The 144179-nt window shown below is 45.4% G+C and overlaps 6 protein-coding genes and 2 long non-coding RNA genes across 9 annotated transcripts; 6 read left to right on the forward strand and 2 right to left on the reverse strand.

The window, feature by feature from the left end:
* Positions 1–18063: 18063 nt before the first annotated feature.
* LOC119448324 (uncharacterized) lies at positions 18064–19789 on the forward strand. Its single transcript, XM_049664097.1, has 5 exons — positions 18064–18195; positions 18261–18424; positions 18538–18667; positions 19097–19181; positions 19779–19789. The coding sequence occupies exons 1-5, from the start codon at positions 18064–18066 to the stop codon at positions 19787–19789; spliced, it is 522 nt and encodes a 173-aa protein (XP_049520054.1).
* An 89-nt stretch (positions 19790–19878) lies between these two features.
* On the forward strand, positions 19879–20995 carry LOC125939656 (uncharacterized). Its single transcript, XM_037711693.2, has 2 exons — positions 19879–20165; positions 20617–20995. The coding sequence occupies exons 1-2, from the start codon at positions 19879–19881 to the stop codon at positions 20993–20995; spliced, it is 666 nt and encodes a 221-aa protein (XP_037567621.2).
* Positions 20996–22139: 1144 nt separating this feature from the next.
* LOC119448336 (uncharacterized) lies at positions 22140–25998 on the reverse strand. The gene is made up of 4 exons (XM_049664109.1): positions 25842–25998; positions 25265–25436; positions 24891–25017; positions 22140–22196 (listed from the first exon to the last, which is right to left on the reverse strand). The coding sequence occupies exons 1-4, from the start codon at positions 25996–25998 to the stop codon at positions 22140–22142; spliced, it is 513 nt and encodes a 170-aa protein (XP_049520066.1).
* A 7528-nt stretch (positions 25999–33526) lies between these two features.
* Positions 33527–45615, reverse strand: LOC125944120 (uncharacterized). The gene is made up of 4 exons (XM_049664117.1): positions 41948–45615; positions 40580–40822; positions 34068–34147; positions 33527–33663 (listed from the first exon to the last, which is right to left on the reverse strand). The coding sequence occupies exons 1-4, from the start codon at positions 45613–45615 to the stop codon at positions 33527–33529; spliced, it is 4128 nt and encodes a 1375-aa protein (XP_049520074.1).
* Positions 36758–67554, forward strand: LOC119437693 (uncharacterized). 2 transcript variants are annotated; one of them, XM_037704678.2, is made up of 4 exons: positions 36758–36896; positions 47006–47229; positions 56731–56865; positions 62352–67554. In XM_037704678.2, exons 2-4 carry the CDS (start codon positions 47035–47037, stop codon positions 64587–64589), a joined length of 2568 nt encoding a protein of 855 aa, XP_037560606.2. In that variant the 5' UTR covers positions 36758–36896; positions 47006–47034; the 3' UTR covers positions 64590–67554. The 2 variants fall into 2 exon arrangements, with proteins under 2 accessions (XP_037560606.2, XP_049516733.1); XM_049660776.1 differs by lacking the exon at positions 36758–36896 and adding an exon at positions 36939–37121.
* Positions 67555–83583: 16029 nt separating this feature from the next.
* On the forward strand, positions 83584–84555 carry LOC125944123 (uncharacterized protein K02A2.6-like). Its single transcript, XM_049664132.1, has one exon. It carries the CDS (start codon positions 83584–83586, stop codon positions 84553–84555), a length of 972 nt encoding a protein of 323 aa, XP_049520089.1.
* Positions 84556–85428: 873 nt separating this feature from the next.
* On the forward strand, positions 85429–99541 carry LOC125942588 (uncharacterized). Its single transcript, XR_007465241.1, has 3 exons — positions 85429–85709; positions 91190–91313; positions 98914–99541. It is a non-coding gene; the product is annotated as an uncharacterized LOC125942588 (long non-coding RNA).
* Positions 99542–113404: 13863 nt separating this feature from the next.
* On the forward strand, positions 113405–130174 carry LOC125942587 (uncharacterized). Its single transcript, XR_007465240.1, has 4 exons — positions 113405–113807; positions 114468–114576; positions 120701–120824; positions 130070–130174. It is a non-coding gene; the product is annotated as an uncharacterized LOC125942587 (long non-coding RNA).
* Positions 130175–144179: the final 14005 nt, after the last annotated feature.

Genomic DNA, 144179 nt, shown 5'->3' on the forward strand with positions numbered 1-144179 from the left:
CTTTTCATTCAAAGTAAGGAGAGAAGTTAATTTCTTGTCTATGTCCATGATCGTAATCTTAAGCTGAGCATCTCCTATTTGATCAGCGGGCCGTGTGGTACTCTTGGATACCCCCGGCCTGCAGGCCTCACACTTCCATGCTCTTTTCTTAAATGACTTTTTCTTTTCAGCATACTCCTGTTCACTCATGCCTGAGCATACTGAAGCATGAAAACAGAATTCGCACTCACTGCAAACAATAGCACTCGCGGCATCTTCAATTTCAGCTCTGCAACCGCAGCACTTAGTCATGTTTGAGCCCCAAGGTCATTCGTCACCAAAACAAATCGCTTGGCAGCAGCGACAGCGAATGAAAATTCGGAGAAAAAAGAACGAGATGTTTAACCAACCTGTAAAACACAGCAGAGGTTATCCGACGTGCTTTCCTCGCCGTCGCCGCTGCCAAAGTGCCCTGCTGAAATCACACCCCTGCGCAAAGTCTCTTTCTGTCGTGGTGCCGCTGCTGTTTGCTGATAATCTGCGCCGCAAAACGACGCAGTTACTTCCAGGCAGACAGGTAGAATGGGCGCGGCAAATTTGAAGTTCAGTCCAGGCGATTGTAGGAACAGTCTTGGGTCAAGGCGCCACAGGAAGTTTTCGAAGTCAGCGCCTCTAAAACACAGCAGAGGTTATCCGACGTCCTTTCCTCGCCGTCGCCAAAGTGACCTGCCAAAATCACGCCCCTGCGCAAAGTCTCTTTCTGTCGTGTTGCCACTGCTGTTTGCTGATAATCTGCACCGCAAAATGACGCATTTACTTCCAGGCAGACAGGTAGAATGGGCGCGGGAAATTTGAAGTTCAGTCCAGGCGATTGTAGGCACAGTCTTGGGTCAAGGCGCCACAGGAAGTTTTCGAAGTCAGCGTCTGTAAAACACAGCAGAGGCTATCCGACGTGCTTTCCTCGCCGTCGCCGCTGCCAAAGTCGCTACGCGATTGCACAAATTTTCAAATGCAACCTCCAAGTGCAGACTGGTGATCCGGACGTGTGCAAGTTTGCAGGTGATCTGAACGCAGGTGATCTGAACGCCGCTACGCGACTCTTTCGTAGATTGCATCTTTCTTGACTTTCAGAAAGCATTTGACACCATCTCTCATCGCCTTCTTCTAAAATGAAAAACCCTTAACATCGACCCCAACGTGTTCCAGTGGATCGAGTGCTTTTTATTAAATTGAAAGACGTACGTCACGACAAACAGCTACGACTGTCCCAAATGTACTGTAACCTCCAATGTACAGTGAGGAACCGTTCACCTTTCTTAATTTATATTAACCATCTTCCTAACAATGTTTCCTCACAGATTAATTTTTGCTGACGATGGTGTAATTTACCGGGAGATAACTAAACCAGGCGACACACTGCTGCTTCAAGCTGATCTGAACTACCTCCAAGCATGGTGTACTCAATGGCTAATGAAACTGAAGGTGAATAAATGCAAAGTAATGCGAGTATGTCGTAACAGTAACGCACCCGCCCTTTATCCTTACTTTCTCAATAATGCTATCTTAGAGGCAGTGAGCTAATATATAAATACCTCGGCGTTCGTATATCTAATACCTTGACCTGGAAATCTCACATAGACTTTGTGGCTAACAATGCTAATCGCATGTTAGGTTTCCTTCGCCGAAACTTTCCACTGGCTCCTCTCTTTAAAACTGTCATTTTATAAAACACTTGTAAGGTCGAAACTCGAATATCCCGCCAGTATCTGAAATCCTCACTCTGCCTTACTTACCTCTTCTCTCAAAGCTATTCAAAACCGAGCCGCCCGTTTCATCCTTTCTGATTACTCCTGCACTGCAAGTGTTACTGCAATAAAAATTCTCCTGGACCTCCCCGACCTTACGACACGAAGAAAAAGGGCGCGGCTTGGGCTATTCCACAAAATATACCGTACCAATCATCACCTCAAGAATGCACTACTCGCTTCTCATTACATTTCAGCACGCACCGATCACAACTTCAAGGTCCACGTCCCAAGTTCGTGTACAAACCTGCACACTTATTCCTTCATTCCAAGAACATCGACCAGCTGGAACCAACTCCCTGCGTCCATTGTCAGTAACCCCGTTCCATCATCCTTCAAAATCGCGATTTCCACTTCTCGTATTGAGCCCCACTACTTTCTGTAATGCCCCATGTAGCATTGAGATCAAGTATATATATTGTGAGCATTAACCATACGCTTCATATTCTCATCTCTACATACTCATCATCACCGTTTTGGGGCTTGGTGGAGGGCTCTTGAAGAATCTGACTGCCTAAACATTGTCTCACAAGGGGTGGAGTGTGCTGCCCAGTTCCTCGGTCCTCTCGCTTCCGGTCCCTCTAACTTCACCTACGCTACATCCCTGGAGCTCCGCTCGGGTCGCCGCACCTACCAACTGCACTCGACCATGTCCCAAGACCAGCAAGCCAATACCGCGACATCCACCTTGCCTGCTCCGCAGGGAACCCCTTCTTGGACGGTCACCACCCCTCAGAAGGATCAACCGGTGTTTGCTGGACTTCCTGGTGAGGACGTTGAAGACTGGTTAGAGCTATACGACCGCGTCAGTGACTTTAACCACTGGAACGAATCTGCAAAACTTGCACACGTCGTGTTCAGATCACCTGCAAACTTGCACACGTCCGGATCACCAGTCTGAACTTGGAGGTCGCATTTGAAAATCTGTGCAAGCTATCACTATTCATATGACTTCCTACCTTTCTAACTGCAAGAGGAAAAGCTTGAATGAAGCAATTCATAAATGTTATTGAATGTGGCCTTGAAGTAATGTAGGGTTAATTTGGCTGCGGAGAGAAAGCAATGACAATAAATTTGAGACAAGAAACAAAGCTAAAACAAGGTTCATATTGTTTGTCGAATAGTAAGCTATCACATTTAAAGTTTCCTTGACATAAGCCATTGCAGCTTAAGGCTGCGAACAGCCAATGTGCTATTTGGCTATTCTAAGTAGTCGTTTGTGCACCTGCATCAGGTGATTAGTGTTGTCTGAATTTCAGAGGCTGCTAGGAACAACTCAACATGAGCTAACATGCTGTCACTCATTCCAAACAGTGTCAGACTGGCTGACAAAACTGTTGCTTCAGCCTCATCTGCGACTAAAAGGTAAATGTGATGTATTTTATAACCTTAATAACATAAACATCTTACTGTGTTTTCCGACATGTATGAAAGTGAGCTATACTTGCATTTATTGGTGGAGAACTTTGTAGCTTTTTTTATTCGGGTCTAAATATAAGCCTGAACTCTAGCTTGGCAAATTGCAATGTTTAAATGCTGTCAGCTTTAGAAAAGGGAGCTTTGTGTTGTGTCAGTAAGGAAATAGGGCTTCCTTTTGAGATTTACCATATCCAATGCGAATTTGAATTCAAAACAATCACGATGAGAGGAAATAGGGCTTCCTTTTGAGATTTTCCATATCCGATGGGAATTTGAATTTAAAACAATCATGATGAGGTTGTTTGTGACAAGAAAGTATATAGTTTTTTCAGGAGTATACCAAAAAATTTGTCTCATTTTTATATCAGTAATGGATAGTTGTCAACTCAGTAATTATGCTATGGAGACTCGATTCCTTGTTTAAGATAACAGAAATATTAAGAATTATTAAATTACCCTTTAGTGTGACAGCTCAAAACATGTGCGAAGTGTAGTGTGGTTTTGCATGTGAAACAGAAGTTTATTCATGTCACCAATACTCTATGTGGCGGTCTCATAGTACCAGATACAACTGATAAATACACACACACTATGACCTTGCTGCAAAAACAGAGATCCTTCAACACTCGACAGGATAACAGAGAGAGTCCTGCATATCAGAAAAAGGGCCAGTCTGGCGGCTTTTAGTGACAAGGTCATTATATCACCATCAACTACTGCACTGAGCCAAATGGCTCGTGCTCGACTTGTTGGCGACACCGCATGTATTCCAACTACGGTTTCAGTAATGTGAATAGTCTCCTGCTTTACGTCTAAAATGAGCTGCACTTGGAGTATATTTTAAACTAGCTGCATAAGGTTTGATGTAATAATTATTTGTGCGGCTCAAGGAATTCAGCCTCCATGTCATAATTGTGGGGTAGGCAACTACCTAAGAAAGCACAAAAGCGGGACACAAATATTTCTGTCCAGTACTCCCTTTAAGAATTTCTCCTAGGTGCATCGATAGATTAAAAGGAGAGTAATCATTTTGATGCACATATTGTTTTACACTGTTGTCTTGATTTAACTCGTGCAGAATACTAGAAACCATTGAGCCCCTACATCACTAAGTAGCTGCATCTTTCCCTGAGGTGGCACGAAGAAGGAAGTTCAGTACCCGTGATCTCATCAACCTACTTTCTGCATGGGAGTCCCCATCGTCAGGAGAAGATTTCAGCAATGTATTCCGGGATGAAAATCGCGCCTTTCCGGTTAGCAGAAACGGTGCGCCTCATAATCAAAACATGGCTTCAGGGCCCACAAGGAGCTCTTGGTAGGCCAGCCATAGTTCAGTTGTGAATCAAATTGGTAACTTTTGAAAGCATCAAAAATCACTTTTGTGTGTGTGCTGCAACAGTGGTATTGAAAAATTGTGAACAAGAATATACGAGAAATAGTTGTACACGATTATTGCTTCGTAGACTGTACGAGAACTCGTTCAGTCTGCGAGAATTCGTTCAGTCTACAAGAACTCGTACACTAGTGTACGAGATCGTGCTCTTGTCACTGAATGAGATTCTCGTACATTATGAACGAGTTTGTTTCTACGAGCTGAATGCGTACAAGATGACGAGCTCGTACGACCTGCGAGAGTATGCACCCTGAAAAAGATAGGCACCTTATAGTCATATTTAGTCAAATAATGCAAATACAATTCTTGTAAATACAAGTGTTCATGCACGAACACTTGTGCTGACCTTACTGCAGTGTTGTGCTGCTGTAAAGGCTTGTTCAGAAATCTACAGTAAATAGTTATGTTGAGGTGAAAAAATGGCAGGTGAAATAATGGTTTGTACTTGTTAATAAACAAGTACACTTTACACAGGTTCATCAGCACACCTATTCAAGCTAACATTAATAGTGAAGTCCTCCGACATTAAGCAAGAGCACGTCGTACATCTCGCAAGCGTTGTTTAGTGGACCTTGTAATGGTACTTCAATACACCCATTCGGTTGAAGGAACACCACTGGAATGTGTTGCTTGAGTGACAGCTTGCAGCGCACCTGAAAAAGTAAACAAAAGCCAACCGTTTTTTTTCACACATGCAATAACACATAAGCAAAAGCAGTTTGGCTTACATTCACACAGGTAAGAATGCTTCAGCATTCAGAACATGCGATACTGAACAAAATTTATTAAATATAAGTGGTTTCCTGCAATGCTTATGACTCGTAAGGAAACGTGCATTAGTGTCGTAGAATAACCTGTCACATTAGCAGTTCACTCAAACAAGTGTTATCACAGTTAAAAAAAGACATTTGAGTAACAATAATTACTAGTACTCAAGCAACATACCATGCATAAAATCTTTTAGAAAGCATCATGAATAGGTCGAGCTAATTAAATTAATCAGAAACTGCTATTCTGCCAGCAAAGTAAAAATCGCGGTGGCATAGTGGCGCCAAATGGCACAGGATAAAATCCGATGCACAATTTCCACATTTCAATGGCAGCAAAGTGCAAAAACACCCCCATAAGGTGCACTGGACAGATACCCCGGGTGTTAAAAGTTAATCCAGAGTTCCCCACTACAGTGGGCTTCGATTTTCCACTTCTGGCTACCCGCGGGCTGCCAGAGCCAGCCAGCGCGCCTTCGTTTTTCTCGGGTTGCTCCGCTTACCGCGTGACGCACTTCCGTCGCGTGTTCGTTTTACTCGGGCTGGACGGTTCTGGCTACCCGCGGGCTGCCAGAACCTGCCAGGACGATTTTGTTCTGGCTGCTTTCTGGAAGTTCTCTGGCTAGCAGACGACAAAAAGAGGCGATGAGCGCTCGCGGCCATCTTTGTGGGGACTTGACGGTTTGCAGCGCGGGCGCTTGAGGACTTTTGCCTAGCTCAGCCAACTGGCTTGCGTCGAACGCTAGCGCGCGCCGCCCCGGTTGTGGTTTCAGACTTCGTCTCGTGTACTCGTCGGCGTGGCGCGTGGATCGCTGATTGCGTTGCTTCTAGCGTTATGTTACTAGGGTTCTAACACACCGTTCCGCCTTGCGAGGCGGTGCCATACGAGTGGCGGCGAACCATACAAGCGGCAGCGAAGCTTTCTTTTTTGTGTGTGTGTATGCCGTGAATCCTTCTTCACCACAGTAAACAGCACGCACGGCGCTGTCGATTATGCTTGCATGGTATTTTCATCGTGTTCCGCACAAGTTGTTCGCGAAGTTGTAGACGCACATCGCGGTGCATTTTCGGTTCATCTTTCTCTAGTGGTATCCCTTTTCACATCGCTCGCGTATATGGGGCGATATATTTTTTCTGCAGTTATATAGCGAAGGCGTCGCAGCTAGCCCACGTTCGCTCCGTCTATCCGCCGTATGCTTGGGTGGCAGCTCGAAACTGCCGTTGATGATAAAGGAATGCACTGAGATGAGTAGTGGCCACACGTATATTAGGTTAATTATTGCTCTCATGATAAAACTTTTTGATGGTCATAGGTGGCGTGCATTTTCATGCGCCAGCCCAACGCCTCGTTGGCCAGCCGCAGCCCCCAGCTCCTTCAGCACAGGAGCAGAATTGAAAGGAGCACTATCAACTGAAACAAACTTTCTGAAATCGAATTCAAGCATGTCGATCGGCACGAAATTTTACGCTTAATGACCTACCCGCTTTTTCGTGTCTTGTCAAATGACTTCAAATGTCGCCGGTGGCCGACCTCCTCGAGGCATCCTCGAGCGATCGCTTGGGTCTTGGGTCTTGGCATCGGACTCATCGCAGGCCATTTCTTACGCTGTGCAAAGTGAGATGCCCAGTCGCGCGAACTCTCGCAAAAGTGTTTTTCCGAATACAGCTGTATATTTTCACGGTGGCAACACAGAAATGAGCCGACTACACCGCGCGCGCGCCGCCCACGCCGGTCGCTGCCATGATGGTAGCTTGTTTACATTTATCCCGCGGCCAGCGCTGTCCCGGCGTTCGATTTCGCAAACTTCGGGCAGCTCTGGGTTGTCTTGGGATCCCAGCTCACGTGACTTCCTATCACAACCGGAACTAGCTGGCTGCCGTCTGGCTGCCAGAACTCCGAAAATCGAAGAAGCCCAGTGTCCCTCATAATCATATTGTGCAGAAGGACTTGGCGTTAATCAAGTTGGTGTTTGCTGAGCAAAGATATTGTAGCGCAAAGGCACAAATACACAGAAGATACACAGACACACGTCACAGGCGCTACTAGCAACTTTATTTGAAGCACAGTGAGATACAGTGTATGTACTCTTCACAACACGCAGGCGCACCAGCCATTTCGGGCAGGCCACAGAGGGCGATTATCAGGGCTAACACTATCATTTTGACGATCTAAAGAAAGCAAGTTCCGCGTCGTACAAAACAACTGATGTCTGACTTACACAAGCACTACTTTTTTATGTAAAACGCTTTCAATAGCTCACATGCGATTTATCTTTACTTCTGCCCAGGATCTTCCCGTCATGAAATCTCGCAACAAAAGACAACAAAAAATTGGCATCACTTCTTAAAGTGCATGGTATTGTTCCAAATGACAGCACACGTTTGCTTTGCGATTGTTAACCAATGAAATGATTGTCAAACTTGAAATCACGGACTCCTGGACAGGATAACTAGTCATATTGGGCACCTTTCATGAGTTTTTGTCCACAATATCAAGCAGATAAAGACATTAACCTGAGTCTGCAACTGTTAATGCATTCTGTTTGGTAATGATAATTTTATGGTCATTGACCCAAGCCAAGCCAAAACAGCCCCTTTTTTGGAGCCGAGACAGGTTCCTGGATTACACCATGCAAGGTAAGCTCGTGGGCCTTTCTCCTGCTTCAGAAAGAGCTTACTGCTGGCACGTTACATGATGCAGGTCACTTTCGTCAGGGTTGGGTGAAGTGCCAGTGTTGAAGTTCAGTCTTTTGCGCAGAATGGCAGTTTCAGGTTTACTGGGCTTGTAGGAAGACAAGCTCATGATAAATTCCTGGTTTGAACAGGCTGTTTTGGTTATAATACGTCAAGCTTTCTTGTGACTGCCAGCACAGGTGGTCCATTAGTCTCGCTTTGAAGTTGACATTTAGCAGTATGTCCCAGAAGACCCGAATAATGCTCTGCTCTAGTTCACACCTGGCGAAGAATGCTCGAGTTTCCAAGCTCTTGATTTTCTGTCAGCATTCTTGAACTCTTGCTGCCAGTAATTTCTTCCCAGCTGGCCGAATTATCTCGAGGCCCCACGGTGACACTACCGATGCTTTCAAGCATATACTTTTCGGGATAAGGTTCTTTGCAGGAAAGGTGGCACTTACAGATTTCTATTTTGGACGCGAGTGAGACGAACCAGCAAGTCTTGGTAACAATGTTTTGTGGATAAGTTCTGTAGCAGGTGTTGTCAAGGGTTCGACGCAAATTCATTTAGCCAAGTAACATGACTACGAAGTTGTAGTGAATGCCCAAGTGCCTATCATCGTGTCAGCGACATACAATTTTTCGTAAAACGTTTAACTCATATGTTTAACTCATGCAAGATGTAACCAAGACTTGCCGGTTCATTTCACTCACGTCTTGAATAGCCACCTGTAATTGGCACCTTTTCTTAAGGACACACGGTAGGGCAAAATTTTTTTTAATTCGATTTTTGGTTTTTCACTTTTTTAGAATGCTCAGGCCTTCCTCAACAATACCCAGTGCCCCACATGTTTTTCCGCGTTTTGATTGAGCCAAAAAGACCAGGTTTTCGAAACCAAGTGATGAGCGGCCACGCCTCGCCCCCATTTTTCACCTAGCACAAACTAGCATATCGCTCATGTTTCGTCCAAGCGTAATTTTTTTTTGATAACCAAAAGTGGCAATTTCTCTAATCTTAGCAAAATTTTAAAAAGCAGTCTGGCAACCTAAAGGCACACTGCGCGGTTTACTTGATTTACTGAACGCTGGTGTCTTTTACAGAGGTTTCTTCGCACGTGTGTGAGAGGCGCGCATGGAAACGCGAATTGGGTTTTGTGCGGTTCGTTTGAGTTTCCTTGAAGCTGTGTTGATGGTGTTGCATCGGCGAAACGTATTTTTGGGATGACAAAGCCAAAGAAACTCTTCAAAAAGCGCAGTTACAGTGGCTAGCGCAGTTTTCATGAAATTAGACACACTTCGGTGACTGCTGACAGAGACGAGACTGACAGCCCTCCTTATGCGAGCCCTGCGCCAGTCCTTCATGCCATTAAGGCAATATTCCAACAGTTAGCTCACCCAGACCTGCTGAAAACGTGCTTGCACGGCAAGACCCAAATTGCAAATGAGTCATTTAATCATGTCGTGTGGGAGCGCGCACCGAGAAATGTGTTCCTCGGAATGGAGATGCTCAAAACTGCCACCATTGATGCTGTGCTCACGTTCAATGAAGGGTGCTTGGCAAGTGTTAACGTCCTGAAGGCGTTTGGCATATCACCAGGGCGTAACACTGTGATGTGGTTGGGTGAAGTGGACCATCGTCGGCTGTATTTTGCCAAGAGCAAGGCCGAAGACATGACAAAACAAGCCAGGCAAACAAGAAAACAAGCAAAGGAGCGAAACGCTGACTCTGGCCATGACTATATGGCTGGTGGCTATTAGGCAAATGGTTCAGTGCATCTTGTTTTTGAAAGAAAATGAAGTGAACATGTTTTTTGTCTTTGACCCTCAATATCTCGAAACAAATTATTTTGTTACATTTGCCCCATTTTTATAAAAACTTGAAATGACAGCAGGTTGATTTTTAGCCAGCATAAAGTAAACATGTATGCACAGCTACTGAACTAGAATGGTACACATGCACTCAACAGTTCATTTTCTCTGAATTGTTTTCTTTAAAAATAACAAAAACTGGCTGTGTTAGTAAAGAAATTGCAAAAATATTGATCTTTGACAAGTAATCTTAGTTCTAGTTCCACTGCAAGACGACATGATCGCGAATGAAATGAAAGAAACCTGAATGCGCTACACGCAGTACTTGCGGAGAAAGTGGGTCTCAAATAAGTCTCAAAATACATGGGAGGTATAGGGCCTACCCTATGCCTTTAAACCACATTTGCAAAGCCAGGAGTCTTATCCTGAAAAGCCTTTAATTGAAGACATCACTAGTGTGGGTGTGGGGCCTCAAGATAATTCAGCAAGCAGAGAAAAAATTGCTGACAGTACAAGTAAAAGTATGCCAACAGAAAATGAAGGGCTTGGAAGACGATGTATTCTTCGCAAAGTGTCAACTACAGGGTCATTGTTCACGAGTTCCCGAATGCGCAACTCCATGCCAACTTCATGCCGACGCTAAGAAAACACCAGGGCAGGCAGTTGCAAGAAATTTAGTGCTCTAAGAAAAATGCGGCCACTCAAACCATGGAAGTTACGTTTAACTTGTCTTCTTACAACTACACTGAACCTGAAAACGCTGTTTTGGGTAAGGGAACAAACACCAACACTGGTGCCTTGCCTAACTCTATGAGAATCACCTGCGCCGTGAATGGTGCCGTCAGTGCATTTCCTTCCGAAGATGAGGCCCGCACCTGCACTGTCAGTGTGCTGTAAAAATTGCAGAAGCACATCCCGCAAGCTTGTCTTCCTAGCAAAGAAGCTGTGTGGGACTCCAAAAACCCATAGAACCAACGAACACAAACCCAAGCCCCATCTTTTCACCACTCGCTTTATATTGCTGTGCAAGCAGTAAAATTGGATGGTGTTAGTAGTGTTCTGTCCTGTCACCTCGCCTTTCCTATGAATTTTGTGCTAAATAAAGCTTTTTCTTGGTGAAAGAGTGCTAGTTTAAGGCATAAACCAGCTCCATGACAGTTTGCAATAAGGAGTGTGAACATTTGCTGAAAGTAGGTCCACGAAGAATATTGCAAAAAGAGCACTTTAAAAAAACACACAAGTGTATCTATCACCATGGCCAATCTATGTGTCTTCTATCTTAACATATTTTTCAAAATCGAAGCTCAAAACTGATATCCAGGTGCAAGCTCTCCATATCATATTACCTTGTCAATGATGAAGCAAAGCACACTGGTGCCTGGATGTTGTGGGACCAACTCAGGTGTGGAGATCAGCACTGATCAGCAACACAGCACAGTCTGTTTACACTTTCTCTGCAGGCCCAGCCATACCTGTATTAATACAAGTGGGCTTAGTGTCACGTGAGTATAATATAAAAAGTGACACTCTGAACAGAGCAATCCTTGTTCGGCATACATATGAAAAAATGCAGATATTCTCCATATAGCAAGCTTCACTTTGAGTAACAAATCCTGCACTATAAGAAAAATATGATGCATGAGCCATCTATGCAAGAAAATTAATTGAAGATCCCTTTTTTTTGCCTCCCTCCTCCTCCTCGTGTATCGATGGCAGTCACGTTAAGTAAACTAGGCCAGACAGCCACACAGTGTAAGCAAAGGTGGTCACTTGGTGGGCCAATTATGATACCATAGCACAACATGCATCCTTAAAGTCGTTATAATGTCTTTTGTAAGCTGCACATCCTGCAGGCACTGCAATGAATGGTAAAGCACCCATAAGCCCAGCAGCATAACTTGGCATGTCTACCAGGAGGCTTTCAGTACACTTTGACAACTATCCTCCTATGGCTTGAGCCCAATTTTTCTCAACAGAAGGTAAGCATCTACACTTTAAAAAGTACCACAATAGCTTTGCAAGTTCAGCACTATGTGTAAAACCAATCAAATTGTTCTGCAACCAAGTAAGCATCCCCTTTTCATACACATAAATATCAGCAACACTGCTACTGACATATGGGCATTTTGCAGACAAAAACAGCAAGCGCAAGACCTGAAGCTTGGGCAAGTTGGTAACAGTTCATTTTGATGGTGTTCATAGCACACACATGCCAAAAGAATAAGCGACAGGCAGACAGTGACAATGAACTGTCCTCTTTCACACTCTCTGTGTCGCTTAGTTCCTTGGAATGTGTGAGCTGTGAATGCCACCATCTGCCTGTCCCTTATCTCAGAAAGTCTGCCCAGTGAATAGCATGGAAAGGAACATAGAGACCAAATATTGCTACAATAGATGAAGAAAAGGAAACATGCTCTCTGATGCAGCACATCTATAAGCAATTTAATTTTCAACCAACATCCTAAGCCTGCCGCGCTTAAAAAAGCTCACTCAAGTTGCTGTGCAAGACAACAGTTTGCTTTTGCAGAAAATAGAGTTACATTTATTCCATTATTTTGGCAAACTGGTACTTCAGTATTGTGAAAAGGTGGTATCAGTGAAAACCAGCTTAATGTTTGTGTAACAAAAAAGCCTACAGTCAGCTACAAAGATCATGCTTGATATAAATCTGCCAGTGAACACGGTAAATCAATATTTCCATGACTGTTGAGGTAAAAAGAATCGCTGACAAATTCCCGACAGACTACATGTTTTGGAGAAGACTGCTTTTCTACTGCAAGCGTTTAACAGAGCTCCAGTGAATACAGTATGATATAACTTATTGCTGGACATTTCAAAAATATTCTCTTTATGGCTTCTTAGGGACTTGGGGAAATGAGGAGTAAGTGCAGTGACATCTCTGAGCACCTTAAAGAAAATACTGGTGATTACATGACAACACAAACTGCTGACATGCAACATAACTTTCAGGCAGTGTTGTCTCATGCTACATCATTCAGACAAAACTTTAAGGGGACACTTAGGGAAAAATAATTATTTGAGCTGCATTATTAAATTACTCTTCCGCAACACCAGAAAAACTGCAGTTACCAAAAGAAGAGGCTTGATAAGCTAGAAAATACACAAGAACGAAATACAGGTTGTGAAACCACAATAAAGTTCCCGCACCTGCTGGCTGTCTGCTAAGCCCTAGTTAATTTGTTTTTGGCAAAAATTAACCATATTGCATTCTAAAGAGGCAAGAACTGCACTTAGCAATTTTTGAGCAAGTGTACTGAATTACAACAGCCAAAATATCCGAAAATGCTCTGGAATGCATGATGTCCCCCAACATACCAGCAGTGACGTTTCGCCACAGAATTTGGCAGGAAATGCAACTTGACCTTCAATTTCTTTTCCAATAAATAACCTCTCATCACAAAACTAACACAAAAAGAAAGAATACAAGATGCGTCTAAACTGATTCAGTGTCTCCCTTTAGTGTTCCTTTAAAGCCAAATTTGTAAATTTATTTGGTGAGGTATGTGGCCGGAGTCATTTTGTACACATTCATACCACTTATTCTTGGCCTTGCTTAAGTGCCTTTGTATGCCATGCAACATGAAACTGAATAACAGGATTCACTGTAAAGGGAGAAATGAATGGGATTCGCCTAGCATGGCGTATCTGCACAGGCTTAAAGAAAAGTGGCTGCATGGCCTAAATAAAAAAAAATTTAAATAAATCACACTTTGGGCAGGTGTCACGTTGTGGTACTACCTCAACATCTTGACAAGTGCTTATTCAGTCTGTACTTATCACAAAAGCTTCCTAATGACATACGCCCCTTTTGCACTAATTGTGTCTGCGCCAAAGAGGCTAAGGCTAAATGTTAGGTAGTCACACACATTTTAACAGTCATATTCAAGTGCATTATGACTTTTGTCTGCCATGTTTAATAACGTGTAGCGGTCTACATAGCACATTATGATTTAATTATTGTAGGACAGCATGGCTTGAGCACGACGTACCTAAACACTTTGTTAGGTGAGAAAGCATTGTTTCGGGTACTTTCGGGGAGCAGCCCAAGCCTTATTCACAACATAAACCTTGTTTCCCTGAGAATGTCCGACAATCGCATATTTCAAATAGACCATTTGAAATGCACGCAAAGTACAGCATGGTTTAGAGGGTACCACTAACTATTGAAATGCACATCATCCAAGTTCAGCAGTCAACATCATAACTAAGCTTGTAGAAGTGCACATTAGCAAGTTGACAGAATAATAAGGACAAGGTGAGAGAGATCGTCCCCACTATAAGAGAAGCCATAGCAGAGTTCAAGCTTTCTTCCATGTCATATGCGAAAGGGCAAAGCATACCCAGCTTTCGGTCACACTCTCACCTGCGGCCACTGCACCAGGCTGACTGACATGCATAACCAGCAGTTTGTGATACATCATCAAACCTGCAATTTACGTGACATCAGAGATCAGCTACAAGCTTGGTGCTATGCTGCTCTAGGGATTTATTATGAACTGACTAATTTAAATGTTATGCTTCATGGTTTGTTGCAAGCTTCAGAAATTTACTTATTCATTTAAAAACATACCTCATAGGCTCCAGCTGCAGTACTGCATAAGGTGGTAGAAAGAACATTGTGAGCCAAAAAAAAGAACATACAATACAAGTAAAAAAAAAAGAAATACTCTTTCACACTGTCATTACTTATTTGGCAGCTAGCTTATAAAAGGGAGTAGAAACGTTGCCATGTTGGTAGTGCTTTAGAAGATTAAAAAAGAAGAGATTAAACTGAAGATTCAAACACTTTCGAGCCACTTTTCGTAGATTTTTCTTTCGACGTACCTTTAGGAATGTGAATCAATGAACACCCTCCCCCCACCCCCCGCCAAAAAAAAGAAAAAAGTGTCATACATGATTTTTGACTACTCAGAGAAATAAATCTAGGAACACAGAATCTGTGCAGGCATGTATGTTAGGAATTAAGTGCAGTAACACTTGTATAACTTGGACTGCCCTTCTGCTTTCGTCGGCCAACTCATAACAAGACATAAAAGGATAAGTGCCTCAAAACACAGTTCCTAAAAAAATGTCACTATACAGTCAGTAAGAAGCATATCATGCATATCTACTCAAGCCCCCAATTATACTTAACTCAGAGGAGGCTACTTAGGTATATTGATTAAACTGAAGGTAGGCGATATTTTAAAATATACATAACTTGCAACTACGTCACACCGCGGAACTCAGGGATATGATCTCGCAAGGCGCCGCCATTACCGAGCACATTGCGGCAGACGACACAGCGCCAAGCTGTGCGGATTTCTTATTTCCCGTCGACGCCGTACGTCGCAATGGCGATTTGTGAAATATTTGGCTGCAGTACGAGAAGTGCAAACTGCATGAAAGGGGACCAGACTCGGGGATGTACTGTTTGCCTGAGGTAATAACAAATCAGTGCGACCTCACAAAGGCGCTGTTCGAGAAGCGGAGAGGTACTTGGCTTGCGCGCATCAACAGGAAGGACCTCAAGAATGTTTACCTGCAGAGAAACAGTCAAAACAAAATATCTGTCACAGCCTCCCTCATTTTCTGTCAGCAATCACATGACATCATTTTTTTTTGCTATTCCTCACAACAGTTGTTAATTCTTGTGTTCGGCTGCAAAGCAAAGAAATAAAAATGTGGTGACTGAGCACCACAATTGCTGTTTGCAGTGTTGTTGGCTGACACAAAGCTGGTAATGATTATGCACAAGTCTTGAAAGCAGCTGTCATGCTCCCGTTGCAGGTAATCCCAAGTAATTTAAGGAAAAGAACAGGGACTCAGGGGCAGTAAAAAATACAGTTCGGCAGTAGACACACTAAAGCTGCTTTCCTTTAACAGCAAGCAGGAAAACAGGAGTGTTTTTTTTTTTGCTTTCACTCTGCGTTGGCTCATTTCTGATCCAGATTGTGAAATTCGGTGTACGTTATCCCCGCTCGGCGACATCGCCGTGTGGCCGACGCGAGTTGAAGCTTCAATTTCACTTAGGCTGATGTATGTCGATCCTTTATGTGGTTATTGCTGTTTTTTTTTTATCACAGCTATGAAATGACGAGTGCATTCAACTCACCTGGCTAAGCAAGACAACTCGCTTAGACGGCAACTTCTTCGCAATGAGGTTCCGGACCCATCCGCTCGTAAAGTAGTTGTGCGAGTCGAGCGACTTGTAAGCCTTCATCTGATCTAATGAAACATAACACTACATAATTTATAATGTATTTTGTTTATTTTGTTGATAACATGAGATAATTTATAATGTCAACATGGGTAACCGGTAGTAGCAGGCTTGCATTAACAGCGGCTTGCGCACCAACTGGTAGCCGATATGGATCCACGCCGTCACATAGGGCGATTTTTTCTTTGTACCTGGCCCGCGTTGGTCCCACAAGTTCATCAAAGTATGCAGGACAAAGTCCTGCACAATTCTCCTTCGCCATGCGCGCAAGGCAATCGATTAAAGCATACGCACAAAGCAAAACGATCCGCCGCATGGACGTAAACACAGCTCCGCTGCTCCGCCACCACGACGTATGTGCTCGGTAATGGCGGACGCAAAACCGGAAGGCACCGGAAGGTATACATAACCGGAAGGTATACATAAGTTGCACGTGACACGTCACGTGCAACTTACGTATACAGTTCAAGTAGTACTTGAATCGTACATCGAAACTGGCCGTTATGAATATGGCATCTAAAGCAAAAGTGTTGTACATTATGCCAAACCTGCCAGCCTGTGAACTTTATATTTTGCAAAAATCCTAGACACAATCCTTTGTTGGAAAGTCCAGCATGTATTTTCTTAAAGCTTTCTCTCAGCACTTACATTATTCAACAGACACATTATTAACCATTAACTTGGAACAACAGAAACTAAGAACATTGTTTTTATAGCAGTGTGTTTTTTTCAGTGCTTTTGCTCTTGCCGATTTAGCCGGCTGCACGATCGTATCTGAATAAACTCGTCTAAGACGGGTGTGATACAGTGCACTTTTCATCGCGATCAAGCCCAATCCGGATCAACTTCCTCGCTTGTGATTGGCTCCTTTGCGCGAGCCAATTTCAGTAGCTAATTTCGATTTGGATCGGGCTTGATCGTGACCAAAGTGTATGTGTGACACCGGTATTAAGGAAGTGCCCCTCTGGTATACTCGTTAGGGATTTTGCATTGCTAATAAAGCAGCACAAGTGCCATCACAATTTATCAATTGTTTTACATGCAATTTCGTGCTCTCATACCACCCCATCTTTCTAGATTCTTACAACAGATCTCCAATAGAATTTCATTCTCATAACTCAATGCAACAATAGTAAAATTGTAGAATGAGCCCAAATTTGTAAATCTCGCCAAAAGATTTAGGACCGATGACAGGTACGAATTATACCAACAGAACCTAGAACTCATAAGTGGCCGTGACCGTTTTGTACACACCTTGTCAAAGCAAGCAGATCAGATTCCTTGTCGGGCTGCATTTTGCCACAGGCTCCCATGTCGTGTAGAGATGCCTCCGTTTCACGAAATCGTGACATACCTAAACAGTAAGAAATGTTCAGTTTATTGCAATCACTGCTGAAACTGCAAACTTATGATTGCACAACACCGCGTTAAATTGTGAAAGGGCCTAATACAGCCAGCTACATGGTTGTGTAAATATTTCATTCTGACATCACGAGCAGTTATTTAACCTGTCAAATGCACGAAGACATACAGAACACTCAATACAAGAAACAAGTATAAACCGCATTCACGCGATCTTGCGCGCGACAGCGACAAGCGACGCGATGGAGTTGGCTGTCGCGTTTGCTCGTCGCCTGCAAGCAAACCCGCATGCGAGCGACGGCATCGCGCGACGGCTCTCCAGTGTTGCCGGTATTAGGGGAGCGAGTGAGCACCAAACCTGGCGTGGCACTTTCTGTAATAATTTAAGTTGATTTGTTTTGCTGTAAAAAGTAACATAAAGTATTTCTGAAGGTCTTGCAGTAGGTTTTTTTTTCTTGTACCTATCTAAATTTAGTACTTCGTCCGTTCCGTCTGCGAAGCGCGGCAGACGGTTCCCGCGAGGGGCTTTCCTGTTCCCGCCCGCGCTCGCTGAACCGCCGGTGTCATTCTGCTGTACGATTCTCCTGTGCGAGGCCTTGTTTTTCTTTCCTTGCCGTGAAGTTTTCTGTTCGTGCAATGGAGCGGCGAAGGAAGCTGGCTGCTGCGCAGCTACTTCTTATTATAAGGAGGAGGCAGGCGCTGTCTCGCAGGCAGTGGGTTCGGCCGGTCTGGACGAAGCGAGCGGACGAAAGCGAGTACTTCACAGCGGTAAGTTGCAAAAGACAAAGGCCTCGACGCAGTACAACTGCATACGCTTTCATTGCCTTTCGCAGATGAAACTCATGAAGAACGGCGACGACTCGCTGTTCTTCAAGTTCTACCGGATGTCGCCGGAGACATTCGACGCTCTCCACGACTTGGTGCGGGACCGGCTGTCGAAGGAATGGGTCTGTAGGGACCCCATTTCGTCTGGCGAGCGCCTTGCGCTGACGCTGCGGTAGGACCATTTTGTCACTTCGGTACTTCTTATGATTCGGGAGAAAGTGGCCGTTGACCATTACGAAATTTTCGTGCGTCGATCGAGCTCTGTGTGCTCTTGTGTGCTTTCAGATACCTGTCATCCGGCATGCTCATCCGAGATGCAGCGATGGCCTTCAGAGTGGGGCTGGAGACTGCACGGGAGGCGATTCACCTAACGTGCAGCGTGCTGTGGGAGGTGTTGTCCCCTGTGTACATGAAGGTGTGCATAAAATATTTTCATAGCATGTGCAAAGTCTAGTGGTACCAATAAGCATGATTTTATGTTCTCACTTACTGAGCAGTGGCTGAGTATTAGTTGCTTCTGTGAGCATTTGAAATGAATTTCACTCAATTTCAGTGTTGTTTGTGCTATCTTATATTCAAAACGAATGTCTTAGATCGTACAACGCATGTATGTCTGCAGAAAGTGGACCGCGGTTTAAAATACTAGATTAACATACCAAGGGTATAAGATCACATTAGCTAAAACCAGCAGCAGTAAGATGTACGGTGTGTGATAGTTATGTTTGCAGTAGCTGGAATAGTGATCAGATCCACATACACAGAGCATGAGGGTACATTAGGTGCATAATGCAGCAGTAAAGTCCGCCAGTGATTGGTGTGCATCAAATATTTCCGTATTGTGCAGCCTCCGACAGAGGACGACTGGAGGGACATCGCTGCAGGATTTTGCAGCCGTTGGCAGTTCCCGAATTGCCTGGGTGCTGTGGACGGCAAGCATGTGGAGATAAGATGTCCAAGAAAGGCAGGGAGCCTATACTTTAACTATAAGGTATGGAACAGAAGATTGCAGTGTTGCATGCAGCATATTTGCTGCTAAAGGGTCTGCTTTGTGAACACAAACACTCCTAATACTTCCCAGGAGTATTGTACGGGAATAACCTTGTGCATAATGCACAGCCTACTTCTTTTGTTAATTCATTTTGAGAAAAGATTGTGTTGGCACGCTTTGTTCAAAAGGGGTAGTACAATACCATCATCCTGGTTTTGCAACCTGCAAGCAGAGGACTGCCACGAGTAATTATTTATGCGTTATGAGAATGTACCATTCATAGCTGTATTGTTGATTGGAGGACATGAGGGGGGAGAGTGTTTCTTTTTTTCTTTCTTTTCAGAAACGAGACAGCGACAAAGGAGAATGTTTTTTGGGTGATTTGTGTCTAGTTGCCTGTTTCACACTTGAACAGCGACAAGCATAGAGGAGATGGGGTATGTGTGAGTAGCAGACTACGAGAAGATTGAAAAATTATGTACACTCTAGGGGCAAAGCTTGTGGTACAGTCAAATGTCCGTTTTTCATGTGTGCCCAGCAATACTGTAATGAAAGATAATGAAGTGGCTGCAGTTACAAGAATTATTTAATGTTATTTTTATTTCCAATGCTTTCAGGGCACCCATTCCATTGTGCTCATGGCCGTGGCCGACAGCCAGTACCTGCTCCGCCTTATTGATGTTGGCGCACCTGGGAGGTTTAGTGATGGGGGAATTTTCAAAGATTCCCCCATTGGCAAACGACTGCATGAGGGCAAGCTCAATCTGCCTCGGGCAGCTATGCTACCGGGTTCTGAGAAAGTTTGCCCTCATGTGTTTGTTGGCGATGAAGCCTTCCAGCTGCGTCCCGACTTCATGCGGCCACTGCCGGGCACCAGCACTGAAGCTGAGGAGGTCATCTTCAATTACCGCCTCAGTCGTGCCAGGTCTGTACCACATCAGGTTATAACCCTAATCATTTATCCACTTGCTGTGACACTAACATAATTTCCACAATGCTCCTGCATGTATTTAGTTCTCACTGTTTGCATTTCTACAACATTCATTAACAAATATTTATTTTAGTACATAGGACATTTTCTTGATTACCTTATATTTGAACTATGTTAACTGTGAGAGCAATGACGTATCCTGCCATTACTTCTGATTATGTGTTTGCTGTAACTGCACGAATATTTTTTTGCACTTTTATAACTAATAACAACACCTTTAAAATGTTGGTGTTTGGCCTCTTTGGGACCAGAATGCACAACATGCCATCATCATTTAGTGCTACATGTTTTTCTACTTTGGTACAGACTTCTACTGCTGTGACGTTTTAAGAAGCACCTACTTATTTTTTGCGCATTTTTAAGCCAGAATTTGTTTATGTTTCAGACGATGCGTAGAGAACGCCTTCGGGATTCTTGTTTCGCGTTGGCGCATCTACGAGCGGCAGATAAACCTGCAGCCTGAGAATGCGGACAGTGTTGTGAAGGCAACCTGCATCCTCCACAACTTCTTGTCCATGACTGCCAGCGCTGCTGCGACATATCGCCCACCTGGATATGCGGACTGCCACGACGTGTTCGGGTCTGTCCACAACGGCACATGGCGACAAGGGACGGCAAGTGCAGCTGTGTTTGGCCTGCAGGGAGCAAAGGCCCGCAACTCCACAAATGTGGCAAATTCAGTGCGGAAAGTGTTTATGAACTACTTCAAGAATGAAGGGCAGGTGGCTTGGCAGTGGGACCTGCCAGGGGTCACAAGGCCGTAAGACTGCAGGCCTGCTGCTTGACTTCATGAAGAACCCAACAGCCCTTTTCAGGGCTCCCAACTTGATGCTTCGGCTGTGGGTCGCTGGATTCGCGATATCCTGTTCTGTGGCCCTTCTTTGCATTTCATTTCCTCATGCTGAGCTCAGGAGTGTGGTGGAATTGGTTCGTTCAAATATGCTATTCTGTGTATTCACAGTTGATGCATGCCCGGTTAAAAAAAATCGGCAAACACAGGCATCCTGAAGGTGTAACAAAATTTTTTATTTGCTTTGCTAATGAGCTGTTTCATATCCTGGCAACTATGACAATTGTAATTTCGATATATTTATTGGCCCGGAAGGCATCACAAAAGTTGGATAAATTCAACATAAAAGTAAGAATTGCAAAAAACAGTAAGAAAGCACTACAGTCATAAATGACAAAGACAATGGTGTTCACAAGGTCATGTGCAAACAAACTGCACAGAGGATACAAAAGTCTTGAATGCAAGGATAACCTAGAAAGTAAGTTGGGTGGTTTGCTGGGCAAGATGGTTCATTGTGAAAGTGTGATGCTCCCAGTAAGGCAAAAATATGGCAGCACGATTAAATGGAGGATGCAGTACAAGCACTGGCACAAGCAAGGTATCTAAGTGGCTGGTTTAAAAGCTCGCTCGCTCTTTATCAGTGAGTTGGACCAAAAATTACTTGAAGGTAACCTAGAAAACTGCCCATACATTGATGCTTCAACTGAAACATACAAGCAACTCGAGGCAAGCTAAAAACAAATATGTGAATAAAATTTTACCACAGGAATGGCCTTAAACATTGCACAACAGCACATTTACAGCAAACCATTACGGTGTACTAATAAGCCCTGGTTCACAGTATTACCAAACTGAGAGATGCAGTACCTCTGTACAAAAAAACTGTAGGCATGGAAACGCGACAGAAATGGCCTTAACATGGCACAACAGTATGTATATATTGTGAGACGCCGCCCGGGACGAAGGCAGAGCTCTTCTATTGTCACACAGCGCAAGACAGCCCACGAACACCAACCCGACAAAATGATGATGATGAACTGCACAGTTAGCGCTCACAATGTATATATATATATATATATATATATATATATACATATATACACACATACAAGAAACCATTACGGTCTACTGAAGCCCTGGTTCACAGTGTCACCAAATTGGGAGATGCAGTACGCCTGTACGAAAAAATGGTAGGCATGGAACTATATCACAGAAATGGCTTTAACATTGCATTACAGTATACAGGGTGTTTCAGTGAACACTTTTAAAAATTTATAAAGATTGCCTGTTGCAGATAGCCCAATTCTAGTTAATGAGCTGGTCTACTCGTAGAGGCGGACATTACTTGCACAACAAAAAGTTGTCGCAGTTTCACCTGAAAGGGGAAGCATCAATTGCAATAGCAAATTTGTAGAGAGCTATACGTAGTAATGATATTAGCTTTATCAGCTGTATAAACTTGGACATGCAGCAGCACCGGCAACACGCAGAACTGTTGTCGACGCCGTCGGCGCTTTGCCCGCGTTCGCACAAAATGCGTGCGGCGTTGGTGACTGTTGTCGGAGCCTCTGATATAAATAGGCACTTGGTGCCGCAGCTAAACGTCGCCTCCCTTCCCTCCCCCACGGCCTCTTGCGCGTCGGAAGAAGGCGCGTTTGCTCTACATATATGGCGATTGTAAAGGAGGAAAGAGACGCCTACTTCTGCAGCCCTTAAGCGAGCACGGCGCAGAACGCGCGTTTGTTCTCCGCCGTGCGTTCACTCCCCGTGAAAGTGCGCGCCCCTCACGCCCTTTCACTCGCACATACAGCGTTCGGCGCTCGGCGACGATTTCATCTCCATTGACGTCATACGGAACCTCACGGCGACGCCGACAGCAGAAATCTGCTTTTGAGTGTCCATATAATTGCTATCGCAATAAAAGTGTTCGCTGAAACACCGTGTATGTATATATATATATACAAGAAACCATTACGGTGTACTGAAGCCCTGGTTCACATTATCACAGTGTTACCAAATTGGGAGATGCAGTACGCCTGTACAAAAAAAAAAAAGGTAGGCATGGAACCATATCACAGAAATTGCCTTAACATTGCACAACAGTATATATACAGCAAACCATTACGGTGTGCAGAAGGAACTGGTGTTGCACAAATAAGTATGCTTGCAGAAGTAAAACATCACCACGAACCTTTTCAGTATGGATTTTCTGCAATGATTGGGACTAGTTCAATAAATATTAACACTTGAAAATAAATTGACTCTTCACAGGTAACAGTTGAATGTACAAAAAGTATCAACTCGCTGTAGTGGCTTAGCGGCCATGAAGTTGTGCTGCTAAGTATTATGTTGCAGGTTTTCATTACCGTTTGCAGTGGCTGCATGTTAAGAAATGCGAAAACACTTCTGTGCTTAGATGTAGGTGCACGTTAAATAACCCTAGGTTATGAAAACAAATTGGAAGCTCTTTCCTATGGTACAGCTTTGCGACCCAACGCAGGCATCAACCAGAATCTTAGTTTGAGCTAATTGGCAAGTCATATTCAAGGAAACCTACAGCACATGCTATACAGAGACAAAGAATACACATGACAGGACAGGCACCAACTTGCGACCGATTTTATTTAGAACGAGAATTCGCTTTTTATGCACAGCCAAGTCAGGTGATCATGGTGAACGTGTTACAGTAAAGCACAATCGCCGAGTGAGCTACTGTGCATGCTAATTGAAATGTTTTTTTAGTATGTTTACCTTAAGCATGTTCACCATAATCACATGACTTGGGTATGCATGGAAAGGGAACTGTGGTTCTCATTAGGTGAAAGTTGGCACTCATCCTGGCGTATGTATTCTCTGCTTGCGTTAAGTTTGTGCTGTAGATTTCCTTCAAATGGAAAAGCACCAAGTTTTGTTGAGGTGTGCACTGAAGCACCATGTAGGTTAGTACCGTGCCATAAAGTCCTGGAGTGGCACATTGGACTGATTGTTTCAGAGTACTGATGCATTGTTTGACAAGTCAGGTATAAATAGCAGTTGAGCGGGAAGCAATGGCAATTATTAGCTAGTAGATCCACTATTTCTCACACGCTGCGATTGCTCAGTGGTTATGGTGTTGGACTGCTGAGCATGAGGTCACTGGATCGAATCCCGGCCACGGTGGTCGCATTTAGACGGGGGCGAAATGCAGAAAACACCCGCATACTTAGATTTAGGTGCACGTTAGAGAACCCCAGGTGGTCCAGATTAATCCGCAGTCCCCCATTACGGCGTGCCTCATAATCAGATGGTGGTTTTGGCATGTAAAACTCCTAAACTTTTTTGTCCACTTTTTCTCGAAACATAGCTGTAGCACTGCCATGGCACTTTCAAATAAGCTGTCAAATATACTGCAAAAGGGTGGCTGCTTGGTGAAACACTGATTAGACTAAGAAAACGCCCTTTTTAGTGCGCAATTCATAGAAAGGAAAGCGACAAAGTGCACTATGCAAAGTGCGACAGGATGGCTCTGTCACACTTCATCCTCCTACGAATTGCGCACTGAAGAGGATATTTTCCTTATCTAAACAGTGAAATATGTGCAAAAAATAAAACTTTAATTTGAAGCGTAACTAATGTACTTAGAAACTATTTGCATGAGCTCCATTTGCATTTCTTCCCGCAGCCTCAGAGGAACACGCCTCATTTTGGCTGCGAGAAATGAAGAAAAGTGATCATGCTCATCACACTGTTTTTCCAGTATCTGGCCAATGCTATCAATCTGTTCATCATACTTTTCTTTTCGGTTTTTTTTTTTTGGGCGGCTGCACCTCTCGTGCTTCAGCACACACCTGAACAAGATTCGATGCCTGCGTATTGTCATATGTACCAACCTCTTCGACCGACAACTCATCATCCTGATACATTTCTTCGAAGATTTGTTGGGCTGATTCATTGAGGCCGGTGCCACCTACACTGTTCACGTCATCCTCAGCAACTGGCTTGAGGTTGCCTGATGTCCTGCATAAAATAACATTGTAGGGTTGAAGTTAGGTCTACTAAGCACTCCTCTCATCTGAAAAAGATAAGTTGGCCTGTGTGATTTAATAAGCATTCCGTGCATTCACTTTAATGAACTTTCTTGTTCATATTTAGCTTGTTTATGCATGCACATAATTTGCTGTCAGGCACAAAATTTTAACAGTAATGTTGGCATGATGCCACAGAAAAATATCACTATGTGTACAACTTTCTTATACGAACTTACGGTCTTCCTGTCATTGTGTCCTTTAGAAATAGTAGACGAACAAAAAAAATCCATTGCTTCTCCTCGTCGAGGCTGTCTGCGGGCGCGCCGCTCTTGGACATTTCGCTGCGACTTTTAAGCACACGCCGGAATGTGTCCCGCAGATTTTTCCAGCGGGCTTTCACGTCAGAAACTGCGTATAAAAACATGAGTATATAGCACCGAATAAGCTTTGCGCGTATCCCACTATGAATGCAGCGTTAGCTCTGTACATGCAAGCCTTCGGTTGTCACATGCAATTCAATGCGGGATTGAACGCGCTTTCTTTATAGCAGTCAATGTTAAACAGGGCCGCAATATTGCAGTGGTGCCTTTTTCGACGTTATTAGAGAGTTTTAGATTAGGGGGACGCAAGAGTTGGAGCCCCCTAATCTAAAACTCTTTTTTTTTTTCTCGCGCTTGGTAAAATGTAGTGATCAAGCGGCGCTTCGCCCGCGTTTTATCAAAGGGCCGCATCAGCTGCATAGAATGCAGCGAGAGGCAACGCTAGAAATCGAGGCCCAGCAGGCCATGCCACTACAAACAAAGAACAACTTACCGGTCGCTCCAAGATCTGCTGCTACGCGCCGCCACGCTGCCTCGCATACGCTGCGGGACTTGTACATGCGATCCTGTAAATCCCACAGGGCGCGCTCTTTTTCAACAGCGTCTATCAGGCGCTCATTGAATACATTCTTGTCGTCGCCGTTCGACATGGTCAACGTATATAAGCCGCACTACGACCCAAAGATCCTGTATAGCGTCTGTCAACCACGCACGTGGACGTTTGCTGCTGTGGCTACTGGCGCCCCCAACACGTGGCTTTGTTTACTGACATCGCGCACGTGTGCAAACCGGTAGTACGTCACTGATCCTGATCCTGTTCCGGTTTTCTACGTCATTGATGTACATCCTGTTCCGGCTTCGCGCTATTGGCTAGTCGCTCATAGCACTTCCGGGCGACGAGCGACGAATTCTAGATTTCTAGAACCGAGCGACTGCGCGAAAAGTCCGAGCGATCTGTTCGCGCGACGGCCCGTTTCGTCGCTCGAAGCCGTCGCTCGTCGCTGTCGCGCACAAAATCGCGTGAATGCGGTTTGGGCTACACAGGTTGTCTTGACAATCTATATGCAGAAAAATTTGCATACAAGCTAAAATGTGCTCACGAGTCCGACGGAACAATCCGGTGCCGTCTCGCGCAGATGTTAGCTGTGAAGACAACACGTCAACGTACTTCTAGAAATGTATATACGATTTCTGGCCGAGAAATTACGTACAGAAGCAGTGACATTCGCGGCTTCAATTTTTGTGCCCCTTCAGACTAAACAATACTCGGCGCTAGTATACTTCATAACAGAATGCAAAGAAACAATAGATGAAACTCTTGGCAACATCCTATACTTGTTTGAGGATAATTTTCATGAAATTTTTCGCTAAATGTGTACTACGGCATTAACAACGAACATTAGGAAAGCACGTTTATAATTTTTGTCGCTGTACTAATCCTCTTGTGCTCCGCATAACAAGACACACTACACGAACCATAAAAATGAGCCAAGCGCCGGACTTACCTTTTGAGGCGGACTCGGCAAACGCTCCTTCGTGTCAGGTACGGCGGCATCGACTGCACGAACGGTCCTTCCGGCATAAACACTGTTAAATTGCGGATGAACTACAGCACAACTTCCAACACATTATTCCGTGCACTATGAACCACTGCGAGATCGGCGAGTACCAGAGGCTGCTATTGAGCCGGGAACAAAGAAAGCGTGAATGGACAGAACTACGACGACCGATAAGTGGTTCTTGAGGGAAAGGGAAAGGTTGGCGAACTACGACGACCAACAACGCCGCACCGCACGAAAGATACAGCTAGCTAGCAGCGTTGCACAGGCCCAGGGTATTAGCGATTGCTGATGCGCACAAAAAAGAGCACATTTTCTCTCGGCAAAGCGTAAATATGATTAAACTACCACATCGACCATCCGCAATACAGCCCATGCTCACTGACAGCCCAACGTTTCTGGACTGGTAACATTTTGACAGCCGAACAAGGGAAAAAGACGTCATTTTGTCATGATAGACACCGAAAGCTTTGCAAAAGCCGGAGATACGTCATGGCGGCCATATTGTTTACATCGTCGTCTACCGTGTCGTCTTCTCTGGCAACGTTGGTCTCTGGCTTCTCCGAACAATGCCTCCTTTACTAGATGCCTGCCGAGTCGCTCGTTTTCCCATTGGAGCGGAGGTTCCCGTAGTTCAGGGTGGTCGCGGAGAGACGGCGCTCGATGCCGACCCTACTTCCTGTTGCGGAGGAAGTGACGATAACGAGGCTGGCACGCGCTCGACCAATGGCTTGACGAGAGACCGCGGGTCCTGCCTCCGGGATCGCAACAAACGCCGTTGTAATCTCGGAGGCAGGGTCACGTGGTTCAGGTTTGGAACGGCCGCCGCAGCTAGCGCTCGCAGCCGACCCCGGTGGAGGAGAGGAAAGAGGAGAGGGGCAGGAACCAGCTTCTCGGCTCACGCGGCAGGCATCTTCTAAAGGAGGCATTGCTCCGAACTACAGAACGGTGCTCCGGTTTTTTTTTTTTTTTTTTTTTTTTTTTTTTTTTTTTTTTTTTCGGCCTTTATATTCTATGCCTTTATTCAATGGTGCTCCACGGTAATCGTGATCGCATGGATGGTGGCGGCTGGTATTTGCATGTTATGCGAGTGATGCGGCGTGTTTCAACAACGTTTCTTTCATCATCGAGGACAGCAACCTGCGGAGCAGCCGTATCAACCGGTCAGGGCCGTTAAATCGCAGCATATCCTGGTTTGGTTTGTGAATTCTACGAGGGGTGTTGGTGTTTTATGCGGCGGTATCGACCACGCATTTGGTGTCGAGTGGCGTCGTCGACGGACTTTGTTCTGGCTTGTGTGCCGTTTTGCGGATGTGTATAGTTCATGAGGAGTGCCGTCTCTGCATCGGACGCTGCTGCCACGCCGGCTCGATTTGCGTTATAGCGAATGCGCGAGAACGTCCGCACTGTCTGTCGCGAATGCTTTCAGACACTGCTTGTGTTCTGTCTGTGTGTGTGTGTGTGTGTGTGTGTGTGTGTGCGCGCGCGTGTGCGTGTGTGTGTGTGTGCGTGCGTGTGTGCGCGCGCGCGTCTGTTATGCGTCCTTATTGTGTCAGCGATTTGCAAAAGTGTTTTTCCATTTGTTTCCGGCGTGCGCGAACGCCAGATACTACACAAAACTCAATTTGAAATTAACGGAGAAATAACAAAGTAGTTCGTGCAGTGATGATTCAGGGCAAGGCAACGCTTTGCGATGCGTTAAAAGCTGACCTCGAAACGATATGCTGCATGTTCGTCATTTAATGACCCTGCTTGAATGTAGGGACAATATTTTGGTCGTTTCGAGGTCAGCTTTTAACGCATCGCAAAGCGTTGCCTTGCCCTGAATCATCACTGCACGAACTACTTTGTTATTTCTCCGTTAATTTCAAATTGAGTTTTGTGTAGTATATACACAGATAATGGTTCCCAAGTTGCCACGCTAATTTCGTTTTTGCCGCTGGTGAGCATATATGAGGCTTTTTTACTACGTCAAGCTCTGTCAGCATACAGTGCACGAGTTGTGAAAGACTTAATTAGTGCAAATAATTTTTCAAGCAGCAATTGTGCTGATCGTATGACAGTTTTAGTGATTGATGGTTGTGCAATTTCGTTATTTTGAATTTTTTTATCATAGTGCGTTAGATTTTGGATGCTGTTTTGGCTATTTATTCTCCAATTTATTTACACTGTTTGTGGTTTATTTTATTTTTTACATGTGGGCATGCATGGCCAGTTCATGCCTACCTGCTACAGTTTGACATAAACAGGCACTAACATACTCTTAAAAGATGGGCAATAAAAATTGTCTAGCAGATTTGATAGTCTTGTGGGGGCTGTGACATAATTACTAACGCGAACAAGACTAACGGAAAAAAGGTTGGATAGGACAGAGTCTGTCCTAGCTGCCCCACCTTTTTTTCCGTTGTTCGCACTAGTAACTATGTCAAAGCAACTGCATCAATACCAACTAACCCAACTTTCTTCATTAATTACTCGTCTTGTGGGGGGCACACTTAGCTGTTTGGAAAATTTGCTGCTTGAAATTTGTGTGTTGCTACCTCTGACTGACATCTCTGAGGCAAGCAATATGATTAGGATGTGACAAAGTGCGTGCATCTTCTGTTACTGATCAAACTGCAGGCAAAATCATTTGCCAACTCAGCTTTGTTGGATGTTTTTTCAATGAGCTATAATCAAATTGCCAGCCTTTTATTCTGCATAAAAACAAACCTATAGCATTTTTTTCCGAAACTGTGAAGGTACCCAACCCTATATTGTATTAAAAGCTTCGGGTGATCTACTCTGAACGAGGGACATGCTCTCGAACAACAGCTTTCGGCAATATCACTGTCAGTGTATGCTTATTGGCTGGTTGAGCAATGCGTCACACGAAGGCAATAGTATTGCCCAAAGTGATTATCCGAGAATATGTCCCCAAGTGAAAATCATTGTATCATTAGGACTGACATGAGCTTTGATGGGGATGTGTGTGTCCATTGTATGAAATTGCAGAAATTAAACACTGGAGCTCTTATTCACTATGCAATTTATGCTGTTATATGTGGTACAATGGTTCGACGTCATCATACAGCACATTGATTATGTCCTTGCATGTGCTACAAACGACTGGTCATAAAGTTCACGAGTTCATAAAGTTAATTCACGAGCTTTTGTATGCACTACGACTTAGGTGCATGCACTTTGTATGCAATTCGTAGTCATCGTCAAAGATCTCGTTGCTCATATGACTACAGTGTGTACACATCACACGCTATCTCGCACACCTCGTACATAATCTCGTTAGGTTGGCACAGCACATCTCGCACATGCGTACATCTCGCACATGCATTCTCATAGCACATCGCATAGATCTTGTACACTTCGTAAAGTCTACGCAGCTCATGTGTACAGATCTCGCACATTTTCTACGATATCTCATAATCAAAACATGGCTTCAAGGCCCACAAGGAGCTCTTGGTAGGCCAGGCACAGTTCAGTTGTAAATCAAATTGGTAAGTTTTGAAAGCACCAAAAATCACTTTTGTGTGTGTGTGCTGCAACAGTAGTATAGTTTCTGCAGCCATGATCTATGCAAATTAGGTATTTCAAAGCATTCTTTATTGGAAATTTATATGCAAGAGAGCATTTTGATTCCACCTTTGCTGCCTTTTAAGCTCACAATTTCGTCCAAGTATTAGCCTGTTCTTTGTGCTGCTTGCGTTATTTGAAAATTAGGCGTACTACATTTAGTAATGCTCTCAAAAAAAGCATATTGGTCCCTGTATGCATTTTAAAACGTTTTAATTTAGATGTTAACTAAAACAATGTTATATTTGGTTGCATTGATAATCAAGCTTTCCAAGTTATCTGTAAAGAAGTTGCATTTACTAAGGACCCACTGTATTAGTCATATTTATGACAACGACACTGAATCACATTTGTATTTCTGAAATTAACTCTATTTTATTTTACTGCTTCCTTAAGCATCTATCAGCCATTAGGGAAAGGTGTGTCTCTGTAGAGACAGGAAACCGCCTTTCTGCATGCTGTTTTCTCTTGCTTAAAATACTCTCTCCACACACTTGCACTCAGTTCTGCTTTCATTAGTACTGCATGCAACCGTTTAGAATGCAGTTTACCCGAGGGAATAGTGGTATTTATTGGCTGTATTTGGTCATGGAAATGGCATATGTGGCTTTTGCATATGAATACCTGCAGTTTCATACCACTGCAAGATAACTGGCACATAAGATGCACATGCAATGCAATCTACTCATGGCCTGCGGATCAAGGAAAATAGAATCGTAGATTTGTTGCAATACGTCAGACAGACATGCTTATTAAGTGCCATGCTACAGCCAGCATGCACGACATAGTATGCCAATGATAATCCACTAGTATCACAAACATTTTGACTGAAAATGTAGATCTATTTACAGGCATGGTGCTCAAATGTTGAAAATGGCTGAACAAAACGAGTGGACTGCAGTGCATTCTGCGCACACAGTGAGTGCTTAGACTAAAATGCTACACTTGTTTAAGCTGTATCTTCTTAAAAACAAAGGGCATAATGAAGAGTCGTTTTTTCTGCCACGCATGTGTAGCAACAGACGTCATACTTTGCATGAAAGCCTCGCATGTTTCATTACCAACTTTGGTACAGATTCAAGTTGGTTAGTGCTGATGCCACTTGATCACAAAAATGTATATACCTGCATGAGCTTGGGCAAAAACTGTTGTCATGCAGATTAAAAGGAATGTGTGGGAGAAAAATATAAAGAGTACAAATACATTTCTTTGTGAATGTTGGGATAACTATTTCGGTACAAAACGTATTATGTTGCACTGTATTTATTACTTCTTTAAATGATTATCAGTTTGGTATCTGTGCAATATTACATTTGCATGGAATCAAGGCCTTGACAACAGCTCATCTGGTTGGGAATTACCTTGGCACAAGAAAGACACTGACCACAGTCTAATTGAAAATTTGACTGTGGTCGTTTCCTTTCTTGTGCTTTTGTAGTGACATGTAAATTAAGAACTAGACTTTCCAGGATTGTAAACATGGCAAGTAGAGCCAACTATAGCACCTGCAAAGCTGAAACAAGCCTTAACATTGAATGTCTACACTGCATCTACAGCAGTGTTTCCCAAGGTGGCTACTAGCCGTAAGTAGAAGGAGCTTTAGCTGAGCTGCCAGCTGGCTTGTAGAGGTCTAGGTCTAGAGTACAGCTTACAATAAACAGCTACAAACTGTGGCCTTAGCTAGACCAAGCTGGAATATACACGTCTAACAGCTAGCTACGCGCTTCTTGCGTTGGTCTCAGCGTACAGGGGTGAAGTCGGCAAAAACAAATGCATGCATAAGCAAACCTCTTGAATAAATTTACAAGCGGAAATTGGAAGCAAAAGCTCACCGCCGATTACGATTTTCCCTAATGCGAATTTTGAGCACAGCTGTTTAGCTGTTTTGAATTCGTGATCTACTTTGGCAAAGCATTCGATTCTGAAAGACGGGCTTCTCTCGGCGGCGGCACTGAGACCTCTGCTTGGGCAGCTCGTATAGCAACAGCGGCAGACGAAGCATTTACACTGGTTGCAACGCTCATTGTTTCAGAAAGACAGCGGGAACATGGGAATGTGCAAAGCGCAGTGGGTCGGAAGCTCACGCCAGCACTTGTCTGCATGTGGCACTCCGCTTTGCTCATCACCCTATCGCTATACTCTGTTCCTCCGCTTTCCTCTTTGCACTGTCTTCGCTCAAGCAGTCTTTCATCCCCCGCTGTGCTCGTTCGCTCGGTTACGCTGACGCTCAATGAAGGAATGGGCACCTAAGAGATGCGCTCTAAAAACTGAAATAGTACACATTGTAGTACAACCGGCTACCGACACTAGCTCTGCATTTCCCCCCCTTCTATCCCTGCCCACTTGGCACAGAATGGAAAAATGACATCATTCGAGGTAGCGTGCTATGTTGCTCCTTGAAACAAGCATTGCAAGATGAATAAACACTCTCGTTCAAACTGATGGGAAGATGACATATGGCTCTTGCTACAGGCAACATTGTGAACCCAGGAGACAGCGTCATCACAGCCACATGATGACCATCTTTAGGGGAAAAAACATCAGAAGAGTGCAAGAATGTCACAGGGCATATGGTTTACTCTGCATGTCGTAAAACTACAAAAATTTAGACGTACAAGAATTCTCACATTTTTGCCTATAATTTGTTTTATTGGCGACAAGGTTTCATCACTCATGGCGAGAGTGAGGGCGTTGTGAAACGCGCTTTCAATCTGCTCCCGAGGCAGTGCTGAGGCCATTCACCTGTCCATGAGCGTCGCTACCTACATCGCGTTACGCTTCGATTGCGTCTACAAAGATGTCCACTGTGTCTTGGAGAGTGCAGTTCTTGAACAGCTCGCCGAACCATCTGGCCTTTTTTTCCCGTTGCAGTACGACTTGGACCACGACGCTCTGCTCAAAGCTGGATAGGAGACCCGTATTCAGAGTGTGGGAAGAATGTGCCTTTGATGCCAGACAGCTTCCTCCGCGCAGACAACTCCTTTGGGTCAAGTAGGATCTCGGCGATATTCTTGTCGGAAAGAAAAACCTAGTCTCTGCTGTCATTGGCCTAGGCAAGTTCAGCACTTTGCACTCTTTTGACATTGGTGGCCCACCACTTCCTGGCGTAGTTGGTCGTCTTTGCATTTGGCTGGGCATCAAAGTGGACCTTGTCCCCGACGCTAAAGAGGTCGGTGAGGCTCTTCTCTGGTTGAAGCAGGGATTTGTCAACGTTATCAATACAAAAGTGGGCACAATCTTTATTGCCCTGACTGACTGAATTTGAATGCATGGCTTGGATTGTGCCAGGATATCGACTGGTCATGCCATCCCTATCTGGTTGGCAGGCCGCCTGCTTCAGTGCAGGGTTGTTGGTGTGGGTCATTTTTCTTGACAGTTCTATACGAGTGGCCTGATACGTGGCTGTGTGGCCTGGTGGGCTTTTCACTGCGTCTAATACAACGATACGGTGATATCGTTGTATTCCCCGACTTTGTCAGGTCATGGATGCCTCAGTGTTACGCCCCTTTACTACATTGCACAGCTCAATGGATGCCACAATATTCCGCCCCTTTGTTACATTGCGGAGCACAATGGATGCCACACTGTACCGACTCTTTGCTTATGGCGTTGTTGATAGCCCAGTGCGATGTCGTCATCTTCCGTGGACATGGCAGCTGGCAGGTGCACACTGCAGAAGGAACAATTTTTTACAATCATGCAACCTTTGCCAACAATAAAGGACATGTATCCAAATGATCCACTTGGTAGTATATTCTTTAAAGGTTTCATTACCTTGAGCTGCAATTATTACAGTGGCGTAGTTGATGAGACAAAGGAATATTTTTTAAAGGAATAACATTTAAAGGAATAGCATTTTTATTTGTTTGTTTTATGCTTAATATTCAGTCATGGTTCGTGAAAGACTAGATTCACTTTGCACAATTTAGGTGGCAACAGAAACGCAGTTTGAACAAAGCCTTATACCTTTCCTTATACCTTTTATACAACAATGCGCTAAGCTTGCCAGGTTCTGCAGGGACGTTTTGCTGTGTTGCCCTGGCCTTCAGCAGTAGGCGAGACTCGTGTGGCGTCTCAGGAAAAATGTCTGTTTTGAGTGCAAACAAATCGCTACTTCTCTTTTACCATGAAATTCTATTGTGAGGGAACAATATAAGGGTATTACATTTCGTGCTTTTTTAGTATATGAAAGTGAGTGCACGTTACAATTAAGAGCACACTACACCTTCAATTCCAGTCTGAAAACTAAGGTGCATATTATAAGCAAAGGCTCGTTACAATCGAGTAGATATGGTAATTTCTCTTTCAACTCTACGTGTGGCAAACAAAGAGGTGTACTTAATGCGACAAATGATACAAGCAAATTCACAAGAAATACATCCATTTAACACACAGCCATATTACACACGTATGGAAGCCCCAGGGTGGATAAATACGAAATAATCATGTAGGACCTGGTGGCAAATTACATGAGTCAGCATTGATAACCTTCTGCTTCAAATTGGGGTACGTCTGAGTGAAAAGCCCCAAAGGTCGACTGCTGAGAGTTGGAGGCGTTCCCCCCACATGGGGAAATATACATAAAATCACAGACAAATAATTCTGAACCAAACACTTCCTATGATCCTAAACGAATCCAATGGGGTTTAGGAATTTAAGTTTCAATTACAGTTGCCCAAACTCACGGGATCAAATCCCGGCGACGGCGGCCTCATTTCTATGGGCGCGAAATGCGAAAACATCCGCGTACTTAAATTTTAGGTGCACTTTAATGAACCCCAGGTGGTCCAAATTATTCCACTACGGCGTGCCTCAATCAGATCGTGATTTTGGCACGTAAATGCCCCATAATTTATTTTTTACAGTTGTCCTACTATATAATGCACACGTCCACGCGCTTTTTTTTATTTCCCCAGAAAATGTGCATCTAAATGCTAATTAAGATGCCTATATGCAATAACTGCATGTTTTGCATCTGCGCAAAGCAAGATCCAATTTCTCGATAGCAATGGCTCGATCGAGTTTGCGCTAAGGCCCCAATGGAGACCGAGGTATTGAACACCTAACGCGCTCGATAAAAAAAAAGACAGAAAATATACTATTTGGGTCTCCAGATTTTTTTTTTTCTCTCGCATGCGCGCAAGGGTCGGGCAAGTACGAGAAAGAAGCTCTCTTGCTCAAAAGCGCGTACGCCATCTTTAGAGGAACGCGATCCGGTGTTCTGCTAGCCGAGTAATATTGGGATATTTTTACCCCAACGCGGGGACGATTTAGCGCCACACGTCTTTTGGACTGCCTTCGAGAACCCTTCCGAGCAATGATGCCACGTTAATAGCGACTAAAACGCCTAAACAAAGTGCACGTGCCTTAACAGCGAACGCACACTCAGCCTCGGCATCCGAGACACCACGGAGTCACACAAATTCGCCGGTAGTTTATGCGCAATCGCGAACAATTACACTCACAAATAACGGCATCTAGATATATAAATTTAAGGCAAAGGTGATCTTCTGTATCATACTTTAGCGTGGCGTCGGCAATCGATCACTGCTTCCATAAAATAAAGTTTTGCGCAAACAGCACAACTTCCTGGACGATGACGTTCATGGTGGAGTAAAAATAAAACGCATACCACTGACAGCTACACCACTTGTAAATACGCGAGTCGCGTGAAATCAAAGAGCAGCTTACCAATGAACCGATGACTGCTGCTCTCGGCCGTGCACACAGCTCTGAAATGATGGCGTTCGAACACTATGGCGAATACAGCACGACACGCGTGAGGGTGAGACCGCAAACAGTTGAATTCATAAACAGTTTCCGTTCCCGCGAATCTCCTGAAGTGTACGGCATGTTGACCTTGCTCAACGACACTAATGAACAATGCATCGGCACGATGTAATGCTTGCCACTAAAGTCATCCGAGAAGACACCTCACTTCCAACTCACCTCAGACACGGCTTCTTCAAGCTTCTTCGCCTTGCCGGCACACATTCTGTCGATTCTGTGCTGCCAGCTCGGTTAGGGACGAACGGCGCTAACAACTTTCGTGCCCGTAGTACCTAGGCGAAGAGAAATTTCAGGGACCGAAAGTGCCGAAAGTCCCCACATTTCTCTCTTGCACCCACTACTCCTCGCGCATGCGCAGAAAGAGCGGAGAATTCCAATTATGATGTGCAAGTACCCGAGACGGTGCTTTCAGCCAATGAGCGTTGTGTATGCAGTCTTTCGGACAGTCCGGGACTGTCAGGAACGGATAATCGAAGAAGGGCCCACTGAGTCCCCTGCCCTCGTAACCGTAGTGGGCTCAAGGTTCTTTATTCTATGGTGGGCCGTAGTAGAGCCGTAGTGTGTAGTGTTCGAACGCCACCATTTCAGAGCTGTATGCACAGACGAGAGCAGCAGTCATCTCTTCATTGGTAAGCTGCTCTTTGATATCACGCGACTTGCGTATTTACAAGTGGTACAGCTGTCAGCGGTATGCGCTTTTTTTTACCCCTCCATGAAATTCATCGAGAACTTATGCTATTAGCGCAACACTTGATTATATGGTAGCCAGGCCATATGGTAGAGCCGGAGTTTTCGAACGCAGTCATTCCAGGGCTGTGTGCACCGCCGAAAGAAGCTGTCGATCGTCTTAATTGGTAAGCTGCTCTTTATTTCACACGACTCGCGTACTTGCGATGGTGCAGCTGTCAGCGTTAGGCTTTTTTTTTTTTTTCGTTTATTTTAACCCCTTAATGAACTTCATGAACTAGGAAGTTCTGCTATTAGCGCAACATTTGGTTTTATGGGAGCAGTGATCCATCTCTGATGCCACGCTGAACTTTGATCCAGATAATCGCCTTTGCCTTAAATTTATATATCTCGATGGCGTTAATCAGTGAGTTTAATTGTTCGCGATCGCATATCAACTACCGGCGAATATGTGCGACTTATGGCGCCTGTGTGCGTTCGCTGTTAAGTCACGTTCGCGAAACGTTTTAGTCGCTCATAGACGTGGCATCAATGCTCGGAAGGGTTTTCGAAGGCAATCCAAGACGTGTGGCGCTAAATCGTCACCGCGTTGGGGTAAAAATATCCCAATATTTCTTTTGCCCTTTTGTGTACTTGCCCGACCCTTGCGCGCATGCGAGAGAAAAATCTGGAGACCCAAATAGTATATTTCTTTCTTGATGCTCGATTGTTCTTGATCGCGATCGAGCACAATTGGTATTCATTATCTCGGTCTCGATCGGGACCTTTGCGCAAACTCGAGCCATTGCTATTGAGAAATTCGTTCGCGCTTTGCACAGACGCAAAACAGTTATCGCATATAGGCATCTTAAGTAGAATTTAGATGCAGATTTTCTGGGGGGGGGGGGGGGGGAACGTGTGGACGCGTGCATTCAGCTGTAAATAAAAATTATGGGGTATTTACTTTCCAAAACCACGATCTGATTGAGACACGCCGTAGTGGGAGACACCGGAATAATTTGGAGCACCTGGGGTTCTTTAACGTCCTGCACCTAAATATAAGTACGCGGGTGTTTTCGCATTTCGCTCCCATAGAAATGCGGCTGCCGTAGCCAGGATTTGATCCCGCGAAGCAGGGTAGCTGTAATTTAGGTTTGAATTGGCACTCTGAAATTATCTTACCTAATCCCCATTGGATTCGTTTAGGATCATAGGAAGTGTTTGCTTCAGAAGTATTTGTGATATGTATAGTTTCCCCGTGTGAAAGCCTCCAACTCTCAGCAGTCGGCCTTTAGGGCTTTTCACTCAGACGAACCCCAATTTTTAGCAGAAGGTTATGAATGCTGTCTGATCTTATTTGCCATCAGGTCCTACATGATCATTGGGTATTTATCCTCCCTGTCGCTGTGTAATATGACTGCGTGTTAAATGGATGTATTTCTTGTGAATTTGCTTGGATCATTGCAATGCATTAAGCACACCTCTTTGTTTGCCACACGTAGAGTTTGGAGAGAAATTACCATATTTACTCGATTCTAACGAGCCTTTTATTATATGTGCATCTTAGTTTTAAGACTGGAACTGAAGACGTACTGTGCTCTTAATTGATTGTAACGTGCGCACATATTTTCATATACTAAATAAGCATGAAATGTAATACCCTTGTAGTGTTCCCTCACGATAGACTTTCATTTTAAGAGAGCAGTAGCGATTTATTTGCACTAAAAACAAATTCATCTTTGCCCCAGGCATGTTTCGTAAACGCTGACCGAGGTGGGATTTGAGATTGAGGGTGCGAGATTTGGGAACCACCCACTGCAGTTTTTGTTCATGCTTGATTTCAATACTTATGCTGTAGCTAATTTTGATGAAAAAAAAATGTGCTTTAGAATGGAGTAAATGAAGTACTTTGTGCAGATCGAGCCCTTTCTTCTTTTGATATAGGCAGTAAGTCAAACTTTATTGGTATTTTCGTTGCTTAATACTTTATTAGCTTTTGCACTGTCCCTTTTTTAGTTTACTGCTGTACCCCATTTCTTTTTACAATATTACTTCTATCTTAACTTGGCTCTCTATTTTTTACACTGCACTTTTTTTCGCACTACTAGGCATTTCAGGTGTCCACAGAAAAGTGAGGAAGTTGCAATGCCGGTGGCTTTTCCATTCCCCCTTTGGTTCTCCACTATAAATGCAACATATTGCGACTACTATGCTTTGCATTTTGCTTTCAATTGTTTTCAAAGTTGTAACGACAAGAAGATATGGATGAAAAGGCTGTTTGAAGCGCTATAATTTGCCTTTTTAAACTTTATAGCAGTACTATTTATTGCTTTATTCAATAATTGCTGGTCAAGTAGCAACAGCATGGTGCTATATTTCCTTCAACGTACGACATATCATTAGTTTTGTACTTCTTTGGTGCAACGAGTTCAAAACATGCGGTAAATGCAGGGGTGAAAAAAGAGCGTAGGAACGGTGATACACAATCAATCAATCAATCATGTTTATTTGACAAAAGAGTGTCATCATATTTGTTTGTTGTTGCTGCACTCTATAGATTTTTTTTCTATAATGAAATACGCGACTAGCCTACCTATCCATCCTTGCTGTCGCCAAATGCAGCTTGTCTTCTTGAGATAGCTAGGGTGCGGTTACGAGGGTACCTTTACACGGCCACAAAAACAAAGGGACGAAGAAGGTCGCAAACTGCCGATGCATTTGCTGGTCCGTCTGGTATACAATTGGTCACCGCAAGCTAGATGAGCGCATCTGCCATTGTCTCTGCTTTTACTCCGTGCTTCTCCACATACGGCACTGGGAGCTTGGTCCGGTCCTATGCTGTTGCTTGTTTCAGTATGTACCGTCACCTTTTCTCCTCTATTAGCACGTCTGTTATCATGCAAAGCTTTTGATGATATGATGAAGCGCTGCTTCGATATCCACACCTACCCGTTGTTGCGTCTCCGCTTCCTTCAGGCTCGACCGGCGTACTTCATGGTAGCGTAGCGTTGCCGGCAGGCTGCAGGCGTCCGGTAGATCATGGCGACCAGGCAGGGCGAGACGATTTTAAGTGCGAAACTTGCACGGTTTATTTCATGTTGAAGGATTGTAAGAAGAGAATGGATATATGAGAAAAAATACTTGGCGGGGCCGCTTAAATAGGCCCTCTAACAATGAGGCGGAATTTCGCTCAAGTCACGTGACAGGCAAGTCCAGTTGGGGGGGTACGGCAGCATCTCCCTCTCGCCTAGGTGACGTTTCCCTGGCTTGTCCCCGCTGGTGGCAACCCGAAGTTCCCGAAGAACGTCATTTGCGGAAGGTGGACAGCTCCCCTAGGCGACGTTTCCCGGGCTTGCCTCCGCTGGCGGCAACCCAAGGCTCCTGAAGACGTTATTCGTGGAAGGCGGGCCTATTCGCCTCCCACGCACATGCACACAAAAGGATCAACAACTTGGGCGTCCCAGTCCCCGCACCTGTACACAAAGGGATCAGACTATACTGCATTCCAGATGCTCCTTAAGAACGTTTCGTAGAAGGCGGGCTTAATCTCCTCCCCGCACCTGCGCACAAAAGGATCGTCCCGCCTGCGACAACCCAGCACGATGGGGAGACCTCCTCCGTTAATCCATTTAACGGGCTGTCGTACGTCAACCGTAACAGCATCTCCGGCAGGGGAAGAAGATCCCGACGCGTAGGGGCCAGCAGCCACTGGGCGAGGGATCGGCGTTTCAGCAGCAGAACTTCCCTCTGTGGTGACGAACCCTTGGTTCGTAGCCTGCAGATTCCCTGGAGTCGTTCATCAGTTCTCGGGGTGCTCTTGTAGGCCTTCTCTCCCTGGTCCGGACCGGTGAAACAGGGCTTGCACACAGGTCTCGCAACTTTTCGTCTCCTGTTTGGGCACGCAATCACTCCAGAACAGTGCCGGACCCACAACCACAAATAAACGAGCACAAGGCCACTCTCCCCCAAGACACACCAGGCTTTACAAAAAAAAAAGAAAACTGCTACTGCTTTCCCATTCCTTTCGCGCGTCTTCCCCCTTGAACACTAAAAACAGCCATTTCCTGAAAGCTTTGGGTCGTGATTACAAAATCCACTGACAATCAAGTATAATTACGTGATAATAAAACAAAACGTACAAGAGAAACAAAATACTAACGTCAGAATGACGCTGAAACCTATAGTGAGCATGAGGTTTTCGCTACTCTACGGGCAACGACTCAAACCGTCGGCATTGCCGTTAAGTTTACCCTTCTTATAACGAATATCGAAAGTGTACTGTTGAAGAGCCAAGCTCCAGCGCAAAAGACGGCCGTTTTTTGTTGACATGGACTGCAGCCATGTGAGGGGACAGTGGTCAGTCTCTATGGTGAACCTTGAACCAGCGATATAGCAAGCTAGCTTCTGCACCGCCCATACCACGCAGGCGCATTCCTTTTCTGATGCACTGTATGCTTCCTCACGAACTGAAAGCTTTCTACTGGCATACAGTACGGGGTGTTCATTTTCGTCATCTCTCTTTTGACAAAGCACTACCCCCATACCCCGGTCGCTGGCATCACACTGAAGAATGAATGGCTTAGAGTAGTCGGGCGCGTTCAAGACTGGCTGACTCGTTAGTGCTTTCTTCAGCATACTAAAAGCCTTTTCTTTTGCGCCATCCTATCTTACCGTTTGCGGCTCTGTTTTTCTGAGAGCATCTGTTAAAGAACTTGCAATCTCGGAATAACGTGGGATATATCTCTGGTAATAACCTGCCAAACCAAGGAATGACCTGATGTCCCGCTTGGTGCGTGGTTGCGAGAAGTTGTCTATTGCAGCCAGTTTAACCTCTGAGGGCTGACGATGGCCTTGCCCTATTACATGACCTAGATAAGCTACCTCCGCGCGTCCCAATTGACATTTGGGAGCCTTGACAGTTAAGTTGGCCTCTCGTAGACGACACAACACAGTTCGAAAGTGTTGCATATGGTCTGCCCATGATGAAGAAAAGATTGCTATGTCATCGAGATACGGAAGGGCAAAGTCCTCCATTCCCCGTAGCACCTGGTCCATAAGGCTGGAGAAACAATATGGAGCATTCTTCAAACCAAAGCTCAGGACTTTCGGCCGAAAGGTTCCCATCGGGGAAATAAACGCTGCAAGCCTGCTTGCCCTCTCGGTCAACAGAACCTGCCAGTAGCCTCTGACCAAATCCAGCGTAGAGATGAAATTAGCACTGCTCACTCTTTCAAGTCTTTCCTCGATGTGTGGTATTGGGTAGGTCTGGTCCTTCGTGATTAAGTTGAGCCTGCGGTAGTCGATACATGGTCGTGGCTCCTTTCCTGGGACCTCTACCAAGATAAGAGGCGAGGTATAATCACTCTCGCCTGGCTCGATTACACCTAGCTCTAACATCTTGTTTATTTCGGTGGCCATGACTTGTCGTTGACGAGGTGAAACGCGATAAGCTTTCGAACGAACTGGGTCCGATGAGATTAACTCGATGTCATGAACGATCGCAGTGGTCCTGCCTGGTGTGTCCGAAAATATGTCTTTAAATTCACACACGAGTTCCCTTAGTTCGGCCCTTTGATCGGGATTCAACTCCGCCTGCTCTACTAGTTTGTCAATGGTCTCGTGCATGTCTTTTGCCCCCGTTATGGATGTTAACTCTGGAAAGTCGACAGGCATCTCCTCGGGTAGGTTCAGCGCCATGTTCACAATGGCCTCCCTCTGCCGGTAGGGTTTCAGTAGATTGCTGTGGTACACTTGTGGGGTCCTTCGTTTTCCCGGTACCGTGATTAGGTAGTTTGTATCAGATAATTTCTGAATTATGTCAACCGGTCCTTCCCATTGAACCTGTAGTTTGTTTTTCAAGGAGGGTTTCAGAATCATTACCTTTTCTCCAACTTCAAAGCGTCGCGTTCGAGCCGTCCTGTCATAGTAATGCTTAGCATTGCTTTGGGCCTTATGCATTTCCTGCCCTGCTAATTCTTGAGCTGTGTGCAGTCGGTCTAACAGCTCTAGCACGTATGCCACAACCGAAGGATCGTCGGCCCGGCCTTCCCAGGCTTCTCGAACAATGCGAAGAGGGGATCGAAGGCAGCGACCGTAAACGAGCTCCGAAGGTGAAAAACCTGTTGACTCGTGCGGTGCAGTTCGAAGCGCGAACATTGCCGCCGGCAAGCAAACCTCCCAATCGGCTTTGTGCTCATAACAAAGGGCTCGCAAAAGCCGTTTCATGACTGAGTGGACTTTCTCTACCGCATTTGACTGCGGGTGGTACACTGAGCTATGAATAATTTTAATACCGCACGTTTCCAGAAACGTCGAGGTCAGTGCGCTCGTAAAGACGGATCCCTGATCTGACTGGATTTCTGCGGAAAACCCCACTCGCGCGAAAATCGACAAAAGCGCGTTGACGATCTCCACCGAGCTGAGTTCTTTGAGGGGTACCGCCTCTGGGAATTTCGTTGCAGGGCATAGTACAGTGAGAATATGCCGATAGCCAGACTGCGTTGCAGGAAGTGGTCCCACTGTGTCTATTATGAGTCTGCGAAATGGCTCCGTGATAATGGGAACAAGTTTCATTGGCGCCTTAGCCTTATCTCCGGGCTTGCCTATGCGTTGACATGTGTCGCAGCTTCTCACGAATGCTTCCACTTCCCGAAAGCAGCCGGGCCAGTAAAATTCCTGCAGTAAGCGGTCCTTTGTTTTCCGAATGCCCATATGCCCCGTCCAAAAGCCCCCGTGGACCAAATGTAGGAGCTGCTCACGATAGGCAAGCGGCACCACGAGTTGGTCGAATTGCACTCCCTTTCGACTGGCGTACTTTCTATAGAGGACGCCTGCCCTCTTGAGGAACTTTACGTTATGCTTGGCCACACCTTCTTTCGCGTCTGGCCTTAGGTTCCGCAGGGTGGAATCTTTTTCCTGTTCAGCAATTAATGTGGCAGGGCTTACATTAAATAACGTTCTTCTGCATTCTGCCTCTCGAGACATCTCCGGCTCTGGCGATTTCCTGGCCTCTTCATTACCTAGTGTACTTTCCGCACTGTCCCCTATAGGGCTGTCCTGTTTGGTGCCGGTTGACAAATCTTCCGTCAAACATGTTTCCTCCACCACTGGACATTCGTACACGGCCTTGGCCGCGAGCTCTCTTGCCTTGGAACGAGTTAGGGCTTGGACTATTCCCTCACTAAACCCGATTCCCCTGCGTCGCAGCAAATCCTCGGATTTGTTAGAAAACAAATATGGATACTGCGGCGGGAGATGTGCCGAGACGGCGGCTTCAGTCTCCAGTACTCCGAAAGGGCCTTCGATGCTAATCTTTGCTACAGGGAGACAAACACTGGAGGCCTCCACGGCTTGCCTTATCCAAGCACATTCTCCCGTGAACTGGCCTTCCTCCACGTACGACGGGTGCACCACGTCCATCGTGGCTGCCGAGTCGCGAAGCACCCGACACGGTTTCCCGTTTACCATGAGGTCTCGAATGTACGGTTCTAGTAACTTCAGATTTTCCTCGTTTCTACATAGTGACATCAACACTAGTTTGGGATTTTTGCACCCCACAGAGATATGCCCCGTTTGCTGGCAGTTGTAGCAAACTACTGGTTTCTTTGCCTCGAAAGCTTTTTTCTTTTGCCTTTCTGCTTTCTGTTCTGGTGACTCCTCCTTTCCCTTGCTGTTCTCGTCACTATTTTTCACCGACTCTGACCTTTCCTTTGATTTATACTGACTTGACTTTGACCAACGCTCTGGCTTGTTGGGTCGGTATTTATTCATCTCCTTAGGAGCTTCTTTGCCTTCAAGGGCACGGCGAGTTACGTACTCCTCAGCGAGATCAGCCGCTCTTGTGATAGTGTCTACGCCTGGCCTATCCTGAACCCAATATCTGATGTTTTCCGGCAGCCGGCGGAAGAACTGTTCTAAGGCAACGCACTGCATTGTCTTTTTGGCGTCGCCGAGTGCACCCGCTTCTCTGAGCCATTCTTTCAGGTTTACCTCTAAGGTGTATGCGAAATCTGAGTATGACTCACTTTTGGTCTTTTTGATCTCCCTGAATTTTCGCCTGAATGCGTCTGCTGATAATCTATACTTTTTAAGCAGACTCGCCTTGACTTTATCGAAGTCCTCTGCTTCTTCTTTCCCCATGCGGGCTATGATATCAGCTACCTCTCGTGGCAGCAACGTAAGCAAGCGTTGCGGCCACGTGTTTCTGGCAAATTTTTCCTTCTCACACACGCGCTCAAACTGCACTAGAAAAAGACCTATGTCCCCTCCTACTGCGTAGGATGCCATCAAGTCTGTCATTCTGCGCTCGCTTTCTCGTGCCTCTGTGCTAGGTCTCTCATTATTTTGAGCCCTTAGCAACTCAATTTCTAGGCGCTTCATTTCGAGTGCGTCGCGTGCAACACGTTCGCGCTCTTCTTTGGCCTCACGCGCTGCCCGCTCGCACTCTTCTTTTTCTTCACGCGCTGCCCGCTCGCACTCTTCTTTTTCTTCACGCGCTGCCCGCTCGCGCTCTTCCTCCTTATGCTCAATGCTTTCTAAACATTCTTTCAGTTCATCGTCGTCCGCCCCGATCGCTTCGATAGCCTCAATGATCTTCGGTTTTCTCTTCGCTTCGGCAATTTGGAGGCCCAACTCTCTGGCCAAGTTTAACAATTCCGGCTTCTTTAGTGCCTTCAGGTTCATGGCTGCCCTTAGTGCTGCTACCTCTTCACTCTATAACAACCTTGACGTACTCAAAACTTCCGTCAGCGGTTAAAGAAAAATCGCTGCTCTGTACTTCCCAAAAATACGTAAAGCCTAGTGATATCTCAGTGAAGAAAAGCCATGCACTCACCATATGCAGTCATGAATCCTGACACCTTCCTTCCGAAGTTGTCACCAGGACCAAGAGGAGACGATCTTTTAGATGTTATCCAAAGTTGGGGCCTCCAGGGTAGCGCATCCCATCGCTGCCAAGCAGTTGTTGCGTCTCCGCTTCCTTCAGGCTCGACCGGCATACTTCACGGTAGCGTAGCGTTGCCGGCAGGCTGCAGGCGTCCGGTAGATCATGGCGACCAGGCAGGGCGAGATGATTTTAAGTGCGAAACTTGCACGGTTTATTTCATGTTGAAGGATTGTAAGAAGAGAATGGATATATGAGAAAAAATACTTGGCGGGGCCACTTAAATAGGCCCTCTAACAATGAGGCGGGATTTCGCTCAAGTCACGTGACAGGCAAGTCCAGTTGGGGGGGTGCGGCAGCATCTCCCTCTCGCCTAGGTGACGTTTCCCTGGCTTGTCCCCGCTGGTGGCAACCCGAAGTTCCCGAAGAACGTCATTCGCGGAAGGTGGACAGCTCCCCTAGGCGACGTTTCCCGGGCTTGCCTCCGCTGGCGGCAACCCAAGGCTCCTGAAGACGTTATTCGTGGAAGGCGGGCCTATTCGCCTCCCACGCACATGCACACAAAAGGATCAACAACTCGGGCGTCCCAGTCCCCGCACCTGTACACAAAGGGATCAGACTATACTGCGTTCCAGATGCTCCGGAAGAACGTTTCGTAGAAGGCGGGCTTAATCTCCTCCCCGCACCTGCGCACAAAAGGATCGTCCCGCCTGCGACAACCCAGCACGATGGGGAGACCTCCTCCGTTAATCCCTTTAACGGGCTGTCGTACGTCAACCGTAACACCGTACACCAGTTAGTTCGCATGACCGCACCCCCTCATTTTTTGTATGGGAAGGAACCCTTGTAAACGCACTCTACGCCGAGGAGTGCTCCATTTGACTTGAATTTAAAATAATTGCATTAACAGTTGGTATAATTTATGACTTCCTGTGAAACCGAGAAATTTAGGACTCCTATACTGCAATTTTGGAGACTTACTAGTAAAACAATTTTTTTTAAATGCGAGAGCAGTTTTTGCTATACTCCTTTTAGTTCTCATCGACCACTGGATCAATTCTTTTGACTGTGATAATGACAGTGCAAGGTAATGAAACCTGTAAAAAATATACTACCTAGTGTATCAATTGGTTGCACATCTAGTATTGTTGGTATAGGTTGCATGATTGTAAAAAATTCTTCCTGCTGCAGTGCCCACCCTGAACATTGTGGCAGCTGGTATGTCCAAGCAAGATCAGGACACGGCGCTGCGCTATATGTTGGCGCACCTCGACAATGCTTTGCGAGCTGACGAAGGCGTGCCTCTCTCCAGGCTGCAAGGCATCCTTTCACAACTCCTGCCACTAGTCTGTGGCCCATTTGGTGCTACAACTAGAAGCATATGGTTCGTCGCAAGACGCTTTGCCAGCACAATGGTAGGTTGACAACACAGTTTACATGTCTGCGCATCTACCAAAAACAGTGAAGCCAAGAGCCGTGACGCGACTGAGGCACCCATTGAGCTCCGCAATGTCTCTGGCACAATCTCAAGGCGTGCCTCTCTGAAGGCTACAAGGCATCTCAAAAGTGTTACCGCTTTATGGTTTTGTGCTCGAAACTTACTATACCAGGAAGTGGCGCTACTCCCTTTGTCATTGTTTAACAAGCTCTTGCTGAAGTCCCAGGATTGGAACTCTTTTCTTCGGAGGTTAGCGATACAACGCTGCCGGATAAGTGAATTTTTTTTATTCACTCGGAAAGTCGTACATTGAGAAGGGCTGGCAACAGAGGCTGTCCGTATATAGCAAGGGTCCGTGAACTTGGTCACACATATTCATTCTATTCCTTAATATGCCAGTCACTATTTTTGCAGCGAACTACTGCACGTCTTCAATCCACCGCTCCACATTTTGCAGCATGAATGGAGCACTGTGCGTGAGCGAAAACCCAGTTGCATTTCTGACAGCTGATGGCATAGAAACAGGCCGGAAGCGGTGATGATTTCGTATTTGTGCACTTTCGCTGAGGCAACGTATGGCACGCCGCCGAAAGCGCCATCTCGTTTCTTGAGAACAGACTGCTCCGTGAAAAGGTTCTATAGTGGGCGCTGACAAAGAAATAAGTCGAACCCGGATATGTCGAACCCACATATAAGGAATCATTGTGTATATCGAAGAGCTGTAAAATCCCCTTGAAAAAAAACGGCAAGTTTGCACTCGGTCGTGTAAAGCTTAGGCACAGCGAAACTGTCGATCCTCAAGTCTTGCTGGCTGCTACTGCTAGGTAATAACTTGGTTGCTGCTAGGTCTCAACTTGGTTTAACTTAACTTCGCATGTAGGGAAGGCATTCTTGAGCGATCATTTTCGGAAGTACCTTTCCTTTTGCGACACTTCGCGTGACTAACGCTGGACGCGTCGGCGCCAACGAGCGACAGCGTTCCTGGCATGCCCCAAACGCAGGCAGGCGAACCAAGGTTGGCACAGTGCCAAGAACGCTGTTGCCTGTCGACGTCGAACGCATTGGAGGCTAGCCGCTTGATAACTAGCGAAAGTTGACATGACTAGGCTGCCCCTTTTATGGCAAATTCTGAGGCCAAGCGCATGGGCACTGGGCGAAAGCTATGCACAGTGTACAGGCGGCACGCAGCGGACGACACGCCGAGATGATGTCGCTGAGCATGCGCAGTAGCGTGCAGCTGGCGGGTGCTCGGCGGAGCTGTGTCTGCGTCTGGCGAACCGAGCGCACCTGTGCCGGCGGTTACTAGGCAATGCGAGGTGACGTCATCGCTACTGCTTGGGCGCATGCGCGGCTAGGCAATGCGGGTGGAGTGGGCAGCAGCTCTGCGCATTGCCTCGGTGCTGCTGCAATTTCTTTCTCTATTGCTCTCATTTTCTCTTTCCCTCTCCCGAGCATTGCGCGCGGCGCTGGCATGCTCTTCTCTCTCCTTAACTCATTACGTACCATGCCCTTTGGGCATGGTTAGCCCTATCGATGGTTTGAAACGCCGCTTTCAAGACCTTCCGTACCACTCACGGACATACTGTGCTATCGGACGTGAAGGAGGAAAACTATATTTTAGTTTTCTAAGCAGCTGTTTTTTTGGTATTTTTTTCCCCGCGAGGCAGTGATCTTTAAACGCGCTTCGAAGTTTCGCGATCATCAAAGAACAAAAAAATGGCCGCCCGCTATCAATGGTGGATATAACAATGGATATAAAAATTAGGCAGGGCGCGGATCGAATACGTAAGAATACACTTAACAGTGCTTCACTAAAACAAAGTTCAAAACAAACGATGGCATACGCGTGGCCGGGCAGCAGCAGCAAGCCCATAAACCGTAAAGTCGGCATGCAGAGCTTTCCCGAATAACACTGGTGAGCTGATCTTGTTGAGGTGAATGCGATTGCTGAGCAGCGTTTCCTGGGAGTCTAGATCTGAGGACTTCCCTCGAGCAGGTTGAGCTACCTTGAGGGAAGCTACAATGAGCTTCGCTGCAAATGTTGGTTGGTTTGTCTCTTCTGTCATCATTGTCAACTAGCCACTCGGAGTTCCGATGCGGTTAGGCGGCCCAGGCGATATTGGACGGCACTAGCACCTCGACTGCTTCTCCGCAGATTATCGGCCCAGCTTCCAGACTGATTAGCAGGGACTAAAACCTGCGTTTAAATCAAGGAGGTTTTAAAAAAAACTTCTTAAACCACCTTGGTTTAAGTACTGTCTCCTTTCCCTAGTCCCCTGGGTCGGGGAACGGCAGATATTGATGATGATCCAATCACTTTCACTCAATTGTTTGATGACACCTCACAAAGGTCTTGCCTGCGCCCTTTTTAATCAATGGCGAGAGAAAGGGTGAATTCCCCACTCCCCACTCTTAGAGACGCGCACACACACAAGATACATGCATCCCCTTGCGTCGGTGGCTGACCTCTGTTGTTCGTTGACATGCCCAGAAGCAACAGCAACAGCCATGTGGCTTGCTTGCTTGAAAGCCTTTATTAAAAACAAAAAGAGAGGTGGAGCCCTTAGGGGGCTTCGCAATGGGTGGAGTCCCTATTCTGGGACCCAGCCGCCAGCTTAGCCCTCCGAACCAAGGCCTTTTGGGCCATAGGGTCTGCGCAACCACGCAGGGCCGCCTCCCACTCCTCTCACATTGGGTTAGAGTTAGGGGGAAGAGCTGAGTTGAGCTGGCAAGCCCAAACCATGTGGTAGGTGCCAGCCACCTCCCCACAGTATAGGCACTTGCCAGTGAAGGAAGAATCAAAATGTTTTAAGATTGCCGGGCACAATAAAGTGTTAGTGAAAAGTCGGAACAAGATGCGTTCATCAGCCTTGCCCAGCCCCCTTGCAGGAGTTGGGTATTGGCGGTACCTGTCCTTGTAATAGGTCGTGATGTCTTTGAAAATAAGAAAATAGCCACCTTCGGGTTCCAGGTACTCGGGTTCAAAGTGGGATGCCCGGTGGATGAGTGCTCGGGCCGCCGTGTTTGCGGCTTCATTCCCTATTAGGCCCTGGTGGCCCGGAGTCCAGACTAGGCAACAGGGGGGTAGGATCAATTTCCCCCATTACTGTAATTCTGCAATAACCCAACCAGCTTCATATTTTCGACAAGCCCCACACCAGTCGGTTATGATATATTGAGATCGGGAATCAGAGGCAGCTAGGGCAATACGTATTTCTTCAGCTTGTGTTTCCGGGGCTTTGAAAGTGAGCCCATCTTCTTGCTCTTCCTCGTGGATGACTGCTGCCTTATACCACCCCCCAGGACATGGACCATCCACATGCACGTAGAAGACTCCGTGTTTGTTGCCATAGTGGAGTTGCAAGGCGTCCGCTCTCGCCTGGCGACGACCACTTTGGTCTTCCCTATCCATCTTTGTGAGAGGGTCGAACTCTGATGGCGCGTCTCCAGAGTTTGGGCACTCGGGCCCGCTCCTGAATATAAAACTCGTGTTTCAAGGGGAGCCGGGCCAGCAAATGCCGTCCCAACTTTGTTTGAGCTAGACGTGTAAATTGGTTGATGAGGTGGGCTTCCTTGAGCTCCTGAAAGGTGTTCACCACTCCCAAAGCGAGTAGCCTCACGTTAAAGTTGTGACAGGGAGGTCAAGGGCCCTCTTTATCACTTTGCGGAGGGTAACCTCGACTTTGTCTTCATCATGCTTCTGTAGATGGAGTCAGGGAACCGAATATAGAATTCGGCTGGTTACGAATGCATATAAGCTAGCCGCACAGCGTCCTTGCTTCGTAATCCCCCTCTCTTGTTGGAGACACATCAGACCATTTGGCCCACTTGGTCCCCAACCTTGCGGAGCTTTTCTAGTGTTGTGTCGACTCTTTGATTGTGGATAAAGAGTCCGAGAATTCAGATCTCCTTGGCCTCATGTATGGGGCCACCAGCCAAAGAGAGGCGTATTTGTGTAGTGTTTAAGCCGATGGTCTAAGGTGCACAAATTCTGATTTGTTTGGTGCACACTGGAGGCCGCAGCACTCCGCGTAGCGATCCACTATGTGAGCAGTTGCTTGCGGGCATTCCTCCATGTGCCCTGTATTTCCCTCTGTAGCCCGGATGGTGATATCATCAGCGTACAGCGTGTGCCACATGCCTTCCATACCCTGTAGCTGGGCCGGGAGATGTAGCATCACAAGGTTTAAGAGTAGAGGGTAAAGTACAGCGCCTTGTTGCGTCCCCCTAGTACCCATTTCGTAAGGTCCATAATCATTGTTTCGGATTCTGACGAGTGCAGCTCGATCTGTCCAAAAAATCCACAGTGCCACAAAAAAGCCACAGTGGGTTTCGCTCAGGTGTCCTAAGATAGTGCTGTGTTTAATGTTGTCGAAAGCTCTCTTCAGATCTAAGGCCAGGACAACCTTGTCGTTGTGAGGGTGCTCCGCCGGTTGTAGTATGTCATGATTGAGTTGTAATAATATGTCTTGTGCCGACTTGTGTGGGCGGGAGCTGAACATTATATCTGCAAAAGTGTTAAGATTTTCCAAATATTCGGAGAGCCTATCTCGCACTGTCGCTTCCATTAGTTTGCCCACACACGATGTCAGTGAGATAGGTCTCAGGTAGTCCGCATTAATTTCCTTCCCTGCTTTAGGAATGAAAGGGACAAGTGATGTTTTCCAATCGAGGGGGACGGGAGTTTCCCCTTTCCATATCACATTAATGTAGTTAAGAAGGGCCTTATACACACGATCGGGGAGGTTGGCCAGTAGTTTCACTGTGACCTTGTCCCGACCGGGTGCAGTGCCTCTCTTCATTTTGGCCTCAACCGCCTTGGGGTCATAGAGATGGAAAGGCTGATCCATCTCTGGATTATCTCTGCCTGCATAGAGATATTCCTGACCTCGAGGGTCCTGTCTGGTGCTAGGGTTGGTAATACAGATGAACGATTAATTGAATAATCGGTTAAAAATATCCCACAAAACAATTAATCTTCATCGATGTCCACCTTTCATTTAATCGATTAGGCCTGTTCGATTAATCGTTTTCGAGAGTTCGACAGGAGTGGCACGAGAATTTTGAAATGGTACTGGAATGGCGGTCCACGAGTAGTGCCTGTGCAGCTGGGGTAGAGCGACTGTCGACTGTCTTTTCGATGCCAGACTACTGTCGACTGTCTTTTCGATGCCAGACTGATGCCGAGCGCTTCCCCTCTCTTCCACAGCTGGCTGCGTAGCAGCTAATCATTCCAGCGTAGAATTTCACTTCTGTCGTCGTAATGTGGAGGCCGCATTTACGGCGCTGTGAGCCATTGCTTAAGGGGGTATGAGTCATCCATTGTCTTACGTGACCAACAGATTTAATTTTTGAAGCAATTTAATTTTGAAGAATCGCAAGCGACAGTGGCGGGTGAGTGCTGCTAATCACGCCGCCGAGAAAACTCGAGACATCGAACGCAACGGCGAACTGCGGGCGTACCGTCAGTGACATTCTCTCCGTTGCAGCCGAATGTGTGTGTCGCCTCATAATTGAGAAATACTTTAATGAACCCTAGGGATTAACCCAGTGATAAATACCGGGGCCACACTTTTCAGCTTCGCTGGTTAACCATCTTCACGGAGTGAAGATGGTCGATGATTTTTTCCATTCTGGACTAAATGTCATATTATAGCATATATTGTTTATCTTGTCAAAATCCACTAGTGCCAACTATAGTTAGTCTTTAACAAGGTAAAGATTGCCTTTATGAAACATTGATACACTTGTGCTTCAAACTTCGTTCCACCTCTCAAACATTAAAACTGGGCTCTACAAAAGTAGATAACTGCGTTTCAGCCTTTTTGAAACTGCCCGGCAAAAATTTCGATTAATCTATGAAAAACCCTGCATATTATCGAAAGCAATTAATCGATTAAAGGCTGAAACTATGAGCGATTAATCGTTAATCGAATAAAATAATTAATCGACCATCCCTATCTGGTGCAGAGATACTTCTCCCTTAAGGTCTCTGCCAGCTGTGTTGTTGTGCCCTGGAAATTGTCTAAAGCACGTTGTAAGTGTTTCTGTGTTTCTCCTCGTGATTGAGTGGGATCGATCAAGCTGCGGAAGAGCTTCCATGTATTCTTCCCCGACATCTGTCGGGCTGCCGTGTTGCATCGCTCTATCCAATTGGAATTGGCTAACTGAGAGGCATGCTCGGCAGCCTGCTGGGTCAGATCTGTTATACGTCTTTTCAACGTTCTGTTGTGTTTTTGTCGTTTCCATAATTTCGTGAGACTGCGGCAAGCTTCCCAGAGATGGAGTAAATGATTATCCACCGCTGGGGCAGTCAGCAGTCTATATGCAAGTCTTGTGTTTATTTAGTGTTGTCATGAGATTTTGAGCCCAAGAGCTGTAGTCATCAAGAGTACTGGCTTGCGGCAGGGACTTGCGGAAAGCAGTTCAGTCTGGCAGTTTGGCCTGAGTTAGTGGCCTTTTTAGGGACCGGTTATGAATTAAAGTATTTAGGATGCAGTGATCGCTTCCTAGCGTGTCTTCGGTGTTGTACAACTCAACGTGTTGTATGTGTTTGGAAAGCGTGAGATCGGGATAAGTGTCCCGTGTCACGGAGCTTCCTATACGTGTTGGCTGTGCTGGGTCGGTCTGGAGGGTGTGAATTCTTGTGTGAACCGAATGGCTTAAAACGGGGAATTCGGCCCAGTTATTAGGGAGGATGATGGGAGATGGATGAGAGAGAGGGAGTCGATGACTCTGTAAGCTGTTGGCGAAATGTACATATGTAAATAAATGCGTACGTACGGAGGAGTTGTTGCGAGCCTTGTATGCAGTGTGTAGCCTGACAACGAAAGAAAGATGAGGGCTTGGAGCCCGGATCAACAAGGGTGCAATCAGGAGCGACGGACCAGCAACGGCCTGAACTCGAACGGTGGCACCCCTGAAATAATGTAACTGGTTTATACACATACACCTCTAGCCACCTCCTGAATTGTAATGACAATGTGAACAGAGCACTCGAGGTACACATTGGACTGGTTAGGCTGCACACATGGGGAGGGGACTAGAACCCTCGACCCTCCCCCCCCCCCTCGGTGCGCCACTGACCTCATTCTCCTTGACTTTGGAACACGGGGTTGCCACAACAGAAGAGAGCACACCATCATGATTAGGATCAGGGGCAGCGACGTCGTCATCTTCAAAAGACATGACTCGCGGTAAGGAAGAAGAACATAAACACAGCGCCGACCTGTCAGCAGATGAAGAAAAAAACCACGCGACATCTCGCACCTACAGAGAGAAGGCGAGAGTTTCATGATGTCATGTGACGGCCGTAGCGGCTCGCCGCCAGTACGTGTGGCCGCAGCTGCAGTTTAACGCTGGCGGCGCGCCGCGCGCTTTTTACTGCTAGTGTGTATAGGGACTTCTGCGGCAACGATCACTTTGGGATAGCTACAGAGTAGTGCGCGTCTCTTCACCAATGACATCGATAAGGTATGCGGCACGGCGGCTGTATTTCAATGCAGGCAAAATGTGAAAGCACCCGTAAACTTGTATTAAGGTGCACATTAAAGAACCCCAGGTGGTTCAAATTTCCGGAGCCCCCCACTACGGCATGCCTCATAATCAGATCGTGGTTTTGGCACGTAAAACCCCATAATTTCATTTTAATAAGGTATGCGGTGAGCACGTCAAAACAAAGCACTGCATGAGCAGAATTCTGTCTGCAGCAGTTGCTCTGAATCGCTCCTATGCGTCACCAGCGCAATGCCCCTCGCGATCTGCCGATTAGCGAGTTGGTCGTGCCACACTTCGCTCCATTTGCAACGTGCCGTATGAGACAGATTGTCCATGCCAGCCAATATATCGAGAAGTGAAAACACCTATAGAGCTGCACACAAATTTCGCGTTAGGGACTATCGTAATCGTCGGTAAATTTTTTAATGCGTAAGCATTATTTGGCGAGTAGCCCAGTCCCCTCACTCAAAAATGTAATGCCTTGCATCTGCACAAAAATGCGTAATTTGCAAAGCTAAAACATTTAATCCTTATAATAGTGTAAATGTGGATGATTGGTAGCTTTATAAGCATAAATGACCAATTTAAACCAAAAAAAATTAAAAGAATATTCCTAGAGATACATAGAGCTCCATAATAAATCCGTGGGGAAGCTTATAGTGGTGGTGGGCCAATTTGGACTGGTGGTCCTACCAGAAACTCGATTGTACAGAATTTCTGTCAAATGGCATACGTTTACTTTCCTTCCTGGTCCGATGTTCTTTCCAGAACACGACAGAAGTTTTGATTGGTGTGGACTGTGCGGTTGAACGCATTTGTAGCGATTCCATATATAACAATTTAGTGGTTATAACAACATTTGGCCTCATTTACGATTTTCTGACCCTGCCTATTGAAACTCTGTCCAGATATAATGAACATTTTCAAAAGCACATTACTTATATGAAACACTTCTAACCTGGTTGCGGTAAAAGGAGGGCGCACGTGTAGTTTCGAAGCACGGAAGCGTGACCCTGATCCAGTCCAACCATGACACGCGCGAATTTCAGAAGCTGCGAGGAAAGTCTCTTGCTTTTAAGGATGCTAGGGTAACCATGCTTGCAAGGCATGTCTCCAGCGTGTTTCAGGACGAGGCAGTGGTACGGTGGCTGTGGCCTCCAGGCGCGCATGCCAGTGCTATCTCGGAAGCCACGACGGCGGCACACTTGTTTTTTTTTTGCGCAGTTCTCTATGCGGCACATCGTGCACTATGTCTATTATGAAGATTTAGACCAACAGGGCAATTAAAGTGTTGTCGTTGCCGTCGATATTCACTCCGCCCGAGTTGGCGCGAACCCACTGCTGCCCCACGAAGTTGCAAAGGTTTGGCGACAACTACACCATTATTGGGAGAAAACGGTTCATTGAAGCTTTGTTTATGTCGATTCTGATTTGGTTCGTGATGGAGTTTTACTTTTCAAACTTTGTACTTTATTGGACGAAGCGACATCGAAAACGAAACTTCCGGCTGTCGGCAGGCATGTGGCTCATGCGACCGTAGCAACGTAGAATTTGTCTTGAGTCCACTACAGTGTCTCTCATAGTCCCTAGTGTTGCTTTTGGCTATTAAACCCCACGGATCAATCGGTCAAGGAATAAGGTTATGGTGCTTCAGCGTCTTGACATTGAGCTTCCTGGAGATGCTGGATATGCTGTGGCATTGGTGCAATCCTACGTTGACTATCACGCGCACGGTGGTTAGCAGTAGGAATATTGACTGCAATAGTGTGCTAACTTCGGCAGGTTGGTACATACTTGTGCAAAGAAAGAACGCTAATGGGACACAAGCACAAGCGCTCGTGTTTGACGTCGCCTTTTCGTCTCGTTCAAAAGCACTGTTTTCTCGCATAAATTTTATACTGGTTCATTCCTAGGCTTAGGTTCTGATAGTGTTTTTGAACTGATAGAGCAATTAGCAATTAATATGTATATTGATCTGCAGGTCAACCGGTGCCAACCACCTTTCGTGAAACCAGATTCACGGACAGTGGCACCGGCGACGAAAATTTGTTCCAGCTTGGATGATCTGCGAAACTACAAGATACCCAAGATAAGGCGACAGCAACCGCCAGTGGAGGTGCGTCAATTTTGACATCGCAGGCAAGCTGCGTTATGTAAGGCATTGTAATATGTCCTTTAAAAAATTTGGAGGCGACCTCGTCGATGGTTTGTTGTGCGGTATCTAAAGCCAGAACTAGTGGTATGCATTAGCCGGCACCAGCGTACACCATTCAGCTTCGAATGGGGGAGTGTGGTGGCCTTTGTCAGGTGGTACTTGTTTTGTAAAAGTATTCTTGGAGAATGTGATCTCGTACGACTGGGCAAAGATGGGTGGGCCCGGCCTTTGCAGGTGCACCTGCTCGGTTACTCTGTGCTGTATAGATGGGTCTGATGGCACTGCACCGACCTAGAGGAAATATGGTGCTGCAAAAGAGAAACACCAGTTTACACTGACAGTGCTCTTTGTAAAACCCATCTTAATTTATTTTACGGTCAGAGATTGATTATTATTTGAGAAAATGAAACTCATTTTTTTATTTTGCACCGGTACCTCACTGGCAGTATGTCAGTGTGATATTACTGGTTTCAAAATATAGTTTTAAATGTGAAGCATTTCTTGGCGAACATTTGCCACTTTGACAGTATCTATCTATCTATCTAGCCGCCTACATCTCGGTGCTCTCATGGCCGTATCGTTAACTTGATATTTACCAAAACTGGCATAGTATGAGAATAGTATTACGAACATGAATAATTGGTTATGAGGTGAATATCGTGACTAGTGTGTCATGTAGGTCATGAAACAGCTGCCGTCATAGTGCTCTCATGGTGGTTTCGTTAACTTGGTAGGTACCAAAATTGGCATAGAATGACAACAGTGTATGACGAACGTAAATGATAGTTCATGACATGAATTTCATGACATGCGTGTCATGTAGATCGTGAAACAGCTGCATAAAATGACAATGACCCTGCGAAAAAGACATTAACACTCACAAACCACTGAAATGGCTTCAGGCGTGGGTACTAAGGGAAGGAAACACTAAATGATGATGGTAGAAGTCATAGTCATGAGCATGACTCTGCAAAAATGATAACGACCCAAGAAAAGAAAATTAACACCCAAAAGCCAATGTAATGGGTTCGGATGTGGTATAATGTAATATGTTTGGATGTGGTACTAAGTGAAGGAAAAGGCTGAAGATTGATGTCATATTCATGAACATGACTAAGACTATCATGACACTAGTAATGATATTCATCTCATAACCAATTATTTATGTTTGTAATACCCTCTTCTCATACTATGCCAATTTTGGTAAATATCAAGGTAACGATATGACCATGAGAGCACCAAGATGTCTAGATAGATAGATAGATACTATCAAAGTGGCCTTATGGTCTTTTAGGCCTAGCTAAAGGGGCTCCTCAGGACTCGTGACACGAATGTCATGACATGCGTGTCATGTAGGTCATGAAACAGCCGCTTAAGTGTTTGTGCTGTCATCGTCGTTTCATAAACTTGGTAGGCTCCCCGCACACTGCTTCGCGAAACTTCGATTCCCACAGGGCGTGGGATCTGCCAGGTTTTTTCATATTGTGGTCCTTGCTGCTCATAAATGTTACTGAAACTTGCTGAGTGCACTCTTCGACTCTTTTAGTCCATGTCCAATGTTGTTAATCTAATTTTTGCCAATTAAAATTTAACTGCTGTATTTAATTAACTGCCTGGTCTAAATTCACGACGTCATGGCGAACTCGTGTGGGAACTTCAATGTACTGCCGCCACCCATTTTCAGTTTCTTGTGTCCTTTCGCGCTTACTAAGCCCCCCACACGGTAAGCGTAGGTCTTTCGTTATACAGTAAAAGCTCGATGATACGAATCTCACGGGGTCACGAAAAATATTCGTATTAGCCGAAGTTCGTATCATCGAAACACAATTAAGACTACTGTCGAATCTCGATAATTCGAACTCGAAGGGGCCCGAAAATTTGTTCGAATTAAAAGGGCGTATTTTTGAAGTATTCGTGCACCATAGCACGATGCACGAACGGTGCGAGTCGTGAAATATCGCGGCGCGCAAGCACATAGCAAGCGCGGGCCACGAAACTGCCCACGCCGGCTAACGGTCGCTTCCCGATAACGATAGAAAACGAAGCTTCAGGGAGCGAGCGGGCGGCGCCGGCACACGGGTGCGCGCGGAGACCGTCGAAGGTGAGGGAGGAGGGCGGCAGGGAAGCGGATTTGGCCGCGTCAACTCCGCCGCTTCGGTGCCTCCCCTCGCCCTCCCTCTCAACGCCCTCGTAGCTCTCTCACCTTCGACTCCGTACGCACATCTCGGTGCGCCCCCGCCGCCTGTGCTGGCGCCAGCTTATTTTAGCCGCCCCCTGAAGTTTTGTTTTCTGCCGTTATCGTGAAGCGAGCGTTTGCGGGCGTGGCAGTTTCGTTGGCCCGCTGCTTCCCTCTGCGCTGCTGCCGCAGCGTGCAAGGTCAACATGTGACTAGAAAATAGAGGAGAAGGGTTAACTGCCATTTTATCCGCGTGGCTGAGACGTCGGCACTAGTGTGTGCTAGAATACGGTTGTCTAGAACACTCTAGTCGGCACATACACGCTTCTTCCGATGCGATGCAGAAACGGCGACCTTGTAATTTGAGAGAGAAGGAAATTTCCGCCGCGGGTTCCCCCCCCCCCCCTGTTCCTTTGCGCGCGGCATTGAGGGGCTTTCCTGAGCTTTTGCTCTATGGCGGTGTCGGAGCAATGCCGGTCGGAGGCGCCGCCGCGTGATTTGGCGCGCTGCTAAGAGCATTGTCGGTGCGCTGTATGCTCGAAATAAGCGTGTTCGAATTCGCTTGCTTCGCGGTGACGTTGAACGAAAGCACGTTTTTCATGATAGTCTCGCTCTGCAACAATTGTGCTCAGTGTTGACGTTGCAAGGCCTAGCTCCTTAGCCAACTCCGTCCGCTTCCTCTTGGGATCCTCATCGACCTTTCGAAGAATGTCTAATTTCTCTTTAAAGGAGAGTGCTTTCCGCTTGCGAGACAGCTCGCTGCGACTAGGAAAAATGGCGCAAACACGAAGAACGTGGCCCGAAGTGCAGCAGCCACTCCGTCTGACGGCTCGCAGAAAAGGAGGAAAAGTACAAAAGCACCAAAAGCGCCACTGCATCAAACTCTTCGCGCCAAGTCGCGGAGTCCGCGCTGTCCGGCGCCGCGCCTCCGCACCAAAAGAGACGGAAAGAAAGTGCGTGACTGAGCGCTGTTCTCTTTCGCGGCCGTCGGTGGGGCGGCGTTTATTCGTATCAACCAACACAGGCTGAAAATCGATTCGTAACAACCGTTCTCTAGCATGTTGCAAAGTAATGGGGCTCGGCCGGGACTACAGAAAAATTCGTATCATCCGGAAATTCGTATTAGCCGTGATCGTATCATCGAGCTTTTACTGTAGTAGGATAATTTATCAATACAGATCATTATTGTTTTTTATTTTGTGTGCCTTTAAGCTATGCCCAGGAAAGTGCTGTCAAAATCTCAAGAATCGCAAAAATCTTGTGCGGGAATGTCAAGGCAGTATCATGCACATGCTTATTTTTTGTCTTTCTTGGCTTGCAAAGCCTCCTTTCACAGTAGCAGTGGCTTTATTTGCTTCTGTTGAAGAGTAATTTACTAAGACGGTGAAATAATCTTTACTTCAGTGTTTTTAAAGAAGACTGATACGTATATTTTGATTAAAGTTTTAGGTAAACCAGTTTAGATGACGAACATGTATTCCCTTTTTTTGCATTGTGTAATTATGCTAATGTCAAGAGATTAATTTTTATAACATGAGAACCATTGAGCATGACTCTTTCAGTCATCACTGATTCCGAATAGAGCGCATGCATATGCAACTGTTCTTGTATAAATTATACATGGGGTACATATTTTTCAAACTTGTAGCTAGCCGATTTGCTGTTGTTTTCAGTGCACCTAACAAGCTACGATGACTCTGCCAAGCTGTGGCAAAAAAAGATTAACAAAAATTATGGGGTTTTACGTGCCAAAACCACGATCTGATTATGAGGCACGCCGTAGTGGGGGACTCCGGAAATTTGGACCACCTGGGGTTCTTTAACGTGCACCTAAATCTAAGTACACGGGTGTTTTCGCATTTCGCCCCCATCGAAATGCGGCCGCCGTGGCCGGGATTCGATCCCGCGACTTCGTGCTCAGCAGCCTAACACCATAGCCACTGAGCAACCACGATGGGTAAAAAAAAAAAGATTCACAAGACAGAAATTAAATGTGTATGTGCTTTGAAAAGAAATTTAAAGTTAAGTGTAAAACGGTGTACTTGTTGCCTTTAACTTGCGGCCAAGTTTACATAAGGCAATCTGGCTGGTGTGTTAATACGCGCCTTATAGAGCATCTTCAATCAATGGGGAAAGATAACTGTTCACACTTTGCCAACCACTGTAAACGCTGTCATTGTGATCCTGTTTTCTGTGAGACATCAGTTCTGTTTGCACATAAAACCAAACTAACACGTGAAAAAACGGCTTTTCATATCAGTAAACACTTATCTTTGTGCATGAGTGAGCCATCCATTGTACTTGCCGAAAAACAATTCACCTTTTTGTATAACATGTGACCTTTTGGTTTTGTTGCGGTGAATGTTTTGCACATGCTCAGTGTAGTTAGCGGGAGTACTTATATATAATCTTTCTTGAAATAAACTGAGTTGTGAATCAATGCTTGTTTGTACACTACCTGTGTCCTTTCTTCTTTGTGCACACTAGTTTTACCACGGGTGATTTAGTACTACAGATGAAATCATTCCTCTCTAGTGTCCCTTTAAATTATTGTCCTGATTTCCTTCTCCGACCGAACAGCGCCGCAGATTGCAGATTCTTCCCTGGGCATGGCATGCTGGCTATTTATTTGTAAAGGCATCGGTTGTGCCAGTATGCAGCACACTGCAGAGGTTGTGGGTTTAGTTGATCATATATAAAGCATGCCCCTATTCACAGAGAATGGGGCAGGCTGATTCAGTGCAGTCAGTCCCTAGAAAACTTGCAACCTGATATCGCATGGTGTATACACAGGTTTTGGCCTGTTTTGTACTAAAATACCTTACTGTTATACTTATTATAATAAACTTTCAGCTATAAAATTTGAATGGAGCAGATGCGAATTTCACATATGTTTGTTATTGGTGTTCTCGGTAGTACAAGTAATTTCTCTAATTCCTAGAAACATGTCGTTGAAATCCTACTCTAGTTCATTGTAGCAGAAGCTCAACTAGTTTTCTTGCGAAGCTTTAACTTGTAAGCACAAGCTGCTGTGTTAAAATTACAACATCCTATGTTTTTTTTAGCTTTGTATTTATTAAAAGGAAACCACGTATTTCCTTTATTACTGAGCATTGTGCAATACTGGCTGCATGGTTGCATTCGAAAATACTTCTGTAGCAAATAGAAGTTGCTTGAAAGTAGCTCAATACGGTATTGTGATTGGTTGTATTAGCTGCTCATGGTTCTATCTGTGTACAACCATTAACCAAAGTATTCCAACATTTTGCAGGAACATGACCGTCACATTTCCAGAGCATCACCTGTTTCTCAAAGGAGTAAGAAACGTTGTGAAGAACAAGAAAAGCATCGAACGGGGCTCACTAGGTCCCATAGCAGGAGCCTCCTTGGTGGCAGGTCGTCGAGCAGGTGTGTGGTGAATAGAATAATTGAAGATATGAACAAAGCCTGCCCAAGGGTGCCCAGCGGCTACATTTCGTGCGGTGATGGTTGCCCTCTTCAAAATAAAGCGGGCAATGAGTGTCCCAGGAGTCCCACCATTCGCCCTCTGGAAGACGACCGGGGTATTAGCGGGAAGGTAGCCAAGTTGGCCGCACTCAGTCGTATGCCATTAAGCAGCCACGTCAGGCAGAAGCAACAGACTAAAAAAGTGTGCGTTATGTGTAAACGCAGAGACATTTCTGATGCTGGGGGCCAAGACACCTGCATCAGGTGCTCCCTTTGCAAGCAGATCGCCAAAGAACAGGCTGCAGTAAAAGAGAAGGGGGGTAAGGAACAGCTGGCTGCTCCTGAACCAGACATGCCCGCCAAACTGCGCAAGCGCCAAGCCTCGTCAGATGTCGAGAACAGGGAGCGGGACGCCAAGACACCCACCTGCCCACTTTCATCCAGGTCGGACGACAGAGTTAAAGTGGACACTGTGTCACCCCAAGGGAAGAAGCACTGGATTGTTTCAAAAAAGCAAGCATGTAAGGCCTACCTCACGAAGCCAGTTATCTCGTCTAGCTATGAATCCTGCAGTGAGGATGATGGTTGTTCCGCCACAGCTACTGCTGTTTCTGCGTCTCAACAAGTTGAGGCGGCTGCATCGCCATATGTGCAGCCCCGGCAAGAAGACGAAAACACGACTTCAAACGAAAATCAGCGAAACGTTACAAAACACCTGCCTCCAAAGGATGACGGTCAGAGTTCGGAGAAGTGTTTTAAAGCAAGTAGCACTGGTTCGAAAGTTAGCAGAGCCAAACCTACATTACAAAAAAGGATGATTAAGGGCAGTAACAAGGAAAAGCTGAGACGTCAAGTGATGAAACAAGCATGGAAAATGACAAGGGACATAGGTGACTATTTGAGAGTGCTGAGTGAAATGCCGAAGGGGACAGATCCAATGAAAGCTGTCACCAAGAAAGACAAGAGGGAAGCGTATGGAAATTGTGAAAGTCTAAAAGATGATCATGCAGATACAAAAACTGCATCCTTAGAGCAAACTGATGTTTCGAGGGATGCTTATGGATTTACCTCAGACTCTTTAATCTCATCAGGTAGCCCAGCATTAGTTACATCAAGCTTTAGTCTCACCCTGACCGACTGGGAGGGTCTAAAGAATGAATGGATCGATGATGCCGAGTCCATGAGTGTCGGTGGCATGGCTGGCAAGATTGCACCTACTAGCTCCTTGGTGTCAAGTGACAGTGGTCCACCGGGTGGTAAAAATGGCGATTTGACAACAGGCCCTGAAAAATGTGCTGCAGAGGCAGGTTCGCCTCCTATCGTGATCTCTGATTTTTCAGATGATGATTTAAAAGAGAAGGATTGCAATGCAGAGAATAAGTCCCTCATGGAGCTACCATACTTGGTCTGTTTTGAGGATGATGGTGCCATGTCTGTCATGATTCAAGATGGAGCTAGTGGTTGTGGTCGAGAAATAGGTTTCTCTGCAAAGGAATCGGGTGCACTGGCAGAGCAGGCCCAGGAAGCTGTGGCTTTCGATTCTTCTGACGTGGATTACCTGGCCGCTTTTACAGAGTGTTTGCAGAAGATCAGTACCACTGTTATACCTGAAGGGGATGCTGAGAAAACTGGTTTAAAGCAAGGGGAGCCTGTTGCTGTTTCAATTTCTGCACCAGCACCCTCTCGTTCTGTTGGCAGCAGCATTTCGGTGGATACATCTGACACAAGTGGACAACACACAGCCCATGGCAACTTTAACACACATGCACATCTTGGGGAGCATGCACACACAGGCTGCAGCGGCAGCAGTTACAGGTCATTGTTGTGTACTGCAGTCGACCCAAAGGAATCGTGTGTGGAGATCTTGTACACAGCCCAGGGTGCCATTGGTGGTGGCAGCGTGCCATGTGCAGAGGACCCAGCTTTGCCCAAAGACCAGTTAAGCTTTCCGCAGCTGCTAATGTGGAGTCTTGTGGCGCAGATGGCACTGGGAATGACTCTCCGCCAAGCTCCATGGACCTTGATTTGCCGACAGTCAAGTCATTGTCTGCCATCCCTATGAACACGAATGCAGCTGCCATGCAGAGCGCTTGCACAACCGGGGGCAATGTTTGGAAAAGCTCTTTGCCAAATGCTGGGGACTTGGCTTCAGACACTGATCAGTCACTCCTGCCTGCTCTAAACAGCAGGGAGACGTCTTTTACGAAACAGACTTTACTACGACTTTTACAGACTTTTACGAAACAGTGTGCTGAGCGCACTGCTTCAAACATGCATCATTCGTAGTCGTCCATTGCACATTCGTCTTGTACGCAGCTCTTTCGTACAAACAGGCACAATGCCAGGAATGCATCACCGCCAAGTTATGAGGACCATTCTGTGCATGCATATAAGCTGGTGTCAATTTCTGCCGGAAATTCATACACGGCAGATTTTCCCGCCTCTTTTGATGCCATCTCTCTTGTCGACAATGTCTTCGGAATATCGAGGGCAGCCACTAGCACCTCTGACAAAGGTTGTCCGGACCACCACTGCATGCTGCACGGCCTGCTTATACGGCAATATACGGATAAGGCAATATACGTGTAAAAATAAATATTTAAGTATGACTGAACAAAGGTATGGCGTTATATGATAATCTGCTAGCAACCAGCAGAATCGCATAAAAGAAATTCTGCCGACAGTTCTTCCTTACGGGCTAGCCATGGTCACGTTACTAATGCAGGCAGAGTAAGCTATAAGAAAGTTTGCCGTTACTTTGTAGATCCATCCTAATTCATTCTGTGGTTCGTGTCGCTCATTTTGGCACGAGCCTTCAGTGTAATGCAAACAAAATTTATTTTAGTGCCAACATAAGCTTCCTAGGAAGGGCTTTAGGTTCTATCCTCTTGTTGATTCTGCCGACAGTCAGCATTGAATAATGTGCCCCAAACTGACTTGTAGCTGCAAAATATGCCCACTAAGTGTTTTTCTGGTGCTCTTTCATCTAGCTGTAAGCGTACTGCTACCAATCAATCGTGGGTGTAGGATATTGGATGCTTTTAAGTGAATGTTCGTTGATCTTTACTTTGCACAGGCTACGGTGCCACTCATTAACCGACCACTTTTCAGATGCTCTTCCAGATTGTGGAAAGAGGCTAGCCTCTTGTCATTCTTTAGCTTGTTCATGGCCACAGTGCACTGCGCCTGAAAATTGAGCTGCTATCACAATATAAAGGGTGCCTATTGACTGTCATGAGAATACTTTGAACACAAGGTGTCACATATATGTCAGCATTAGTTATGCGATTGAAGCTACCAATGAAGACGAACTGCTGGCAAAATTTTCAAGCGACTCTGCTGGCAGAATGTGTGCCCCCTGTATTATATGAGCCCCACTATTTTGGTCAGTGTGCTACAATTTTCTTTTGACATAGTTTCACTACCCAGCCAGAGAAGATATTCGCAAACCATCAATTTTAGCACCATACACACGGACACTTCATTGTAATTTTCTGGAAAGGATACCCAGGCCCAGCTGCATGTGAGAAAAAGAAATTGTTGCATAACTAATGGGAATTAGCCCTGTACAAAATATATTACGTACTTCTGTCTTGATTGTATAAGTTGTGTTAATCATTTGATGCACACAGTAACATTTAAACACAAGATATATGCAGACCTTGCAAATGTGTGCGTGTGTGTGTAAATAAAATAGCACAACTTCTCCTATCAAGACACGTCGCATCAACTAGACCCCATCAAAGATGCCCTATACAGTATTCAGCTGGCCTTAAATTTTATCACATGGTGTAGTTTAAATATTTCATAACGGTATGTAAACCAATTTATGGACTGCATGTGAGAATGCATAATTTAGATCAATTACAGTACCTGAGGCAGCAGCTTTTTATTTAGCCTTTGCCATTGCTTGTTACAGTGGTCTTATTGATTATGTCATGTAAACAACTCAAAAGTTTTGTGTGTAGTATACCAGAATTAAAATACTTAATGCAGCTACACTACTTCCCATACTAGTGGGATGAATTCCTCTGCTCATCATTCTGTCATGTGTTGTTCTTCAGGCATACATGGTGACTGCATTTGGTGTCATGAGTTCTAGGCTCACTTGGGCCTATCGATCAAGTCAAATATCCCTCAACAGTCAATTTAGTGGAAAGCCATCACTGAACTGAAAGCTCCTAGATGAATTCCCTAGACCAATTCCTGCACGCTTTTGGTCAATCAGATTGTGTGTGGAAGCTGTGTATGATACTTCACTTTAGCTACGCCAATAATCACACAGCTCAGACTTTCACTATAAATCTAAAATGTCACACCAGCAAAGCTGAGTACCAGCCCTTACATTTCAAAGGCATTTTTAAAGGCTAGGCAGTTCTGTTTATAAGCATATTCTCACAACAAATGTGCATCATCTTCATTTCAGAGTAGTGGCTATGCACAAGCGTCCCTTTCCAAGCTGTTCTATGGTGCCTGCAGGAATAGAGCAGTGCCTGGTGGCACCGTATAGTTGAGGCGTAACAGTGAACAAGTAGTAAAGAAAGCAGCTGATACTAAGGTGACACACATGTAGGAAGATAATAATATCCAAGCCACGTGCAAAATTGCTTTTAATGTGCCATATAACCACAGCTTTGGCTTGTCAGGTTATTTTACTCCACACACACAGCGCTGCAATAAAGTCTGTACAATGGTGAGCAATGCGGGAAGGCATGAAACATTTTTTTAGATGTGCGGATTTGGGAATAGTACTTGTGAATGCATACCCAATTAGCCCATATGCATGTTTTCTTGTGGAACGATTTTACGTTTGGCACAGAGGCTGTGCCACTGTGACCCTTGACTGCAAATTTCTGTGCTCTCTTTCACATTGCTCATGGCTGTACCACTTATTTGGCTGCTCGAGCAGTGACTAGATAATAGAGCACACCAATCTTGCGGATTTGTGCAGAACACATTGCGCATTAGTCATTAAGCTAAACCTAAGGAAATATCCATTGATTTGATATGAAAATAAAAAAAATGGCAACAAGTGTTTCCTCACTTTTTTGTGCTGTCCTGTCTTGTGCCATATAAGCTTTCACTTCATTTCGTTGTCATGTGCATGTTAAAACAGCTACTAATTAAGAAAGACAAACACAAAACCACATACTGCATTGACCTTTTCACACGTGAGATCACTGAACTCGCTGCAAAGCTTAGTGACTTGATAATGTTGGTTTACTTTCAGATAAAATACAGGTACTGGCCGACTGTTTGTTATGTTATGCATTTATTTTTTTTTTCATTTTCTTAAAATATGGCTCTGCATTAGCTAGCTAGGATGTTACTACATAACCAATATGCAGCTCATGCCCAACTCACTCGAGTAACCTGAGTAGTGCTTAAAATAGTTCACTGATCATGTGCAACACCTATGCAAGCTTATTTACTATATAAGGAAAAAGAATCAAAATAGAACACGCATGTATGATGCTGACAGACAGCATCAAACGCTCTCAAATCGATGCTTGTTTGCTGCCATGGCTGAGAGAGGGAGCATGCCTGTTACGATACGCTTAATTTATGTGCACTTTAGTAATGTGTTGTACATTGTTTAAATGCGGATCTAGGTATGTCTAAGTAGTAAACGGGTAACAGATTGGCCACCCAGGCCGCCAAGCAAGAATCTAATAATTCGATTTCACTCAAAATAAGCTGTCTTATCAGGAATATAAGTTATTTGCTTTGATATAAATATTCTCCTTGAAAACCTCTACTGAGCATATATAGCTGCATAAGGTGACCATTATACATGCATATTGCTCTCATGCCAGTCATAATGAATACACTTGCTGCTTAACCTTCAGTTTCTTGTAGCACGTTAACCGCTATAAACAACATTTTTACACATGGTGAGAACTTAATGGCTGAGTACATCTTTTGTTTTGCTGCTTCAGTTATGGCTTTATTTTGTTTGGAATGTTTACAAGCAGCAAGGTACAAGCAAGCAGCAAGAAAGTTTACACCGCACTTCGTTTTTGCTGGTTTTATATATGTAAAAAACAGCAAAGAAATTTCATGCAACAAACTGCTTTAACCACACTTTTAAAATTGGCGGAATAAAAAAAAAGAAGCATGGACAAGCAAATGCAGCAAACAGTATTCGAAACCTCACACGTGTGCTCAATGGTAAAAAGGGGCGACTCTACCTACGCAACAGCTGTATTCCGCAACAGTTGTGTGTGTGCAATCTGTCACTAGCACAACTACAGATTATAGATGGAGATGTATGGGTTCTCGGACAAATCAGTTGCGACGTTACTTTCGCGTGAGGTAGAACTTGGCACGTGACATGATTCGGGAGGTTTTGCTCAACCAGCCAATGCAGCACGCAATGAAAGTGGTCGGCCGACCATGTTGCGACATGATGCGATTGCAATACATATTTAAAAGGTGGTGCATAAAAGATGACTGTACAATGTTTCGAACAAGGATAACCGCGCCAATGCAACACATGTGGCTGCAAAACAGACTGTGGCAGCCCTCAGTCGTGTTTTCACCGTGACGCGGAAACTTGAACTCGCATCTACAAAAGCATGCCAGTGTCGTCTGCTGTCAAAGATAGTTGCCAACCTTGAACTCCTTTATTCCATCGAATGATTGCCAGCTGTCAACAGACCGTGTCGTCCAGTCGGAGTGCGCGTGCAATCTGCTAGTACGAATTCAGCATACACCGAATTTTGCGACACAATCCGCCTTTTGGGCGTCCGCACCGGTAGCCACTACTGTAGCCCCGGTCCGCACGTGGGCAATGAGAACGAGCACAACAGCGAGAGATAAAAAAGTTAGCCGCGATCGGCGGAGAGTGCACTCTAGGGGAGACCAAAGAGAACGGTTCCTTCAGTGACGTGCACGCGGGAAACTGGTTTCATGCAGACCCGCCCTACGGCTCCCAACGTTACTAGATTTCCTCTTTCAGTTTGCAAACTCCGGCGCCACGGATGTCACCCTTCCCTGTACTGCCGAGCGGGGGCGCGCTCGGCGCCGTTTGAGTCTTGACCACGGTGTAAGAATAAGGAGAGGTGCTGACACTCTCCCCCAACAGGCGCGAAAGATCCGCTCGCTCGCGTCCAGATTATGTTCGGCGCCGTCGTAGAGGGCGCTGCGGTCCCAGCCTCGGGGGCAAGGCGCGTGCTGCCGCTGCTTCGTCTTCCTGCTTGCATGTGCGGTTGCGCTGTTTTGAAGGCACGATTTTTCTTCGCGTTCGTTTTATGAGCTTGTGCTTGGGTATTGTCGCCACGGGCCCTCGACGAAGGTGGCAGCGGTCTTCTGAGGGGCGTTTGAAATGGCTAGAAAGTGCTTCGTTCCGAACTGCAATTCTGGATACCTGACTTGTGCGGAGCGTGTGCCTTTATTCAAAGCGCCGTCCGACAGCGGTCGTCTAGAGCAGTGGCGCCGTGCAAATCTGAGGGCAGACCGAACTCTAACGCCTACCGACCATGTTTGCACCAGCCATTTTTCAGAGGATACGATATCGATGGCATATTGCACGGAGCGCTCGATAAAAGGATTCCCACCTTATTTCCAAACTGTCCAAAGAACCTCACACGGTCAAATAAACCTCGAAAGCCGCTGCGGAAGAGAGAACCTCCTGTGTGCCACAGTGGTTTGTGCAAATGTTGCTGCATGTACAAGATGGGGGGTTTGCTATCATGCACCAAGATTTGAAAATATGTAAATGTCACGTAGCTGGACAGAACCAAGGTAATGTTGTCTGCCATCGCTTGGAAATATTCAGATTATTTTTTTATTCCGCATAATTACATAATTATTTTCATAATTGATTAATCAACTTTTTAATGCTATAATTGGACAAAAAGTGTGAACGAGAGAATTGTACAGCAGCATGGAAAACACCGAATATAACTTTCTGTTGCTCAATACGTGATACATAAAAGTGTTTTCCAAGCGGGAACGAAACCCACGAATACAGCAATTAATATTGCCGCGCGACTGGCCGCTCGACGCACTGTGCGTGTATTCGTGAGCTTCTTTCATGCTCAGAAAAACACTTTTACGTAGCACGTATTGAGCAATAGAAAGCTGTATCGGGAGTATTTCATGTTGCTCTACAATTTTCTCATTGACACTTTTAATCTAATTATAATAATTGAGAAGTTTATCAATAAATAAGACTAATTATCTAGTTAGGTGGAATGTAAAAAATAATTGAATATCTCCAAGGGACGGCAGCAACATTACTATGGTTCTGTCCAGCTACGTGACATTTGCATATTTTGAAATACTTGTGCACCCTGTAAAATACTGCTGTTTTTTGTGCAGATGTGTGCCTGATTTTCAAATTTGTTCCATCCTGGCTACTGAACTTTTTTACAATGTGCGTGCAGTGTATATTACACGCTTGCATGTTTTTATACATCATTTTTCCATTGTGGGAGTGTATGAGACTGCAAGCTTCTGGGACGGTTATCACCTGTTAAAATTATCGAGCTGCTTCATGCACAAGTTTCTTCGTATTGTGTCTATGCAAAAAAATGTCTATGGGATTATAGTGTGGTGGGTGTAAGTGTATTTGTTCACAGGCTTTAGCATGCATTGTCAAACACGCTTACATTGGCACATTCTCATAGGTAATTTAAGAAAAAAGAAAGTCGCCTCTTTTTTTGGATCTTGCAAGAGCCACTCAGTCCTCAATGGACGAAAGCCCAATGAAAAATATACACGGTCTATGTTAGGTGAAATTGGAATAAAAAAGGCATTTGCTCAGGTTTTCATCAGTAAACTGTGGTAGTGATGCTCTAATTCAAGATAGACGCCTGCCTTCGTCCTGCCTAATAAATTCCCATTTGAAAGAGTTTTTACATAGCTGATGTGCATTCTCATATTAAGTTCTAGCCATGAACAGCCACTTTGCTCTAGTGCATTGCATATCGCAAGCATGCGCCGTTTCATTTCTTAATTTATATCGCGGCCACATTGAATTCGCGCAACAATGATTGAACGGTTTTCTGAGTGTGAATGGAAGCAGCGATAAGCATGAAATACATTTTCTGGTACAGTCACTATTTTCTTCTGATCGAGGGGTAGCACGTGGACTAACACTTTAATTTTTTTTATGCTTGGATGAACGGCTAGACCGGACGAAACAAATTCTGCGCGCGAGGGTAACTTCAGTGGGCTTTGAGTGCTGCCCGATTGATCCGTGTTCACGTCATCCACGCCCTGCACAAGGAACCTTCATGTTAGCGAAGCCTGGTACACTTATCACTTTAATGTGAAATTACGATTTTTTTTCGCGCTTTGAGATTTACTCACTCCACTATGAACGAAAATTTAGCGGAGGCAGAGGAATGCCAAGCCGCCGGCACCGCTAAGCTGGATGGATGGATGAGGCTGAACCCTTTAAACCGGGCGGTGGCATACGCCACCTAGCCATGACAATTAACCTATTTTGTACTTTGTGGTGGGTGAAATTTCACCCCTGCGTTGATTTTATCCACCAATCAGATAACCTCTGTTTGGTTATTTCTACCCGCTTAAAGTCTATGGATTGGATTGGACTTATTGGCCTCGCCCTTTGTAACGGGTGGGCATCGCCGTGAAAAAGTAGCGATGCCCTGGCCTTAGTAGGTAACAAATATAAGCTGCATGCACACATACGCAGAGTCCCAAATGCATTCACACACACTGTCAATATCAATATCAAGCACACGCCAAGTTTGGCCGTTAATGTGCGCGCACTATGGCCCACCACTTTAGCAGCCGACTCTTGGTTGTGGCCACCTGGTTGACTTGGTCACCGCCGCCACCGCCAGATGGAACGCGGGGGGAGAAGCCGAGCGCTAGCGGTAGCGTAGTGCCATCTATGGGCACTGGTGTGAGGCTCGCGCAGTGCAGGACCAAATGTTCAATTGTTTCTTGGTCCGCATTACACTGCACATGGCGCTTCCCACGTTGTCATCATAGCGCCGGCGGTAAACCAGAGTTCTGAGCGCTCCGGCCCGTGCCTCGAAAAGGAGGCTGCTGGCTACACTGTTGTCGTAGAGGGGTTCCATACGGATCTCTTGCTTGTGTTCCCTATAGAGCTTCAGTGTGGACTTCCCCTCCATGTCTCGCTGCCAAGTGTCCACCTCCGTCTGTCGCACCAGGGTCTCGACTGCTTTGGCCCACTTTCGTTTGGTCTCCTCCTGCACAAGGCTCGCGAAGAAGCCGTATTTTTTGGAGAGCTGCTGCAGCCTTTTTGTCCACCTGGTGCGGACGCCATTGCGGTGTATGTAATCGAACATACGCCGTGCCCAGCGGTGTGGCTGCATCAGGCGCAACCTGCCCTCGTACGCCAGCTTGCTGCGTGCCTCGCGCGCTTCAAAACAGGACCAACCGAGGTCACCCTGGATTGCCTCGTTTGCCACGTTGCCATGGCAGCCAGGAGCCAGTCTCCCTACAGCGCGCTGGCTGCGTTCCAGCCATTCTCGGGTTTGCGCTGTGGGGCATACAACTGCATTGGCAAATGTCAGTGCAGGCATGTGCACGGTTTTCCACAGCTCTCGCACCATAGTGAAGCGATTAAATCCCCACAGGCACTTTCTCCAGAGTATTTGGCTGGCCCGCTGGAATGCTCCTCTCAGGTGCTTTTCCTGGTTTGCCGTATAATCTCGTTGCGCGCTGAAATTCACACCGAGGTATCTGTACTCGGCCGCCTGGGGCAGTAGCCCTCCGCATGGCAGTGTCAGCGATCTTGGTGTCTCTGGGCCAGAGAAGACGATCACTGCTGATTTCTTTGTATTGAACTGTAGCACCAGTGGTGCCATGGCTTCGGCACATTTCGTGATGAGGGTCTGCAAATCGTCAGTGCTCCCTGCCAGCAGCACAATGTCATCTGCAAATACCAGACCCGGCAACACTTGCTGCTCCCTGAGCCCATCATCAGTCCTCTCTACCACAAAGCCCACCCTGGAGGCCAATAGCGTGCGCTCTACACACACAGTATACAGCATATAGAGTAGGGGCGAGAGTGGGCAACCCTGTTTTAACCCCTTGCCCACCACTACCTCGCTCGAGTAGGCGCCGTTCAGGGTAGCTATAACTGTGCTGTCTGTATACAGGCGTCTGATAAGCCCAGTCCACGTGGGCGTCATCCCAAGTGCCTCAAGATGCCTCAGCAATAGCTCGTGCGGGACACTGTCGTATGCCTTCGTCACATCAAGAAAGCAGCTAATCAGCCCACGTTCCTCCTTTCGTGCAACCTCTATGCATTGGCTCAGGACAAACAAGTTGTCCTTGAGCCGTCGGTCGCGCCGAAAACCATTCTGTAACTCGGTGAGGTGTCCGCCCCCTTCGGCCCACGCGGTCATCCAAGCCTTTATCACTTGGGCGAACACACGATACACTACGCTAGTGATTGTAAGTGGCCGGTAATCACGTAGAAGGCCGGGGTCGCCACCTCTTTTGGGGAGCAGGATCACCTTGCCGCGTAGCCAGTCGATAGGTATTGGTCCACTGGCCAGGATTTCAGTGAAGAAATCGGCCAGCTGTGACCGTGATTCTGCACCGAGACATTTCACAAGCCCCGCCGGGATACCGTCCAGGCCTCGAGCAGTGCGCGCACCTATTCTCGTGATTGCCCTATCAATGGCACTCCGCGACACTGTCCACGTCTGCTGGTCGGCACCCGCCAAGCCTGAGCGATCTAGGGCAGGGAGGGGCACAGCGGGTGCACCCTGTGGTGGCGGTGCATATAGCTGCCAGAGATGGTCAGTTAAGGCTCGGTGGAGATCATTCTCTTTGGCCCCCGTTGACTCTGTGCGAACTTCAGGCTGCGCAGCTTTGCCATCAAGGCGAGACACATATGTCCAGAATTTGGCTGCTGCTCCTCTGCCTGCAGATTTGATTGCCTGGAGCGTCTTGTGGTTGGCCTCTGCTATCTTCCGCTGCGTGATAGTGTGCATCTCCCGTTTTCGGTGCAGGTATTCCAGCCATGTCCCCTGGACATCTTCGCTCTGAGGACTCTTAACCGCATGGCGGTGGTACCGGTTGGCAGCTCGGCGAGCCTTCAGTGCTGCCTGGACCTCCCCGTCCCACCAGCTTTTCCTTCTAACGCCATGATGCGCGTTGACAATCTTCTCGTGTTTCCGCATGATCCGACGGAGCTGGTCAATGTACTGCTCGTAGGTCTCCGCTCCATTGCGGCTGGGACTTGGTTCAAATTCGTTGGCCACTTCTTCATATGCCGCTTCGGGAAGAAACCGGACTGCGGGTTCACGTTTCTTCGACTGTCGGCGTCAAGGGGATGCCTTAAACTGCAGCCTGAGGCAGTTGTGGTCGCTCCCCAAACTGTACCGGCCTTCCTCATCAATGTGGATATCCTGGAGGGTTTTGCCGAGGTTCAGCAACACAAGGGCATAATCGATGCACGAGCTCTGGCCCCGCGCACACCATGTACGCGTGCCCTCGCAGTCTGCCCAAAGGTTTGCAATTTCGAGGGAAAGCTCCTGGGCCATCTCGAGCAAGAGCTTCCCATTGTGGTCGGTGTAACCATCGAGCTCCTGAATGTGGCCGTTAAAGTCGCCTAGGATCAGCACTTCCCGGCTGTGGCCCCAACGTTCGATGTCATGCCTGATGCAGCGTACGACGGAGTTCTCAGAGTGTTGATTTGAAGAAACACCGAGGTAAACTACACAAGCTAAGACTGGCGTTGCGTGTATGTAGCCGGACAGCCAGGTGTGTTCCACACAGGAGTCCTCGAGCGGCGTCCAGGTGCTGCCTTCTCGCCACAGAAACCCCACGCCTCCATTCTTCCGGGATGTACTTTCTCGGTTACAGCCAGCCCAGTTCCAAAGTGGATTGACTGGTGGTCTCTCCAGGTCCCGTAGATGCGTCTCCGCCACTCCGTATAAAGTGATGCCCTCTTCCTCCATTCCTCTGTAGAGCTCTACCCATTTTGCTAAGCGTCGGCCACCGTATAGGTTAAGGAATGCGACCGATACTGTGCCTGGTTTCTGGTGTCGACTTCTGCGCCTCCGCCTTTGGACATTTGGATGTTGTGGGCTTCGTCGCACACCTCTGTTGGCACTGTGGGACCGCTGGCCGCGGCGCCATCTATCTGCTCGCAGCAGAGCTCGCAGCAGAGTGGTATCTGCTCGCAGCAGATACCACTACACCTCGCACACAAAAGAAAAAGACAACAAGCACAACAAGGCACTGGAAGACGAGACACAAAGACAAACTAGAAGAGTTTGCATTACAACTAGAAGAAAACATAGAAAACACGAAAACCTATGAAGAGTTCATCGAACAATGCCTACAAATGGCAGACAAAACTCTTGGCAAGACAAAAGGGATGACCCAAACACGACCCACACCATGGTTTGATAAGGAAGTTAAAGAAGAAATATCAAAACGCAAAAGCCTATCCAGACTACACCGCCATACAAACGAAAAGGATACCACAGCAAAAGCCAACGCATGGCAAGCCTACTTAAATCAGAAACAAAAGGTGAAACACTTGGTGGCCAAAAAAGTTGACACCACTTTCAAGCAACAAGAAAGCCATATAATAAAGGAACGAAAGCATTACAGTCAAAGGTTCTGGATGTATATCGACTCCCTACAACCAAAAGAGACCTCACCGAAAACTGCTTTGCACACAACCTCGGGACTAGTCTTGACAACACGAGAAGAGATGGAAGCATACCTGACATCACACTTCACAACACTCCAAGACAACCCACAAGCGCATGCACCACAGGACACAAACACAGCCACTGATAAGATGAACATGAGGAAGCAAGAACATAGTATACTGAACCCAATATCCACAACAGAGCTGAAACGACGCATCAGTGACCTTAAAAACCAAAAAGCAACAGGCCCCGATGATATCCCCAACGAATTTTTAAAAGCACTAAAGACAAAAGCACGAGAAACACTACGACAGTACTTCAACAACATCCTTGAATTGGGCCAAATCCCACCAGTATGGAAAGAGGCAAAAGTGACCCTCATACACAAGGGCAAAGGAAAACCACTTGAGCAACTGAACGCCTACCGCCCAATATCTATAATAAGCAATGTCCAAAAACTATTCAGTGCAATCCTAAACCGAAGACTACAAAAGTTATGTGAATCAAATAACATATTCCCAGAATCTCAAAACGGCTTCAGACCAAACCGCAGGACAAGTGACCATATATTCACGCTGACCCAGGCTCTAGAAATGAAAAATAAGGAAAAATCTACGCTCTATCTGGCTTTTCTAGATATGGAAAAAGCCTATGACAGTGTTCCCCACTCGAGGCTTTGGCAAAAACTACAGGGCATCGGATTAGAAAGTAAAGGCATAGACCTCCTCAAGAACCTATACACGGGTTGCACAGCAGTGTACAGGCTAAACGAACTTAGGTCGAAGAAAGTCCAGCAAAAGATAGGACTAAAACAAGGATGTCCCTTGTCCCCAACACTATTTAATGTATACTTTACACAACTCCTTCAAACATTAGACATCGAGGGACCAGGCCTCCGACTGTCCACGATAACAACTGACGGGCAGGAGGAATACACCAAGATCTCATGTCTGGCATTCGCCGATGATATTGTGCTGTTAGCAGAATCAGCAGCTGACCTCCAATACCAGCTTGACATCTGCTCCCGAGTCGCAGGAAACGACCAGCTAAGGTTCAACACTGAAAAAACGCAGTGGTTGGGAATAAACATAAACAACACTGGCAACGAATTCACCCTCCAAGGGAACCTCATTAAAAAAACATCTGAATACAAATACCTCGGTGTAACACTCGGCGACAACCAAATTATCTAGATCAGCACCAAATCGCCTTAGTCAAAAAATCAAATCGCCTCAAAGGCAACATCTGGAACTTGGCCAGGCACTCGTACAACCCTTACACTGTTGGACGCACACTGTGGAAGGCAATAGCTGTACCAGCGACAACGTACTCAGACGACGCGCTGGCCTACTCCAGCGAAACCATAAAATGCCTGGAGCGCCACCAAATTGAACTGGGCCGCTGGCTGCTGGGGGGAAGCTTGGCTACAGCTAATGCAGCAGTAAGCGGGGAAATGAGCTGGTCCTCCTACGAGGCAAGGGAGGCGAGATCCAAACTACATTACGCCGGCAGACTAAAATTCATGGCAAACACAAACTACAGTCGCAGAATATACCTACACCTAAGGTACAAAAACATCAAGACGGCTTGGATACGGAAATACACGTCCCTAAACACAAAATACAACCAAAATTCCAAACACCACGAAACAAAAACAGAGACAGAGTGGCGCAAGGCAGTCATCAAAGAAATCAATGACGCCGAAACATCAATATGGCGCACGGCAGTAACAAAGAAACAAAGCTTGGCACTCTATCACCAACACAAGCCGGAACCGTGCCCATCACCACACTATCGAGGAGACAGAGGCAGCGCCCTACTGTTTCAAGCCCGCACCGGCGCTCTCCTGACAAACCAACGCCGCCACGAACTATTCGACGTGGATCCGACGTGTCGTTTATGTGGTGCACAAGAAGAAACCCTCATCCACGTCTTACAGCAATGCCCAAGGCTTCCCCCAGACCCCTAACCGTGTACCCTGGCCGAGAGCCTGGCGCTGACTGGTAACACCGAGGAGGAGCGAGCTGCACGCGCCGAAGCCACGAAGACCCGGCTAGAGCAGTGGGAACATCGGGGCAGGTGCGCCAAAAATTCTGGCAAAAAAACAACCAAACAGTCCTTGGACATTCCAGTTATAGCCACCCCATCACAGTAACGGTTACCGATGCCGGCCACGCCAAATGCGCGAGCCTCTGCCGGCTCCAGCTGATCGCGACCGACGAAGCGGCAACACGGTTTTGGATGGGACGCGGGGGACGCGCCCACCTGACCCCGGCATGGCTGGTGGATCTGATTGTGCTGGCTTCGGTGATATCCGAGACGACTGGTGAACAGTTAACTGGGCCAACCAGACGGCCTCAAAGACTGTGACTGCTAGTACACTGTACTGTGACGAACTGTTTGTTTTTCCTCTCTTTACGTCTCACTTTATTTCCTTTCTTGTTTTTCTACATTTTCCTGTGGCGTTGACAAACGCCTGCCCTGCGTCAAAAGGGATCAGGACCACTTACTTACTAGCTACTCGGTGCGCCCGCGCGCGGCCGTACATAATCTGGACGCTCGCTCGCGCGCAGTGTCAACACCTAAATATTCTTCCACCGTGGTCCTATCCCACCTTTTTTCCGTTAGTCTTGTTCGCATTAGTAATTATGTCACAGCCCCCACTAGACTATCAAATCTGCTAGACAATTTTTATTGCCCATATTTTAAGAGTATGTTAGTGCCTGTTTATGTCAAACTGTAGCAGGTACGCATGAACTGGCCATGCATGCCCACATGTAAAAAATAAAATAAACCACAAACAGTGTAAATAAATTGGAGAATGGCCAAAATAGCAGCCAAAATCTAACCCTCTATGACAAAAAATAAAAAATAACGAAATTACATAACCATCAATCACTAAAACTGTCATACGATCAGCACAATTGCTGCTTGAAAAATTATTTGCACTAAGTGTTTCACAACTCGTGCACTGTATGCTGACAGAGCTTGACGTAGTAAAAAAGCCTCCGGCAAAAACGAAATTAGCGTGGCAACTTGGTAACCATTAACTACACAAAACTGAATTTGAAATTAACGAAGAAATAACAAAGTAGTTCGTGCAGCGATGATTCAGAGCAAGGCAACGCTTTGCGATGCGTTAAAAGCTGACCTCGAAACGACCAAAATATTGTCCCTACATTCAAGCAGGGTCGTTAAATGACGAACATGCAGCATATCCTGGCGTTCGCGCACGCCGGAAACAAATGTAAAAACACTTTTGCAAATCGCTGACACAATAACGACGCATATCAGACGCGCGTGCACGCACACACACACACAGAACACAAGCAATGTCCGAAAGCATTCGCGACACACAGTGCGGAAGTTCTCGCGCATTCGCTAGAACGCAAATCGAGCCGGCGTGGCAGCAGCGTCCGATGCAGAGACGGCACTGCCCATCAACTATACACATCCGCAAAACGGCACACAAGCCAGAACAAAGTGCGTCGACGACGCCACTCGACACCAAATGCGTGGTCGATACCGCCGCATAAAACACCAACACCCTCGTAGAATTCACAAACCAAACCACGATATGCTGCGATTTAACGGCCCTGACCGATTGATACGGCTGCTCCGCAGGTTGCTGTCCTCGATGATGAAAGAAACGTTGTTGAAACACGCCGCATCACTCGCATAACATGCAAATACCAGCCGCCACCATCCATGCGATCACGATTACCCTGGAGCACCATAGAATAAAAGGCGAAAAAAGAACGGAGCACCGTTCCGAGAAGCCAGAGACCAACGTTGCCAGAGAAGACGACACGGTAGACAACGATGTAAACAATATGGCCGCCATGACGTTTATCCGGCTCTTGCAAAGCTTTCGGTGCCTCTATCATGACAAAATGACGTCTTTTCCCCATGTTCGGCTGTCAAAATGTTACCAGTCTAGAAACGTTGGGCTGTCAGTGTGCATGGGCTGTATTGCGGACGGTCGATGTGGTAGTTTAATGATATTTACGCTTTGCCGAGAGAAAATATGCTCTTTTTTGTGCTCATCAGCAATCGCTAATACCCTGGGCCTGTGCAACGCTGCTAGCTAGATGTATCTTTCGTGAGCTGCGGCGTTGTTGGTCGTCGTAGTTCTGTCCATTCGCGCTTTCTTTGTTCCCGGCTCAATAGCAGCCTCTGGTACTCTCGCCGATCTCGCAGCGGTTCATAGCGCACGGAAGAATGTGTTGGAAGTTGTGCTGTAGTTCATCCGCAATTTAACAGTGTTTATGCCGGAATTTACGACGTTAGGGTGGATAGTTGGGCGTGTTGGTTGTAGAGGTCGCCACCTGTGTGCCTTGAGCAAGTGGCCATAAGGCGGCGCTACAAAGACCTGATATATATAAGTGGCTTTGGGAGAGTGGAATAAAGTTTTTTGTTTTGGTTTCCGCTTGCCAGTAGTCCGCCTCGTCCCTCGGGTCCTATGCTGAACATGGTGTCAGAAGTGGGATCCCGCTGTTAACGCTGACATGCCTGACACGGAATCCACCCCCGCCGAGACCACCGAACCAAAAATGCACATCGTTCACGCTGGCGCATCTGGTCTGCGCCCACCTGAGAACTTCACGTTTTCAAACCCGGGAGAATGGCCAACGTGGATTTCGGCGTTCAAGGATTACGCTTTCGTGGCCGGCCTCCACAGTGCCAGCGATGAGGCCCAGGTACGGACACTTCTTTACTGTATGGGACCGCAAGCCAGGACCATTCTATCGTCCTTGGGGGTGTCAACACCGGAAGCGCTTTCTTTCACTGCCGTCAAAGAAAAGTTGGATTCGCATTTCGTGCATCCAGTAAATGAGATATACGAAAGTCGTCGTTTCCACCGCCGCACTCAGCAACCAGGCGAATCTGTGGATGACTTTTTTACGGCATTACGCAACCTGGCAAAGCGCTGTAGCTATAACAGCCCGCTCGTCGAGGACCGCCTTGTTTGTGACAGATTCGTCGTAGGCATACGTGACGAGAAACTGTGATCAATTGTGCCGGTGCACAAAACTTACCGCTGAGGAAGCACTGTGCCAAGCCCGCATACACGAGGACGCAGAAAAAGAGCGGTTATCACGTGCTAGATTGACTATGGATAACGCTCTTGCCGAAACGCTAAACATTGACTCGGCTCGGCGAAACGATACGCCCACCACTTCGCCACGTTTTCGCGACCAGTCTGAGCAACCGGCTAGGTTATCGTGTGGCTTTTGTGGACAACAGCGTCACTCTCGAAAAGACTGCCCAGCCAGAAAATCAGTTTGCCACTACTGTAGAAAGCTAGGCCATTTTGCCGAAGTGTGCATGAAGAAGAATAGAAATGAGCTACTGGATTCCGTCGAACTTCACAACAGTGGATTCATGACGTGCAAGGTACATAGACATACTAGTGAACGGGCACCCGGCCGAGTTTAAGATAGACTCTGGCGCGGAAGTCTCTGTTGTCTCGCCGTCTTTTCCAGGCCGACCGCGGGTGCTGGATGATGTTAAAGGGGAAGTCTTGGGCCCTGGCGAACAGAGTCTGCACGTTCTTGGTACCTTTAAAGCAACCTTACAGTGGGGTGATAAGTCCACAGTGCAGACCTTGTACGTGGTTGAACATCAGCGCACTCACCTGCTTAGGCTCCTTGCAATTGAAGCCCTTGGTGTTGTTCACTTCTTGGATTCTGCCGAGTGCGTTCATTCCCCCCACAGCCAAGATTTTTCAAGGGTTGGGAAAGTTTCGGGAAGCCGAATATCGCATTCGCATTAAACCCGGTGCTCGTCCATTTTCCTTGAGAGCCCCAAAGGAGGATTCCAATTCCTTTATACGACGTTGTCAAGAAAGAGCTGGACGACCTGGAGTCGCAGGACGTCATAAGGAAGGTAGAGATGCCAACCGAGTGGTGCTTCGGGCTTGTAGTCGTGCCCAAATCATCGGGCGGCTACAAAATCTGCGTCGATCTGACGAAGCTGAACGAAGTCATCGAAAGGGAAGCGCTTCATCTTGCCGACGGTGGAACAGATCCTCGGCCAGTTGGGTGGAGCGCGAGTATTCTCCAAGTTGGATGCACGGTCTAGTTTCCATCGGGTGAAGCTGAGAGCCGACAGCCAGGAATTCACAACATTTATAACGCCGTTCGGCCACTACTGTTAAAGAGACTCCCTTTTGGTATTGCCACGGCACCAGAGTATTTCAAGCAGTTAATGTCGAGGGTTCTTGAGCGCTTGCCTGGGGTCGCGAACATGATTGATGACATTCTAATCTTTGGGAAAGACCGTCAAGAGCACGACGACCGCCTGGCTGCAGTCCTTGCTCGCCTTGAGGAGGAGGGTGTCACCCTTAACGAAAAGAAGTGCGCGTTTCGGGTCAGCTCGGTCAAGTTCCTTGGAGTAGTGATTGGGGCAGACGGGATCTCGCCAGACCCGGACAAGGTGAAGGCTGTCAGGAATCTGCCGCCACCGACCGACGTCAGCGGAGTACGACAATTACTGGGAATGACCAATCACGTCGCACGGTTTATACCTCACCTATCCGACGTTACGGAGCCCATTCGTTCCCTCCTAAACAAGAACAGCACCTGGACTTGGGGTCCCAGTCAAGAAAAAGCCTTCTCACGCCTCAAGTTGCTATTGAGCTCCGACACGTGTATGGCAAAATATGATCCTTGCTACCACACTGTAGTATCCGCGGATGCCAGCTCCTACGGTCTGGGAGCTGTACTGCTACAGGACCAGCCTGAAGGTACTCGACGGGCTGTAGCATATGCTTCAAGGGCGCTTACTCCGACGGAAGCACGTTATAGTCAAACAGAAAAGGAAAGCCTCGCGGTGACTTGGGCCATTTCACGGTACGACCAGTTCCTTTGCGGCCTAAGCTTCGAGGTAGAGACAGATCACCTTCCTCTGGTCACCCTTTTGGGTAACAAGGACCTAGAACTCGTGCTGCCTCGCATACAACGAATGTGAATAAAACTGATGCGATATCAGTACGTGGTGAAATATGCGCCTGGAAAGCACTTAGCTACGGCGGACACTTTGTCACGAGCTCCCTCTGATTTGCCAGCTACTCGCATGGTAGGCACCCTCGAGTTGTTTGTCGGTGAAGTGTTCAAGGAATTACCACCTCTTGTAGCAAGGCGGCTAGAAGATGTCCGCATACACCAAGCCCAAGATGGAGTCTGCTCTGCGGTCATGACGTACTGTATGAAAGGATGGCCAGACAAAAACAAGGTTCCCCTGCAGATCACTCCATTTTGGAAGGAGAGGGACAGATTGAGCATATACGACGGCATCCTTCTGCTGGACCGACGACTTGTCATTTCTTCAGCCTTGCGCCAGGACATTCTCGCCCTCTTACACGAAGGACATCAGGGAGTGCGTCGTTGCCAAGAACGGGCCAGGGAGTCTGTTTGGTGACCTAACTGTAACATGCATGTTGAGCATATGGTGACCCAATGTGCCATATGCGCCGAGACTCGAGTTCAGCGTTCTGAGCCTTTGTTGCCCACGATTACACCCGACAGACCGTGGCAGCACCTTGGCATCGATCTGTTTCAACTTAAAGGCCGCGATTACGTCCTGATTGTTGACTATTATTCCAGGTTTCCCGAAGTAGTCTCCGTGGGGTCCACCACGGCACCAGCCGTTATCTCGGCGATCAAGAGCTGCATTGCCCGTTTTGGCATACCAGACATCGTCCGGACCGACAACGGACCGCAGTTTGTGTCCAACGAGTTCGCCGAGTTTGCGCGGTCATACGGCTTCCGTCACGAGACCAGCAGCCCGAGGTACCCCCAGAGCAATGGAAAGGCAGAGCGCATGGTGCGCACAATGAAAGACTTGCTCTTCAAAGGTCCTGATCCCTACCTTGCCTTACTGTCGTACTGCGACACGCCCGGTCCCAACGGTATGTCCCCGGCTCAAGCCCTGATGGAAAGGAAATTACAAACTCGTCTCCCGAAACTACCGGAACAACTGGTGCCGTCGTTACCATGCCACACGAGTTTCAGGGAAAAGGACTCGTGGAACAAGGCACGCCAAGCGATGAACTACAATTGCCGTCATGCTTCAAGCCAATTGGCCCCTTTGAGTCCTGGAGACTATGTATGGGTCACTGACACACGCTGCAGTGGTGAAGTACTCTCACAGGCTCAGCGTCCACGGTCCTACCTTGTTCAGACCCCCAGAGGCGTCCTTCAGCGTAATCGTCGACACCCGGTACGTCATTCATCGGAAGCGACCCCAGCTCGACTGGCAGCTTCTCCGCCTGTCACCCCCGAGATCATGCAGCCTGCAGCACCTCGGGAAGATCCAACGCAGATGGAAGTGACGCCGCAGGAAACGCTGACACAGACTCGCAGCGGTCGTATAGTGAGACCACTGTGGCGGTTGGACTTGTAGGGACCTGTCCCATAAAGGGTGAAAAAGAGGGATGTAGAGGTCGCCACCTGTGTGCCTTGAGCAAGTGGCCATAAGGCGGCGCTACAAAGACCTGATATATATAAGGGGCTTTGGGAGAGTGGAATAAAGTTTTTCGTTTTGGTTTCCGCTTGCCAGTAGTCCGCCTCGTCCCTCGGGTCCTATGCTGAACATTGGTTAAGCATGATCTGAAGTGAAGGCGCGAAAACAACGACGGACGGAGAGAGTGTGTGTGTGTGTGTGCTCTCTCTTCGTCTGTCGTCGTTTTCGCGCCTTCACTTCAGATTATGCCGGAAGGACCGTTCGTGCAGTCGATGCCGCCATACCTGACACGACGGAGCGTTTGCCGAGTCCGCCTCAAAAGGTAAGTCCGGCGCTTGGCGCATTTTCATGGTTTGTGTAGTGTGCCTTGTTATGCGGAGCACAAGATGATTAGTACAGCGACAAAAATTATAAACGTGCTTTCCTAATGTTCGTTGTTAATGGCGTAGTACACATTTAGCGAAAAGTTTCATGAAAATTATCCTCAAAGAAGTATAGGATGTTGCCAAGAGCTTTATCTATTGTTTCTTTGCCTTCTGTTATGAAGTATACTAGCGCCGAGTATCGTTTAGTCTGAACGGGCACAAAAATTGAAGCCTCGAATGTCACTGCTTCTGTACGTAATTTTTCAGCCAGAAATCTTGTATACATTTCTAGAATTACGTTGACGTGTTGCCTTCACAGCTAACATCTGCGCGAGACGGCACCGGATTGTTCCGTCGGACTCGTGAGCACATTTTAGCTTGTATGCAAATTTTTCTGCATATAGATTGTCAAGACAACCTGTGTTTCTTGTGTTGAGTGTTCTGTATGTCTTCGTGCATTTGGCAAGTTAAATAACTGCCCGTGATGTCAGAATGAAATATTTACACAACCATGTAGCTGGCTGTATTAGGCCCTTTCACAATTTGACGCGGTGTTGTGCAATCATAAGTTTGCAGTTTCAGCAGTGATTGCAATAAACTGAACATTTCTTATTGTTTAGGGATGTCACGATTTCGTGAAACGGAGGCATCTCTACACCACATGAGAGCCTGGGGCAAAATGCAGCCTGAGCAGCCCGACAAGGAATCTGATCTGCTTGCTTTGACAAGGTGTGTACAAAACTGTCACGGCCACTTATGAGTTCTAGGTTCTGTTGGTATAATTCGTACCTGCCATCGGTCCTGAATCTTTTCGCGAGATTTACAAATTACAATTTTACTATTGTTGCATTGAGTTATGAGAATGAAATTCTATTGTGGATCTGTTGTAAGAATCTAGAAAGATGTGGTGGTATGAGAGCACGAAATTGCATGTAAAACAATTAATAAATTGTGATGGCACTTGTGCTGCTTTATTAGCAATGCAAAATCCCTAACGAGTATACCAGAGGGGCACTTCCTTAATACCGGTGTCACACATACGCTTCTGGTCACGATCAAGCCCGATAAAGATCGAAATTAGCTACTGAAATTGGCTCGTACAAAGGAGCCAATCACAAGCGAGGAAGTTGATCTGGATTGGGCTTGATTGCGATGAAAAGTGCACTGTATGACAACCGTCTTAGACGAGTTTATTGAGATACGATCGTGCAGCTGGCTAAATCGGCAACAGCAAAAGCACTGAAAAAAGCACACTGGTCTAAAAACAATGTTCTCAGTTTCTGCTGTTCCAAGTTAATGGTTAATAATGTGTCTATTGAATAATGTAGATGCTGAGAGAAAGCTTTAAGAAAATACATGCTGGACTTTCCAACAAAGGATTGTGTCTAGGATTTTTGCAAAATATAAAGTTCACGGGCTGGCAGGTTTGGCATAATGTACAACACTTTTGCTTTAGATGCCATATTCATATCTGCCAGTTTCAATGTGCGATTCAAGTACTACTTGAACTGTATATTTTAAAATATCGCCTGCCTTCAGTTTAATCAATACACCTAAGTAGCTTCCTCTGAGTTAAGTATAATTGGGGGCTTGAGTAGATATGCATGATATGCTTCTTACTGACTGTATAGTGACATATTTTTTTTTAGGAACTGTGTTTTGAGGCACACATATCCTTTTATGTCTTGTTATGAGTTGGCTGACGAAAGCAGAAGGGCAGTGCAAGTTATACAAGTATTACTGCACTGAATTCCTAACATACATGCCTGCACAGATTCTGTGTTCCTAGATTTATTTCTCTGAGTAGTCACAAATCATGTATGACACTTTTTTTCTCTTTTTTTGGCGGGGGGGGGAGGGTGTTCATTGATTCACATTCCTAAAGGTACGTCGAAAGAAAAAGCTACGAAAAGTGGCTCGAAAGTGTTTGAATCTTCTGTTTAATCTCTTATTTTTTAATCTTATAAAGCACTACCAGCATGGCAACGTTTCTACTCACTTTTACAAGCTAGCTGCCAAATAAGTAATGACAGTGTGAAAGAGTATTTCTTTTTTTTTTACTTGTATTTTATGTTCTTTTTTTGGCTCACAATGTTCTTTCTGTCATCTTATGCAGTACTGCAGCTGGAGCCTATGAGGTATGTTTTTGAAATGAATAAGTAAATTCCTGAAGCTTGCAACAAACCATGAAGCATAACATTTAAATTAGTCAGTTCACAATAAATCCCTAGAGCAGCATACCACCAAGCTTGAAGCTGATCTCTGATGTCACATAAATTGCAGGTTTGATAATGTATCACAAACTGCTGGTTATGCGTGTCAGTCAGCCTGGTGCAGTGGCCGCAGGTGAGAGTGTGACCGAAAGCTGGGTATGCTTTGCCCTTTCGCATATGACATGGGAGAGAGCTTGAACTCTGCTGTAGCTTTTCCTATAGTGGGGACCATCTCTCTCACCTTGTCCTTACTATTCTGTCAACTTGCTAATATGCACTTCTACAAGCTTAGTTATGATGTTGACTGCTGAACTTGGATGATGTGCATTTCAATAGTTAGTGGTACCCTCGAAACCATGCTGTACTTTGCGTGCATTTGAAATGGTCTATTTGAAATATGCGATTCTCGGACATTCTCGGGGAAACAAGGTTTTGGTTGTGAATAAGGCTTGGGCTGCTCTCCGAAAGTACCCGAAACAATGCTTTCTCACCTAACAAAGTGTTTAGGTACACCGTGCTCAGGCCATGCTGTCCTACAATAATTGGATCATAACGTGCTATGTCGACCGCTACACATTATTAAAAGTGGAAGAGAAAAGTCATAATGCACTTGAATTTGACTATTAAAATGTGTGTGACTACCTAACATTTAGCCTTAGCCTCTTTGGTGCAGACACAATTAGTGCAAAAGGGGCGCATGTCATTAGCAAGCTTTTGTGATAAGTACAGACTGAAAAAGTACTTGTCAAGTTGTTCAGGTAGTACCACAACGTGACACCTGCCCAAAGTGTGATTTTATTTTAATTTTTTTATTTAGGCCATGCAGCCACTTTTCTCTTAAGCCTGTGCAGATACGCCATGCTAGGCGAATCCCATTCATTTCTCCTTTTACAGTGAATCCTGTTATTCAGTTTCATGTTGCATGGCATACAGAGGCACTTAAGCAAGGCCAAGAAAAATTGGTTTGAATGTGTACAAAATCACCCCGGCCACATACCTCACCGAATAAATTTACAAATTTGGCTTTGAAGGAACACTAAAGGCAGACACTGAATCAGTTTAGACGCATCATGTATTCTTTCTTTTTGTGTTAGTTTTGTGATGAGAGGTTATTTATTGGAAAAGAAATTGAAGGTCAAGTTGCATTTCCTGCCAAATTCTGTGGCGAAACGTCAGTGCTGGTATTTTGGGGGACATCGTGCATTCCAGAGCATTTTCGGATATTTTGGCTGTTGCAATTCAGTAACACAACATTTGCAACACAGAAACACGTCACACGTGCTGCTAATAACTTTATTTGAAACACAGCGGGATACTGTATATATACTCTTCCCAACACGCAGGTGCACCAACCACTTCGGGCAGACTACAGAGGGCGATCATCAGGCCTAACACAATCATTTTGAAGATCTAAAGAAAGCACGATAAGGGCAGGCTTTACAGCGCGCTGACAGATGCGCATTCAATTCTGTCATCATGTTTTTAGCATGCTCCCTCATTTGATCATTGATGCAGCATCCAGTTTGTCCTACATAGGAGTTTCCACAAGATGGGATTTTATAAACCACTCCGGGACCACATTGCCCATAAGGAGTTACGTGTTGTACTTGGCAGGAAAGCGTAACTCCTTATGCGGGGACACGGTTGGGCCAGCCTATTGGGAACAGAGCACTCCATGCCTGTTCGCCACTTTCTTTAAATTGTGGCTCAACTTATGCACATACGGTACAACTTGTGGCCTTTGGCCACACCGCTCACCAGCTCTGGCCTCATTCGCCAGTGTGCCCGCTTTTGTAGTGTTCTCTGTTCCAGTAGGCTGGCACAACTGTGTCCCCCCATAATGGGCAGATCTGAGGTAGGCTGCCAAGTACAACGTGTCACACCTTACTGGCGATGTGCCACCAGAGTGGTTTATGAAATCCCACTGTCTTGTGGAAAGTCCTATGTAGGACAAACTGGCCACTGCATCAATGATTGAATGATGGAGCATGCTAACAACGTGACAAAAGACTTGAATGCGCATATTTCAGCACACTGTAAAGCCTCTCCTTGTCGTGCGAGATTTCATGATGGGAAGATCCTGGGCAGAAGTAAAGAGAAATCTCATGTGAGCTATTGAAAGCGTTTTACATAAAAAAAGTAGTGCTTGTGTAAGTCACACATCAGTTGTTTTGTACAATGCGGACATTGTGCATTCCAGAGTATTTTCGGATATTTTGGCTGTTGTAATTCAGTACACTTGCTCAAAAATTGCTAAGTGCAGTTCTTGCCTCTTTAGAATGCAATATAGTCAATTTTTGCCAAAAACAAATTAACTTCGGCTTAGCAGACAGCCAGCAGGTGCGGAAACTTTGTTGTGGTTTCACAACCTGTATTTCGTTCTTGTGTATTTTCTAGCTTATCAAGCCTCTTCTTTTGGTAACTGCAGCTTTTCTGGTGTTGCGGAAGAGTAATTCAATAATGCAGCTCAAATAATAGCATGAGACAACACTGCCCGAAAGTTATGTTGCATGTCAGCAGTTTGTGTTGGCATGTAATCACCAGTATTTTCTTTGAGGTGCTCAGAGATGTCACTGCACTTACTCCTCATTTCCCCAAGTCCCTAAGAAGCCATAAAAAGAATATTTTTGAAATGTCCGGCAATAAGTTATATCATACTCTATTCACTGGAGATCTGTTAAACGGTTGCAGTAGAAAAGCACTGTCTTCTCCAAAACATGTTCAGTGTGTCGGGAATTTGTCAGCAATTCGTTTTACCTCAACAGTCATGGAAATATTGATTTACCTTGTTGACTGGCAGATTTATATCAAGCCTGATCTCTGTAGCTGACTGTAGGCTTTTTTGTTACACAAACAATAAGCGGGTTTTCACTGATACCACCTTTTCACAATACTGAAGGTACCAGTTTGCCAAAATAATGGAATAAATGTAACTCTATTTTCTGCAAAAGCAAACTGTTGTCTTGCACAGCAACTTGAGTGAGCTTTTTTAAGCGCGGCAGGCTTAGGATGTTGGTTGAAAATTAAATTGCTTAAAGATGTGCTGCATCAGAGAGCATGTTTCCATTTCTTCATCTATTGTAGCAATATCTGGTCTCTATGTTCCTTTCCAAGCTGTTCACAATGCAGACTTTCTGAGATAAGGGACAGGCAGATGGTGGCATTCACAGCTCACACATTCCTAGGAACTAAGGGAGACACAGAGTGTGAAAGAGGACATTTCATTGTCACTGTCTGCCTGTCGCTTATTCTTTTGGCATGTGTGTGCTATGAACACCATCAAAATGAACTGTTATCAACTTGCCCAAGCTTCAGGTCTTGCGCTTGGTGTTTTTGTCTACATAATGCCCATATGTCAGTAGTGGTGTTGCTGATATTTACGTGTATGAAAAGGGGATGCTTACTTGGTTGCAGAACAATTCGATTGGTTCTACACATAGTACTGAACTTGCAAAGCTATTGCGGTACTTTTTAAAGAGCAGATGCTTCAAGCTTGCCTTATGTTGTGAAAAATTGGGCTCAAGCCATAGGAGGATAGTTGTCAAAGTGTACTGAAAGCCTCCTGGTAGACATGCCAAGTTATGCTGCTGCGCTAATGGGTGCTTTAACCATCATCGCTGTGCCTGCAGGATGGCCAGCTTGTAAAAAACGACTGTAAGGATGCATGTCGTGCTATGGTATCATAATTGGCCCACCAAGTGACCACCTTTGCTTACACTATGTGGCTGTCTGGCCTAGTTTACTTAACGTGACTGCCATCTATACACGAGGAGGAGGAGGGAGGCAAAAAAAGGGATCTTAAAATAATTTTCTTGCATAGATGACTCATGCATCATATTTTTCTTATAGTGCAGGATTTGTTACTCAAAGTGAAGCTTGCTATATGGAGAATATCTGTTTTTTTTTCATAAATATGCCGAACAAGGATTGCTTTGTTCAGAGTGTAACTTTTTATATTATACTCACGTGACACTAAGCCCACTTGTATTAATACAGGTATGGCTGGGCCTGCAGAGAAAGTGTAAACAGACTGCTGTGTTGCTGATCAGTGCTGATCTCCACACCTGAGTTGGTCCCACAACATCCAGCCACCAGTGTGCTTTGCTTCATCATTGACAAGGTAATATGATATGGAGAGCTTGCACCTGGATATCAGTTTTGAGCTTCAATTTTGAAAAATATGTTAAGGTAGAAGACACATGGGTTGGCCATGGTGATAGATACAATTGTGTGTTTTTTTTAAGTGCTGTTTTTGCAATATTCTTCGTGGACCTACTTTCAGCAAATGTTCACACTCCTTAATTGCAAACTGTCATGGAGCTGGTTTATGCCTTAAACTAGCACTCTTTCACCAAGAAAAAGCTTTATTTAGCACAAAATTCATAGGAAAGGCGAGGTGACAGGACAGAACACTACTAACACCATCCAATTTTACTGCTTGCACAGCAATATAAAGCGAGTGGTGAAAAGACGAGGCTTGGGTTTGGTGTTCGTTGGTTCTATGGGTTTTTGGAGTCCCACACAGCTTCTTTGCTAGGCCGACAAGCTTGTGGGATGTGCTTCTGCAATTTGTACAGCACACTGACAGTGCAGGTGCGGGCCTCATCTTCGGAAGGAAATGCACTGACGGCACCATTCACGGCGCAGGTGATTCTCATAGAGTCAGGCAAGGCACCAGTGTTGGTGTTTGATCCCTTACCCAAAACAGCGTTTTTAGGTTCAGTGTAGTTGTAAGAAGACAAGTTAAACGTAACTTCCATGGTTTGAGTGGCCGCATTTTTCTTAGAGCACTAAATTTCTTGCAACTGCCTGCCCTGTTGTTTTCTTAGCATTGGCATGGAGTTGCGCCTTCGGGAACTCGTGAACAACGACCCTGTAGTTGACACTTTGCGAAGAATACATCGGCTTCCAAGCCCTTCATTTTCTGTTGGCATACTTTTACTTGTACTGTCAGCAATTTTTTCTCGGCTTGCTGAATTATCTTGAGGCCCCACACCGACACTAGTGATGTCTTCAATTAAAGGCTTTTCAGGATAAGACTCCTGGCTTTGCAAATGTAGTTTAAGAAAAGGTGTCACTTACAGGTGGCTATTCAAGACGTGAGTGAAATGAACCGGCAAGTCTTGGTTACATCTTGCATGAGTTAAACGTATGAGTTAAACATTTTACGAAAAATTGTATGTCGCTGACACGATGATAGGCACTTGGGCATTCACCACAACTTCGTAGTCATGTTACTTGGCTAAATGAATTTTCGTCAAACCCTTGACAACACCTTCTACAGAACTTATCCACAAAACATTGTTACCAAGACTTACTGGTTCGTCTAACTCGCGTCCAGTATAGAAATCTGTAAGTGCCACCTTTCCTGCAAAGAACCTTATCCCTAAAAGTCTACGCTTGAGAGCATCGGTAGTGTCACCGTGGGGCCTCGAGATATATCGGCCAGCTGAGAAGAAATTACTGGCAGCAAGAGTTCAAGGATGCTGACAGAAAATCAAGAGCTTGGAAACTCGAGCATTCTTCGCCAAGTGTGAATTAGAGCAGACCATTATTCGGGTCTTCTGGGACATATAGCTAAATGTACATGTGGGAAGACGTGACGCGTGACCATCTGTTGTGATGGTCTTGAGAACTCCGTAACGGCTTATCCACACGGTGATGAGTCCGCGGGCAACTGACTCTGCCGTGATGTCGGTGAGCAGTAGTGCCTCAGGCCACTGCGTGAACCGATCAACGCACGTTAACATATAGCGGCTGTTGTTCGATGGGGGCAAAGGGCCTACGAGGTCCAGGTGCACGTGACGACGATGGTATGATAACTGCCTGAAGATAATCGGATGACGACAAGTGTATGATGATATGGCGAGCCGTCAGCGTCTCGACGGCGACGACGATGCGGCCCCTCGGCTGCTCCGCTCGTGCGAGACGCCAAGAACAACGGCGGCAAGAGCAACAGCGTCTGTGAGGAGCATATAATAAATGTGGGCAACGAAACGCGTCACGTCTTCCCACATACACTTCAAAGCGAGACTAATGGACCACCTGTGCGGGCAGTCACAAGAAAGCTTGATGTATTATAACCAAAACAGCCTGTTCAAACCAGGAATTTATCATGAGCTTGTCTTCCTACAAGCCCAGTAAACCTAAAACTGCCATTCTGTGCAAAAGACTGAACTTCAACACTGGCACTTCACCCAGCCCTGACGAAAGTAACCTGCATCGTGTAACGTGCCAGCAGTAAGCTGTTTCTGAAGCAGGAGAAAGGCCCACGAGCTTACCTTGCATGGTGTAATCCAGGAACCTGTCTCGGCTCCAAAAAAGGGGCTTTTTTGGCTTGGGCTTTTTTGGCTTTGGGCTTGGGTTAATGACCATAAAATTATCATTACCAAACAGAATGCATTAACAGTTGCAGACTCAGGTTAATGTCTGTATCTGCTTGATTTTGTGGACAAAAACTCATGAAAGGTGCCCAATATGACTACCGTAAAATTCCGAGTAAGTTGAAATTACCAGCAAAGTTAGGGGGGGCGCTATCCCGGAACGGCACCAAAATTCAAGATGGCCACGACAAAATTTTTCCGCAAAAAAAAATGAAGCGCTGTAGGAATAGCATTAAAATTTTATTGAACATGAAGTTTATTAAGCCAAAGATTTGTTAGGGGTGTTTATCACTCTCAACACCACCGTTACTCAAAACCACCAAAAGATCTAGAGAAAGCGCATCGACGCTGCACCGGCGCGGCGCCGCGATCGGCGACGCAAACATTGGTTATGCAGCTTCTATTCCAGGCAAAATTATGTCCGCGAGAGTAAAGTGACGCGTAATGTTGATTTTATTAAAAACCATGTCCACGGTGAAACGTTTATCACTAATGAAAGTTCCGATACAAGTGAAGCTCAGCTGCAGTGCATGGCTACCGACGGCGGACAGCAAACCGCGGCTCGGCCATGCTCGCATCGCAGCTGGTGGCGCCGCAAATATCAGCATGTTTTCTTCATCGTGTGAAATTATTGCGAGGAGAGGGTAAAGCAGCAACGACGGTAACAAAAGATTGCTGCTTGGGAGCGTCGGTGGTTCGTGCTGAAGCGCCGTCCGCTACAGATTCGAAGTGAACTGAAAAAGGCCTAGCGACGATATCGGTGGCCAGTGATTAGCAGCGGTGAAGCTGCCGGCGATGCGAGAGCGTAGCCGTGACCACTCCTCTGTCACCGAGTGGTCACGTCGCTGTGCCGCAGGAAACTCCTTTGTGCCGTGCGACAGGCAGATCTCGCCGTTGGCCCGGCGGTCCGTGAACTACAGACCGCCAGCCGCAGTTCGCCCCGATGCACTCGTGTGCCCACTGGGGCACCCGGGTACGACCATGATTAGATGAAATGGCTCATGGCGACGCCCTGATGCCAAGGTCACAGTGTGGGAGAACACTCACTCACACTCACTCACCATAATTTTTTCCAGGCCCCGCACTCACTCACGTTCACACTCACCTCCACTCACTCGCACTCACCTGCACTCACACTCACTGGCACTCACTCGCACTCGCACTCACCTGCACTCACACTCACTGGTACTCGCTTGCATTCACTTACACTCACATTCACTGGCACTCACTCGCACTCACCTGGACTCACACTCACTGGCACTCACTCGCACTCACCTGCACTCACACTCACTGGCAGTCACTCGCACTCACCCCTTTGAAATGAGTGCGAGTGTGAGTGAGTGCACTCATGAGTCACTGTGCCGATCTATACCGCTCTCAATTCGTGTATATTCATAACGAAGCTTCCAATTTAGCACCTGTTGCATCGGGAGTGCACCAAGGCAGTGTTTCAGACCCAGGTTTATTTTTAATATACATAAAAAATTTGCGTTCCCGATTACATTGTAACATCCATCTATTCGCTGACTATTGTATTTCGTACCGCGAAATTAATCACAGTGATAATCACCATATACAAAATTCTGCCTTTTCTTTGTTGTCAGGAGTGACAGATGACTCTAAGTGCCGAAAAATCTGCAACGCTAACGGTAAGAAAGAAACAGATATCTGAGTTTACTTGCATTATTAATGACACACCTCTCACTTGTGCATTTCAGCGTAAATATTTAGGTGTCACTTTAACATACGCTCTCCGATGGGAAAGCCATGTGAACAAAATAACCAAGTGGAAATCAATGCACATGGTGAGCACTAAACCGACTCTTCTTTCTGAGAAGACACCTTCGTCTTTCGCCCCCAGATAAAATTTGCTGGCCTACAAAATGCTTGTTTGAACAGTGCTGGAGCATGCCAATATTGTTTGGTTTCCGTACACAAAATAACTCATTGCAAGAATGGAATGGGTGCAGAGGACGGCAATAAGGTTATGTTTTAATAAATGCAGTTAACGGATTCATTGATTGAATTATTAAAGAGAGCTGGTTTATTCACATTGCAAAGTAGAGCAAAACTAGCACGACTAAAGTTTTCGTTTCATTTTATTCATGGTGACATAAACATTGTCGTCAGCCCCAAACTCTCTGTCCATCTCGCTGTCATTGACATTAGACGTGTGCATGCTTGCCGCCCATGCTCGCTAAGCTCCCCTTCGGTCGGATTGAACCAAGAGAGCGGGAAATAGAGGGAGAGATTGACTGTCCGCTTAGTCAGCCACTTAACACCGAAACAAACACAAAAGGGAGAACAAAGCGGTATCTATCATTGCATCTTCGCTTTTTCTCCATGTATGCGAGCGTGGGTGTCTGTTACTCTGTGCTAACTTGGCTAGTCCCTCTTCCGCTCTGCCTGTTTATATAAGGAGCCCGTACGTGTATGTTTAAGAGGGAAGCAGGAAGAAAATGAGGAGCCATTCTATCCTCTAAAGGCGGATGAACAGCGAAGCTGTAGCAAATCACACGGTAATTAACGTCTTCACTCAGTGGAAGTCATGGCAAAATTTACCAGTCATGATTTGGATATGTCTGCCATCAATGCTCCAGCCCATACATATTCCCTGGTGTATTAAAGAAAATGCCACTGTTTTGCCTGAAAGGCGAAGCTTCGATTGCGATAGCAAATTAGTAGAGAGCTATACGAAGCAAGGATAGTAGTTTAATGGGCCGTATAAACTTGTAAACATTCGCCTACTAACTGAATAGACAAGCACGGTGTCACGCGCGAACAGGTACACATGAACGCATCTCGCTCGATGACCGCGGAAACTCGCTGTCAGAGCGCTGGAGTAAGGAGGCGCAGCTATAGCCGCGAGCGAATTGACCTTCGTGCCGCCTCTCGCTTCAAAGCGAACTAAGCGTCGAAAACACCGCGCATACAAAGTTACCGGCTCTAGTTGAACATTGTTCACGTCGCAAATCGCTTTGAAGAGGAGAAGCGCGTGCGTGCCCTTTTTCTACGTCGCAGATCGCTTTCGAGAGACGACACCCACGCGGCAGCCGCCGGAGCAAGATGACCCCCCCTCTCCCCTTCAATGCCTGACGCGCGATAGAAGCAGCGCGCTTCCGCCCCGCCTTTTCCCTCGCGCGCGCGAGATTGAGCAGCAAGTGTCGGCTGACCCTCGCAAGCTTGCACTCGCACACGCAGCGTGCCTGCGGCACGCTGCGACGATTTTACCGTGTTTGGACTTCATATGGAACATCACAACAACATCCACGACCATGGCAGAAGGTCGCTTGGAGTGTCCATGTAATTGCTGTCGCAATATAATATATCCACTGATCTCATTATACATTGTCTCACTCATGCCTGATCCTTGGATTATTACGACCTTAGTGAGTGGTTTCCATCTTGGCGTGCACAATCTGCTAGTGCGATAAGTCATCACCGCGAGTGAGCTTGTACAAACAACCTGCCTCCATTTTTCCGCAAGCATGGTGAACCGATATCACCTCTGCTTATCGTTCAAGCACTCACCGTGTTGACACTCACTTCCACTCACTCATGTTCACACTCACCTGCACTCACACTCACGTTCACACTCACCTCTACACACCCAGAAGCACTCACCCCGTTCACACTCACAGCACTCAGTCACGTTCACACTCAGCTCCACTCACACAGCACTCAGTCACATTCACACTCATCTGCACTCACACTCACAGGCACTCACCAAGTTCGCACTCACTTCCACTCACACTCACTGGCACTCACCTCCATTCACTCACACTCACTGCCACTCACACTCACCGGCACTCACTCACACTCACCAGCACTCACTCGCACTGACACTCACTGGCACTCACTCGCACTCACACTCACTGGCACTCACGTGCACTCGCACTCACTTCCACTCACAGTCACTGGCACTCACTCGCACTCGCACTCATGTCCACTCACTCGCACTGGCACTCACTCACACTCGCACTCACCTCCACTCACTCACAGGCACTCACTCGCACTCACCTGCACTCACTCGCACTCACACTCACTGGCACTCACTCGCACTCACCTGCACTCACACTCACTGGCACTCACTCGCACTCACCTGCACTCACACTCAGTGGCACTCACTTGCACTCGCACTCACGCCTTTGAAATGAGTGCGAGTGAGTGTGAGTGAGTGCACTCATGAGAGAGTGCGCCGACCTATGCCTGATGCGCACCGGTGCGATTTGCTGAATTTGCCATCATTTTCGTGGACTGGATGTGGCAGGCCAGTGTTGGTGCGGAGCGGGAGGGGGGGGGGGCGCTTTCCCGGGAACGGCGCGGAAATTTGAAATTGGCAGTGAAGTTAGGGAAGGGGCTCTTGCATGGGTGGGGGCGCTTGTTCGGAATTTTACTGTAGTTATCCTGTCCAGGAGTCCGTTATTTCAAGTTTGACAATCATTTCATTGGTTAACAATCGCAAAGCAAACGTGTGCTGTCATTTGAAACAATACCATGCCCTTAAAGAAGTGATGCCAATTTTTTTAGGTGTGGTGAGCACCTGCACTGCATATATAATTTTGGTTAAAAAGAAAGTAAGGCAGAATGGGCCATATAAAATTAATGGCAATAATTTCGGCATAAGTAGATTTTTGCTCAAACCATCTGAAAGTTTTTTGTTTTAGAAAGTATAAATTTTGTTAAAGGTAGCTGCTATCAGATGATTCTATATAAATATTTGGCCTTATGCAATACTATTTGCTTTAAATAAAATTTGGGGGTTCTATTTGTCAAAACCACAATATAATTGCTGAATGACATATTGTGTGTATTTGGGAACTCTGGATTAACTTTTGACACCCGGGGTATGTGTCCAATGCACCTTATGGGGGTGTTTTTGCACTTTGCTGCCATTGAAATGTGGACGTTGTGCATCGGATTTTATCCTGCGCCACTATGCCACCGCAATTTTTACTTTGCTGGCAGAATAGCAGTTTCCGAGTAATTTAATTAGCTCGACCTATTCATGCTGCTTTCTAAAAGTAGATTTTATGCATAGTATGTTGCTTGAGCAGTAGTAATTATTGTTACTCAAAGGTCTTTTTTTAACTGTGATAACACTTGTTTCAGTGAACTGCTAATGTGACAGGTTATTCTACGACACTAATGCACATTTCCTTAGGAGTCATAAGCATTGTAGGAAACCACTTATATTTAATAAATTTTGTTCAGTATCGCATGTTCTGAATGCTGAAGCATTCCTACCTGTGTGAATGTAAGCCAAACTGCTTTTGCCTATGTGTTGTCTTATTGCATGTGTGAAAAAAAATTGTTGGCTTTTGTTTACTTTTTCAGGTGCGCTGCAAGCTGTCACTCAAGCAACACATTCCAGTGGTGTTCTTTCAACAGAATGGGTGTATTGAAGTACCATTACAAGGTCCAATAAACAACGCTTGCGAGATGTACGACGTGCTCTTGCTTAAAATAGGAGGACTTCACTATTAATGTTAGCTTGAATAGGTGTGCTGATGAACCTGTGTTAAGTGTACTTGTTTATTAACAAGTACAAACCATTACCTCACCTGACATTTTTTCACGTCAACATAACTATTTACTGTAGATTTCTGAACGAGCCATTACATCAGCACAACACTGCAGTAAGGTCAGCACAAGTGTTCGTGCATGAACACTTGTATTTACAAGAATTGTATTTGCATTATTATACTAAGTATGACTCTAAGGTGCCTATCTTTTTCAGGGTGCATACTCTCGCAGGTCGTACAAGCTCGTCATCTTGTACGCACTCAGCTCATAGAAACAAACTCGTTCATTTAGTATGAGAATCTCGTTCAGTGACAAGAGCGCGATCTCGTACACTAGTGTAAGAGTTCTCGTAGACTGATCGAGTTCTCGTACAGTCTACGAAGCAATAATCGTGTACAACTATTTCTCGTACATTCTCGTTCACAATTTTTCCTTACCACTGTTGCAGCACACACACAAAAGTGATTTTTGGTGCTTTGAAAAGTTGCCAATTTGATTTACAACTGAACTGTGGCTGGCCTACCAAGAGCTCCTTGTGGGCCCTGAAGCCATGTTTTGATTATGAGGTGCACCGTTTCTGCTAACCGGAAAGGCGCGATTTTCATCCCGGAATACATTGCTGCAATCTTCTCCTGACGATGGGGGACTCCCATGCAGAAAGTTGGTCGATGAGATCATGGGTACTGAACTTCCTTCTTCGTGCCACCTCAGGGAAAGATGCAGCTACTTACTTACACAGTGACGTAGGGGCTCAATGGTTTCTAGTATTCTGCATGAGTTAAATCAAGACAACAGTGTAAAACAATTTGTGCATCAAAATGATTACTCTCCCTTTAATCTATCGAGGCACCTAGGAGAAATTCATAAAGGGAGTACTGACAGAAATATTTGTGTCCCGCTTTTGTGCTTTCTTAGGTAGTTGCCCACCCCACAATTATGACACGGAGCCTGAATTCCTTGAGCCGCACAAATAATTATTACATCAAACCTTATGCAGCTAGTTTAAAATATACTCCAAGTGCAGTTCTATTTTAGACGTAAAGCAGGAGACTATTCACATTACTGAAACCGTAGTTGGAATACATGCGGTGTCGCCAACTAGTCGACCACGAGCCAGTTGGCTCAGTGCAGTAGTTGACGGTGATATAATGACCTTGTCACTAAAAGCCGCCAGACTGACCCTTTTTCTGAAATGCAGAAGGACTCTCTCCTCTGTTATCCTGTCGAGTGTTGAAGGATCTCTGTTTTTGCAGCAAGGTCATAGTGTGTGTGTATTTATCAGTTGTATCTGGTACCATGAGACCGCCACATAGAATATTGGTGACATGAATAAACTTCTGTTTCACGTGCAAAACCCCACTACACTTCGCGCATGTTTTGAGCTGTCACACTAAAGGGTAACGTATTAATTCTTAATATTTTTGTTATCCTAAATAAGGAATCGAGTCTCCATAGCATAATTACTGAGTTGACAACTATCCATTATTGATATAAAAATGAGACAAATTTTGTGGTATACTCCTAAAAAAACTATATACTTTCTTGTCACAAACAACCTCATCGTGATTGTTTTAAATTCAAATTCCCATCGGATATGGAAAATCTCAAAAGGAAGCCTTATTTCCTTACTGACACAACACAAAGCTCCCTTTTCTGAAGCTGACAGTAATTAAACATTGCAATTTGCCAAGCTAGAGTTCAGGCTTATATTTAGACCCGAATAAAAAAGCTACAAAGTCCTCCACCAATAAATGCAAGTATAGCTCACTTTCATAAATGTCTGAAAACACAGTAAGATGTTTATGTTATTAAGGTTATAAAATGCATCACATTTGCCTTTTAGTCGCAGATGAGGCTCAAGCAACAGTTTTGTCAGCCAGTCTGACACTGTTTTGAATGAGTGACAGCGTGTTAGCTCATGTTGAATTGTTCCTAGGAGCCTCTGAAATTCAGACAACACTAATCACCTGATGCAGGTGCACAAACGACTACTTAGAATAGCCAAATAGCACATTGGCTGTTTGCAGCCTTAAGCTGCAATGGCTTATGTCAAGGAAACTGTTTAAATGTGATAGCTTACTATTCGACAAACGAAATGAACCTTGTTTTAGCTTTGTTTCTTGTCTCAAATTTATTGTCATTGCTTTCTCTCTGCAGCCAAATTAACCCTACATTACACCCACCGCGGTGGCTTAGTCAGCTAAGGCGTTGCGTTGCTGAGCACGAGATCGCAGGATCGAATCCCGGCCGCGGCGGCCGCATTTCGATGGAGGCGAAATGCAAAAACGCCCGTGTGCTTGCGTTGTAGTGCACGTTAAAGAACCCCAGGTGGTCAAAATTAATCCGGAGCCCTCCACTACGGCGTGCCTCATAATCAGAACTGGTTTTGGCACGTTAAACCCCAGAATCAATCAAATCAACCCTACATTACTTCAAGGCCACATTCAATAACATTTATGAATTGCTTCATTCAAGGTTTTCCTTTTGCAGTTAGAAAGGTAGAAAGTCATATGAACAGTGATAGCTTGCACAAAATTTCAAATGCGACCTCCAAGTGCAGACTGGTGATCTGGACGTCTGCAAGTTTGCAGGTGATCCGAACAGGACGTGTGCAAGTTTTGCAGATTCGTTCCAGTGGTTAAAGTCACTCATGCGGTCGTTTAGCTCTAACCAGTCTTCAATGTCCTCACCAGGAAGTCCAGCAAACACCGGTGGATCCTTCTGAGGGGTGGTGACCGTCCAAGAAGGAGTTCCCTGCGGAGCAGGCAAGGTCGATGTCGCGGTAATGGCTTGCTGGTCTTGGGACATGGCCGAGTGCAGTTGGTAGGTGCGGCGACCTGAGTGGAGCTCCAGGGATGTAGCGTAGGTGAAGTTAGAGACCGGGAGCGAGAGGACCGAGGAACTGGGCAGCACACTCCACCCCTTGTGAGACAATGTTTAAGCAGTCAGATTCTTCAAGAGCCCTCCACCAAGCCCCAACACGATGATGATGAGTATGTACAGATGAGAATATGAAGCGTATGATTAATGCTCACAATATATATACTTGATCTCAATGCCACGTGGGGCGTTACAGAAAGTAGTGGGGCTCAATACGACAAGTGGAAATTGCGGTTTTGAAGGATGATGGAACGGGGTTGCTGACAATGGACGCGGGGAGGCGGTTCCAGCTGGTCGATGTTCTTGGAATGAAGGAATAAGCATGCAGGTTTGTACATGAACTTGGGACGTGGACCTTGAAGTTGTGATCGGTACGTGCTGAAATGTAATGAGGAGAAGCGAGTAGTGCATTCTTGAGGTGATGATTGGTACGGTATATTTTGTGGAATAGCCTAAGCCACGCCATTTTTCTTTGTGTCGTAAGGTCAGGGAGGTCCAGGAGAATTTTCATTGCAGTAACACTTGCAGTGCAAGAGTAATCAGAAAGGATGAAATGGGCGGCACGGTTTTGAATAGCTTTGAGAGAAGAGGAAAGCAAGGCAGAGTGAGGATTTCAGATACAGGCGGCATATTCGAGTTTCGACCTTACAAGTGTTTTATAAAATGACAGTTTTAAAGAGACAGGAGCCAGTGGAAAGTTTCGGCGAAGGAAACCTAACATGCGATTACCATTGTTAGCCACAAAGTCTATGTGAGATTGCTAGGTCAAGGTATTAGATATACGAACGTCGAGGTATTTATACATTAGCTAACTGCCTCTAAGATAGCATTATTGAGAAAGTAAGGATAAAGGGCGGGTGCGTTACTGTTACGACATACTCACATTACATTGCATTTATTCACCTTCAGTTTCATTAGCCATTGAGTACACTATGCTTGGAGGTAGTTCAGATCAGCTTGAAGCAGCAGTGTGTCGCCTTGTTTAGTTATCTCCCGGTAAATTACACCATCGTCAGCAAAAATTAATCTGAGAGGAAACATTGTTAGGAAGATGGTTAATATAAATTAGGAAAGGTGAACGGTTCCTCACTGTACATCGGAGGTTACAGTACAATTGGGAGAGTCGTAGCTGTTTGCCGTGACGTACTGCTTTCAATTTAATAAAAAGCACTCAATCCACTGGAGCACGTTGGGGTCGATGTTAAGGGTTTTTAATTTTAGAAGAAGGCGATGAGAGATGGTGTCAAATGCTTTCTGAAAGTCAAGAAAGATGCAATCTACGAAAGAGTCGCGATCGATGATGTTAAAGAGGTCGTTAGTAGAAAAGAAGCTGGGTTTCACAAGAGTAATGTTTCCTGAAGACTTGTTGATGCATACAGAAGTTACATTCAAGGAAGGTTACTAGATTGGAGTATATTACACGTTCTAGCAGTTTACAAGGAATGCTGGCTAATTTGATGGGTCTATAGTTTTGGTGGCTGGATAAGTTACCTTGCTTCGGAACTGGTACCACCCTGTCCGCATTCCGGTCCTGAGGAAGCTGGGAACACTGCAAATACTGAGTAAATATTTGTGACAAGATTATTGATGAATATCAGTGTACTTCAGAAACACCACGGTGATTTCGTCGGTACCAGGTGAAGAAGACTGCTTCAGTGCCTGTGTTAGTTTAGCTATACCAACCCAGTCAACTTGATTGGATCCATCATGTAAAAGAAGTCACTCCAGGCTTGGGGGCAATGCATGATACATCATTTGAAAATGAGGCAAGAAAGCGGTTTTCAAGAACAATACAGCACTGAATGCTTGGTATGATATCACCTTTCTCATCGCAGAAAGGGCAATGGCCAAGGGTTTGCAGTTGAAGTGAGACTCGAACATAATCTGCAGTGAGGTTGCCAAGTGAAATTCCTTCGGGTAAGAGACATTCAAGGGAGGAATGCCATGGCAATGGCGCACCGATGGGGCGGGTCGAGGGGGGGCGGGGTTCTACCCCCCCCCTGAGTACAAGATAACTCCCCCCCCCCTTTTTGTTTACCCCTTTTCTTTCCTTGCGCCTTTGGGTATTGCAACTAAGATGTATGACGCGCAATCGTCTGCACACTTGCAAACTTGCCCAAAAATCGAATTTTTTGACAATTTCCCGTGAAGAAATTGAAATTAGTGCTGTTTACATTGTATTAGCAAACTGTCAACCCCCCCCCCTCCCCCCTGGCAGAGATCCTGGGTGCGCTACTGTCCCACGGCGATATTGGAAGAGTCTGAGGTGCCTTCTAAATGTGATGTTTCGAAACGTGAATTGGTCCTATTTTAGGATGGAGTTCTTTACATGTTGAGGTGGAACTGTGGCCTGGAACGTCAGGGTGGAAAAAGTCTGAAAAGGATAGTGGGGCACCTTGTACAGGCATGCCTTCATAAGCAAAGTCAACATGAACATTGCATAACTTAGATTAATGGCTGATATGGGTATGTGTTCCCCCTTAGGAAAGTAGTTGGATTTTTGTTGTAGCCACTGCAAAATATAGCTACATTGCCTAATATCAATCCTCCAAGGAATTCTGCTCTTTTTCTGTTGCCTTCTAGATGAATTAATGTAAAAGATTGACATCTCGAGTTGCCAATTAAGGCACCTCGAGTAGAGTACTTAAATTGGAGGCTCAATTTTTCTCAAGAGCTAAACAGTAATAATAAATATTAAAAAAAGTGTGTGTGACGTGAACGCTTTTGTCAAGACTCCAAGTACGTGGCACACCAATATATTTGCCAGCGAGTTGTTTCAGAATGAATGGGCCCACAGTCTGAAGAGCAAATACACGATGCCCGAAAGTTTTTTTTTTCTTTTTTGTTGAGTAAATATGTGCAGAAGAAGTGCAGCTATAATGTGTCGTATAAATATGGCGTCTGTTTTAAATGAAAGCCTAAAGTTATAAGGGTAATGAATATTCGTATTACATTACTTAATTTAACCCTAATTTAGGTTTTGGTTTTGAAACCGAAACCTGATACACGCCGAAAATTAGCAATCAGCGTCATCGCTTCGCTATGACGTGCGCGCGCTCGTGCTGTATTCGCCATAGTGTTCAAACGCCATCATTTCAGAGCTGTGTGCACGGCCGAGAGCAGCAGTCATCGGTTCATTGGTAAGCTGCTCTTTGATTTCACGCGACTCGCGTATTTACAAGTGGTGTAGCTGTCAGTGGTATGCGTTTTATTTTTACTCCACCATGAACGTCATCGTCCAGGAAGTTGTGCTGTTTGCGCAAAACTTTATTTTATGGAAACAGTGATCGATTGCCGACGCCACGCTAAAGTATGATACAGATGATCACCTTTGCCTTAAATTTATACATCTAGATGCCGTTAATTAGTGAGTGTAATTGTTCGCGATTGCATATAAACTACCGGCGAATATGTGCGACTCCGTGGTGTCTCGGACGCCGAGGCCTAGTGTGCGTTCGCTGTTAAGGCACGTGCACTTTGTTTAGGCGTTTTAGTCGCTATTAACGTGGCATCATTGCTCGGAAGGGTTCTCGAAGGCAGTCCAAAAGACGTGTGGCGCTAAATCGTCCCCGCGTTGGGGTAAAAATATCCCAATATTACTCGGCTAGCAGAACACCGGATCGCGTTCCTCTAAAGATGGCGTACGCGCTTTTGAGCAAGAGAGCTTCTTTCTCGTACTTGCCCGACCCTTGCGCGCATGCGAGAGAAAAAAAAAATCTGGAGACCCAAATAGTATATTTTCTGTCTTTTTTTTATCGAGCGCGTTAGGTGTTCAATACCTCGGTCTCCATTGGGGCCTTAGCGCAAACTCGATCGAGCCATTGCTATCGAGAAATTGGATCTTGCTTTGCGCAGATGCAAAACATGCAGTTATTGCATATAGGCATCTTAATTAGCATTTAGATGCACATTTTCTGGGGAAATAAAAAAAAGCACGTGGACGTGTGCATATATAGTAGGACAACTGTAAAAAATAAATTATGGGGCATTTACGTGCCAAAATCACGATCTGATTGAGGCACGCCGTAGTGGAATAATTTGGACCACCTGGGGTTCATTAAAGTGCACCTAAAATTTAAGTACGCGGATGTTTTCGCATTTCGCGCCCATAGAAATGAGGCCGCCGTCGCCGGGATTTGATCCCGTGAGTTTGGGCAACTGTAATTGAGACTTAAATTCCTAACCCCCATTGCATTTGTTTTGGATCATAGGAAGTGTTTGGTTCAGAATTATTTGTCTGTGATGTTATGTATATTTCCCCATGTGCGGGGAACGCCTCCAACTCTCAGCAGTCGGGCTTTGGGGCTTTTCACTCAGACGTACCCCAATTTGTAGCATGAGGTTATCAATGCTGACTCATGTAATTTGCCATCAGGTCCTACATGATTATTCTGTATTTATCGACCCTGGGGCTTCCTTATGTGTGTAATATGGCTGTGTGTTTAATGGATGTATTTCTTGTGAATTTGCTTGGATCATTTGTTGCATTAAGCACACCTCTTTGTTTGCCACACGTAGAGTTGAAAGAGAAATTACCATATTTACTCGATTGTAATGAGCCTTTGATTATAATATGCACCTTAGTTTTCAGACTGGAATTGAAGGTGTAGTGTGCCCTTAATTGTAAGGTGCGCACACTTTCATATACTAAAAAAGCACGAAATCTAATACCCGTATATTGTTCCCTCACAATAGAATTTCATGGTAAAAGAGAAGTAGCGATTTGTTTGCACTCAAAGCACAGACATCCTTCCTGAGACGCCACACGAGTCTCGCAGAGTTTGGCCTGCCGCTGAAAGCCAGGGCAATACAGCAAAACGTCCCTCCAGCACCTTGCAAGCTTAGCGCATTGTCGTATAAAAGGTATAAGGAAAGGTATAAGGCTTTGTTCAAACTGCGTTTCTATTGCCGCCTAAATTGTACAAAGTATACCTTGTCTACTTTCACGAACCATGACTGAATACTAAGCATAAAACAAACAAATAAAAAAATGCTATTCCTTTAACTGCTGTTCCTTTAAAAAATATTCCTTTGTCTCATCAACTATGCCACTGTAATAATTACAGCTCAAGGTAATTAAACTTTTAAAGCATATACTACCAAGTGGATCATTTGGGTACATGTCCTTTATTGTTGGCAAAGGTTGCATGATTGTAAAAAATTGTTCCTTCTGCAGTGTGCACCTGCCAGCTGCCATGTCCACGGAAGATGACGACATCGCACTGGGCTATAGGCACACTTCAACGCCATAAGCAAAGGGGCGGAATAATGTGGCATCCATTGTGCTCCGCAATGTAGCAAAGGGGCGGAATACTGAGGCATCCATGACCTGACAAAGTCGCAGACTAAGGTAGGCGTTGTATTAGACGCAGTGAAAAGCCCACCAGGCCACACAGCCATGTATCAGGCCACTCGTATAGAACTGTCAAGAAAAATCACCCACACCAACAACCCTGCATTGAAGTACGCGGCGTGCCAACCAGATAGTGACGGCATGACCAGTGGATATCCTGGCACAATCAAAGCCGTGAATCCAAGCCATGCATTCAAATTCAGTCAGTCAGGGCAATAAAGATTGTGCCTACTTTTCTATTGATAACGTTCACAAATCCCTGCTTCAACCAGAGAAGAGCCTCAACGACCTTGTCCCCGAGGACAAGGTCCACTTTGATGCCCAGCCAAATGCAAACACGACCAACTACGCCAGGAAGTGGTGGGCCACCAATGTCAAAAGAGTGCAGTGTGCTGAACTTGCCTAGGCCAATGACAGCAGAGACTAGGTTTTTCTTTCCAACAAGAATATCGCCGAGATCCTACTTGACCCAAAGGAGTTGTCTGCGTGGAGGAAGCTGTCTGGCATCAAAGGCACATTCTTCCCACACTCTGAATACGGGTCTCCTATCCGGCTTTGAGCAGAACGTCGTGGTCCAAGTCGTACTGCAATGGGAAAAAAGGCCAGATGGTTCGGCGAGCTGTTCAAGAACTGCGCTCTCCAAGACACAGTGGACATCTTTGTAGACGCAATCGAAGCGTAACGCGACGCTCATGGACAGGTGAATGGCCACAGCACTGCCTCGTGGAGTAGATTGAAAGCGTGTTTCACAACGCCCTCACTCTCGCCATGAGTGATAAAACCTTCTCGCCAATAAAACAAATTATAGGCAAAAAATTCTGTGACAATTCTTTTACGTCTAAGTTTTTATAGTTTTACGACATGCAGAGTAAATCATATGCTCTCTGACATTCTTGCACTCGTCTCATGTTTTTTCCCCTAAAGATGGTCATCATGTGGCTGTGATGATGTCTCCTGGGTTCACAATGTTGCCTGTAGCAAGAGCGATATGTCATATTCCCATCAGTTTGAACGAGAGTGTTTATTCATCTTGCAATGCTTGGTTTCAAGTAGCAACATAGCACGCTACCTCGAATGACGTCATTTTTCCATTCTGTGCCAAGTGGGCAGAGATAGAAGGGGGGAAATGCAGAGCTAGTGTCGGGAGCCGATTGTACTACAATGTGTACTTTTCAGTTTTTAGAGCGCGTATCTTAGGTGCCCATTCCTGCATTGAGCGTCAGCATAACCGAGCGGAGGAGCACAGCGGGGGAAGAAAGACTGCTTGAGCGAAGACAGCGCAAAGAGGTAAGTGGACGAAGAGAGTATAGCGAAAGGGTGAGGGGGAAAGCGGAGTGCCACACACAGACGAAGTGCTGGCGTGAGCTTCCGACCCACTGCGCTTTGCACATTCCCATGTTCCCGCTGTCTTTCTGAAACAATGAGCGTTGCAACCAGTGTAAATGCTTCGTCTGCCGCTGTTGCTATACGAGCTGCCCAAGCAGAGGTCTCAGTGCCACCACCGAGAGGAGCCTGTCTTTCAGAATCAAATGCTTGAAAATCGTAATCGGCGGCGAGCTTTTGCTTTCAATTTCCGCTTGTAAATTTATTCAAGAGGTTTGCTTATGCATGCATTTGTTTTTGCCGACTTCACCCCTGTACGCTGAGACCAACGCAAGATGCGCGTAGCTAGCTATTAAACGTGTACCTTCCAGCTTGGTCTATCTAAGGCCACAGTTAGTAGCTGTTATTGTAAGCTGTACTCCAGACCTAGACCTCCACAAGCCAGCTGGCAGCTCAGCTAATGCTCCTTCTACTTATGGCTAGTAGCCACCTTGGGGAAACACTGCTGTAGATGCAGTGTTGACATTCAATGTTAAGGCTTGTTTCAGCTTTGCAGGTGCTATAGTTGGCTCTACTTCCCATGCTTACAATCCTGGAAAGTCTAGTTCTTAATTTACATGTTACTACAAAAGCACAAGAAAGGAAACGACCACAGTCAAATTTTCAATTAGGCTGTGGTCAGTGTCTTTCTTGTGCCAAGGTAATTCCCAACCAGATGAGCTGTTGTCAAGGCCTTGATTCCATGCAACTGTAATATTGCACAGATACCAAACTGATAATCATTTAAAGAAGTAATAAATACAGTGCAACATAATACGTTTTGTACCGAAATAGTTATACCAGCATTCACAAAGAAATGTATTTGTACTCTTTATATTTTCCTCCCTCACTTTCCTTTTAATCTGCGTGACAACAGTTTTTGCCTAAGCTCATGCTCATTTTTGTGATCAAGTGGCATCAGCACTAACCAACTTTAATCTGTACCAAAGTTGGTAATGAAACATGCGAGGCTTTCATGCAAAGTATGACGTCTGTTGCTACACATGCGTGGCAGAAAAAACGACTCTTCATTATGCCCCTTTGTTTTTAAGAAGATACAGCTTAAACAAGTGTAGCATTTCAGTCTAAGCACTCACCGTGTGCGCTGAATGCATTGCAGTCCACTCATTTTGTTCAGCCATTTTCAACATTTGAGCACTATGCCTGCACATGGATCTACGCTTTCAGTCAGAAAATGTTTGTGATACTAGTGGATTATCATTGGCATACTATGTCGTGCATGCTGGCTTTAGCACGGCACTTAATAAGCATGTCTGTCTGACGTATTGCAACAAATCTACGATTCTATTTTCCTTGTTCCGCAGGCCATGAGTAGATTGCATTGCATGTGCATCTTATGTGCCAGTAGACTTGCAGTGGTATGAAACTGCAGGTATTCATATGCAAAAGCCACATATGCCATTTCCATGACCAAATACAGCCAATAAATACCACTATTGCCTCGGGTAAACTGCATTCTAAACGGTTGCATGCAGTACTAATGAAAGCAGAACTGAGTGCAAGTGTGTGGAGAGAGTATTTTAAGCAAGAGAAAACAGCATGCAGAAAGGCGGTTTCCTGTCTCTACAGAGACACACCTTTCCCTAATGGCTGATAGATGCTTAAGGAAGCAGTAAAATAAAATAGAGTTAATTTCAGAAATACAAATGTGATTCAGTGTGGTCATAAATATGACTAATACAGTGGGTCCTTAGTAAATGCAACTTCTTTACAGATAACTTGGAAAGCTTGATTATCAATGCAACCAAATATAACATTGTTTTAGTTAAAATCTAAATTAAAACGTTTATAAAATGCATACAGGGACCAATATGGTTTTTTTGAGAGCATTACTAAATGTAGTACGCCTAATTTTCAAATAACGCAAGCAGCACAAAGAACAGGCTAATACTTGGACAAAATTGTGAACTTAAAAGGCAGCAAAGGTGGATTCAAAATGGTCTTTTGAATATAAATTTCCAATAAAGAATGTTTTGAAATACCTAATTTGCATAGATCATGGCTGCAGAAACTATACTACTGTTGCAGCACACACACACAAAAGTGATTTTTGGTGCTTTCAAAAGTTACCAATTTGATTTACAACTGAACTGTGGCTGGCCTACCAAGAGCACCTTGTGGGCCTTGAAGCCATGTTTTGATTATGAGGCCCACCGTTTCTGCTAACCGGAAAGGCGTGATTTTCATCCCGGAATATCCCTATTGAAAAATTTCTGCGAGATGTATGCATATCGCAGATTTGACGAGAAGTGAACGATGTGCTACGTATATTCAACAAGATATCGTAGAAAATGTTCAGATCTGTACGCATAAGCTGCTTAGACTTTACGAAGTGTACGAGATCTATGCGATGTGCTATGAGAATGCATGTGCGAGATGTACGCATGTGCGAGATGTGTGCGATGTGCTGTGCCAACCTAACGAGATTATGTACGAGGTGTGTGAGATAGCATGTGATGTGTACGCACTGTAGTCATATGAGCAACGAGATCTTTGACAATGACTACGAATTGCATACAAAGTGCATGCACCTAAGTCGTAGTGCATAGAAAAGCTCGTGAATGACAGAGACTTTATGACGAGTCGTTTGTAGCACATGCAAGGACATAATCAATGTGCTGTATGACGACGTCGAACCATTGTGCCACTTATAACAGCATAAATTGCAGAGTGAATAAGAGCTCCAGTGTTTAATTTCTGCAATTTCATACAATGGACACACACATCCCCATCAAAGCTCATGTCAGTCCTAATGATACAATGATTTTCACTTGGGGACATATTCTCGGATAATCACTTTGGGCAATACTATTGCCTTCGTGTGATGCATTGCTCAACCAGCCAATAAGCATACACTGACAGTGATATTGCCGAAAGCTCTTGTTCGAGAGCATGTCCCTCGTTCAGAGTAGATCACCCGAAGCTTTTCATACAATATAGGGTTGGGTACCTTCACAGTTTCGGAAAAAAATGCTATAGGTTTGTTTTTATGCAGAATAAAAGGCTGGCAATTTGATTATAGCTCATTGAAAAAACATCCAACAAAGCTGAGTTGGCAAATGATTTTGCCTGCAGTTTGATCAGTAACAGAAGATGCACGCGCTTTGTCACATCCTAATCATATTGCTTGCCTCAGAGATGTCAGTCAGAGGTAGCAACACACAAATTTCAAGCAGCAAATTTTCCAAACAGCTAAGTGTGTCCCCCACAAGACGAGTAATTAATGAAGAAAGTTGGGTTAGTTGGTATTGATGCAGTTGCTTTGACATAGTTACTAGTGTGAACAACGGAAAAAAAGGCGGGACAGCTAGGACAGACTCTGTCCTATACCACCTTTTTTCCGTTAGTCTTGTTCGCGTTAGTAATTATGTCACAGCCCCCACAAGACTATCAAATCTGCTAGACAATTTTTATTGCCCATCTTTTAAGAGTATGTTAGTGCCTGTTTATGTCAAACTGTAGCAGGTAGGCATGAACTGGCCATGCATGCCCACATGTAAAAAATAAATAAACCACAAACAGTAAACAAATTGGAGAATAAAAAGCCAAAAAAAGAGCCAAAATCTAATGCACTGACAAAAAAATTAAAAATAACGAAATTACATAACCATCAATCACTAAAACTGTCATACGATCAGCACAATTGCTGCTTGAAAAGTTATTTGCATTAAGTCTTTCACAACTCGTGCACTGTATGCTGACAGAGCTTGACGTAGTAAAAAAGCCTCATATATGCTCAACAACGGCAAAAACGAAATTAGCGTGGCAACTTGGTAACCATTATCTGTGTATATACTACACAAAACTGAATTTGAAATTAACGGAGAAATAACAAAGTAGTTCGTGCAGTGATGATTCAGAGCAAGCCAACGCTTTGCGATGCGTGAAAAGCTGACCTCGAAACGACCAAAATATTGTCCCTACATTCAAGCAGGGTCGTTAAATGACGAACATGCAACAGATCCTGGCGTTCGCGCACGCCCAAAACAAATGTAAAAACACTTTTGCAAATCGCTGACACAATAACGACGCATATCAGACGCGCGTGCACGCACACACACACACAGAACACAAGCAATGTCCGAAAGCATTTGCGACAGACAGTGCGGAAGTTCTCGCGCATTCGCTAGAACGCAAATCAAGCCAGTGTGGCAGCAGCGTCCGATGCAGAGACGTCACTGCTCATGAACTATACACATCCGCAAAACGGCACACAAGCCAGAACAAAGTGCGTCGACGACGCCACTCGACACCAAATGCGTGGTCGATACCGCCGCATAAAACACGAACACCTCGTAGAATTCACAAACCAAACCACGATATGCTGCGATTTAACGGCCCTGATCGGTTGATACGTCTGATCCGCAGGTTGCTGTCCTCGATGATGAAAGAAACGTTGTTGAAACACGCCGCATCACTCGCATAACATACAAATACCAGCCGCCACCATCCATGCGATCACGATTACCGTGGAGCACCATAGAATAAAGGCCGAAAAAAGAACGGAGCACCGTTCCGAGAAGCCAGAGACCAACGTTGCCAGAGAAGACGACACGGTAGACGACAATGTAAACAATATGGCCGCCATGACGTTTATCCGGCTTTTGCAAAGCTTTCGGTGCCTCTATCATGACAAAATGACGTTTTTTCGCCGTGTTTGGCTGTCAAAATGTTACCAGTCTAGAAACGTTGGGCTGTCAGTGAGCATGGGCTGTATTGCGGACGGTCGTTGTGGTAGATTAATCATATTTACGCTTTGCCGAGAGAAAATGTGCTCTTTTTTGTGCGCATCAGCAATCGCTAAGACCCTGGGCCTGTGCAACGCTGCTAGCTAGCTGTATCTTTCGTGCGGTGCGGCGTTGTTGGTCGTCGTAGTTCTGTCCATTCGCGCTTTCTTTGTTCCCGGCTCAATAGCAGCCTCTTCTACTCTCGCCGATCTCGCAGCGGTTCATAGTGCACGGAAGAATGTGTTGGAAGTTGTGCCGTAGTTCATCCGCAATTTAACAGTGTTTATGCTGGAAGGACCCTTCGTGCAGTCGCTGCCGCCGTACCTGACACGAAGGAGCGTTTACCGAGTCCGCCTCAAAAGGTAAGTGCGGCGCTTGGCGCATTTTTATGGTTCGTGTAGTGTGCCTTGTTATGCGGAGCACAAGATGATTAGTACAGCGGCAAAAATTATAAACGTGCTTTCCTAATGTTCGTTGTTAATGGCGTAGTACACATTTAGCGAAAAATTTCATGAAAATTATCCTCAAAGAAGTATAGAATGTTGCCAAGAGCTTCATCTATTGTTTCTTTGCTTTCTGTTATGAAGTATACTAGCGCCGAGTATCGTTTAGTCTGAACGGGCACAAAAATTGAAGCCTCGAATGTCACTGCTTCTGTACGTAATTTTTCAGCCAGAAATCTTATATACATTTCTAGAATTACGTTGACGTGTTGCCTTCACAGCTAACATCTGCGCGAGACGGCACCGGATTGTTCCGTCGGACTCGTGAGCACATTTTAGCTTGTATGCAAATTTTTCTGCATATAGAGTGTCAAGACAACCTGTGTTTCTTGTGTTGAGTGTTCTGTATGTTTTCGTGCATTTGACAGGTTAAATAACTACCCGTGATGTCAGAATGAACTATTTACACAACCATGTAGCTGGCTGTATTAGGCCCTTTCACAATTTAACGCGGTGTTGTGCAATCATAAGTTTGGTGTTTCAGCAGTGATCACAATGAACTGAACATTTCTTATTCAGGTATGTCACGATTTCGTGAAACGGAGGCATCTCTACACCACATGGGAGCCTGTGGCAAAATGCAGCCTGAGCAGCCCGACAAGGAATCTGATCTGCTTGCTTTGACAAGGTGTGTACAAAACGGTCACGGCCACTTATGAGTTCTAGGTTCTGTTGGTATAATTCGTACCTGCCATCGGTCCCGATACTTTGGGCGAGATTTACAAATTTGGGCTCATTCTACAATTTTACTATTGTTGCATTGAGTTATGAGAATGAAATTCTATTGGGGATCTGTTGTAAGAATCTAGAAAGATGGGGTGGTATGAGAGCACGAAATTGCATGTAAAACAATTAGTAAAATGTGATGGCACTTGTGCTGCTTTATTAGCAATGCAAAATCCCTAACTAGTATACCAGAGGGGCACTTCCTTAATACCGGTGTCACACATGCGCTTCTGGTACGAACAAGCCCGATCGAGATCGAAATTAGCGACTGAAATTGGCTCGCACAAAGGTGCCAATAACAATCGAGGAAGTTGATCCCGATTGGGCTTGATCGCGATGAAAAGTGCACTGTATGACACCCGTCTTAGACGATTTTATTGAGATACAATCGTGCAGCCGGCTAAATCGGCAACAACAAAAGCACTAAAAAAAGTACACTGGTCTAAAAACAATGTTCTCAGTTTCTGCTGTTCCAAGTTAATGGTTTATTGTGTCGATTAAATAATAGTAATGTGTCTATTAAATAGTGTAGGTGCGGAGAGAAAGCTTTAAGAAAATACATGCTGGACTTTCCAACAAAGGATTGTGTCTAGGATTTTTGCAAAATATAAAGTTCACAGGCTGGCAGGTTTTGCATAATGTACAACACTTTTGCTTTAGATGCGATATTCATAACTGCCAGTTTCGGTGTACGATTCAAGTACTACTTGAACTGTATATTTTAAAATATCGCCTACCTTCAGTTTAATCAATATACCTAAGTAGCCTTCTCTGAGTTAAGTATAATTGGGGGCTTGACTATATATGCATGATATGCTTCTTACTGACTGTATAGTGACATTTTTTAGGAACTGTGTTTTGAGGCACACATATCCTTTTATGTCTTGTTATGAGTTGCCCAACGAAAGCAGCAGGGCAGTGCAAGTTATACAAGTATTACTGCACTTAATTCCTAACATACATGCCTGCACAGATTCTGTGTTCCTAGATTTATTTCTCTAAGTAGTCAAACATCATGTATGACACTTTTTTTCTCGTTTTTTAAGGCGGGGGGGGGGGGGGGTTCATTGATTCACATTCCTAAAGGTACGTCGAAAGAAAAAGCTACGAAAAGTGGTTCGAAAGTGTTTGAATCTTCTGTTTAATCTCTTATTTTTTAATCTTTTAAAGCACTACCAGCATGGCAATGTTTCTACTCACTTTTACAAGCTAGCTGCCAAATAAGTAATGACAGTGTGAAAGAGTATTTCTTTTTTTTTACTTGTATTATTTTATGTTCTTTTTTTGGCTCACAATGTTCTTTCTGTCACCTTATGCAGTACTGCAGCTGGAGCCTATGAGGTATGTTTTTGAAATGAATAAGTAAATTCCTCAAGCTTGCAACAAACCATGAAGCATAACATTTAAATTAGTCAGTTCATAATAAATCCCTAGAGCAGCATACCACCAAGCTTGAAGCTGATCTCTGATCTCACATAAATTGCAGGTTTGATAATGTATCACAAACTGCTGGTTATGCGTGTCAGTCAGCCTGGTGCAGTGGCCACAGGTGAGAGTGTGACCGAAAGCTGGGTATGCTTTGCCCTTTCGCATATTACATGGGAGAGAGCTTGAACTCTGCTGTAGCTTTTCCTATAGTGGGGACCATCTCTCTCATCTTGTCCTTACTATTCTGTCAACTTGCTAATATGCACTTCTACATGCTTAGTTATGATGTTGACTGCTGAACTTGGATGATGTGCATTTCAATAGTTAGTGGTACCCTCGAAACCATGCTGTACTTTGTGTGCATTTCAAATGGTCTATTTGAAATATGCGATTGTCGGACATTCTCAGGGAAACAAGGTTTTTGTTGTGAATAAGGCTTGGGCTGCTCCCCGAAAGTACCGAAAGAATGCTATCTCACCTAACAAAGTGTTTAGGTACGCCGTGCTCAGGCCATGCTGTCCTACAATAATTAGATCATAATGTGCTATGTCGACCACTACACGTTATGAAAAGTGGCAGACAAAAGTCGTAATACACTTGAATTTGACTGTTAAAATGTGTGTGACTACCTAACATTTAACCTTAGCCTCTTCGGCGCAGACACAATTACCGTATTTATTCGAATCTAGGCCGATAGTTTTTTTTTCAAATAATCGCATACGAAACTCTAGGGTCTGCTTAGATTCGAGGATTTAAAAAGACGCGCCAGTTTTTAACTGAAATTGATAAATATGGTGCATAGTTAGCGCCATCTAGAAAAGTCAGTATCTCAGCCGCTACTAGCCGCGCCAGCAGCCAACTGAAGTACACGAGCGACGTCACCATTTTGACCTGCGTTGTATCGGTAGTATCGGTATGGTGCAGCATCGGCACGCGGTGTGGCGTTATCGTAATGGTACCAAATGGGCGATGCCACTATAGTGCCGCTTTCTAAACGAATACTGTATTTACTCGAATTTAACGCGCACTTTCAACACGACCCTAAATCTACGTCAGCATTTCAAAATGGCCGCCTCGCACGCGCGTCGAGCCTAGCTACCATAACATGCGGAAGCTTCCTCCGTGTGCTGCAGTACACGTGCTTAGGCGATAGTCTACCGTCTGTCTTCACATTCTCAGCATCTGCTCTATCAGCATGAAGTACCGAGTTCATCATGATGCCGCATTTAAAAGGAAAGTGAACATCTGTGCGGAGACGGACAGAAATCGGGCCGCATCACGGGCGTTCGGAGAATTCGAAACTTGCGAGCGGGACTGGCGCAAACAGGAGAGGATTTTCGCCAGCAAAGCAATGCGGAACGGTTTCAGTGGACTGAAGCAGGACGTAATCTGCGACGATCCACTCCGGCGATACGATCGCCTTGGCCCCATCTTGAAAGCAATCTGCGACGGGTAAAGTCCGCCGCGCGCCGTGTTTTCGCCGCGTTGAAGCGAGAGGCATGCTAGCTCGAAGGCGCGCTTCTTCTCCAGCGTTCTGACAGTTCGTTTCCGCGGTCAACGAGCGAGATGTGTTCACGTTTGCTTGTGCACGCGTGGCACCGTGCTTGTTAATAGCGGTCTACTAATTTGCTATCGCATTCGATGCATCGCCTTTCGGGCGAAACTGCGACTTTTTTTTATTCATCACAACTTCAGTGCATAGGGAGGAAATCTATTTTTCCAAATGACAGAAAGTTGTATTTCTGTTTGAAAGCATGAGGTGCGCGGTACTGGTAAAGGACTTTTTTTTCCTCAAGGAAAACGGGTGCGCGTTACAATCGAGGAAGCGTGAGAATCGAGTAAATACGGTAGTTGTGCTAGCCGTAGAGGCATCGTCAAACGTTCAAGCCGGGCGAAACTTCGGCATCGGTCTGTCGTTGGAGGGGGCCACGGGAGATGGTTTGCGTGCGCTCCTTCCAAAAATGCAGCATCTCTAATGCGCTGGATGGTACTGATTATAGCGCACTGTTCGAAGATGTCAGCAGTAAGCAAGATTGCGACGAGGCTAGCAGCGGTGGTGACATAGAATGAGCTCGGCGTGGTCAAATTTAATAAATGCTGTTTCATTTTGCGAATGCTGTCCTCGGTTTTTCGTTCGGCCTACATTTGAGGTAAGTTTTTTTTTTTCTGACTTCGAACTTTTGGAGGGTCGGCTTAGAATCGCAGTCGGCCTAGATTCGAGTAAATACGGTAGTGCAAAAGGGGCGTATTTCATTAGCAAGCTTTTGGGATAAGTACAGACTGAATAAGCACTTGTCAAGATGTTGAGGTAGTACCACAACGTGACACCTGCCCAAAGTGTGATTTTATTTTAATTTTTTTATTTAGGCCATGCAGCCACTTTTCTCTTAAGCCTGTGCAGATACGCCATGCTAGGCGAATCCCATTCATTTCTCCCTTTACAGTGAATCCTGTTATTCAGTTTCATGTTGCATGGCATACAAAGGCACTTACGCTAGGCCAAGAATAATTGGTATGAATGTGCACAAAATCACCCCGGCCACATACCTCACCGAATAAATTTACAAATTTGGCCTTAAAGGAACGCTAAAGGGAGACACTGAATCAGTTTAGACGCATCATGTATTCTTTCTTTTTGTGTTAGTTTTGTGATGAGAGGCTATTTATTGGAAAAGAAATTGAAGGTCAAGTTGCATTTCCTGCCAAATTCTGTGGCAAAACGTCAGTGCTGGTACCTTGGGGGACATCGTGCATTCCAGAGTATTTTCGGATATTTTGGCTGTTGTAATTCAGTACACTTGCTCAAAAATTGCTAAGTGCAGTTCTTGCCTCTTTAGAATGCAATATAGTTAAATTTTGCCAAAAACAAATTAACTAGGGCTTAGCAGACAGCCAGCAAGTGCGGGAACTTTATTGTGGTTTCACAACCTGTATTTCGTTCTTGTGTATTTTCTAGCTTATCAAGCCTCTTCTTTTGGTAACTGCAGTTTTTCTGGTGTTGCAGAAGAGTAATTCAATAATGCAGCTTAAATAATTATTTTTCCCTCAGTGTCCCCTTAAAGTTTTGTCTGGATGATGTAGCATGAGACAACACTGCCCGAAAGTTATGTTGCATGTCAGCAGTTTGTGTTGGCATGTAATCACCAGTATTTTCTTTGAGGTGCTCAGAGATGTCACTGCGCTTACTCCTCATTTCCCCAAGTCCCTAAGAAGCCATAAAAAGAATATTTTTGAAATGTCCGGCAATAAGTTATATCATACTCTATTCACTGGAGCTCTGTTAAACGGTTGCAGTAGAAAAGCACTGTCTTCTCCAAAACATGTTCAGTGTGTCGGGAATTTGTCAGCAATTCTTTTTACCTCAACAGTCATGGAAATAATGATTTACCTTGTTGACTGGCAGATTTATATCAAGCCTGATCTCTGTAGCTGACTGTAGGCTTTTTTGTTACACAAACAATAAGCGGGTTTTCACTGATTCCACCTTTTCACAATACTGAAGTACCAGTTTGCCAAAATAATGGAATAAATGTAACTCTATTTTCTGCAAAAGCAAACTGTTGTCTTGCACAGCAACTTGAGTGAGCTTTTTTAAGCGCGGCAGGCTTAGGATGTTGGTTGAAAATTAAATTGCTTAAAGATGTGCTGCATCAGAGAGCATGTTTCCATTTCTTCATCTATTGTAGCAATATCTGGTCTCTATGTTCCTTTCCAAGCTGTTCACAATGCAGACTTTCTGAGATAAGGGACAGGCAGATGGTGGCATTCACAGCTCACACATTCCTAGGAACTAAGGGAGACACAGAGTGTGAAAGAGGACATTTCATTGTCACTGTCTGCCTGTCGCTTATTCTTTTGGCATGTGTGTGCTATGAACACCATCAAAATGAACTGTTATCAACTTGCCCAAGCTTCAGGTCTTGCGCTTGGTGTTTTTGTCTGCATAATGCCCATATGTCAGTAGTGGTGTTGCTGATATTTACGTGTATGAAAAGGGGATGCTTACTTGGTTGCAGAACAATTCGATTGGTTCTACACATAGTACTGAACTTGCAAAGCTATTGCGGTACTTTTTAAAGAGCAGATTCTTCAAGCTTGCCTTATGTTGTGAAAAATTGGGCTCAAGCCATAGGAGGATAGTTGTCAAAGTGTACTGAAAGCCTCCTGGTAGACATGCCAAGTTATGCTGCTGCGCTAATGGGTGCTTTAACCATCATCGCTGTGCCTGCAGGATGGCCAGCTTGTAAAAAACGACTGTAAGGATGCATGTCGTGCTATGGTATCATAATTGGCCCACCAAGTGACCACCTTTGCTTACACTATGTGGCTGTCTGGCCTAGTTTACTTAACGTGACTGCCATCTATACACGAGGAGGAGGAGGGAGGCAAAAAAAGGGATCTTAAAATAATTTTCTTGCATAGATGACTCGTGCATCATATTTTTCTTATAGTGCAGGATTTGTTACTCAAAGTGAAGCTTGCTATATGGAGAATATCTGTTTTTTTTTCATAAATATGCCGAACAAGGATTGCTTTGTTCAGAGTGTAACTTTTTATATTATACTCACGTGACACTAAGCCCACTTGTATTAATACAGGTATGGCTGGGCCTGCAGAGAAAGTGTAAACAGACTGCTGTGTTGCTGATCAGTGCTGATCTCCACACCTGAGTTGGTCCCACAACATCCAGGCACCAGTGTGCTTTGCTTCATCATTGACAAGGTAATATGATATGGAGAGCTTGCACCTGGATATCAGTTTTGAGCTTCAATTTTGAAAAATATGTTAAGATAGAATACAGATGGGTTGGCCATGGTGATAGATACACTTGTGTGTTTTTTTAAAGTGCTGTTTTTGCAATATTTTTCGTCGACCTACTTTCAGCAAATGTTCACACTCCTTAATTGCAAACTGTCATGGAGCTGGTTTATGCCTTAAACTAGCACTCTTTCACCAAGAAAAAGCTTTATTTAGCACAAAATTCATAGGAAAGGCGAGGTGACAGGACAGAACACCACTAGCACCATCAAATTTTACTGCTTGCACAGCAATATAAAGCGAGTGGTGAAAAGATGGGGCTTGGGTTTGTGTTCGTTGGTTCTATGGGTTTTTGGAGTCCCACACAGCTTCTTTGCTAGGCCGACAAGCTTGTGGGATGTGCTTCTGCAATTTGTACAGCACACTGACAGTGCAGGTGCAGGCCTCATCTTCGGAAGGAAATGCACTGACGGCACCATTCACAGCGCAGGTGATTCTCATAGAGTCAGGCAAGGCACCAGTGTTGGTGTTTGTTCCCTTACCCAAAACAGCGTTTTTAGGTTCAGTGTAGTTGTAAAGAAGACAAGTTAAACGTAACTTCCATGGTTTGAGTGGCCGCATTTTTCTTAGAGCACTAAATTTCTTTCAACTGCCTGCCCTGGTGTTTTCTTAGCGTTGGCATGGAGTTGCGCCTTCGGGAACTCGTGAACAACGACCCTGTGGTTGACACTTTGCGAAGAATACATCGGCTTCCAAGTCCTTCATTTTCTGTTGGCATACTTTTACTTGTACTGTCAGCAATTTTTTCTCGGCTTGCTGAATTATCTTGAGGCCCCACACCGACACTAGTGATGTCTTCAATTAAAGGCTTTTCAGGATAAGACTCCTGGCTTTGCATATGTAGTTTAAGAAAAGGTGCCACTTACAGTTGGCTATTCAAGATGTGAGTGAAATGAACCGGCAAATCTTGGGTACATCTTGCATGAGTTAAACGTATGAGTTAAACGTTTTACGAAAAATTGTATGTCGCTGACACGATGATAGGCACTTGGGCATTCACCACAACTTCGTAGTCATGTTACTTGGCTAAATGAATTTTCGTCAAACCCTTGACAACACCTTCTACAGAACTTATCCACAAAACATTGTTACCAAGACACACTGATTCGTCTCACTCGCGTCCAGTATAGAAATCTGTAAGTGCCACCTTTCCTGCAAAGAACCTTATCCCTAAAAGTCTACGCTTGAGAGCATCGGTAGTGTCACCGTGGGGCCTCGAGATAATTCGGCCAGCTGAGAAGAAATTACTGGCAGCAAGAGTTCAAGGATGCTGACAGAAAATCAAGAGCTTGGAAACTCGAGCATTCTTCGCCAAGTGTGAATTAGAGCAGACCATTATTCGGGTCTTCTGGGACATACAGCTAAATGTACATGTGGGAAGACGTGACGCGTGACCATCTGTTGTGATGGTCTTGAGAACTCCGTAACGGCTTATCCACATGGTGATGAGTCCGCGGGCAACTGACTCTGCCGTGATGTCGGTGAGCGGTAGTGCCTCAGGCCACTGCGTGAACCGATCAACGCACGTTAACATATAGCGGCTGTTGTTCGATGGGGGCAAAGGGCCTACGAGGTCCAGGTGCACGTGACGACGATGGTATGATAACTGCCTGAAGATAATCGGATGACGACAAGTGTATGATGATATGGCGAGCCGTCAGCGTCTCGACGGCGACGACGATGCGGCCCCTCGGCTGCTCCGCTCGTGCGAGCTGAGCGCGAGGTAGAACGCGACAAGACGCCAAGAACAACGGCGGCAAGAGCAACAGCGTCTGTGAGGAGCATATAATAAATGTGGGCAACGAAACGCGTCACGTCTTCCCACATACACTTCAAAGCGAGACTAATGGACCACCTGTGCGGGCAGTCACAAGGAAGCTTGATGTATTATAACCAAAACAGCCTGTTCAAACCAGGAATTTATCATGAGCTTGTCTTCCTACAAGCCCAGTAAACCTAAAACTGCCATTCTGTGCAAAAGACTGAACTTCAACACTGGCACTTCACCCAGCCCTGACGAAAGTAACCTGCATCGTGTAACGTGCCAGCAGTAAGCTCTTTCTGAAGCAGGAGAAAGGCCGACGAGCTTACCTTGCATGGTGTAATCCAGGAACCTGTCTCGGCTCCAAAAAAGGGGCTTTTTTGGCTTGGGGCTTGGGTTAATGACCATAAAATTATCATTACCAAACAGAATGCATTAACAGTTGCAGACTCAGGTTAATGTCTTTATCTGCTTGATTTTGTGGACAAAAACTCATGAAAGGTGCCCAATATGACTACCGTAAAATTCCGAGCAATTCGAAATTACCGCCAAAGTTAGGGGGGGCGCTATCCCGGAACGGCACCAAAATTCAAGATGGCCACGACAAAATTTTTCCGCAAAGAAAAACGAAGCGCTGTGGGAATAGCATTAAAATTTTATTGAACATGAACTTTATTAAGCCAAAGATTTGTTAGGGGTGTTTATCACTCTCAACACCACCGTTACTCAAAACCACCAAAAGATATAGAGAAAGCGCATCGACGCTGCACCGGCGCGGCGCCGCGATCGGCGACGCAAACATTGGTTATGCAGCTTCTATTCCATGCAAAATTATGTCCGCGAGAGTAAAGTGACGCGTAATGTTCACTTTATTAAAACCCATGTCCACGGTGAAACGTTTATCACTAATGAGAGTTCCGATACAAGTGAAGCTCAGCTGCAGTGCATGGCTACCGACGACGGACAGCGAACCGCGGCTCGGCCATGCTCGCATCGCAGCTGGTGGCGCTGCAAATATCAGCATGTTTTCTTCATCGTGTGAAGTTATTGCGAGGAGAGGGTAAAGCGGCAACGACGGTAACAAAAGATTGCTGCTTGGGAGCGTCGGTGGTTCGTGCTGAAGCGCCGTCCACTACAGAATCGAAGTGAACTGAAAAAGGCCTAGCGACGATATCGGTGGCGAGTGATTAGCAGCAGTGAAGCTGCCGGCGATGCCAGAGCGTAGCCGCGACCACTCCTCTGTCACCGAGTGGTCACGTTGCTGTGCGACAGGCAGATCTCGCCGTTGGCCAGCGGTCCGTGAACTACAGACCGCCAGCCGCAATTCGCCCCGATGCACTCGTGTGCCCACTGGGGCGCCCGGGTACGACCATGATTCGATGAAATGGCTCATGGGGACGCCCTGATGCCATAGGTCGGCAGTGTGGGAGAACACTCACTCACCATAATTTTTTCCAGGCCCCGCACTCACTCACGTTCACACTCACCTCCACTCACTCGCACTCACCTGCACTCACACTCACTGGCACTCACTCGCACTCACCTGCACTCACACTCACTGGTACTCGCTTGCATTCACTTACACTCATATTCACTGGCACTCACTCGCACTCACCTGCACTCACACTCACTGGCAGTCACTCGCACTCACCCCTTTGAAATGAGTGCGAGTGTGAGTGAGTGCACTCATGAGTCACTGTGCCGATCTATACCGCTCTCAATTCGTGTATATTCATAGCGAAGCTTCCCATTTAGCACCTGTTGCATCGGGAGTGCACCAAGGCAGTGTTTCGGACCCAGGTTTATTTTTAATATACATAAAAAATTTGTGTTCCCTATTACATTGTAATGTCCGTCTATCTGCTGACTATTGTATTTCGTACCGCGAAATTAATCACAGTGATAATCACCATATACAAAATTCTGCCTTTTCTTTGTTGTCAGGAGTGACAGATGACTAAGTGCCGAAAAATCTGCAACGCTAACGGTAAGAAAGAAACAGATATCTGAGTTTACTTACATTATTAATGACACACCTCTCACTTGTGCATTTCAGCGTAAATATTTAGGTGTCACTTTAACATACGCTCTCCCATGGGAAAGCCATGTGAACAAAATAACCAAGTGGAAATCAATGCACATGGTGAGCACTAAACCGACTCTTCTTTCTGAGAAGACACCTTCGTCTTTCGCCCCCAGATAAAATTTGCTGGCCTACAAAATGCTTGTTCGAACAGTGCTGGAGCACACCAATATTGTTTGGTTTCCGTACACAAAATAACTCATTGCAAGAATGGAATGGGTGCAGAGAAAGGCAATAAGGTTATGTTTTAATAAATACAGTTAACTGATTCATTGACTAAATTATTAAAGAGAGGTGGTTTTTTAACACTGCAAAGTAGAGCAAAACTAGCACGACTAAAGTTTTCGTTTCATTTTATTCATGGTGACATAAACATTGACGTCAACCCCAAACTCTCTCTGTCCATCTCTCTGTCATTGACATTAGACGTGTGCATGCTTGCCGCCCATGTTCGCTAAGCTCCCCTTCGGTCGGATTGAGCCAAGAGAGCGGGAAATAGAGGGAGAGATTGACTGTCCGCATAGTCAGCCATTTAACGCCGAAACAAACACAAAAGGGAGAACAAAACGGTATCTATCATTGCATCTTCGCTTTTTCTCCATGTATGCGAGCGTGCGTGTCTGTTACTCTGTGCTAACTTGGCTAGTCCCTCTTCCGCTGTATGTTTCGACTACTGCCGGAACGTCGCGACATATCGTCAGAAAAAAAAAACTGAAAGGGAACCATTTGCGAAGAAATGCATGTGTACTTTCCACGTGTTTGGCGGAAAAAGTTGCGTGCAGTGCACTGCTGGGGCGCGATCAGGTCGTTGTTCGGAGCACGCGTTCAATTTCGCCGGGCGCGGCCTAGGTCAACCGTGCACGGTGAAACTGAACGCGCGCTGCGAACAACGATCTCCGATCGCGCCCCTGCCCTCACGTACGGTGGTAATGTGAATTACCGTATATAAATGCGTATTGACCGCACCTCCCCCCCCCCAGAAATCCAATGCAAAGTTGGGGTGTGCATTTATTATCCCGGGTAAATTTTATGGCAGTTTATGAGTAAGTTTTCTTTGCGAAACTGCTCCAAATTTGGGATTTAGTGCTCCAAAAGAGTGTTTCCCCCCCCCCCCCCCCCGTAACCTGCTCCAAAAGCAAGATTTTCCTGCTCCAAAAATTGCTCCAAACCCAATTTTGGCTGTTGCACCCCTGCAAGTTCCGCGTCGTACAAAACAACAGATGTCTGACTACTTTTTTATGTAAAATGCTTTCAATAGCTCACATGCGATTTTATCTTTACTTCTGCCCAGGATCTTCACATCATGAAATCTCGCACGACAATTGTAGACTTTACAGCTCGCTGACAGATGCACATTCAATTCTGTCATCATCTTTTTAGCATGTGCCCTCATTCGATCATTGATGCAGCAGCCAGTTTGTCCTACATAGGAGTTTGCACAAGATGGGATTTCATAAACCACTCCGGGACCACATTGCCCATAAGGAGTTACGTGTTGTACTTGGCAGCTTACCTTAGATCTGCCCATTATGCGGGGACACGTTTGGGCCAGCCTATTGGGAACAGAGAACACTACAGGCACTCCATGCCTGTTCGCCACTTTCTTTAAATTGTGGCTCAAGTTATGCACAAACGGTACAACTTGTGGCCTTTTGCCACACCGCTCACCAGCTCTGGCCTCATTCGCCAGTGTGCCCGCTTTTGTAGTGTTCTCTGTTCCCAATAGGCTGGCACAACTGTGTCCCCCCATAATGGGCAGATCTAAGGTAGGCTGCCAAGTACAACGCGTCACACCTTACTGGCGATGTGCCACCAGAGTGGTTTATGAAATCCCACTGTCTTGTGGAAAGTCCTATGTAGGACAAACTGGCCACTGCATCAATGATTGAATGATGGAGCATGCTAACGTGACAAAAGACTTGAATGCGCATATTTCAGCACACTGTAAAGCCTATCCTTGTGCGAGATTTCATGATGGGAAGATCCTGGGCAGAAGTAAAGATAAATCGCATGTGAGCTATTGAAAGCGTTTTACATAAAAAAGTAGTGCTTGTGTAAGTCAGACATCAGTTGTTTTGTACGACGCGGAACTTGCTTTCTTTAGATCGTCAAAATGATAGTGTTAGCCCTGATAATCGCCCTCTGTGGTCTGCCCGAAATGGCTGGTGCGCCTGCGCGTTATGAAGAGTACATATACTGTATCTTGCTGTCCTTCAAATAAAGTTGCTAGTAGCGCCTGTGACGTGTGTATGTGTATCGTCTGTGTATTTGTGCCTTTGCGCTACAATATCTTTGCTCAGCAAACACCAACTTGATTAACACCAAGTCCTTCTGCACAATATGATTCAAGATTCATTTTATTTCTCCAAGAGAAAAAGGCCCGAGACAAAAAGCTGCCTTGAAGCAGTTTGACGGGGTCCGGGGCCCATTTACAAAATGGCAGCAATGAAGCGGAAAAATACAATTTCACATATATCATGAATCAAGGAACGGTACACAATACAGAATTACAATTAAACTAAATGCAAGACAAAAGTAAAATTCAAATATACAATGCACTGATAGTAAAAAATAAAAAAACAGTGGTATAGCAGAAACAGAATGTTTAAAACATGATTGCAATTCCACACTACGATATAGCACATCATGTTCAAACAAAATACATAGCAGTATTTTCCCTTTATACCGTGGCAAAAAATCTTAAAAGAATCTCTAAGTTGGGTTTTAGCCCACCACATGCTCAAAAAATTGCTGAACAAATGTTTTTTTGCTTAGGTTCATATTTTCTATGTACCATTTGTTTGTTTTTAGGGTGTTCGGAACCACGAAATGCAACATTTGGGAGCCATACGTTGTGCGAAGTCGTGGTAGATGCCATTTCTCTTTGCGTCTGGTGCTAGTATGAGTGTGCGATTGTGTCACCCATGATAGTTGGATTATGAACTTAGCTCGAGGTAAGATCAAGTTATTCAAGGTGCGAAGTATGGCAAATGACACTAGATGATGAATGGGAGGTATTCTATGTTTAATAAACAATGGTCTGGTATGAGCTAGGTAGTCTGAGCCAGAAACTATGCGGATAGCTTTTTTTGCAGAAGTAGTAGTTGGTTTAGATGCATGCGAGCCGCAGTTCCCCACACAAGATGACAGTAACTTATTTGAGAATGAAATAGTGAATGATATATTAATTTTTTTACTTTCACGGGAAACAAGTCGCGCCCTCGTGAAAGAGCTCCTACAGATTTTGACAAGTTTGAAGAAAGATAATGAAAGTGATCAGCCCATTTAAGATGTTCTTCAAATATTACGCCAAGAGATTTATATTTACGATTTCGATGACGTAAACTCCAATAAGCAGTGGGATTGATATTGTAACATTCCGATTTATTGAACGAAGAATGACCGCCTTTGTTTTATTATAATTAATCATTAAGCTGTTTACATGTGACCAGTTATGGAGGCTTTCTAATATGATGTTAGCTTCAAGCAGTAGCTCATTCGATGAGTTTCCAGATAAAAATAAACTAGTGTCGTCGGCATATATTATGAATTTAGCTTTCTTGGAGATATGGACGGGATCATTTATAAACACGTTAAAAAGGAAAGGACCTAAGATGCTGCCTTGTGGTACTCCGCATCGTATATATTCAAAACTGGAACTACAACCATCGACGCATACAGATTGCTGCCGCTCTTCAAGGTATGACCTTATCAGCTCAAGCGGATTGCCTCTTATACCGTCTGCATAAAGTTTATCTAAAAGAATGTCATGAATAATACAGTGAAATGCTTTGCTGAAATCAACAAAAATGCCCAGTGTTAAAAGTTTATTTTCAATGTTTTGCAAAATTAGTTCTTTTTGTTTAAGTAGCACAGATTCTGTAGATAAGCCTTGTCTAAAACCAAATTGGGAATCTGTAAACATGCTATTATCATTGAAGTAATTTTCCAAACGCTTGAGCAAGATTTTTTCTAGTGGTTTCGAGAAAAGCGGCAGAATCGATAGTGGTCGATAGTTACCCATGTCTTGTGTCATCCCAGATTTATGGATAACAATCACTTTGGCTAGTTTTAGTCTGTCTGGGAAGGCAGAGGAGGATATCGATAGGTTAAATATATACAAGTGAGGCGCAAGAAGGTCGGCTACAAATTTAATTGGTTTTACTGACGGACCCTCTGCGTCAAGGCTGGAGCTATTCTTCAAAGCCATTAGTGTAGCAAAAACTTCGAATGGGTGTGTAGGGGGGAGAAAAAAGGAGTCGGGTGTCTTTACAGAAATTAGGCAGGTAGCATCTTTGTTGTAGTCTGTTTTAGGGAGACCAATAAAGTGTTTATTAAAGCTATCCCCTAGTTCAGTACCCATTAACGCTACACCGTTTATTGTAAGACTTCCTATAGAATTTGATGGCTTGGGCGTGTTAATGACTGCGTTTATTGTTTTCCAAACTAATTTCGCATCACAGCGCCCGTCTTTTTCAAATATATTCGTATGATATTCCTTACGCGCCTTACACAACTCACTGTTTAATTTATTTCTGAACTGTTTGAATGCAGCCAGGTCGGCCAAATCTCGGCTGGATAAGAATTTTTGATACATCTTGTCTTTCTTTCTTATCTGTTTATAAAGAGATGGCGTAATTTATGGTTTTCTAATTTTTTTAGATTGGCGCTTTGTGGACCACGGGAAACATGCATCATATATTTCACAAAATTTATTTATAAAAATATTGTACGCTTCATCTACACTGCTATAGGGAGGGACACTTTAGGGGGGAACTCTGGATTAACTTTTAACACCCGGGGTATGTGTCCAATGCACCTTATGGGGGTGTTTTTGCACTTTGCTGCCATTGAAATGTGGACGTTATGCATCGGATTTTATCCTGCGCCATTCGGCGCCACTATGCCACCGCGATTTTTACTTTGCTGGCAGAATAGCAGTTTCCGAGTAATTTAATTAGCTCGAGCTATTCATGCTGCTTTCTAAAAGTAGATTTTATGCATAATATGTTGCTTGAGTACTAGTAATTATTGTTACTCAAATGTCTTTTTTTAACTGTGATAACACTTGTTTCAGTGAACTGCTAATGTGACAGGTTATTCTACGACACTAATGCACGTTTCCTTAGGAGTCATAAGCATTGTAGGAAACCACTTATATTTAATAAATTTTGTTCAGTATCGCATGTTCTGAATGATGAAGCATTCTTACCTGTGTGAATGTAAGCCAAACTGCTTTTACCTATGTGTTATCTTATTGCATGTGTGAAAAAAAAAACTGTTGGCTTTTGTTTACTTTTCCAGGTGCGCTGCAAGCTGTCACTCAAGCAACACATTCCAGTGGTGTTCTGTCAACAGAATGGGTGTATTGAAGTACCATTACAAGGTCCAATAAACAACGCTTGCGAGATGTACGACATGCTCTTGCTTAAAAACGGAGGATTTCACTATTAATGTTAGTTTGAATAGGTGTGCTGATGAACCTGTGTGAAGTGTACTTGTTTATTAACAAGTACAAACCATTACCTCACCTGACATTTTTTCACCTCAGCATAACTATTTACTGTAGATTTCTGAACGAGCCATTACATCAGCACAACACTGCAGTAAGGTCAGCACAAGTGTTCGTGCATGAACACTTGTATTTACAAGAATTGTATTTGCATTATTATACTAAATATGTCTATAAGGTGCCTATCTTTTTCAGGGTGCATACTCTCGTAGGTCGTACAAGCTCGTCATCTTGTACACACTCAGCTCGTAGAAACAAACTCGTTCATTTAGTATGAGAATCTCGCTCAGTGACAAGAGCGCGATCTCGTACACTAGTGTAAGAGTTCTCGTAGACTGATCGAGTTCTCGTACAGTCTACGAAGCAATAATCGTGTACAACTATTTCTCGTACATTCTCGTTAACAATTTTTCCTTACCACTGTTGCAGCACACACACAAAAGTGATTTTTGGTGCTTTCAAAAGTTACCAATTTGATTTACAACTGAACTGTGGCTGGCCTATCAAGAGCTCCTTGTGGGCCCTGAAGCCATGTTTTGATTATGAGGCGCACCGTTTCTGCTAACCGGAAAGGCGCGATTTTCATCCCGGAATACATTGCTGCAATCTTCTCCTGACAATGGGGGACTCTCATGCAGAAAGTTGGTCGATGAGATCATGGGTACTGAACTTCCTTCTTCGTGCCACCTCAGGGAAAGATGCAGCTACTTACACAGTGACGTAGGGGCTCAATGGTTTCTAGTATTCTGCATGAGTTAAATCAAGACAACAGTGTAAAACAATTTGTGCATCAAAATGATTACTCTCCTTTTAATCTATCGAGGCACCTAGGAGAAATTGATAAAGGGAGTACTGGACAGAAATATTTGTGTCCCGCTTTTGTGCTTTCTTAGGTAGTTGCCCACCCCACAGTTATGACACGGAGCCTGAATTCCTTGAGCCGCACAATAATTATTACATCAAACCTTATGCACCTAGTTTAAAATATACTCCAAGTGCAGTTCTATTTTAGACGTAAAGCAGGAGACTATTAACATTACTGAAACCGTAGTTGGAATACATGCGGTGTCGCCAACTAGTCGAGCACGAGCCAGTTGGCTCAGTGCAGTAGTTGACGGTGATATAATGACCTTGTCACTAAAAGCCGCCAGACTGACCCTTTTTCTGAAATGCAGAAGGACTCTCTCCTCTGTTATCCTGTCGAGTGTTGAAGGATCTCTGTTTTTGCAGCAAGGTCATAGTGTGTGTGTATTTATCAGTTGTATCTGGTACTATGAGACCGCCACATAGAGTATTGGTGACATGAATAAACTTCTGTTTCACATGCAAAACCACACTACACTTCGCGCATGTTTTGAGCTGTCACACTAAAGGGTAATTTAATTATTCCTAATATTTCTGTTATCTTAAACAAGGAATCGAGTCTCCATATCATAATTACTGAGTTGACAACTATCCATTATTGATATAAACATGAGACAAATTTTGTGGTATACTCCTAAAAAACTATATACTTTCTTGTCACAAACAACCTCATCGTGATTGTTTTGAATTCAAATTCGCATTGGATATGGTAAATCTCAAAAGGAAGCTCTATTTCCTTACTGACACAACACAAAGCTCCCTTTTCTGAGGCTGACAGCATTTAAACAGTGCAATTTGCCAAGCTAGAGTTCAGGCTTATATTTAGACCCGATTAAAAAAGCTACAAAATTCTCCACCAATAAATGCAAGTATAGCTCACTTTCATATATGTCAGAAAACACAGTAAGATGTTTATGTTATTAAGGTTATAAAATGCATCACATTTACCTTTTAGTCGCAGATGAGGCTCAAGCAGAAGTTTTGTCAGCCAGTCTGACACTGTTTTGAATGAGTGACAGCATGTTAGCTCATGTTGAATTGTTCCTAGCAGCCTCTGAAATTCAGACAACACTAATCACCTGATGCAGGTGCACAAACGACTACTTAGAATAGCCAAATAGCACATTGGCTGTTTGCAGCGTTAAGCTGCAATGGCGTATGTCAAGGAAACTGTTTAAATGTGATAGCTTACTATTCGACAAGCAAAATGAACCTTGTTTTAGCTTTGTTTCTTGTCTCAAATTTATTGACATTGCTTTCTCTCTGCAGCCAAATTAACCCTACATTACTTCAAGGCCACATTCAATAACATTTATGAATTGCTTCATTCAAGGTTTTCCTTTTGCAGTTAGAAAGGTAGAAAGTTATATGAACAGTGATAGCTTGCACAAAATTTCAAATGCGACCTCCAAGTGCAGACTGGTGATCCGGACGTGTGCAAGTTTGCAGGTGATCTGAACACGACGTGTGCAAGGTTTGCAGATTCGTTCCAGTGGTTAAAGTCACTTACGCGGTCGTATAGTTCTAACCAGTCTTCAACGTCCTCACCAGGAAGTCCAGCAAACACCGGTGGATCCTTCTGAGGGGTACTGACCATCCAAGAAGGGGTTCCCTGCGGAGCAGGCAAGGTGGATGTCGCGGTATTGGCTTGCTGGTCTTGGGACATGGTCGAGTGCAGTTGGTAGGTGTGGCGACCCGAGCAGAGCTCCAGGGATGTAGCGTAGGTGAAGTTAGAACCGGGAGCGAGAGGACCGAGGAACTGGGCAGCACACTCCACCCCTTGTGAGACAATGTTTAGGCAGTCAGATTCTTCAAGAGCCCTCCACCAAGCCCCTAAACGGTGATGATTAGTATGTACAGATGAGAATATGAAGCGTATGATTAATGCTCACAATATATATACTTGATCTCAATGCCACGTGGGGCGTTACAGAAAGAAGTGGGGCTCAATACGACAAGTGGAAATCGCGGTTTTGAAGGATGATGGAACGGGGTTGCTGACAATGGACGCGGGGAGGCGGTTCCAGCTGGTCGATGTTCTTGGAATGAAGGAATAAGCATGCAGGTTTGTACATGAACTTGGGATGTGGACCTTGAAGTTGTGATCGGTACGTGCTGAAATGTAATGAGGAGAAGCGAGTAGTGCATTCTTGAGGTGATGATTGGTACGGTATATTTTGTGGAATAGCCTAAGCCACGCCATTTTTCTTTGTGTCGTAAGGTCAGGGAGGTCCAGGAGAATTTTCATTGCAGTAACACTTGCAGTGCAAGAGTAATCAGAAAGGATGAAATTGGCGGCACGGTTTTGAATAGATTTGAGAGAAGAGGTAAGCAAGGCAGAGTGAGGATTTCAGATACAGGCGGCATATTCGAGTTTCGACCTTACAAGTGTTTTATAAAATGACAGTTTTAAAGAGACAGGAGCCAGTGGAAAGTTTCGGCGAAGGAAACCTAACATGCGATTAGCATTGTTAGCCACAAAGTCTATGTGAGATTGCCAGGTCAAGGTATTGGATATACGAATGTCGAGGTATTTATATATTTGCTCACTGCCTCTAAGATAGCATTATTGAGAAAGTAAGGATAAAGGGCGGGTGCGTTACTGTTATGACATACTCGCATTACTTTGCATTTGTTCACCTTCAGTTTCATTAGCCATTGAGTACACCATGCTTGGAGGTAGTTGAGATCAGCTTGAAGCAGCAGTGTGTCCCCTGGTTTAGTTATCTCCCAGTAAATTACACAATCATCAGCAAAAATTAATCTGTGAGGAAACATTGTTAGGAAGATAGTTAATACAAATTAGGAAGGGTAATGGTCCGTGAACGGTTCCTCACTCTACATCGGAGGTTACAGTACAATTGGGAGAGTCGTAGCTGTTTACCGTGACGTACTGCTTTCAATTTAATAAAGAGCACTCAATCCACTGGAGCACGTTGGTGTCGATGTTAAGGGTTTTTCATTTTAGAAAAAGGCAATGAGAGATGGTGTCAAATGCTTTCTGAAAGTCAAGAAAGATGCAATCTACGATAGAGTCGCGATCGATGATGTTAAAGAGGTCGTTAGTAGAAAAGAAGCTGGGTTTCACAAGAGTAATGTTTCCTGAAGACGTGTTGACGCATACAGAAGTTACTTTCAGGGAAGGTTACTAGATTGGAGTATATTACATGTTCTAGCAGTTTACAAGGAATGCTGGCTAATTTGATGGGTCTATAGTTTTGGTGGCTGGATAAGTTACCTTGCTTCGGAACTGGTACCACCCTCCCCGCATTCCAGTCCTGAGGAAGCTGGGAACACTGCAAATACTGAGTAAATATTTGTGACAACATTATTGATGAATATCAGTGTACTTCAGAAACACCACGGTGATTTCGTCGGTACCAGGTGAAGAAGACTGCTTCAGTGCCTGTGTTAGTTTAGCTATACCAACCCAGTCAACTTGATTGGATCCATCATGTAAAAGAAGTCACTCCAGGCTTGGGGGCAATGCATGATACATCATTTGAAAATGAGGCAAGAAAGCGGTTTTCAAGAACAATACAGCACTGAATGCTTGGTATCATATCACCTTTCTCATCGCATAGCTGAATTTCCTGCTTTTTTGGCCGAGTTACAATACTCCAAAACTTCTGCAGGTTGGATTGTAACAAAGATTGAAGTGTAACAAAGATTGAAGTTTGCAGATGTTTGTATTGAGGAAGGATATATGTGAATTTTTGAATAAACATTTCTGGAGTTTCCTGCTTATTGCACCTTTCATTACCACTATGCACTGCGAGATAAGAAATGTAGGAATTAACGAGGTTGGCCTCTGGTTTGCAACCCTACACTGGCGGAGAGGAAAGAGAGTGAAATAAGAGGTAGTACTTGCATACTACAGCTTTCAAAGATGGTCATGTACACAAGCACAGCTAAGCTCCAGTGGCTTTCCTCGAGGATGGTTCTTGAGCTAAGACTCTCAATGTGTTATTTGAGTACATGTCCACTCTGTTCAATTGTCACGCACAAGGAACATCCTTAGTTGTCAAAAGAAAGGGCAATGTCCGAGGGTTTGCAGTTGAAGTGAGACTCGAACATACTCTGCATTGAGGTTGCCAAGTGAAAGTACTTCGGGTAAGAGACATTCAAGAGATGAATCCCACGGCAGTGGCGCACCGATGGGGCGGGTCGGGGGGGGAGGGGGGTTTACCTTCCCCCCCCCCCTGAGTACAAGATAACTCCCCGCCCTTTTGTTTACCCCTTTTCTTTCCTTGCGCCTTTGGGTACTGCAACTGAGATGTAAGACGCGCAATCGTCTGCACACTCGCAAACTTGCGCAAAAAAGTGAATTTTTTGACAATTTCCTGTGAAGAAATTGAAATTAGTGCTGTATAGATGGTATTAGCAAACTGTCAACCCCCCCCCCCCCCCCCTGGCAGAGATCCTGGGTGCCCTACTGTCCCACGGTGATATTGGAAGAGTCTGAGGTGCCTTCTAAATGTGATGTTTTGAAACGTGAATTGGTCCTATTTTAGGATGGAGTTCTTTACATGTTGAGGTGGAAGTGTGGCCTGGAACGTCAGGGTGGAAAAGTCTGAAAAGGATAGTGGGGCACCTTGTACAGGGATGCCTTCATAAGCAAAGTCAACATGAACATTGCATAACTTAGATTAATGGCTGATATGGGTATGTGTTCCCCAGTGGCGTAGCCAAGGGGGGGGTTGGGGGGGTTCAAACCCCCCCCCCGAAATTTTTTGCCCCCCCCCCCACTAACCCACCCTTTTCTCTCGGCGCTTCGCGCTGACATATTTCAAGAAACCGGTGCTACTTTCACACTTTCATTCCTGGGCGCTTCCGTTTGGGTTGGTAATTTACAGCGAATCATGTCTGCATATGGAAAAAAAACTGTCACGGTGTTTGTCAAGGCCCTGACACTCTGGGAGGTTTTGGGCGCGAATGTGACGGCCGCATTCTGAAACAACAAATGCGCAACAAATGCGCAACAAATGAAGCAACAAATGCGGCAGCCGCATTTTAGATGAAGGCGAAAATGCTCGAGGCCCGTTTACTTAGATTTAGGTGCACGTTAAAGTCCCCAGGTGGTCGAAATTTCCGCTATACATTTCCGCCGCTTCCCTTCAGGTGCCGGTTAGGCCGCGTTCGCCTAGGAACTTGGTCTCAAAGCTGTCGGAAGCGGCAAAATCTTGCAAAAATCCGCCCGCCTAGGCGGCAATACAGGCAGAAAAACAGGCGGCGAGCCAAATTGGTCTCGGACCGATTTTTTCGCCATGGCGAAGCGTAAACGCGGCGGAAAGTCGTTCTGCTCGACCGGAAGCTACACTAGCATATAAACTTCCGGTCGTAACATTGAACATGGCACCAAAAGTGTAGGCTGTAATGCTGATCGACGCGATCAAGAACCACCCCTTGCTCTACGACAAGAGTGGCACTCAAACGTACTGTCAGCAATACTCGCGATAGTATTCAACGTCGCGCGACAGGAGGTGCGGCAACGAAGCCTTGACGTGACCCAACTTCTCGCGCTCTTGCAAAGCCAGGCGAACCCACCACTGCCGTTTCCGAGGTTTTCTTGTCTTCAGTTTATTCATTGTCGATTTCTAGAAAACAAGTAGGTAGAAGTATAAAAGCCATTTCTTCTTCCACTTCCATGGAAGACAATAGTTAGGCAGATTCCTCGTTGGCGCTCCATAATTCTCCTCGCACGTGCACGGTATGTTGCAGAAGTCGCGGGGTGCTTTTCTCGTCGCGACGATAGATTGGGAGCGTAGGTCTCACGTAGGACGCGCAGGCTTCGGCGAGCCTCAACACAAGGGCCAGCGCGGGTTTTAGCTTTGGTGTTCCCGTTGCCGCTTTCGTGTCCTGGAGGCACCGAAAATAATACGAAATACTGCAATGTTATTACAACTTGTAAATAAAAGCTATTAAAGAAATATAATCACGCCTAGGCAGCAACCTGTGACACAGCGCTACCGCGCCCGTGTGAGGAGAATTACAGAACGCCAACGAGGAACTTACCGAAGGTCGCAGATGACACGCGAAATTGCGCAAGATGATCACTTTTGATGACGGGTGGGTCAGTGAATGAACATACCGCTCGAAATAATGCGATAATGAGCGCCACCATGCCGACAAACGTACGCAGACTAGATGGATGTGGACGAAAGTGGCAGCGGCGGCCGCGGTGGTAGCAAAACAAATGTGAACTTGGACATGCGCGGAAAAGATTTTCCGGCCGCTTTGGCCTCTCCACCCGCTTGCCGCTTCCCAAATGTGAACGTAGCCATAGTCTGCAGCGCAAAACGTCTTTCGTTTGCGATTGCGCCCCTACGGAAGGCTGGTAGTTACTGTTGTGTTGCTAAATCGCAAACCAGCAATTACGAAAGGCTGGTAGTTGCTGTTGTGTTGTGGAATCCCAAACCAGCAATGTACACACGAAAGGGTTGATGTCAGCAGTGAAATTCCACCGACTCGCAACAGAATGCACGAAACAGACAGCCGACAAGCATGGATTACTGCTGTGCGCAGTACAGCGTAAGTAAACTCTTGTTGCAGGCGCTGACAGTTCTCGTCGGAGTTCACGCGTCCTGAGAAATTGATTATGTGCACTATGCACTGAACAAGACCGGAGTCCGTTCCTGCATCACTAGTACACCAATCAGTCGAGATTCTGTGAGGTACAAAGCCGCTTCCTGCTTGCACCGGCCTAAGTGAAGCAGAAATGACTCGCACGCACTACTTAAAATGCGTACACATGCCACATCTATGCTGTGCGGTGAAATATTCTGTACAATTCTGAATCCGTTGACGTAAAGGCAAATGACGGCTGCGCGCTCGCACACAGCGGAAGACACAGCGGCCCATGCACTTGCCGCAGGAAATGCAAGGCGACGAAAGCTTCGTAAAAAAAAAAAAAGCATTACTCGTTTTTTTGCGTATTTAAGTTTTCTAGCGCAAAGACGCAGCGAACAAGCTATTGCTATGGGAGTAGGTATAGCCTGGTAACACGTGCATTTTCACATGTATAGCCGTCCTTGACCTGTGAAACGCACTTCGCCCCGACGAGGACGACGCCATCTACGCTTAACGGAGATTAATAATTAATGATGTCTTCTCCGATCGGGCGGGTCGTCTCAATGATGCGTTTTCGAAGACTGGTCCATTCAGTGGCGCGATGAGAGACGGTTGCTCCAAACGCCCTCTGTACCTGTCGTACTTACTGTATTTTACTGAGCTTACATTACTTTTTACTTAATTTCTTCACAAGCACACAGTGCCACACACACACGCGAGGGGGGGGGTCCCATGTCTTTGATATACATGCATAGAGTGTGTTTAAACTACCGATACTTATTATCGATCACGTCACGTAGTGGAAAGCAGACGCTTGCCCCCCCCCCCCTCCCCCCCCCCCGGTCAAGCCGATGAACCCCCCCCCCCCCCGAAAAAAATTTCTGGCTACGCCCCTGGTGTTCCCCCTTAGGAAAGTAGTTGGATTTTTGTTGTAACCACTGCAAAATATAGCTACATTGCCTAATATCAATCCTCCAAGGAATTCTGTTCTTTTTCTGTTGTCTTCTAGATGAATTAATGTAAAAGATTGACATCTCGAGTTGCCAATTAAGGCACCTCGAGTAAAGTACTTAAATTGGAGGCTCAATTTTTCTCAAGAGCTAAACAGTAATAATAAATATGTAAAAAAGAAGTGTGTGACGTGAACGCTTTTGTCAAGACTGCAAGTACGTGGCACACCGATATATTTGCCAGCGAGTTGTTTAAGAATGAATGGGCCCACAGTCTGAAGAGCAAATACACGATGCCCGAAAGTTTTTTTTTTTCTTTTTTGTTGAGTAAATATGTGCAGAAGAAGTGCAGCTATAATGTGTCCTATACATATGGTGTCTGTTTTAAATGAAAGCCTAAAGTTATAAGGGTAATGAATATTCCTATTACAAAACTTAATTTAACCCTTATTTAGGTTTTGGTTTTCAAACCGAAACTCGATACGCCCCGAAAATTAGCAATCAGCGTCATCGCTTCGCTATGACGTGCGCGCGCTTCGGTCTCACCATAGCCTCCTCTATACTTTTGGTCTCACCCTCACGCGTGCCGTGCTGTATTCGCCATAGTGTTCGAACGCCATCATTTCAGAGCTGTGTGCACGGCCGAGAGCAGCAGTCATCGGTTCATTGGTAAGCTGCTCTTTGATTTCACGCGACTCGCGTATTTACAAGTGGTGTAGCTGTCAGTGGTATGCGTTTTATTTTTACTCCACCATGAACGTCATCGTCCAGGATGTTGTGCTGTTTGCGCAAAACTATTTTATGGAAGCAGTGATCGATTGCCGACGCCACGCTAAAGTATGACACAGATGATCGCCTTTGCCTTAAATTTATATATCTATATGCCGTTAATTAGTGAGTGTAATTGTTCGCGATTGCATATAAACTACCGGCGAATATGTGCGACTCCGTGGTGTCTCGGACGCCGAGGCCTAGTGTGCGTTCGCTGTTAAGGCACGTGCACTTTGTTTAGGCGTTTTAGTCGCTATTAACGTGGCATCATTGCTCGGAAGGGTTCTCGAAGGCAGTCCAAAAGACGTGTGGCGCTAAATCGTCCCCGCGTTGGGGTAAAAATATCCCAATATTACTCGGCTAGCAGAACACCGGATCGCGTTCCTCTAAAGATGGCGTACGCGCTTTTGAGCAAGAGAGCTTCTTTCTCGTACTTGCCCGACCCTTGCGCGCATGCGAGAGAAAAAAAAAATCTGGAGACCCAAATAGTATATTTTCTGTCTTTTTTTTATCGAGCGCGTTAGGTGTTCAATACCTCAGTCTCCATTGGGGCCTTAGCGCAAACTCGATCGAGCCATTGCTATCGAGAAATTAGATCGTCCTTTGCGCAGATGCAAAACATGCAGTTATTGCATATAGGCATCTTAATTAGCATTTAGATGCACATTTTGTGGGGAAATAAAAAAAAGCACGTGGACGTGTGCATTATATAGTAGGACAACTGTAAAAAATAAATTATGGGGCATTTACGTGCCAAAATCACGATCTGATTGAGGCACGCCGTAGTGGAATAATTTGGACCACCTGGGGTTCATTAAAGTGCACCTAAAATTTAAGTACGCGGATGTTTTCGCATTTCGCGCCCATAGAAATGAGGCCGCCGTCGCCGGGATTTGATCCCGTGAGTTTGGGCAACTGTAATTGAAACTTAAATTCCTAAACCCCATTGGATTCGTTTAAGATCATAGGAAGTGTTTGGTTCAGAATTATTGTCTGTGATATGTATGTTTCCCCATGTGGGGGGAACGCCTCCAACTCTCAGCAGTCGACCTTTGGGGCTTTTCACTCAGACGTACCCCAATTTGTAGCAGAAGGTTATCAATGCTGACTCATGTAATTTGCCATCAGGTCCTACATGATTATTTCGTATTTATCCACCCTGGGGCTTCCATATGTGTGTAATATGGCTGTGTGTTAAATGGATGTATTTCTTGTGAATTTGCTCGTAACATTTGTTGCATTAAGCACACCTCTTTGTTTGCCACACGTAGAGTTGAAAGAGAAATTACCATATTTACTCGATTGTAACGAGCCTTTGATTATAAATTGTACCTTAGTTTTCAGACTGAAATTGAAGGTGTAGTGTGCTCTTAATTGTAATGTGCACTCACTTTCATATACTAAAAAAGCACGAAATGTAATACCCTTATATTGTTCCCTCACAATAGAATTTCAATGTAAAAGAGAAGTAGCGATTTGTTTGCACTCAAAACACAGACATCTTTCCTGAGACGCCACACGAGTCTCGCCTACTGCTGAAGGCCAGGGCAACACAGCAAAATGTCCCTGCAGCACCTGGCAAGCTTAGCGCATTGTTGTATAAAAGGTATAAGGAAAGGTATAAGGCTTTGTTCAAACTGCGTTTCTACTGCCACCTAAATTGTGCAAAGTGAATGTAGTCTTTCACGAACCATGACTGAATACTAAGCATAAAACAAACAAATAAAAAAATGCTATTCCTTTAAAAAATATTCCTTTGTCTCATCAACAACGCCACTGTAATAATTACAGCTCTAGGTAATGAAACTTTTAAAGCATATACTACCAAGTGGATCATTTGGATACATGTCCTTTATTGTTGGCAAAGGTTGCATGATTGTAAAAAATTTTTCCTTCTGCAGTGTGCACCTGCCAGCTGCCATGTCCACGGAAGATGACGACATCGCACTGGGCTATAGGCACACTTCAACGCCATAAGCAGAGTCGGTACAGTGTGGCATCCATTGTGCTCCTCAATGTAGCAAAGGGGCGGAATAATGTGGCATCCATTGAGCTCTGAAATGTAGCAAAGGGGCGGAATAATGTGGCATCCATTGAGCTCTGCAATGTAGCAAAGGGGCGTTATACTGAGGCATCCATGACCTGACAAAGTCAGGGATTGTGGTAGGCGGAAACCGTTGTATTAGACGCAGTAAGAAGCCCACCAGGCCACACAGCCACATATCAGGCCACTCGTATAGAACTGTCAAGAAAAATGACCCGCACCAACAACCCTGCACTGAAGCAGGCGGCGTGCCAACCAGATAGTGACGGCATGACCAGTGGATATCCTGGCACAATCCAACCCGTGAATCCAAGCCATGCATTCAAATTCAGTCCGTCAGGGCAATAAAGATTGTGCCTACTTTTCTATTGATAACGTTGACAAATCCCTGCTTCAACCAGAGAAGAGCCTGAACTGCCTCTTTAGCGTCGCGGACAAGGTCCACTTTGATGCCCAGCCAAATGCAAAGACGACCAACTACGCCAGGAAGTGGTGGGCCACCAATGTCAAAAGAGTGCAGTGTGCTGAACTTGCCTAGGCCAATGACAGCAGAGACTAGGCTTTTCTTTCCGACAAGAATATCGCCGAGATCCTACTTGACCCAAAGGAGTTGTCTGCGTGGAGGAAGCTGTCTGGCATCAAAGGCACATTCTTCCCACACTCTGAATACGGGTCTCCTATCCGGCTTTGAGCAGAACGTCGTGGTCCAAGTCGTACTGCAACGGGAAAAAAAGGCCAGTTGGTTCGGCGAGCTGTTCAAGAACTGCGCTCTCCAAGACACAGTGGACATCTTTGTAGACGCAATCGAAGCGTAACGCGACGTAGGTAGCGACGCTCATGGACAGGTGAATGGCCTCAGCACTGCCTCGTGGAGCAGATTGAAAGCGCGTTTCACAACGCCCTCACTCTCGCCATGAGTGATGAAACCTTCTCGCCAATAAAACAAATTATAGGCAAAAAATTCTGTGAGAATTCTTGTACGTCTAAATTTTTATAGTTTTACGACATGCAGAGTAAACCATATGCCCTCTGACATTCTTGCACTCGTCTCATGTTTTTTCCCCTAAAGATGGCCATCATGTGGCTGTGATGATGCTGTCTCCTGGGTTCACAATGTTGCCTGTAGCAAGAGCGATATGTCATCTTCCCATCAGTTTGAACGAGAGTGTGTATTCATCTTGCAATGCTTGTTTCAAGGAGAAACAGCACGCTACCTCGAATGATGTCATTTTTCCATTCTGTGCCAAGTGGGAGGGGATAGAAGGGGGGGAAATGCAGAGCTAGTGTCAGTAGCTGGTTGTACTACAATGTGTACTATTTCAGTTCTTAGAGCGCATCTCTTAGGTGCCCGTTCCTCCATTGAGCGTCAGCGTAACCGAGCGAACGAGCACAGCGGGGGATGAAAGACTGCTTGAGCGAAGACAGCGCAAAGAGGAAAGCGGAGGAAGAGAGTATAGCGATAGGGTGATGGGCAAAGCGGAGTGCCACACACAGACGAAGTGCTGGCGTGAGCTTCCGAACCACTGCGCTTGCGCTACTTCGCCTGCGCCGCCGCCCCTAGAGAATGCGCTTCGCACATTCCCATGTTCCCACTGTCTTTCTGAAACAATGAGCGTTGCAACCAGTGGAAATGCTTCGTCTGCTGCTGTTGCTATATGAGCTGCCCAAGCAGAGGTCTCAGTGCCACCACCGAGAGGAGCCTGTCTTTCGGAATCAAATGCTTGAAAATCGTAATCGGCGGCGAGCTTTTGCTTTCAATTTCCACTTGTAAATTTATTCAAGAGGTTAGCTTATGCATGCATTTGTATTTGCCGGCTTGACCCCTATATGCTGAGACCAACGCAAGAAGCGCGTAGCTAGCTATTAGACGTGTACCTTCCAGCTTGGTCTAGCTGAGTCCACAGTTAGTAGCTGTTTATTGTAAGCTGTACTCTAGACCTAGACCTCTACAAGCCAGCTCGCAGCTCAGCTAAAGCTCCTTCTACTTACGGCTAGTAGCCACCTTGGGAAACACTGCTGTAGATGCAGTGTAGACATTCAATGTTAAGGCTTGTTTCAGCTTTGCAGGTGCTATAGTTGGCTCTACTTGCCATGTTTACAATCCTGGAAAGTCTAGTTCTTAACTTACATGTCACTACAAAAGCACAAGAAAGGAAACGACCACAGTCAAATTTTCAATCAGACTGTGGTTAGTGTCTTTCTTGTGCCAAGGTAATTCCCAACCAGATGAGCTGTTGTCAAGGCGTTGATTCCATGCAACTGTAATATTGTTATGAGCCAGTTGTCCGGCAGACAAAGAAGATGCTGAAGCATAGAGCCGAAGAGACGAGGAAGACGTGAAACTGTGGTTCGCCATCTTTGTTGTTGTTCCCCAACATTTAGTCTTCTTGTACATAGTGTAATAAACCCCCTTTTCTGTAAATCTCCCCGTAACATCTTGGTGGAGGTGCGGGGTACATCACCAGCACATCACGGAACTTCGAAGCGGAAATCTCGTGGGCCCTTCGACCATGTCGACTGAGAGGCCCGCTGCTTCAGCTTCGGCTACCACTGCACCGATTGTCTTCACTCAACTCCGGGACCCTGGCGCCTTCTCGGGCACTGACAACAAGGACGTTGAAGACTGGCTAATCGAATACGAATGCGCCAGCAAGAGCAACCGTTGGGACCCGACTCTAATGCTGGCGAACATCATTTATTACC

The sequence above is a fragment of the Dermacentor silvarum genome, chromosome 1 (genome assembly GCF_013339745.2).
Source record: "Dermacentor silvarum isolate Dsil-2018 chromosome 1, BIME_Dsil_1.4, whole genome shotgun sequence".
In the NCBI taxonomy this organism is placed as follows: Eukaryota; Metazoa; Arthropoda; class Arachnida; order Ixodida; family Ixodidae; genus Dermacentor; species Dermacentor silvarum.

Coding starts and splice junctions, on each gene's coding strand:
- LOC119448324 (XM_049664097.1), top strand. CDS start 18,064: ATGGAGCGGCGAAGGAAGCTGGCTGCTGCGCAGCTACTTCTTATTATA. Junction 18,425..18,537: donor CGCCTTGCGCTGACGCTGCG/GTAGGACCATTT, acceptor GTGTGCTTTCAG/ATACCTGTCATCCGGCATGC. Junction 18,668..19,096: donor TGTCCCCTGTGTACATGAAG/GTGTGCATAAAA, acceptor CGTATTGTGCAG/CCTCCGACAGAGGACGACTG.
- LOC125939656 (XM_037711693.2), top strand. CDS start 19,879: ATGGCCGTGGCCGACAGCCAGTACCTGCTCCGCCTTATTGATGTTGGC. Junction 20,166..20,616: donor TACCGCCTCAGTCGTGCCAG/GTCTGTACCACA, acceptor TTTATGTTTCAG/ACGATGCGTAGAGAACGCCT.
- LOC119448336 (XM_049664109.1), bottom strand. CDS start 25,998: ATGTCGAACGGCGACGACAAGAATGTATTCAATGAGCGCCTGATAGAC. Junction 25,437..25,841: donor AGCAGATCTTGGAGCGACCG/GTAAGTTGTTCT, acceptor TTTTATACGCAG/TTTCTGACGTGAAAGCCCGC. Junction 25,018..25,264: donor GACACAATGACAGGAAGACC/GTAAGTTCGTAT, acceptor TATTTTATGCAG/GACATCAGGCAACCTCAAGC.
- LOC125944120 (XM_049664117.1), bottom strand. CDS start 45,615: ATGAACCTGAAGGCACTAAAGAAGCCGGAATTGTTAAACTTGGCCAGA. Junction 34,148..40,579: donor GAGATGCTGTTACGGTTGAC/GTACGACAGCCC, acceptor TTCCTTCTGCAG/TGTGCACCTGCCAGCTGCCA. Junction 33,664..34,067: donor ACGCCATAAGCAAAGAGTCG/GTACAGTGTGGC, acceptor TGCTTCAACCAG/AGAAGAGCCTCACCGACCTC.
- LOC119437693 (XM_037704678.2), top strand. CDS start 47,035: ATGTCCAAGCAAGATCAGGACACGGCGCTGCGCTATATGTTGGCGCAC. Junction 47,230..56,730: donor GACGCTTTGCCAGCACAATG/GTAGGTTGACAA, acceptor ATTGATCTGCAG/GTCAACCGGTGCCAACCACC. Junction 56,866..62,351: donor GACAGCAACCGCCAGTGGAG/GTGCGTCAATTT, acceptor AACATTTTGCAG/GAACATGACCGTCACATTTC.
- LOC125944123 (XM_049664132.1), top strand. CDS start 83,584: ATGCATGTTGAGCATATGGTGACCCAATGTGCCATATGCGCCGAGACT.